The 144179-nt window shown below is 41.5% G+C and overlaps 1 protein-coding gene across 4 annotated transcripts; it reads left to right on the forward strand.

The window, feature by feature from the left end:
* The first annotated feature begins 53710 nt into the window (after positions 1-53710).
* LOC148035751 (SNF7 family protein) lies at positions 53711-113593 on the forward strand. 4 transcript variants are annotated; one of them, XM_087677764.1, is made up of 9 exons: positions 53712-54148; positions 87154-87279; positions 87385-87444; positions 90771-90935; positions 92006-92188; positions 111666-111796; positions 111877-112045; positions 112161-112290; positions 112412-113591. In XM_087677764.1, exons 2-9 carry the CDS (start codon positions 87268-87270, stop codon positions 112624-112626), a joined length of 1065 nt encoding a protein of 354 aa, XP_087533890.1. In that variant the 5' UTR covers positions 53712-54148; positions 87154-87267; the 3' UTR covers positions 112627-113591. The 4 variants fall into 4 exon arrangements, with proteins under 4 accessions (XP_087533889.1, XP_087533890.1, XP_087533891.1 ...); XM_087677765.1 differs by having other exon boundaries at positions 87175-87279; XM_087677762.1 differs by lacking the exon at positions 87154-87279 and having other exon boundaries at positions 112412-113588.
* The last annotated feature ends 30586 nt before the right edge of the window (positions 113594-144179 follow it).

The following is a 144179-nucleotide window of genomic DNA, read 5'->3' on the forward strand; positions in this document are numbered from 1 at the left end:
TTGATTCGGGTGCATCTAGTCATATGACCAGTCATGTTGAATGGTTTGAAGGGATGTAAGATTTACAAAATCCAGATTATGTGTAGATAGGTGATGATTCATGCCACCTAATTTCAAACATTGGAAAGATTTCTTTGTCCTTGCATAGGGGCCAGACAAAGAGTCTAATAGATGTATTACATGTGCCATCAATCACAAAGAATTTAGTGTTTGTTGGCTAAATGGTAGAGCAAGGATTGCAAGTTTAGTTTAATGCAAAAGGTTATTTTATAGAAAACTTTGGATTGGTTACAAGGTTGTCTTCTTTTAGAGTTACAAAATTTTGTAAAGTGTGTGAAACATGTCAGTTTGGTAAGCAAGCAAGACAACTCTTTTCGCATAGCAAAAAAGTGAGCAAAAATATAGTTGATGTTGTGCATATAAATGTTTGGGGACCTACACAGAATGTATCTCTTGGTGGTAGCAAATACTTTGTCACATTTATTGATGACTGTTCAAGGAAGCTATGGGTATATTTCATGAAGGAAAAGAGTGATGTATTTGAGCAGTTCAAATCTTTCAAGGCAGTTGTTGAAACAGAAACATGCTTGAAAGTTAAGTTCTTGAGATTAGATGGAGGGGGAGAGTACCTCTCTAATGAGTTTAGTGGCTTCTTAAGGACTCATGGGTTAAAGAAGCAATTTACTTGCAGGTATACCCAACAACAAAATAAGGTTGCAGAAAGAAAAAATATGCATATTGCATAAGTTGCACATGCATTGATGGGGCTGAAAAGAATATGCCAAAACATTTTTGGTCTAAAGTTGTTCATACTACTATATATATTATGAACAGAACTCCCACAACTATAGTTTATGGAATGACCCTCGAAGAATGCTTTATAGGCAAGAAGCCCGATGTATCACACTTGAAAGTATTTGGTTATATTGCATATGTTCATGTGCCAAATGAGTTGCAGAAGAAGTTTGATCCAAAGGCTAAAAAATGTATTTTTATTGGATACTCTTTAGAGAGCAGAAAGGGTATCGTTATTATAACCCTGTCACAAGTGAGCTCAGAGTGAGCTGAGATGTTACTTTTGATGAGATGAGCAGTTGGTATGCACCTACTGGTGATGTATTAGATTATGATAAAATGATCATGATAGCTATATGCGGAAAGAAAAGCAAGAATCATGGAGTCTTAGTGGACCAGAAACATCATTTGGTATTATATCTATAGTAAGCCCTTGGTCTGGGAGACTAAGGAGTAGCCCCATATCTTCAAGTGGATCTACAAGTGTTGCAGGCAAAGACAATAGAAAAAAGAAAGTGTTGGATGGTAATGGTGCATCTACTAGTCATTTGGAATTTGATGGAGATTCTAGTGGTTCAAAGAGTTTGGATGATTAGCTTGGTATTCCTTTAGTCAAGACACCCGGTGTATAGAGAGCACATAGTAATGTAAAGGCTCCATTGAGTGATCCACTGGTACGCATGTCTAGCAGGGTCAGATACCCTATAAAAGATTTGGTTTTGAAGTTTATGTAGCTCACCATTATGCTTATATGGTGAAGGTAGTTGAGGATGTTGAACCCATTTGTTTTGAGGATGCTATTGGTTATGCTCATTGGGATGCAGCAATGGATGAGGAGATGTCCGAATTAGAAGCCAATAAGACTTGGGATTTGGCATCCCTACCTAAGGGCAAGAAAGCTATTGGTTGTAAGTGGGTTTACAAAGTCAAGCATAATGCAGATTGTTCAATTACCAGTTATAAGGCTAGGCTGGTTGCAAAAGGCTATGCTCAAACATATGATGGCATAGATTATGAAGAGATATTCAGTCCAGTTGCTAGGGTGGCAACTGTGGGGAAGGGCAAGAAGCGAGTTTTTTGAGTGAGTTTTTTTTTTTGGCAACCCCTCTATTCTTATTCCACATAATTCACTTATTCCAGCCTTAGATGTATCCACCTCCACTTCCACCATCACCACCACCACCATTGCTATTGCCGCCACTGCCACTGCCGCTGTCACCACCACTGCCACTGTCACTAGCTCTAACACCACCACCACTGCCGTTGTCACTAGATCTAACACCACCACCACCATCACTACCTTCGCCACCACCACCTTCATTCACTCACTCACTCATACACACACTCTCCCTCTCCCTCTCTCTCTCTCTCTCTCTCTCTCTCTCTCTCTCTCTTTACATGTAAGTAGTTCATTCTCTTTGTCTCTCACTCTCTTTCTCTCCTCTCACACAACACACATTCTTAGTGTTTTAACAAATAGTTCTCTCTCTGTCTCTCTCTCTCTCTCTCTCTCTCTACATGTAAGTAGTTCATTCTCTTTGTCTCTCATTCTCTTTCTCTCCTCTCACACAACACACATTCTTAGTGTTTTAACAAATAGTTCTCTCTCTCTCTCTCTCTCTCTCTCTCTCTCTCTCTCTCTCTCTCTCTCTCTCTCTCTCTCTCTCTCTCCTCTCTCTCTCTCTCTCTCTCTCTCTCTCTCTTGTTTGTGATCTAAAAACATTTATGCAAGCACTCCAAATCGATAGAACTTGTATTACATTATTGGATTGTGACATGTGTTCCAACGAACAATTCTCTCTCTCTCTCTCTCTCTCTCTCTCTCTCTCTCTCTCTCTCTCTCTCTCTCTCTCTCTCTCTCTCTCTCTCTCTCTCGTTTGTGATCTAAAAACATTTATGCAAGCACTCCAAATCGATAGAACTTGTATTACATTATTGGATTGTGACATGTGTTCCAACGAACAATTCTCTCTCTCTCTCTCTCTCTCTCTCTCTCTCTCTCTCTCTCTCTCTCTCTCTCTCTCTCTCTCTCTCTCTCTCTCTCTCTCTCTCTCTCTCTCTCTCTCTCTCTCTCTCTCTCTCTCTCTCTTGCAATACAAAAGTATTTATGTGAGTACTGTAGGTTTGATAGAACTTGTTTTACATTGGATTATGACATCTATTGCAACAAATAGTTTGTTTTTTACTTGTAAATAGTTCTCTCTCTCTCTCTCTCTCTCTCTCTCTCTCTCTCTCTCTCTCTCTCTCTCTCTCTCTCTCTCTCATATTTACAATACAAAATAATTTTTGCAAGCAATCCAGATCTAGATTCATATTACGTTGATATCTGGTAAGTGTATTATTGTTTCACAAATTGACAAATAATGATAGTAAAAGATTATCATAAATTTAATTATAGCTAACCAAAGTGAGATATGTTTGTATTTTCTCAACAAAATAAAATGTATTTACTCTAATAATTAATAAAGTCTTTGCTTTGCTGGTCACACTATAGGCGACGTTGGAAAAGTTATTCTCTTTCCAAATATGAGATGTAAGTTCTCTTCGGTAAGCATGGGTTGATGTATAAACATATCTTCATTTGCATCCATTCCAAATACTCGTTAAACATTTTTCTTTATACATGGCTCTAGCAACCTTATTAAATGTTGGTTAAAAAATAAAAACTCATTATTAAAGATTACATATTTTTAGATTATTTATTATGGTGGCAAGAAGGGATATTGATTGATGAAAACAAGTATAAATTCGATGCTCATTCAATATGCTTAATGAGAGAGAGAGAGAGAGAGAGAGAGAGAGAGAGAGAGAGAGAGAGAGAGAGAGAGAGAGAGAGAGAGAGAGAGACCATCATATTGGTCTCTCACTGTGCATGTATTTGCTAAGTTGACATCATGTTGTTGAAATATTAATATTCATAGGTTATAAAATATAGTTATACTTCTTTGAACTAATCATGTGTGTATATATGTGTGTGTGCACATGTTAAAACTTCTAATATACACACATAAACACACACACACACACACACACACACACACACACACACACACACACACACACACACACACACATATATATATATATATTAATGATAGAGATAGAAACAAGTTCTTAATGAGACACACACACATACACATGTGCATGCATGCACACACACATACACATAAAGAGAACAATCAAGGTAGGTTTGTCTAGTATATATTAGAGAACTAAAGACATAGCTTTAAAGATTATTGCTCATATAAACTTTAATCCACCTAGTAATTCATCAATAGTTTGCCTAGTCTTTAAAATAAAATATATATTCTAGATACTTTGAATGTAAGGAATTTCAAAGGAAGGGTTTTAGGACTCAATGGAGAAGAGAGGGACTAGAAAGAGATAAAAATAACTTTTGGATGTGAGAGAGAGGATATAACATATTTATTGATGAGAGACAAGAAAGATGTGTCTTTTTAAAACTCATTGATAAGAGAGAAGAGAAAGAAATGTGAAAAGTAGTTTGGATAGAGAAGTACCTTTTTCAAATTAATGTAGGAGAGACCCAAAAGTAGTATTATAGTATTATAGGAGAGAGTGCTAGAAAAATTTGAAGCCAAAGAAGGGGGGAGCCCCCCTTCTTTGGCTTCAAATTTTTCTAGCACTCTCTCCTATAATACTACCTTAGGCCCTCTCCCACACGAACACACACACACACACACACACACACACTCTCTCTCTCTCTCTCTCTCTCTCTCTCTCTCTCTCTCTCTCTCTCTCTCTCTCTCTCTCTCTCTCTCTCAATACTACAATATTATCTTTTGACTTTTCTTACATATTAATAGCTTTGAATTTAAATCAAAACACACATACACACAATCTCTCTCTCTCTCTCTCTCTCTCTCTCTCTCTCTCTCTCTCTCTCTCTCTCTCTCTCTCTCTCTCCCCCATGTGGCTTTAAAAATTCTAGCAACTCTCTCCTATAACACCACAATACTACCTTTGAACATCTCATATAATAATAGCTTTGAATCGCTATCAAATTGAACAAACAGAAGGGTGTCAGTGCACGAAGCATCCCACCTATCTTGCTGTTGAGCATCCACCACAAATAGATTCCAACTCTTTTCCTTCTTATCGTTGTAAACTTCAAGTGACCAAGACTCCCGAAGCTTCTTCACAATTTCCCATTTAATCATGTCTACAAAATCTTCAATAAAAGCCAAATCTCCCATAGATGGTCATTCTCTCTATTTCTGATTTTCAGTCTGCTTCCAAACAAGTTGCCACCAAGATGCATGTCTCTATTGCTTCAACAGGGAGAGAAAATAGTCCACCACATAGAGCTGCATCAAAATGGTAATATGTTTCCGCCATTGTGGGATAAATTTATTGTAGAAAGTGGATTTGGCAATGAAAATTTCAAATTCTTCAATGGTAGAAGGAACTTTCTAAGCATCCATTGAACTCTTCTCCTCTTAGTAATGCCATTTCCTTCATTTTCAGCCCCCTCTAATGCTTGATGATGGCAAATTTCCTCGGCTGTGCCCCAAAAATATGGAGCCCTAAGAGGAACACCAAGAAAATGGAGAAGCTACTACAAGAAAATCTATCTTGTATCATCAACAAGAATTTTCTTCATATTTTATGTGACCACAACAAGAAAAAAAACATTAATCTTCTCAAATCTTCATACAGCTTATTCTCCCATGGATTTAACTTGAACAAAATCGATTATGCTCTTTATATTCTTCATAGAATTCATCAAGAAACCAAAAAAACATACTCACTCACTCTCTCTCAAACATACTCTCCCTTAATAGTACAATGGAATAATGAAGAATCATCAAGAATAATCATCCATAACCACTCTTTGGTCATGGGTACACCTCCCACGATGTATGTCTACTATGAAAGGTCACTATAGCCACTACAATGTCCTTTCGCAGATCAACAGTGTCACTGTCACTTCAGTCTTTACATGAGTCTTCAACACCTACTTCTTCCACTTCTTTGAGCTATTTTGAACTTGTATTCATATCTTCCCAAGGTTAGAAATTTTCCCCAAGCTACATATTCATTCCACAAAATACTTGGAGAGGTATACATAACAAAAACAGAACAGAAACATAGGCTCTATAGAGATGGTCAACAGAGGGTTAACAGAATGTCATTAGAAAGCACTTAGCTCAACTAAAACCATTCAAATCCATCAAGAATCATTCATTGAGCTTCCAAAAACTCTTAAACTCCATCAATAATCATTCCATCCTCTCATACAGAAGAAAAATGGAGCAAAATAGAAGCTCGACAGACTCAATCAAACATTAACAAGGCATCAATAGAACATCATATCTCTATTGAAAACTATCATGCGCTTCTCAAACTTATTCAAACTTATCCAAAACACTTTCAAGCACTTCCAAAACAACTAATAATCATACAAATTCATCAAAAATCAACCATTCAATCCTCAGAAACAACAAAATCAGCCAAAAAATCAAGCCATTTTAACCTTCAACACCAATGGGACATCAATTTGAGATGGCATCCCCAAATTCTAATAGAGGTCAATATAAGTAAGAAATTAAAAGAAATAGTAGTAATTAGAAGTACCAATGGAATTGTGCTATCCACTAAAGCAATGGTCTGTAAGAATTTGCCAAATGCCTTCTTTAAGTGCCTTAAGTAGGGTCATTTTATTAGAGACTGTCCAAAGTGGTGGTTTGTAGGAAAAAAAAAGACACTTCCAACACAAAAACAACTTGTGTGGATGAACAAGGATTCTTAAAGGTCCACAACAAGAAGAACAAGTCCAAGTTCAAAAAAAACTTCCTATCAAGATAAAGGTAAGCAATCCATGGAAGTAATTGAATCTGAATCATTTGAAGAGGAAGAGTTCATTAACGAACGTAGTTCTTTCAAGATGACAGCATGCAAGAGGAAGAGTTTGAAACGAAGTCAATGATTATGATTTAAACCACCCACTAGAAGAATCTAACAAGCTAGAGATCAATTGGAAAAGGTTCAAGTAGAGGCAGCTCTCCCAAGAGAGAATTTGGTAGGTACTCAAGGAAACATCATAGTTATGTGCCTCTCTACACACCCCTCCCCCTCCCCCTCCCTACCTCTATAGTAGGCATCGATAAAAGAAGGCTATCCAAAGTAGATCATGGATTTGATAGCCCATTAATGCTAGCAAGGGCTCTAGAGGAAAAGGTATGAATTCTAAACTTAGTAAAAAATTATGTTAACACATTTAAGGTAATGTCATACAATACAAAGGGGCTCACAGACCCCCTATGCGCCAAAGTCACTAGGGGATGGCTTCACCAAGTATCTCTTTGGCTTGACTTCTTATGCCTTCAAGAAGTCAAGGCCTAGGGAGAACTTCTAATGAAGAATACTTGCCATTTCACAAGACTACCCTTGGCATACCATACAACATGAATTCATAAACAAGCATTAAGATTTAAGGAGGCAAAGAGAGGAGGCAAGGAAAGCGATGCATGCGGTAATGATACAAAAAGATGAGGAGGCCATGAAGAAGCTGGTAGAGTTGCACAACCTACTTCAAGAAACTCTCCACAAGCAAGCAATACTAAGGGAGCAAGTAGAGTGCAAAAACCAAGAGCAACAACAAATGCGTGTGTTGTGGCGGGAATAGGAGCAGGTAATCATCACTCTAGCCCATTACCAAAATCAAGGTCTAGAGCAAACGAAAAAGAAACCAAAGGAATGGGTAGCCAAGAATGAGGATAGAATTAAAGAATTTGCTTATAGGCTAGCCCATTCAGAGAGAGTAAATGTATCCTGGAAAAGAGAAAAGCCACAGCTGTGGAGATAGGAATGTTGAAGCAACAACAAGATTTTTTAAGCACGGTGTTGAATGTCACGTTGTCAAAAGAAGAAGAAACACTTGAGGAAGTTAAAAGAAAATTAGAGCAGGCACAAGGAGAGCGCTACAACATGGGCTCCATGCCAAGGCACCCAAGCCTAGCACCAGCTTGGAAATGGAGGAGCAACAAGCCCATATGATCTCGGCTAGATTAGCCTTGCAAGAACTTGACTTGCAATGGTTTGGGGAGCTAGAGCAGTAAGCGCAACCGCTTCCACAAGAGCCGACGGAGCCGATCCAAGATGAAGGGCCAGATTTTGAGCATGACCAAGAAAAGGAAGAACAAGTGCATGAATTGAGCACCCCGCTTAGCCACAAGTGCAACTAGAAGAGCAAGGGGAGGAAGCCATACCACCTGAAAGGATGGTGAAGATGAGGCAGAAACAAAAACAGCAGATGGAACTAGTCCGCAGGAAGCTCCAAGTCAAGTTCCACAGGTGGCCATCCCTCAAAGCAAGGAGTGCACTCTTATAAAATAGGGCCAGAAACTTGCAGTAGTATGGGAGCAATGGGAGAAGCCCAACTGCTCTTTTGACTTCTCCTTCACCTTCCCTCGTATGTTAGATAGGGTACTATCTCCAAGGGTGGCGGAGGACATCACAAAGCTCTCCGAGAGGCTAGAAAGGATATGGCTAGAGGAAAGAATGAGACATCCCACAAGATGGCAATAGGAGCTTGCTAATTACAAGGAAGGCAAGGCGATGGAGGTACCCCAGAGAGTGAAAGGATATAAGGCCCACCCTAAGTGGCACATAAATATCTAGGACTTTAACTTAGAGGCCTAGATGGCTTTCTACAACACATTATCGCACCAAAGGGATGATCCTACCTACATGCCCTACCCAAGGAGGACCTAATGCAGAGAAAGAGCAGTTACCACCCCTCCTTTTTTATATCAAAACTAGAATAGATAGTTGTGCATGGTCTGCCTCATGATGAGAGCCACCCTCTTGCCAACATTTTGTATAAACTTATTGGAAGACATGAGTGACAGTAGATTCATTGGGTTTAACTACCCATTTTTGTTATCTACACTACTCAATGTAAGAGCTAACTTGAAGGGGTATATGTAGAGCAGGGCCTTCCTAAGCAAAGCCCTTTAAGCCTCCACGCAACTTGGCCACTGCTCATGAAAGGGATGCCACTTAATGTGCTCCCTTTGTAATTCAAAAAAAAGAGAGAAAATGAAAAAAAAAAGAGAAAAAAAAGAAAAGAATGAGAAAGAAAAAAATAAAATACAAAGAAAAGAAGAGAAAAAAGTGGAAAATAAAAGGAACACAAAAATAAAATGAGTCCATATGTACCCTATGAGTGTCACTACACCTAGGGACCACCCTAGCCCTCCCCCACATCACAACTTAGGGCACATCAAAGGCAGAACACGATTGATAGACTTGTCTCCCTAAGTCACTCATAAAATCTCCATTTACACAAACTGGGTCCTCAAGTGTGGGACAACACCTTAGGCTTGCCTATGATTTGACCCATCTCCCAATTAGACCATCACTTGCATAGTACACTGCATGGTAAGGTAGACATAACCCCCTAGGAAGTGCACTCTTTTTCTTTTCAGGAACATTGTACGATGGTGCAGCAAGCCAACACCTATGGAGGCCTTCTTCAACCAATTATCTATCTTTGCCATCAACAACCCCCCAAAAACACATCATAGAGCATTCCCAATGTGACCTACCTCTCCAACTATTCCACACCAACCCTCCACAATTTTAGCCCATACCATCAACTGCTATGGGACTAACACCCAGTTAGGAGTGTAATGTTACACCCTTGGAAGACCAAGATAAAAAATTCAAAAAATAGAAATGGAAGCCACTCCCAAGGTAAGAGGAAGATAGAGGCAAAGGTGCACTAGTGCACTTGGAAAAATTTAAAGACACGAAGTGCAAGAAAAAGTATCAAATATAAAAGGAAGCACACAATATTAAGTGCGCCCTAATATGTTAGCAAGAAAAGCGCCGGGCGCATTGCAATTCATTTTGTAAAAGAGTGTCGAGCTCTCTCCAGTGCAAGTTGTAAGGTATGAAAGGCATGGATTGAGGCCTACATAATAGGAAGGAGAAGTAAAGAGAGTAGAGAAGGGACAAAGGCCATACCAAAAAGGAGATGGCCACCCAAGAAGGGGATAGGACATGTATAAAAGTCAAAAAATGAATAAAGGAGCTCATTCTTGTGTATGGCCAAACTTGTTCTCTTCTTGCTTCTTGCTCTTGCTTCCTTCTTGTGCATGAGAGGGAGAGAGTGTGTGTGTATGAGAGGGAGAGAGTGTGTGTGAGAGAGTGAGGGACCGTGGAGAAGCTCTTCTTCTCCTCTTTTCATCTTCATCTTCTTCTCTTCTCCCTTTTTGCACACATGGCTATGGAGGTTGAAGCTCGAAGTTGAGGGCGCATCTTGAATCGTGGAGCTATCGACAAATTTGTGGGAGAAGGTACTTGATCTAATTCAAAGGCGAGCTCACTACATTTGTGTGTGGAAGAGTGTGCACGGCTATGTGAGAGGTAGTCATAGCTCTTGGCTTGAAACGCTTGAAGCAATAAGCAATCCATGGGCCTTGATGGTTTGCTCGCAAGAGCGACGACAATTCTATATAATATTTTCCTAAGTCCACTCTTTCCTATAGTACAAAAACTCCTTTGAAATTGGATTTTCCATTTGTCAAACTGGAGAGACACGTCCTCCAAGGGTAACAACTACAATCACATTTTCATTAAATTAATGTAAAAATATGGTAATGATGTATCATATGTATACAATTGTGTTGGAAATTTTTGCAATAGTTGACATATTTTTAGGGGTTGTCACTTCCGCTACTGCAAGATTAACTTCCTTCTTCTAACTACTAGGATTAACATCTAGGATTGTACTAGGTTTCTGTCCAAGCTAGCCCTTTGTATTCTTCTTTTTGGTTTTCCTAGAGTGGGTATCCAAAATGTGACTTTTTTTGCTTGTTAAGAGGAGCTTTTGGAAACTCCCTTTTTTTTTAACCTCTAAAACTATTGCCCGTGTTCTTGTCTCCACTAGATTACGAATCTTCATGTGCAACTTGCTTGTTCTTCTCTTGGGGTGGATTAGTTATTCTTTGTGTCACATCAAAATACGGTTTCAACTTCCTAGACTCTGGATTAATGCTCAAGTTGGGATTAGGGTTTTTTCATGCTGGGTGGGAATGATTCTTTGCATATTGTTGTAATCCCCGAATGGTTGGGATATGCTAAGTAGCCTATGGGGGTTTGGAGCTACCAAGTAGATTATCAGGTCTATTCTCTAGACTCAAACTCAGGGTAGAATGTTGCATGGCCATCGGCACACTTGCAGACCATCTTGCCATCTGGTGGCGAACTTTCTCCTGCTTGGCTCATGAGGTGCCTGTGGATTGCAAATGTGGCATCCTTGTAGGTCCTGTCGGATCGAGTAATCATATGCACCTTTGGCTCACACAATTCCTTGATCTCCACTATATTGGCTCTAGGCATATGTCTTGGGCCTTGTGCTTGTCTTTTTTTAGCATCGTATGCTTGGGTGTGAGAGAAACATTTAAAGACCTATAAATAAAAGGAGTAACTTAATGCAAATTTTAGGCAGGAATTTAAAGTGACGGAAGCGGAACATGAAGATTCAACAATTTTTAGAGACCGAGGAAGACAGAAATGAAAACTTCAAACGTTGTGGTGTTTGGCAATTTTGAGTAATTTTTTCGACAGCCGGATTGAAGAGAGAGAGCTTCCCAGCCATTCAAGATGTCAAGCCAGACATGTAGGATTTTCCAGATTTGGAATCGGGAGTCGAACGGAAGAGATATGAGTGACCTGGTAATTTAAATGTTGAAGTTGACCAACAAATTGGACAAAGTTGGGCATGGCCTTTAGAGAGGGCCAAAGGCCCCCTTTTTTTAAAAAAATTGTAGGAGGGAGGGATCTTTTGAAATGGCATGCAGAAAAAATCCCCCCCCAATGGCAACGATTTGCTTCGGGGTGGGTGGGTGGGTGGGGGGGAAGGGGGAGGGTTGAAGCCTAAAAGCAAGGCATACAATTGATCATGGCAAGGATCTTCTACAATTTTTCGCTCCTCATCACCGGTCTCAGATCAAAAAATGGATGCCCGATGAAGAAGCTACAAAATCAGTATTTCTCTCTCCTCCCTCCTCTCTCCTCTTGATGGTTGTTCACGCGCGTGATTCTATGGAAAAAGGGGAAGGAGTTGGATCCAAGATGTTGATGAAATAATGGCACCAGAGCAAAGGAGATCGTAAATCGGAGTTGGAGAGAATATTAGCGGCCAAAAATGAGCATCAGCGGCCTCCCAACCATTAAATACACACCTCCTAAATTGGGTTTCTATGCGTAAGCAATCATTTCATTTTTTTAACGAAAAATGTTTGATGCAAGTGTTTTGTAAATGGATACCTTTGATTGATAATGCTAAAATTTATCAAAAATATTAAAGAAAACAAAAAATTCATTTAATAATTTATATCAAAACACGCAAAACTCACAATTATGTAGTTTTCATACAAATGATAAATTTTAGGGATTTTGTTGTGATTTTGGGGTCCATATGGAGTAGAAATGAATATAAAATCAATTCTCCACAATTGTGATCAGTCCCAACCCATAAATCAAAAATATTTGAATTTTAATCTAAATAAATGAAGAAAAATAGTGAAAAAAATGAGAAATTTTAGTTTTTAATGTTAGAATATGCTTTATGTTTGTGAATGTATGGCATGGTTGGAGCATAGGGGATAAGCCTTAGTTCAACCTTGTTTTCATGTTAAAGTCTATTTTTACCACTTTTTACTAGAAAAACACATGAAAAACCTGCTCTTTACACCTATCAACGATTCATAACCTAAATGGTAGGGGAAAATAGGGGTTTTGATGCTGATTAGTTGCTAATAACGTTTGAAATTTTGATCTATGTGTTTGTGCATACAATATAGGATTTTTATAAATTAAATTTAAAGGGGTCAAGTAGCACAAGGATGCTCATTGTGCTGACCCTTAGCAACGTAGCATGACGTGTAGACTGAAATCATTGAAAGATATGTTTGTTACACTTCACTATGCTGATTTATAAATCATAAAATGTTTGAGCACTATGGCATTCACTATTGCATTTTGTGCATATCACATGGTGTAATTCCTGGGTGCATTGCAATTGGTTTCTTATACATATGATCCACATTGAGTTGTGAGACACCTAAGCTATAGGTTTAGGCGTTCGGGTTCCTTGGGAAACTGTTAAGAGAGAAAATATATTATCTCCTGGATCGTTTTAACATAAGAGTAGAGTTTGTGATGTCTTTGTTACTTGTGTTAGCGGCACATCAAGGGGCCAATCCCCAAGGTGTAGGAGAGCCGCAGTGGGACCACAGCATTCAGCTAAGGGGTGCCTCCTTCTGTTTGTGCTTACGAGGTGTTTTTACATCGATATATGTGTGGGGACTTCCTTTGAGGAGTGTAAGGAAGGCTTAACCATTGAACTAAAATTTAAAACAAACGCGAAATGTACGAAAGAAATTAGGGCAGTGTGTCCCTTAGATGCTCCTGGCTGCGAGGTCGAGAGGGTGTGTTCTTTTAGTATAGAGAGGCTCCGCTAGTGCTTAGAGCCAGTGTCGGGGCTCGTTCTAGGTCAAGATAGATGGTGCATTTGTGTTGGGAGCCGCTAATAAGTGGCAATTCTCAAATCTTAGTCAATAGGGACCAATTCATTAGTGTATGCCAAAAATCAGTGAGATAGACTCACAAGACTATCAAGCCGAGCTTCAAAAGCAAGAAAGAGCTGAACAAGCTAGACAAGGGGCCGAAATAAATAGAAGATATTCTCCGCAAAAGGAGTGGTCCAATATTCTTACAAGGGAGGGGTCTCAGTAACCCTAGCTCGATGCACAGTCCATTAGGCGGAGGAAGCTCTACTACTTCCCCCCTTTTAATCAGTATGTCCACTTCAATTGAAGTGATAGTTTCGGTTGTTCAAACTCCTTTAGCGAATCCGGTTGTTACCATGGCAGTGCAACCCATTGCAATTCCTGCTGGAATAGCGGATTTGCCAGTCTTAGGGTTTCCTCTATCCATTTTTAATGGGTTAGTAGAGGAAGATGCGAAACTTCACATCAATGAATTCCAAAAGTCAATTTAATTGTGTTGATTCCAAGATGAGGGACACTGATGATGTTCTTCAACATGACTCTAAAAGGACGAGTTGTAGCGTGATATCACAACCTAGAGGCTAGAACCATAACTACAATTGACTTATTCTTTACAGTATTTTGAAGAGAGTTTGCCCTTGAAAGGGGAGGTCAGTATTGGCTACGTGTCCTCAATGTTACATGCCAAGAACCTCACGAGAATGTGCATGGGTATGCCAAGAAATTGAAGGATGTATTTTGTAAGTTGCAAACCTATATTCCTGTTCTAACTATTGCTGCTCAATTGCAATATTTTTTAAATGGGCTAGACTTTAACATTCAAGTACAATTGAGCAGTGTTGCTCTTATCGACATTGATATGGCTATTACACACGAGCAGAAGAGGCAGAATTGCGATTACAAGTAACTTATGTCTCTAGGTCAAACTTGAATCCGAGTTTAGGGTTTGGAAATACTTTACAATTGACGAATGGAGGTCAAAGGATGCCCATGAGTTCTCCTAATGGGAGATGAAACATAATTCCAAATGTGCCAATGTTCCTAGCTCCTCCTAGTGTGACCATGCCTACGACTAGTCAGATTGCTCCACCAACTATTGGAAGCCCAACGATAAATTCTACCGTTGTTCCAAGGAATCGATAGGCAATCCCTAATCAAGTAGTTAGGCCAATGGAGCGATATGTTGAGGATCATGGCTCTATGAGTCAAGTGCCTCGAATGTCCTTGTCAAAGTTAAGGATATGATGAAGCACTATATTGATATGATTAGCGGACAATATAGACAAATAGTCGTTGATGTTAATTTCTCTTAAAAGCAATAGAATTTGATAAAGAGTCAATGTTCTGAAGAGGGTGGCCCCTCAAGATTCAGCTATAAGTGGTATGGTGGTCAACATTTCCCTTAATCATCGAGTGCAAGGGAATAATCTCTATAGCAAGATGAAGGATCAAAACAAATATTACAAAGAGGGAAAGCTGTGGTAGAGGAGCTACCTAGTGGTAGTGGAGTTAGCCTTATAGAAGCTGTTTGTGTCAACAGCATTGAAGCTTCTAATAGGTTATTACGAGAGGTCAAAAGGATGAAGAGGTTGACAAAGCCAAGGCAAAACCTATCGAGGGAAATCCCAAGCAATATGAAAAGGGGACTCAAGTCCTTAATCCCAATATGGAAGGCGGACCTCTCAAGATCATAGATGGTAAAGCCGACCCCAACAAGGATAGGGAGTCGCCAAAGAAGAAAGCACAAGCCAAGAAAGAAGTACCAAAGCTAGTTCAGAGACCAAAAGAAAGAATGGTCTGGAGAGAAAAGTGAGCTCTTGCTAGCTATCATGAATTTGATTTAGCCAGTTCTCTTTGCAAAGTTAAGCTAGACGTAAATCTTCTATAGTTGATTAAGTTGTCTCCAAGAGTGCATAAGGAATTTAAGAAGTTTCTATGCACTGGGTATATCGTTAAGCCTTTCGAAATAGCGCGAGTAGGAGATGATTGGTTTGAGCATGCTAAAAAGCATTGTCTGAGGGTAGTCACATATGTTGATGGAATATTAGTGGGCCATGCTATTGTGGACACTGGATCCTTTGTCATCATTATGAGTTTTGAATTGATGGAGAGATTGGGATTAGAAATTAAAAAGATGCTTCAATGATCCTCTGAATGGCTGATGATAGTTTAAGACAACCCAAAGGTTGCATTACTAAAGTCCATGTGACTGTTGCCAACATAGAATGCATTCTGGACTTTAGGGTCATTAGGTTTGCATGGCAACCTAACTATCAAGTATTGCTAGGTAGGCCATGGATCTTATAAGTAGACTGTCAGGTTGATATACCCACTAGTCGATTGATCTTTGATCGGGGTAGTAGAGGTGTAGTAGTAGACACCTATCATGAATCTCCTCAAAGTGAGAGAGTTCCTTTATCTTCATCAGAGTTTGATACGCTAGATGCTCCATTTGCTAGTGAGACATCATCAAGTGACGAATTCAATGGGGGGTCCACTACATAAGATATCTACCAAGTGACTTTGAATGAGCCAATAGAGGCTCAAGAAAGGATAAGGGATGCGGATGTAATTGAGCTTGACCTTGGTACGATGAATGATTCATGCCCAATTAAATTAGGGTACATGCTCAGTTCGGAAGAAAGGAAGGACTATATGTCCTTGATTCAAGAATTCCACAATATCTTTGCTTGGAGTTATGATGAGCTGAGAGGCATTCCTCCTAGCCTGGATGTTCTTACGATTCCTTTGAAGCAAGGTAGCTGCCTTGTGCGACAGAAAGTAAGGCGTATGCCTTTTGAATTAAGGGTTGGGCTATTCAAAGAATTGACAAAGCTACAAAAGGCTGGCCTATTATTTCTGGTTCAACACACATAATGGTGTTCACCAGTTGCTATCAGGAAGAAGAAGAACAATCAAATTCGGCTTTGCGTAAATTTTAGAGAGCTTAATACGTAGACGGTTAAGGATTACTATCCATTGCCATTCATTGATCAAACATTGTATCAATTAACGGGTAGAGAAATCTATTTGTTTATGGATTGCTTTGTTGGATATAACCAGAATTGGAAACAACATTTATTACGGTCTTTGGTTACTTTGTGTATGATGTGAAGGCCTTTGGTCTATGCAATGTGAATGGGTCTTGGCAACAAATAGCTAATAAGACCTTTGGTGATATCTTCTCAAAGGAGTTAAAAAGTCTTTATTGATGATCTGGGGGCAATCACCACAAGGGAGCGATAACTAATTATTATGAGAAAATGTTTTGAGCATTGTAGACAATTCTGCATGGCTCTCAACCCTAGAAAGTGTGTATTTGGAGTACCCTATGGGTTGTTACTCGGCCATGTGGTTAGTACAGTCGGTATTGCAAGATTGACCCTGAAAAGATAAAGGTTATAGTCTCTATGAGCCCACTGTGTACTCCAAAAGATGTGCACATCTTTCTGAATCAATGAGATATTATCAAAGATTTATCAATGCACTAACGAAAAGAGCATTGCCATTGACAATGAACCTTCTATCTTTTAACTGCTTATTTGAGTGGAATGAAGCTTGTCAAGTATCCTTTGAGGATGTGAAGCAAGAATTAGCAAAAGTGCCAATCCTAAAAGCACCCAGAAGAGGTGAAGTTTTCTATATATTTTTAGCGGCCACAATGCATAGTATCAGTTCAGTAGCTCAAATTTGGGAGGAGAAATGGTATCATCCAATTGCCTTAACTAGTAGGAAACTGGGAATATCTGAAGTTAATTATACATACATGGAGAAATTGTGCCTTGGAATGGTCTTTGCGACGAAGAAATTTAGACATTTTATTCTCTATGAGAAGGTAGTATTCTTTACAAAGGTAGGACTCAAATTATTGCTGAACAAGTTGCAGCCGCCTGATCGGTTAACAACGTGGTTAATTACTTTGCAGGAGTTCAATTATGAGATTAGGAGCAAGCCACTGAAGCTGCAAGGTATTGTGGAATGTCTTGTGGATTTCAAGGAGCCAAAGGAAATTCTGGCTTAGGGAAGTGATATTGAAGATCTATTTAAAATCGATACAGCTTCCATCCCTTCAGGTATGCGGATATAATGCATTATTTATCTATACGAGGATTCGGGGCTGCTTTATCAAAGTCTGAAAAGAGGAAGATCAAGCAACAAGAATTGCGCTTTTCGATTATAGTAGGTGGCTTGTATCGAACTTGTATCGAAGAGGAGTAGATGATATCTAACGTCGTTGTGTAGTATCCGATGAGGTACCATTTATTCTTGAGGAGTGCCATGATTCAATATGTGGGGGACATTTTGCTAGCCGACTCACCACCGAAAATCTCTCCGTGCTAGATATTGGTTGCCATCGATTTTCCAAGATGCTTTCATTTATGTTAAGCGTTGTGATGTTTATCAAAGACACGATGCAAGGAAAAATTGTAGGTGACCTCTAAATCCCATTTTGGTTACGTTACCCTTTGAAAAATGGGGTATTGATTTTGTGGGACCAATATACCCTTCATTAACTATGTAAAAGTGGTATATTATTGTAGCAATGGACTACTTTACAAAGTGGTCTGAAGCTCAAGTAACAGTGAAGAACAATGCTAAGGAGGCAGCTAGTTTCATTATGGAGCAAATTGTTTACCGTTTCGGTCCACCAAAGGAGATTGTGTCTGATTGAGGGATACACTTCTTGAACAAGATTATACTGGCCCTAAATGAAGCTTCGAAGATTAAGCACAACAAGACTACCCCGTATAATCCTCAAGCAAACAACCAAGTTGAGAGTACAAATAAACAACTAGTATGAATCTTATCCAAGATAGTATCGAAAAGCAAGTGCGCAACTGGGATAAGAAATTATATGTTGCAGTGTGGGCTTATAACACGACATTCAAGAGAGCCACAAGCCATACCCCACTCGAGCTAGTATATGGGGAGGAGTGCATTTTGCCCCACTAGAAATAGAGCTCCCCATTGTGTGTTTTGCCCTCAATCATTCATTGGGAGAGGAAGAAGTGTTACAAGAACAATATACTTCTCTAGCACATCTTGATGAGATTCAATTGCAAGCTTTATTACACCAAGAAGTAGGAAAGAGGAGAATGAAAGCCCTTCATGATCTTCGGGCTAAGAAGTACAAATTTGCGAAATGTCAGTTAGTGTTGTATTATGATGCTCGTCGAGAGCTCTTTCCAGGAAAATTAGAACCCAAATGGGATGGACCATACAAGATTGTACACTTACGAAAGAATGGCTCTACGGCCCTTCTAGCAAATTTGTAGGGGGTAGAGTTTAACACTAAAGTTAACTTTAATAAGCTGAAGCCTTGCTATGTGTAAGGGCTGATGTTGGGCTTGGTGCTTGTGTAGGTCCTTCAAGATATTCAGCTTTAACGTGCATTAGGTACCAAGATGAGTGGATGGGACACATCATTCCCTATCTGGAGCATTTGTATCTTGAGCAACATTACCACCAAGGTCGAGTGATCTAGTGGAGCAAAGGGTATCGGGTTATTGGTAGCAAGATGGATCCTTTACATGGAAATTAAGATCTACTGCCACCATTGTCTACAATGATTTTTGACTAGCATTCCTATCGAGTTTAGCGAGGGAGGGATTGTGCATGTTATACATCCCCTCTCTAGGTTTGATTTTGATTATCATAAGTACAAGTGAGTTGATTGTTATGCCATGGCCTATTAATGAAGCCTAGGTGAAAATATATAGAAGATCCTTGCCATGCTCAAATGTATGCCTTGCTTTCAAGCTTCAACCAACCCCCCCTCAATCAGATCGTTGCCATGGGGGGTGACGTACATGCCATTACGAAAAATACCCCCCCAACGATATATATATATTTTTAAGGGGGGCCTTTGATACCCCCAAAAGGCCATGCCCAACTTTTGTCCAATTTTTTGGTCAACTTCAACCTTTAAATTGCCCAATCACTTGCATCTCTTCTGTCCAACACCCAATTTCAAATCAAGAAAATCGTGCATGTCCGACTTGACATCTCGAATGGCTGGGAAGCTCTCTCTCTCTCTCTCTCTCTCTCTCTCTCTCTCTCTCTCTCTCTCTCTCTCTCTCTCTCTCTCTCCAATCTGATCTTTAAATGCTGCTCGCATTGGCAACCACGGGATACGATGACTCAGCCCATCGAATCCCACGAATAGATATGCACAAATAACAACTAAAGAGAGCATCAAGCTACCATAAAAATTTACTCAACAAAACACAAGAACGACTCTCACCCTACCCCCTGAAAAAATCAAGGCATCAAAATCCACAAGGGATAGGCCCGATATAATCTGACAAAAATTGAGAGCAAGTTGCTAATCAATCGCTCTAACACGAACTGGCTTAAAAGCCTATCAAAGAGACCATCCTAGTGATGGTATGAACTACATACCTAACTTAGGACAACTGGACCAAGACCCTCCTACTAGGCAAGGGCTGCTATAGCCTGATCATCATATTTTTCTTGTAACACATTTTCCTTCTAAGGTTTCCATACACAAGCATATAAAAAGGAGGGAGCTGAGTGTAGAGTGACCCAAGGAGAACAGGGCATTGGCCTCAGGTCCTAACTCAGTACCTAAGAACCTACCAAGCTCTCGCGAGGTGACACTTAATCATTTTCTTTCACTCACTTTGATTTTCTCTCCAACATTCCTTATTTATTTATTTTTTGGCCAGCTACTATCCCTAGGAAGATAAGGCATCTGCGTGACTCGTCCTGAGGAACCTACCAAGCCTCCGCAAGGTGATAATCAATTGCTTATAGGAAACCTTATGTATGTAAAAAATGTATAAAAATGGTATTTCAAAAATACATTATTTTGAACCCACATGATGTGTGGTCTGCCCTCTCTCCCTACATAACTTTCCCATTACCCTCACCTACTCCCCAAAGTTTCCCATTCACCCCCTTATCAGCACCATTAATTGTTTATGAGATCCCCTCTTGTTTTTCCCCTCTTCTTTAATCATTATGAACATGCAATACAAACACATTGACCTTTTAAATCAAGCTTACACCAATTGCCCTAGGAACATATCCTATAGAAAATCCAAGGGCATATTCCCATGCTCTCCTCTTTTTCAATACACAAGTGATAGCTTCATTTTGATGAGATGCCCTTTGAGTTACATAGTGAAGGAAGTCATTCTTCTTCCCTTTATTGGATGGAGAGGTTATACTTGTGATTCATTGTGAAAGACAGAACCCTATCCTTTGAAGACTAGTAAATATTTTCAGTGTGGGAGTATAGTGGAGGCAGGAGTTCCCTTACTCTGGTGGTCATGGATTTGGAGTCCCCATACCCTACCATGGCTAGGCCTTATAATCGAAGTTGTTTAACTAACAATTTTGGAAGTTGTTTGTGTTAGAAAGTGGTTCTTCTTTGACAAGGTTCACGAGGACGCTTCACATTTCAGTGTGGGAGGAATATGATGACACCCAAAGAAGCATAAAAACAAGGCACAAAAATGTCCATGCATATATCATAATTTCATCTTTTGTAAAAAGAATAACATTTACATTGTTACAAAATCACCAAAAAGAGTTAGGGATATGAGGGGGCCACATCCACATCCATAATAAATAAATGGTATACACAAAAGTGTTACGTGCATGCATTGGTGAAGGGTAGGAATACTCAAAATTAAAGGCCAAAGGTCTTATGATATCAAATGTATAAAAAAAAAATTCAAAGAAATAATAAAATATGAAGGGGTGTGCTTTTTGGGGAAGAGGTGGGGTGGAGTGCACGAATGGTTATGTGCCTCTTTCCCTTTCCTCTCTCTTGTCCAATCACACATTCTCTTTTTGGTGGTGCAAAAAGATGTTCTCTCTCCTCTCTCCTCTGTCTTTTGTACAGAAATTCTTCTTTTTCCCTTTTGTTCTTGTATAATGCTTGAAGATATGGATGAAGATGATGAAGATAACGAATCAGTTCATTATTAAGTGGAAGATTTATGGTTTCTTTTCAGTTTTGAGATTAATGGCTCAGCCATGTGCATAGATTTTGCATGCTTCTACCTTGGTTTCATGTTCATTTCCTGCCGTGGGAGGGTTGCTGTCAAATTGTTAAGGGAGGGGTAGAAGTTCCATTGGGAAAAGAAGCAAATACTAAAGCAATGAGGAAATTGAAGAGATTGTTAAAGTCTACTCCAACATCGAGAAAGGTGGATTACTCAAATGGAAGGTCTATTATTCTTATTGTGGATAGAGCCCAATTGGAATTGGATGGTAGCTAGGTATGCTATCAAATTTGGTGCAAAGGTGCTTAATGAGAGGCAAATACGATATCTGCAAGTTAACTTTTGACAACCCTTAAATGTGACAATGAATATTTGTGGGTGCTCATGTATTTATGGAGATAGATTGTTTGCCACGATTAAGGATGATTTCTAGTTGTGTCACTTTGGACATTGCAATGTTGTGGTGGATAATGTATATTAAGTCATTAAATCTTGAATTGCAACATATTGTAGGAAGGGATAACCCAATTGTTGACATACTATCAAGGGCAAGGTTTGATGATGAAGTGGATGATGAATTAGTTGTTGAAAATGCTTATTTTACTACAAAGCTTGATTGGATATCTATGGTAAATGCAAGCACATGTGTCATAAATGATAATGCAACTATCATAAATAAAAGGACAACATTAAATACAATAAGTACAATAGATAGATTGAGGAAGGGTGATGTTGTAATACTAAATTCAGCACAAAGAAAGTGTTTTCAACTAGAGAAGATGCATGGATAGTACGAGATAAGCATTACAAATATATGTTTCAATCATGAGGAGTTTTTGGAGGACTTTTATACAAATGATTAGCCAAAAAATAGGACAATATCTCAGTGCATTGTCCAAGAAAAAGGAGTGGTCAATTGTAGAGTATAAAAGAATAAAGAGAAAGGTATATGGACTTTTCTTGAAAGATAGTTATCTCTAGAATTTGTGAAGAAAAAGAATGGAGCTCCATTGTGAGTCATTGGAGATAAACTTACTCAACTATGCAAATTATGCATGAATTTCATGAAAGTCTACAGGCTAGCCATAGACGTATCTAGGACACTTTTGAGAAGATCAATGAAAAATATTGTTGGCAGAGTATATACAAGGATATAGCATACTTTGTGGAGTCATGCAATGCTTGCCAAGTGTACTCTGTTGTGAGACATAAATATGGATTGTAATCGACTTGTCCATTGCCCATGCACTATAAATGGGTAGTTGATTTAGTGGTAAGGCCTACAGATCTCTAGAAAATACAATATCTTGTACTCACGTGGGCCACGAGAATTGTAGATTGGAAGCAAGGGTATAACTTTGCATAAGAAAGCTCACAAATCTGAGTTGCGAATCAAAAGATATGTGTGGTTTTCTGTGAGATGGTCATGTAGGACAATTTTTTGGGTAGAGAGAGATTGAATCTGATGCATGTAAAGTATTGTACGTGAATATGCTTTAACAAAGGTGGATAGGGCTGACTTATGGATACCCAAGGCACAAAAGAGGACCATGATAGTCAAGGAAAGAGATCCAAAAGCATAAGCTATGAAGGATGAAAGTCAGGATGATAGGGTAGATGAAGAAGGTATTGTAGAAGTAGAAGAAGAACTTGAAGCAAAAGATGATGACTTTGAGGAGACGGTTGAGCTTGGGGATGATTATGGATAGCTATGGCCCATATGTGGGATGAGCAAGTTTTGAGGGGTTGGATATCATGACATAGCATGTCCATTCAGTAATACTTATCAATTATATAGAACTACTATGATTTCATCTATCTATCATAACCAATGTCTAGCAGGGAAAATAAAAGTTGGTTATGTCTTAAAAACTATATGGGAGTATAAGTGAGTTCGGGATACATCAAATACTTGCCAAGTGTAAGACATAGTTTACATACAATATACTTGTCTCATTGGTGACCACGTACTTTGATAGGGTTGTAAATGGCTAGAACCAAAAGTGTCAAGAATAAGTGAGTGCCCAAGATGAAGGGAATGAGTCCTGAAGTGAAAGCACGAAGCAAAAGCAAGAGTTATGGTGGAAGGAGAGAGAGAGAGAGAGGGGGGGGGGGGGGGGGGGGTGATGTGGAAACTCCAACTATCACCATGTGTAAATAGCCTTCTCTTTATTCAAATGTTGCTAAAAGAATAAAGGATGTGAAAGGTGAGAAGGATCGAAGCTTGCACACGAGCTATGGCGGGAGAGCAAGAGCAAGAAAGAGAGAGACAAGAAATGGGAACTCCAACGGTCACAATGTGTGATCGGGCCTTCCTTTATTTACTAGTCACTAAAATGAATGTAAAGAATAAAGTGACGTGATGGGCGCCCGCCACCTGCAGTGTGCAGTGGCGGGTACTGTCAGTGTAGTAATACACGAGGCGGCACGGCGGAGGCGCCTTTACCCCAACAACCTCCCACTTAAAGGCGAATCTGCCCCAATGAGAGAGAAAAGAAAAGAAAAAGACAGTACAACTGTACATAGGTACAAGGGATGAGGAAAGGCAACATCTCATCCAATGCCCATCAATCTCCTGAGGAAGGCAAAGCGCTCAGTAGTGAGGCTTTTCGTGAGCAGATCTGTAGGATTCTCGTCAGTGGAGATCTTGACAAGGTCAACAGACTTGTTCTCCAGGACACCACGTATGAAGTGATACATCACCTCAATGTGTTTTGTCTTCGCGTGGAAGATCGGATTCTTAGCCAATTGAATGGCACTCATAGAATCCGAATGCAGTGTAGATATAGCATCAATCGCAAGGTCAGCAACTAGACGGCCTAGCCATATGGCCTCCTTGCAAGCCTCAGTGGCTGCAACATACTCGGCCTCAGTGGTAGACAAAGCCGTACACTTCTGAACCCTGGACATCCAAGAGACAACACCTCCAGCATAGGTGAATACATAGCCAGAAGTGGACTTCCTACTATCTGCATGTCCTGCATAATCGGAGTCAGTGTACCCCACGACCCCTGTATCCTGGCTGCCATAGCAAATACACATATCTGTTGTGCCCTTCAGGTACCTCATGATACCCTTCACGGCATCCCAATGTTTCCTACTAGGTGTAGCCATATAGGGTGCCACAACACCAACTTCAAAGGCAATATCTGGACGAGTGGCTATCATGGCATACATCAAACTGCCCACGGCTGAAGCATAAGGGATCTGGGCCATCTCGGCCCTCTGCTCATCTGTCTGCGGACAATCGGCTTGTGATACCTTCACATAAGAAGGCAATGGATAGCCAATAGGCTTTACGTCCTGCATGCGGAAGCGCTCAAGGACTTTATGAATATACTCCCTCTGTGACAAGTAGAGGAGTCCCTGATGCCTGTCGCATCTAATGCGTATACCAAGTATGTGAGAGGCTTGTCCCAAATCCTTCATCTCAAAGCTCTTCTTCAGCTGAGGTTTAAGAGCATTTAGCTCATCATGAGCTTTCCCTGCTATCAGCATATCATCCACATAGAGTACCAAAATAAGCAATGAACCATCACAAGCTTTCTTCGTGTAAAGACACGGATCCATAGCACTCCTGCTGTAGCCCTGTGACTGCATAAAGGCATCAAACTTATGATACCATTCCCTAGGTGCCTGCTTCAAGCCATAAAGACTTTTCTTCAACTTGCACACTAGGTGCTCCCTGCAAGGTTCTGCAAAGCCCTTAGGCTGCTCCATATAGATCTCATCATACAAGTCCCCATGTAAGAAAGCCGTCTTGACATCCATCTGATATAGATCTAAGTCAAGCTGAGCAACCAAAGCCAAGACCAAGCGCAGGGTGGTCATCTTAACCACAAGAGAAAAGACCTCATCAAAGTCTACACCATGCTCTTGCTTAAAACCCTTTGCTACCAATCTAGCCTTGTATGCCGGCTTGGGGTGTCCAGGGGTACTTTTTAGCTTGTACACCCACTTGCATGGCAAAGCCTTCTTGCCCTTAGGCAAGGCAACCAAATCCCAAGTCTCATTCTTATGCAAGGAGTCGATCTCAGACTACATAGCCCTCTCTCAGGAGTGACTGTCACCCCTGCGCATAGCCTCATCATAAGTGAAAGACTCTCCTGCATCTGTAACCAAAATATAATGCATAGAGGGCTGAAATCTATCAGGTGGATGTCTATCTCTAGCAGACCGTCTCACTGCAGGCGCTGCTGCCTGCCCAGCTGCCTGCCCAGCTGCCTGTCCAACACCCTGACCATGAGCATCTGCTGCAGCTGTAGGCTGTCCAACTGGCTGTGCAGGAGCTCTAGGCTCCTCCTGAAAGATCACTCTGCGGATCTCAACCACCTTCTCAGGCTGCCTGTGCATCTTGTCTTCATGGAAGACTACATCATGGCTACGTACTATTTTCCGCGCCTACGGATCCCATAGGCGATAGCCCATCTCTCCTGAATCACCATAACCAAGAAAGATGCATTTAATGCTCTTTGGATCCAACTTACTCCTCTTGTCCTTGGGCACATGGCAGAATGCCTCACATCCAAAGACACGGAGATGCGCATAAGAGGGTGGCTTACCAGCCCAAACTTCCTCTGCAACCTGGAAATCCAATCCACTAGAAGGCGATCGGTTTATGACATGCACTGTTGTACTAACTGCCTCAGCCCAAAAGCTCTGTGGTAGGCCTGCATGGCTAAGCATAGAGCGGACACGCTCCTGAATAGTCCTGTTCATGCGCTTAGCCAAACCATTCTGGGCGGGGGTGTAAGGGGCGGTCAACTGACGCTTAATACCCCTGTCATCACAAAACTGCTCAAAAGCACGTGAGACATATTCTCCCCCATTGTCAGTCCTAAGGCATTTCAGCCTGTACCCAGTCTGGTTCTCAACAAGAGCAAGCCAACGCTGAAAGACTGCCAAGACATCGGACTTTTGCTTTATGGGATAAGCCCACACTTTCCTAGAAAAATCATCAATGAAGGTAACAAAGTACTTCGCGCCACCCATAGACATACACGGCATGGGCCCACAAACATTTGAATGCACCAAAGCCAAGGGCTCACTCATGCATGGCCTACCCGATTTCTTATGCGTAGACCTATTCTGCTTACCATAAAGACAATGATCACACGAGTCAAAACGTGCATAGTCCAAAGGCGGAAGATATTACAAACCAGATAACATTTTCATTCCCTTCAAAGACATATGCCCCAAACGGGCATGCAAAGTGATACATGTGGGATAGAGCCCACTGCCAAAACATGGTCTACAGAAGACCCAGATACAACAAGAGAATAGAGGCTGCCAGCCTTGGCGCCTCTAGCAAGCACAAGTCTGCCTTTGGTAATCTTCCAGGCAGAATCCCCAAAACAAACATGAAACCCTGCATCATCCAACTGTCCTGCAGACATAAGACTACGCGTAAGCGCAGGTACATGACGTACATCCCTGAGCAAAAAGGAACTGCCAGTGGAAAACTGCAACTGAATATCTCCACAACCCACAATATCAAGAGACCTGTCATCTCCAAGTCTGACTGATCCAGATACAGTACGGTAAGAGTGAAACCACTCACGGTAAGGCATCACATGGAAGGACGCACCTGAATCCAATAACCAGCGCTGTGCATACATACTAGGTGTCTCAGTCAAGTGTGAAGCATCAGAAGAACTAGCTGCAAGTATGAACTCATCACTACCATCGGAATCCTCGGTCTGCATGACATTAATTTCTTCAATCTTGACGCTGGACTTTGCAGGTACTATGCTGCGATCAGAGGACTTCTCCTACACTTTCTCTTTCCCCTTATCCTTGCGCTTCTCATTACGCAACTCATGACACTGTGGTCTGATATGGCCCTTTTTTCCACAATGATGACAAAGTGATATTAGCGTTGCGCCCACGCGACTTTCCACGAGATTTAGACTGGCCCTTCTGAGAGTCACGGCCACGGCCATTCCCACGTTCATTCCTGTCATTCCTGCCTCTAACTGTCAAAGCATGTGAAACACGAGAGGCATCCAAGTTTTTGCGATTAACCTCTTCCTGCAGAAGAGCACTCTCAACATCATTCAGTTTCAGAGTAGCACTAGAGGCACATAGGGCAGTGCGGAATACACCCCATGACTCATTCAGAGTCCCAAGCAAGAAAAGAGGAGTTACTTCCTCTCCAAAGGTGATATCCTGCGAAGTCAGGTTCTTCAGTATAGCATGGAACTGACTCAAGTGAGCAGACATAGTCGCATTATCCTTCATGCGCAGATCCATAAGCTGCTTCAACCAGTACATCTGACTCGCCGGACTTTTCTTATCATAAAGATTCTTGATCTTATTCCATAGATCCCATGCACTCTGTGCTTCCTCAAATACATTATAATGTACCTGTTCAGTGAGAGACAATACAATCGTGGACTTGCATAGCTCATCAAGTTCAAGCCAGTCATCATTGTCCATAGTTTCAGGCTGCTCCCCACTCAACCGAAGTGGCTTAATCTGAGATTTCTGCACCAAGACCTGCCAAATTTGACTCTTCCAATAAGAGTAGTTGGTACCATCCAACTTTGTGATGTTAAATATGGCATTATCAGTCGAAGAGGACGCCATAATGCAGGCTGGAAATGCACAGACAATGTAAAACTGCTGGCTGTTTTACTGCAGAAAATGCCCAAAATCCACTGAAATGAGCTCCAAATGGCGAGAAAAGTGTGCCAAAAGATGCTACCCACTTAGTACTAGGTGCGGTACACCAAATCAGGATATTTCAGCATAAAAAATACTGCTGAGTCCACCAATAAATGCTTGCTGTAATAAATTTCAGAATTGCAATAATGAGAGCAAACTGTCCCAAAACTGGATCTAATGTCAATTAAACAATGCTAGGTCCAAAGCCGGCATAAAGAGGACAAAGCAAAGCCAAATGACAGTGAAAATACATGAGCATAACACCGAGAGATGTCAAATAGCATCTGCCAATAAGAGGCACACCCCAGACAATCTAGGCAAAATGTAGAACCAACTGCCAAAACCTGACACAAATAAGTGTCTGCTCAAAAGAAAGCGGATCCAAAATTGAGACTCAGCTCATAAGCATCCTGTGAACCAAGACATATACTCAATGCAACATCCAATTGTCGGAGTATAATCCCAAAGTCTCAATACATCTATAACTACTCAATGACATAGATTGCTCCAATAGCATGTAATCCCTGCTCAAGGTCAAGTAAGCATGCAAGATGCTCCCACTGGCACAAAAGGCATACAATCGAGTTAAGGGCTCAAGCAACCCAAGACAAAGTACCAGTGACAAGTGACCAAGTCAATGCGTCATATGCTTCCCAAGAGCATGACATACATGAAGCAACTGATGTAGCAACCACTAAGCAAGACATAATCCCAATGGCAAGATCTCTGTCAAGTCAATACATCCAGTAGCAAGCCAAAGTCAATATCCCTGTGAGTCAGAAGTGCTCAAAACATCCAAATCGAAGCTCCAAAATATTTGTCAAGCATAGACGAACTAAGAGGCATCATCCACGGACCAAAGCATGTAATGCATAGAGCTTATCCGTCAAGTACACACAATAGGCATAAGCGGCCCAAATGCTAGTCAAGTCGACCAAACTGCCAATGACAAACCAATAACAACGGAGCAAATGCGATGCTCAAAAGCATTCCGGAATCACGATCAAGAGTTTGAAGTCGATCCCCAAAGTGTAATACATCATGACATAACCCATAGCATACATCCGGTATCGATAGAGAAGCAATACATGTGACAAATGAGCTTCAGCCCGCTCATGTACAGCAGCTCTAAACAGTCCAAAACTGTCAATTTCTAGCCCAAAAACAATGCCAAATCATGGGCAAATCGAATGCATACATTCCCAAGACATTAGGCATCATGTAGACCGCATACGGGCATCAAACAAGGTAACCGGAGTAGAGTATAAGCATCAAATGCCAATGCCAAGTGTGGCTGCCCTGTTTCTAGCACTGTATAATAGTAAATAACAGTCCCAAATCAGCCAATATTTCAGGCCAAAATCATGGCATAATCATGTGCATACATTCCCAAGGCACTAGGCATCATGTAGACCGCATACGGGCATCAAATAGCACAACCGGAATGGAGTATAAGCAACAAATACTAATGCCAATGGTGCTGCCCTATTTTTAGCCTGTTATGACAGTCTATGACAGTCCCAAATCTGAAGAAATCAGCCCCGAATGATCAAGATCAATGCCCAAAGCTTGAATGACATCAAACATGAAGTCTATAGCCCTCTTGATCAAGGTAGAGAGCAAGAAGCAATGGCCAAGTGTGGAGCTGAAGTAGACGGGTGTTAACAACCTAGAAAAAAAATGGTGCAATCTGCCATGTTGGTGCTGAACTTGCTGCTGCTCCACATGGGCTGAAAAGGGGGTAATGGGGGGCTCAAGAAGGGCCTATCAAAGGCCTATGACAAGCCTCTTTGAGCCTTGATAGGTGTAAGGCACAATATGAGGAGAATAAGCTTCAAGGGTTTGAAGCCATGGCTGCCCTTGCTGTTTGCAACCTGTAGACTGAAATAAAACCCTAAAAGAATGATCAAATACCTCAGTATCAATGCCTTGAAGGTGCCTCAATAGGCCAGGAAGGTGCTCGGGAAGCCAGGGAGTGACGGGAGCTCGGGAGATCGGATATGGCTGCCGGGATGGAGATCCAATGCGTGAAGGGAGTCGATGCGAAGGTAGAGAAGCACCGAGTCGAGCTCGAGCAAGAGGAAGCCAAGCTCTGATACCAGTTGAAAGGTGAGAAGGATCGAAGCTTGCACACGAGCTATGGCGGGAGAGCAAGAGGAAGAAAGAGAGAGACAAGAAATGGGAACTCCAACGGTCACAATGTGTGACCGGGCCTTCCTTTATTTACTAGTCACTAAAATGAATGTAAAGAATAAAGTGACGTGACGGGCGCCCGCCACTTGCAGTGTGCAATGGCAGGTACTGTCAGTGTAGTAATACACGGGGCGGCACGGCGGAGGCGCCTTTACCCCAACAGGATGGAGTGACAATGATGGGCACCCGCCACCTACAAGGTATAGGTGTGTGAGCAACTAATACATGGTGCACATATTGTTAGTGTAACTAATACACAAGTAGTTAGGCACATGCACATTTAAAGTGACAAAGTACAAGTATACATAGAGTACAATATGATGACGAAAGATGTCATCTCATCTAACACCCATCAACTTCCTAAGAAAGGCAAACACTTCATTGAGACTTATAATGAGCAGATTTGTAGGATTTTGGTTAGTTGAGATCTTGACAAGCTCAATGGACTTGTCCTCAATAATGAGCTATCTAATAAAATGGTAATGCACCTCAATGTGCTTTTGTCTTCACATGGAAGATCGAATTCTTGGCCAACTAAATAGCACTCGTAGAAATCGAATGTAGTGTAGGGACCACATCAGTAATGCCAAGTTCTGTCACTAGATGGCCTCTAACTAGAGAGCCTCCTTGCAAGCCTTAGTGGTGGCTACAACATACTTTGCCTCTGTAGTAGATAGGGCCATGCATTTTCGCACCCTAGACATCTAAGAAATAGCACCTTTAGCAAAGGTGAAGACATAGCTAGAGGTGGACTTTCTATTGTTTGCATATCTTACATAATCAGAGTTAGTGTACCCCACAACCCTTGTATCTTGGCCACCATAACAAATGCACATAGTTGTTGTGCCCTTCAGGTATCTCACGATACCCTTGACATCATCCCAATGCCATTTGCTAGGTATAGTCATATAGTATGCCACAACTCCCACTACAAATGCTATGTCAGCGCGAGTGGCTATCATGGCATACATCAAATTGCCCACTGTGGATGCATAAGGGATCTTGGCCATCCCGGCCTTCAGATTACAGACAATTAGCATGATGAACCTTCACATGAGAAGGTAAAGGATAGCTAATAGGCTTAACATTCTACGTATGAAATCGCTCAAGGACCTTTTGGATGTCTCTTGCTATGACAAGTAAAGAAGTCCCTTAGAACAATTGTGCATAATGCGTATTTCAAGAATATGTGAGGCATGTCCCATGTCCTTCATCTCAAAGCTCTTATTGATCCAACCTTTCAAGGCATCCGGTTCATCATTAGCACTTGTAGCAATTAGCATATCATCCATATAGATGATTAAAATCATAAGATTGCCATCGTGGCCTTCTTTGTGTATAAACGTGGATCCATATCACTACAGAAATATCCTTGTGAATGCATAAAAGCATAAAACTTGTGGTATCATTCCTCAGATACTTATGCAAGGCCACAAAGGCTCTTTCTCAATCAACACACTAGGTGGTCCCTGCCAGGTTCTACAAAGCCCTTAACTTGCTCCATGTAGATCTCATCATGCAAGTCCCCGTGAAGAAAAGCAAGCCAGTAATAAGCGTAGGATGGTCATTTTCACAACAAGAGAAAATACTTCATCAAAGTCCACACCATGCTCATGCTTGAAATCCTTAGCAACCAATCTGGCCTTGTATACTGGCTTGGGGCGTCTAGGGGTACTTTTCAACTTGTACATCCACTTGTATAGCAAAGTACGTTTTTCACTAGGCAAAGAAACCAAATCCCACATATGATTTTTTTGTAGTGAGTCATACTTTAACTGCATGGCCCTCTCCCAAGAGTGACTTGATTCCTCTGCACATGGTCTCATCATAAGTAAGAGGCTCACCGGCATCTATCACCATAACATAATCCATCGAGGGCGCAAAATGCTCACGATATCATATATCTCTAGCAGACCACCTCAAAACAGGCTATGGGGCTTATACATCCTATGGAGTATCAGGTATTTGGGCCATTGGAGCATTAGCTACTACTGCAGACTGTCTAGCTAGTTGTATAGTGGTAGGAGGCTTCTCTTGAAATATCACCTTGCTTACCTCAACAACATGCTTAGGCTAATTATGCATATTCTCCTCACGGGAAACAACATCATGCTTGTGGATAACCTTTTGAGCCTAGGGATCCCATAGGCGATAGCCCATCTCACTTGTATCCCCATAACTAAGAAAGATGCATTTCACAGACTTAGGATCCAACTTATTATGCTCGTCCTTAGGAACATGGTAGAAAACTTCACAACCAAAGACATGCAAATGAGCATATGATAGAGGTTTTCTAGACCATACCTCCTCTGCAACCTTATAGTTAAGAGTATTACATGGGGACCGATTAATCAAGTGTACAAGAGTAGTAACTACCATAGACCAAAAATGATGTGGTAGCCTGCTTGGCTAAGAATACTATGGACTTGCTCCTGAATTGTCCTAATCATGTGCTCGGCCATACCATTCTAGGGTGTGGTGTAAGGGGCAGTCAATTGATGTTTAATATCCCTTTCGTCACAAACTGCTCAAAGGCTTTAGACATACTCACCCCATTATCTAACCTTAGGCATTTAAGCTTATACTCAGACTGGTTCTCAACCAAAGCAAGCCAATGCTAAAATGTAGCCAAGACTTTTGATTTCTACTTAATAGGGCATGCCCATAACTTGTGTGTATAGTCATCAATGAAGGTAACAAAATACTTCGTGCCACCTAATGACATGCAGGGCATGGAACCACGTACATCCAAATGAACAAGAGCCAAAGTCTCATCTATGCATGTCATGCCAAACTTTTTATGCATATTATGTGTCTACTAGCCATATAAACAATGATCACAAGACTCAAAACACTTATAGTTAAGGAACGGAAGATACTATAAATGAGTAAGCATTTTCATTCCTTTCAAGGACATGTGTCCAAGGCGATGATGCCAAAGAGATACATGTGGAACTACATTCAATGCAAAAACATGGTCAATTGACTTAGATATAAGCAAGGGGTAGAGAGTATTGGACTTAACACCACGTGCAATGACAAGATTCCCACAAGTAATCTTCCATGAGGAATCACCAAATGAGACAATATGACCTGCATCATCCAAGGTGCTAGAGCAGAGATAAGGCTCTTTGTGAGAGCTAGTACATGATGTACATCATGAAGAGTGAACGTGATACCTGAATCAAACTATAGCTAAGCATCACCAATACCAACTTTCTCCCATGCTAGGCCATTATCCAAACGAACAGATCCAGTCATATTGCGATCGGAATCAAACTACTCTTTATGAGGGGTCACATGAAAGGAAGCCCTTCAATAGAACCACATTTGCCATACATATCCACAAGTGTGTTGGCCACAAAAAGCTCTCTTTCCAAACCCCGTTTGATTGTTTCAGCATGTAAAATATGGCATGTCTCTAAATATTTTGTAACACCAACAACTTTTAAGCACAAAAGAAAAGTGACAGAATCATGACACTCCGAAGTGGCTTCGTAGTGGTGGATGCGCAGTGTCACAACAATGTGTTCTATAGACAAATGACTCTTTCATTCTCCCCCATTCCTGGGGAGAAAGTTAGCCACTCCCCCATCTTAGCTCCCCACTCTCACTTCTTCTCTCTTTACCTTTCCATTCGCACTCGATGCATATCGCTAAAATCAAAATCAAAGATAAAAAATAAAAAACTTATAAAACAAGGCATTGAAAGACTTTCTCTCAAAATCAATTTACATGACATTAATCTCTTCAATCTTAACACTGGACTTACTAGGGACAATGTTGTGATCATCATTTTTGTCATGTACTTTACCCTTGCTCTTTTCCTTACGCTTGTCCTCGCGCATTTTATGGCACTGTGGCCGAATATGTCCTATTTTCCTATAGTAATGACAAGTCAATGAGGACTTACGGCCATGGGACTTACTGCAAGACTATCCACATGACTGAGAACGAGATTACTAAGAGTCTCTCCCATGGTAGTCATTACCACTCCTACCATTATTGCCTCTAACTTTCAAAGCATGAGAGGTGAAGGAAGTATCGAAATTATTTATATTAACCTCTTCATTCAAGAGTGCACTCTCTACATCCTACAACTTTAGCCCTTCAATACGTATGTTTACACACATAGCAATACAAAATGTATCCCATGATTTAGGCACTATAACCAACAGGAACAAGTGAGAGAGATTACCCCCTGCAAAGACAAATTATTAAGAATAGAATGAAACTCATTTAAGTGGATTGATATGGAAGTGCTCTCCTTTGTGCGAAGGTCCATGAGGAGTTGCTTCAACCAGTACATCTAAGAAGCAAGGCTTTGCTTATCATAGACATTGTGAATCTTATCCCATAAGTTCCATGCGGCCTGGCCATCAGGAATAGCATTATAGAAAGCCTGCTTAGAGAGGGACAAAATGATTGTGAACTTACATAGTTCATCTAATTCAACCCAATCATTTGCATCAATATGTTTGGGCTTAATATCCTCATGTTTCAAAGGCTTAATCTGTATTTTTTGCATTAAAACTTGCTTGATTTGAGCCTTTTAATAGCTATAGTTGGTGGCATCCAACTTGTCAAAATTAAAGATAGCATTATCATTAGAACCACTAGTCATAATGGGGCCAAAGAAAGTGCATCGAAGGGAAAATCAAGCTCCTATAATAACATGCAAATTGGGCCCAAAACCACTACCAAATCAAGCTATAAATAAGAGGTGCTACCAAAGTAATGAGCTATCCACAAATTATAGGCAAGAAACTATCAAATTCAAGTGACTGCCCTCAAATAGATAGAACTAAATAGATGTCATGCACAAAGTAGGTCTCAAGATAAATGAAGAGAACTTCCATATGCATAACCCACTGAGTAAGGCTCAATACATAACGCAAAGGCATATGAATACCACTAACACTCTGATACACATAAGTGCCATGTTCAAGACAAAATATCAAATCAGCCCATGATAGGGTAACTACATCTAATGAGTATTAAGAGAGCTTGTACATGTCACAACGAGTCATCCCACTATCTCATTGTAATAAGCTTAAGCTCAATTGTGTAACCAAATGCTTTGTAATACATCCAAGTTTCAAGTAGCAGCTCTCGTTGGAATAAAAGCTAGATGGCAACTGAGCAAGCAAAGCTCAAAACCTCATGTGAGTAGCATCCATACATCCAAGATCCAAGTAACAGACATCAAGAGTATCAAACCCAATGTAGTTGGCAAAGCGCTTATTGTAGCATCAAAAGAGGTAAATGACATCCAATGTCAAGTGTCCAAGCTCCAAGATAGCTCAAGTGCAAGTCAAATGCAAAGCTAAATGTCTGTCATAACACAACATAATACATTTAACAAATGTCGCAAGTATCATCCAATGATAAGAGGCATGAAGTGTCTCAAATGAATGCTTGTTGTGAGAGATGACAATGAAGGTCAATGAGAATCGGCTTCAATCTTAGCTCAATAGCATGTTATGAGCACAATCGAGCATGTGAAATCAATGGGATACCCCAGTGTAGCATCCAATGTGCTTGAGAAGCATCCAATGGCAATAGGCATACAAGATCCTTGATAAAACAATATGTTGCCCTGTTATTCTAGCAATGAAATAATCTTTGTAAATTGATCCAAAAGAGCTCAATGTGACCCACAAAGCATCTCCAAGAAATAGCCAAACATCTACCAATGTGCTAGCATTAGATGAGCATCAGTAGAGCAATATAGGAGCCATAATCTCTATGTAGATACTGTTTCAGATGTGTGACAACAAGCTTGCTCTTCATAAACAACAAGAATTGAGATTAGAAGCTTCAAAAGATGCCCAACATGCACAATGTTGATGCTAGGAGTTGGGGGAAGAAGGCCAAAGTGACCTGGAGCTCACAAAAGCTGGAGGATATGCCAGAGAGAGTCGAGAAGTGGGCAATAGTAGTAGCAAGTGCAATTCACATTGTTGTTGCTACTCCTATTGCTATGTTTGTTGATGGAAATGGGGTTGAGGAAGCACTTTAGGGGACTTAAACAAGTCTACCCGTGGCCTGGAAGAAGTTTTCACAAGCCGAAAGAAGCGAGAGATCAAAGCTCACCTTGAATGGAAGAAGCCATGGTTGCCATTAATTGTGAACTACTATAGGTATCTCGAATGAATGCTAAAGCAATTCCATGTCAGGGCTCAGGTCAATCAGGGCTCGCGACCTCTCAGAGAAGATGGCTTTGATACTAGTTGAAGAGAGTGAGCCTTGAAGTGGAAGCATAGAGTGGAAGCAAGAGCTATGGTAGGGGAGAGAGAGAGAGAGAGAGAGAGAGAGAGAGAGAGAGAGAGAGAGAGAGAGAGAGAGAGAGAGAGAGAGAGAGAGAGAGAGAGAGAGAGTTATATTAAAGTCTACAAAGGGCCAAGTTGGCCTATGAGACCAAAAGGTTACATAAAAATGTCTGGGAAGTTTTCCAAGTCCCAGTAAAGCTATTATCTAGTGTTATGGTGAACTAGGTGAGTAGGTACAAAATGGTATACAGACTCGATACAATCTAGATTCACTGCAAGTGCAGTGTGGAAATGCTCATGGAGTGTGGTCATCTTAAGATGTCTTACATGGGCCTATCTAGCATGGAGAGGTTGAAGCAGCGGGGTATGGCTCCCCGGTGGCGTTGTAATATTCAATGTATCTGTAGGTGATGTCTCCTATGGGGGCATGGGCGTGCTAGGTGTGGGTGGCGAGCTCTACCTCTCTTTGTAGCTTTATCCAAGGTGACTCCTCAGGGTGGGCGCCTACCACTTGCAAGGTACATGTGTGTGGGTAACTAATACATGGTGCATATACTGTCAATGTAACTAATACACGGGCAGCTGGCACAAGCACTTTTATCCCCAACACAAGATTATGTCAAGTGCTCATGGGACAAGGGCAAAGTGTCCAATTATAGTGAACATGAAAAGTATAAGAGAGAGAAAGGTGAGACTTTTTGTAAATCTAGTCACATGATGCAAAATTTTTAGCCTGCTTGTGGAAAAAACTTGGAGAGGTTGGAAAGGAGAGATATATGCTTCTTATGCATAAAAGGAAGCTCCCAAGTCACGGCAAAAGGGAAATCCATAAATCTCATGATAAAAGGACTTGAAGGAGGGTTGAGTGATCTCTAAAGTGTCATTACTATCCAAAATAGGGCAAAACAAGGTAGCATGCTATCCATGAAGCTCATGAGCTTTAAATAGACTTTTGAATGCATCTATTGATGAAATCACACTCTTTGACACTAGAGAAGGTTTGAATACCATGAAAACTCAAGTTTAGAGTGGATTTGTGGATAGCAAGGAGTGTTTTCTTCTTACTGTAATATAATCATCATGCAGGATTGAAGTAGTTTTTGAAGCCCCATAATGGTTAAACAGTGGTTTTGATGGATTCCAATGCTTGGTATCACTTCCTGGCATTAGTATGCACAATGTACTACAAAGATTTGGATGTATGTATAGATTTAGGAGGTGCATGTCTTTGATTTTGGTCAATATAGTAGAAATATTGATGTAGAGGATTTCTATGCTATAGTTTCAGATTTGTGTTGGGCAATCATCCCAAGTGTGTTTGCATGCTTAGGACCTAAGCATCTTATATGATTGTATCGAGATGTACTGCTCAACCATATATGAAATAGAATCGTGGGATTTCACCTCTATTATTGTCTTTCACTTCATCTAAACACATAATACTCTTTTGTTCTTCTTGTTCCCTGTTTCACTCTCTCCAAACCCTTTTGTTTCATACCTCTATGGTGGACCTTCCACCTTACATGATCCTATAGTAGTAGTTAGCTATCTCTCTTTCTCCTCGATGCATGGGGTCTCCACTCTCACCATGGACCCCATCATCAAGTATGGCATTTGAGAGGTAGAGGACCTATTGATCCTTAGGCAAGGGAGGAAGATGTAATAGGAGAGGTAGACATGCTGATGCTTAGGGATGGGTACATATCTACATGGTAGGTAGATGCGAGATAGGAGGGTAGGGCAAAAACAAATATATAAAGAGAGGGTAGTAGTGGTAGGTATAGTAGGTGGGTGATGGATACCCTAGGAGAAACAAGCAAGGCAGAAGATGGATGTGCATGTGCTACTATAGCAATAACGGGTGAGGGTATGCAAATGTGGCACATGAATGGAGAGAGAGAGAGAGAGAGAGAGAGAGAGAGAGAGAGAGAGAGAGAGAGAGAGAGAGAGAGAGAGAGAGAGAGAGAGCCATGTGTATTACCATGTGAGTTGTAAAAGATATACCTTACATTTGCTTTGAGGGGCTTCACAAATGGTTGAGTTTGATAGTTTTTTGTGAATCCCATAATGCAATAAATGATACCATGTATAGGAAAAGTTTGCAAAGTTAAGTAGTGGTTAATGTAGAAGACATAACTCTCATTCTTTGTTGTCCAAGCTCCTCTTATGCATTATAGAATACAAAAAAAAAAGTCATCTCTTGTGGAGTATAAAACTTGGATGTACAAGTATGACCTTTGTACCCTCATAAACTTAAAAAGTGTTTGTTAATATGCTCAAGCTTCATAGTAAGGGACATATCATGCTGGGGCATAGTGGAGTTAGTGGGAGTAAAGTAACTCCACTCGCACCTACTTGCATAGAGAGATAGTGGAGGCAATAGGATTTTGGCAAACCCTACAAGGACTAGTAATCCTGAACAAAAAGGGAAGGTTTACAAGTAGATTATTAGGGTTGTTGAATAAAGAATCACATCAATTATAAACACAAACATAGCAAGTGATGTTAAATATTTATCTAACCGAAGTATAATATTTTGTTTGCATTAAAAAAGAACTCAAATTTGACCATGTGAAGGGTCCACAGTAGCTTATTAACCACTGACGATGATGATGGTATGGGGTGGATGGTATCATTTCTTCCTTCACTAGATGTTGGAGGATGCATGATGGAGGAAGAGAAGAAAGAACAAAAACTTGGCTTGCGACCATGCTAGCTCAGATGAATTGGAGCCCTTCATTTAGGCTAGGGATCTCTTTTTGCCAATGATAACATCTCAAGACGTGCCACCTATTGATGCCTGTGCCTCTTACACCATGATTTCAAGCACATCCTCACCAAGTTTAATGACACCCTCGCCAAGCTCAAGCATGTCCCTATCCAGTTGTTAGACAACTAAAAAGCCCAAATGTAGTGAAAGAGAGAGAAGTGAGTCACATCTATTACATGTCTATATCCATCAATCTTGTTTTAGGGTGGCCTCCCAAGTATTCCAATAAAACTTGTTTCAAATTGCTTGATTTGGAATGCAAAGGGTCTAACAAAGAGTGTATCACAACCATTGATTGAAGTCCAACTTCCACCCTTGTATGTAGCTAACTTAATCCAATGCTTTAGTAGTGAGGCCCAAGTTTAGTTTGATTTAGGTTTTTGCAACACCTCTCACCAAAATTACTTCGCTCTATGAGAAAAGCTACATACCCCAAATCTTCCAATAGACCTGCTACCTACCCGTTGCTTGTGACTTGCTTCTAGCTCATTGCATGCCATGAACAAATCATTGCTTCAAAGGAAATCTTTGAGCACTTTTTATCCTCTTCCAACAAGACTACAAAAGGGAAAACTTATGTGAAACAACATAGTAAGGTATTGCAAAACATATTGGAGAATAACCAACTTTCTAGAATAAAACAACTTGACTTAATTCTATTTATCCTTTCAATCCATGTTGAACTTGATACCTAAACAAAGTCAATGCAAGAAAATGAATCAATAGAGGCCTATGCCACATATAAAGATAGTATATAATTTGCTCACCAAAAGCAGCCCATGTCACTTATGGGGGCAATATATAAATTACTCAATGCAAGAAAATGAATCACTGGAGGCCCATGTTACTTAAGGGATAGTATATAAATTGTCATTAGAGTGCTACCCAATAGGCATGTGAAGGTCATGCAAATTTTCGTTAATGAATATGGATATGGGTTCACAAACAATAGGTTGCTCATGGCCAATGTTCTAAGTGTGTCCTTTGAATGGGCAAAAAACACAACTAAGAAAATTGTGCTCTTATAGCTTGATGTGGAAAAAGCTTTTTGATAAGGTCAATTGGGGCTACTTGAAGCAAATAATGGAGAAAATGGGATTCAATAAATAGTTTGCAAACATTTCTTTCCTCCTAGATAATAAATTTGAAGCATATGTATCCATGGATGGAACCTTGCTAGAATCTTTTTAAAGTTTATGTGGGGACTAGGCAAGGATGTTCCCTTAGGCCCTTGTTATTTATTGTTAGCACTCATCCACTCTTCTTCTTGATGGAGAGAATGATGATGTATGGTAAATTCAAGGGATTCCAACATAAAGGGAAGCAACTTGTAGGTCAAGGATTTGCTTATGACCTGCTAACAATGTTGAAGGCAAGTAGAGGTAAATCTTGATAATGCTATGAAGCTATTACAATTGTATCATAAAGTTGTAAAATTTCCATTAATCTCAACATATAATCACTTATTAGTGTGGCTCAAGGTAAATTAGTAAGCTTGGGATGGGAAGGCAATATATACAGTAAATATGAGATCTTCAAGAACCTTGGCCACCCTTTTTAGTTGTAACGTGTCCACTTGTCCACTTGTGGGACACGTCTTAGCAGCCCATCGAGAACAAAGTCTAGAAAGCACTATCTGGCACTCACAAGGATTGTCATAGGGTTTTCGATCTAGGACTTCCTGAGTCTGCCCCAAAGCGGAAGTATCCGACCGTTCCCACTTAGGACCGACTTGAAGTCAGGTTTTTTTTGTCCTATCAGCCAAATCTCTAGGAAGTGGCTAGCATCGAGCTCCAGATGAACCACTTTGCGTAGGAACAATAGAGTCGAAGCGGATTTATGCTGCACTTGGTTCATGGAGAATGGAAAATAAGAGGGATGCAAAGGTCAACCCCTCTGCCCATAAGGCATAGTCCCATTCCGCTCCCCTAAAATAGCATAAATCAGGATTCTAACTCTACTGACTCTAGGTCTTCACAGTTTTGTTATCACGTCATTTGAGAAAAGTTTCCAGCTAACCAGGACCACCCTTTCATAGGACGGATCCAAGTCACATCCACCGCACTCTCCTTGGGTTGCTTAGTTATCTAATTACCTACCACATTATGTTTGACAAGCAAAAGCAGCTTCCTTAATTAATCAATTTAAACACAAGTTCCTTCGCGCAACTTAGGCACCGACATTAAAAAAAACAATGTAAAGCAAGTTTCTTTTTCAAATATCCGATCTTTATTTATCATAGTCTTGGAATATATCAAGTATCTTGCCCGAAGTCTACCCCAGCAATCATCAGGATTGCCACTCCAAGTTTCGCCCGTAGACTAATACAGGGGCCTCGAGATCCCATCTCGAGTCATGTTAGCCTCTTCTGCCGGACCCAGAGGCAAGGAATTTATGGCCAGAGCCTCCCCTGGCACCCAAGCGTCCTCCCGCTCCAAGTAGCACCCACGGAGAGACCTCTCGTGGTGGGTTCCGTCCATGTACCCGGCACGGCTAACACCCCCTTGGATAGGGCCAGGTAGGCAGTCGAAGGTAATTGAACCTGCCTCTCCCTCCAGGCTATTAACCTGAAGCATTAAGTGTTTGACCTTGAATTAGTTCCTTGAGCAAAGAAGTTCAAACAATGTACCTAAGTGTACAATCACGATCATTTTTGTGGTCGTTCGTACGACCAACTACTAAGGTGTGATTCCTTCTTCCTGAACACTCCCAGTATTTGCTCCTGGATCGTTCGCAACTTGGCGAGATTCCAAGGGCTTGGCAAGCTAGGTTTCTTGTTTACCCTTTTTCTTTGGGCTAGGGTTTATACCCTACCGACCCCAATTATCATTACCTTAGGTCTCCTTGTACTATAGTCAACTAGATCTTGGACAACCCCGTCCTCCTTGGTTGGTCAATTTGCTTCTTGGAAATTTGCAATTTCCCTAAGTTTAACAAATCAGTCCCCAAGAGGGAGAGTTGTAGTAGGGCGACTACTCAACTCTTAACGAATCTAACTTGTAATTAGAACTCGCCTTCCTTGGCCTAGGATGTAGTAGTGTCATCTTATGATTTAATTGCAATAGCATATGACCTTGCATACTTGTTGCATGAGATAGGTAGCAGTACCTATCTTGAGGAATTACATCTCCTGTCATATGGCATTCTTTGACCAAGAATACCTTTGATCAAGGTATAGGATTTGGGAGTCCATTGACCCCAATCCAAAACCCTAATCCCACTAGGTTGAGGATTGATTTGACTTTAGGATTTCTTGTGAGATTTTATCGTTTGGTCCTTCGATCTTTAAGACAAGAGCCGTAAAATCACGTCCTTTTCCCTTGTGAACCACTTGTCCTTAGTCAGATTGTCTAAAATTATCCTCTCCAAATGAACAAGGCGTAGGCCTTGATCGATAATCCAACCTAGAGTTTAACCTATCGATTTATCTTGGACTAGGGAAATGTCCTAGTTCCGTAGTCCAAGGTCGTAATGACAGTTTGCAAGCAACTCGCTTGGTTGCTTAACATCCTTTGTTTGTCAATATTACTAGTGTTCATGTCCTAAGACCTAGTACCCTCTCATAGAACGATCTAAGTATGAGAACGTCGGATTAACTTTGCAAGCGCAATGCTAAACAAAATTTTAACTTGACTTAACCTATCTTTTCATATTGAATGTAACCATCATTTCATGTGTATTGCATCCTATATCCTTTTCATCAAATAAAATTATAACCCTTTTTTTATTTTCATACATTTACTTATGCATGCAAGTTGCTTATGCATGTAAGTTATGTTATGTAAATTTACAATGCAAAAAAAAACATAATCTTTTCTTTTCCCATGCAAGTCACGTAAATAAGAATGCAATTGCTTATGCGAATAAAATATAACTCTTTTATTCCTCTCCATAGCAACTATATATTCTTTAATTAAACAACCTTCTACAAATTAACCCATTTACGGTCATCACAAGGGATTTTTATTGCGCAAATGCATTGTATACAACATAATTCATTCTTTCCAACGTGAATTACCCAATGCAAACCTTTCAATGCACAAGAACATCGCAATATATATTTAACCTATATGCGAGATGCAACTAGGACATTATTGCATAAGTGCATCTTTTAACACATGATCCATATATTAAAAAATGCAACAACCTTCCATCATGATGGTGCAAGAGTTATAAGTACCTTGACATGCAATTTTTTTCGAACATTCCTATGATCTAAAAAAAAAAAACAAACCGCTCAATTATAGTAAATTTCCAATGCGATTAAGTCTTCCCTATGCGAATTTACACTTAATGCACCCATATCATGCGGAAATGAAGAAGGTGAATTTGATGGAACCTAAACATCCGCATGAGGGGTATTATCAATTCTTGCGCTTCGGGTGGGACTCCTACACGTGCTCCTCTTGCTCCCGCGTGTGCTCCTCTTGTGTGGGGCTTTGGGGCCATCGCAATTGGGATTTGGGAATAAGTCAAGCATGTGGAGGGTGTGCTGAAATTCTCTGCAAGTTGGCAGTCCTTCCTTCTTACAAGGGAACTCCCTTCACAAACAAGTTGTGTCCTTCCGCAGCCTGTGGGTGAAACACCCCCCTAAGAAGCTATTTATATTTGGTCATGCATGTTGATGGATATCCTCTATCACAATAATAGAAGGTTTTGTGAGAAGTGGAACTTAGATGCTATTGAGCTTGTGAAATCTTAGGCACTACTCAACAAAAGGTCATAGGTCTTAATTATTGAACTTTCCAAATGGAATGATAGCCCTAAGATCTTGGATGGGGAAAAAAACATATCTTGGTTATGTGTATTTTCTCCCCCTAGCCTCACTTCTTGGTAGAAGAGGGAAATTCATTGTTAAGTGTGGGGTTAGTAGAGTGTGATCGAGGAGACATTAGGATGGTAGAGCAATCACCTTTGAAGAGGCAAGTAAGAGGTGAAATCTTCCTAGGAGCTATAAACTTCCATTGGAATAGTTGTGGCTAAGCTAACCTTCATGGAAATCATACATAATAGTCAAGACTTAAATAAGAGCTTAAGGCTTAAGGTCAAGGGCAAGGAGATCGTAGTAGCATTGGAATATGGATTGGAAGGACATTGAATATCAAGGAGTCAATAGTAAAGTAGTGCAATAAGCCCAAGGAAATGCAAATTTCAGGACGACAGTTCTCGCTAATTTAAAAAGAAACTTGGTTTTTGAAGCTATTTTTCTTAGAAATGGTTTTTTTCTAGAGAGTACTAGGCACTTCGCACCTAGATTCTCATGGCACTTTGCACCGATGTTTGAAGGCATGTTTAATGTAGCAAGAGGCTTCATGGGAGGTTGATATAAGGAATATTATCCAAACTTGGAAAGGTTTGGAAACTTAGATTATTACAATGTTGAATGCATGAAAATGTAATATGTGGGGATGTGGCACTCATTAATATATAGGCAATGGAAAATGAATGTCAAACGAGATCAAGCCTAAACTATATCTCTATTGCACTTGATGGGGATAGGTATGAAAATGCAATATATGGGGATGTAGCACTCACAATATAGGGAGTGGAAGACCAACATCAATAGGATCAAGCTTGTATCAAGTGTGATGGAGCCAATCCTCTTGGTGGTGTTAGTGATAGTTAAGGCTTCACTTCTTTGGGTTCTTCCTCCCCAAGTTTTGGATTTTCAGATGTTAGGATTGTCCCTCATCTTGTTCTTTCTCCACACACATGCACGCATGCACGCACGCACACAAGAGAGATGAAGTTTCAATGTGGTACAAAGTTATAATATATATCTTAGTTAGGGAAATGCAATGTCTATCTTAATTATGCTAACTTTTGTTATTTGCAAGCAATTGTTGACTATCTACTATTAAGAGATCATGTTTTCGCTTTAATCAATGGTATAACCAAATTTTTGGTGGATGGCTACCAAATTGTATTAAGAGATCATGTGCTTTGCTTTAATCAATGGTACGACCAAATTTATGATGGGTGGCTACCAAATTGCAATTATGGAACCATATGTTATTGTAGCTTTAATTAATTACACAATCTTTAAGGTGATTAAAATACAATAGTGTGTTTACTCAGCCACAATGTTGTTACATCATAGGCAAGACTCATGTGACTCAGTGGCTTCATTAGCTTGGCTGTAGGTTGGTAAGGCTTATCTCTCCTAGCAAGCTTTTTCAACAAGACATAGGATTCACCAAGACAATAGAGCATCAGGAAGCTAGCAAGGCCAAGACATAATAAATCTTTCCAAAGGCTCCATTGTTTTTAACCTTCCAAATAAGGTCAAGCCATGTATGATGTTCCATATCTTTTTAGACATCTCATTAACATTTCCTTTGTCTCCTAGTAGCGCTTGCTTGTAGTTGATAACACTATGCAACTTGATTTTATCCATACATTTCCTTATGCTTTTCCAAAAATTTTGAACCTCCATGCAATCCTAGAACAAGTGCTTAACATTCTCCTCTTTCCTTCTACAAAAGACACACATGGATGAAAAAGAACAAGTGCTTAATATTCTCCTCTTTCCTTCTACAAAACACACACATGGATGAAATAGAATAAGTGCTTAACATTCTCCTCTTTCCTTCTACAAAACACACACATGGATGAAACATTCTTGAACTTAGAAAGTCCATCTCTAGTAGCAAGTTTCTTGGTTGCAATTTGCCACAACAAAACATTGAGTCTAAATGAATATGTAGCCTTTCATGGCTTTTTTAGCCTTCTCCTCCATGTATCCAAGGATCCCCTTGACTCAGCTCTCCTCCAAAATTCCAAGGCCCTCTAGGGCCATCTAGCATTAGGTTCCTCAAAATATGTTCTTTTATTCGTTGTACTTAAAGGCTTCCCATTAGCATTGGTCCAATGTTAAAGGAGGTTTTTGTCATTAGTCTTACTAGAGGTGGGACATATTTTTAGCATGGCCCAAATCCTAGATGTTGTCAAAAAATAAATTCCTTTTAAGTATAGCTTGTGACTCATCTTGAAATTGTGGAGGACATGCACAAAGGTATCCTCAAATGCTTGATTGGAAAGCCAACTTCTATTAAGCATAGAAGAGTAACTTTTGCCATGTTTATCTCCACTCCACCTAAGAGATGGGATATATTGCTTCCAAGGCATCAACCAGCTCTTGGGCAACATGTGAATATTTTATCTTGGATTTGGGGACAAAGCTAAAAATTACAATCAACTTGTAAGGCCATGAGTAATAGGTAGTCGACTCCTAATCTTAGCCTTAATCTTCTCGAAGAACCATTCAAAATAAGATTTGATAGACACACCTACTCCAACATGTAAGATCCTTTCTAATTTCAATGAAGCCAATTTCCAACATCCATGGAGGATTTTCATCCCAATATAAATACAATAATTATGATTTAGGATTGCTAACCTTAGAGCCAAAGAGATAGGAAAATTCTCCATATATAACTACCTGATATGAAATAGAATCCTTGCCAGCGTACACTAGGTTGGAATTATCATCTACAAATAATTGGGAACAATGATAATGACCATCGGGGAGTACCATCGGCCTTATTGTGATGTTACACAATAGTTGATGAGTAACCATGGCAAACAAATGTTCATTCACAAATGTAGGCATCCACCAATGAGAGGGAAGCCTTCTTTTAGTCAATTTTGGCACTACTTTCACCATGCCCTCATTAGCCATGATTTTATATGGGGCATTTAGCATCGTAAATGGCCACCAATGAGAGGGGAGCCTTATTTCAATGGATTTTGGCACCATTTCACCATACCCTCATTGGCCTTAGGGAAAAAAGACCTAGTGGATCTAAAGTAATTTAGCATTTTGCACAAATCTGTAGTACAACTGTCCCAAATTGCTAAGAAAAAGTAAATATGAAACCCAGAGCTAGGTGCTTTACCCCTTTTCATACACTTGATAAGCTCGTTTGCAGAGAATGGGCAATCAAACAACATGGCAATGTTAGCATCCACAACGCCTTGCATCTTATAAAGGAAAGATGGTAGCACTCTTGTTCATTAGAAATGCGTTTGCCAAACTTAACTTCAATCATTACCATGGCTTCCTTGATTTTCTTTTTATTTAGGGCTTTAAGAAAAATGGGTAGGAGCTTCATGTAGCAACATTGCATCGATTTTTAGTTACGTCCTAAGACTTGCAACTTTATATAGTTTTTTATCTCTAATAAAGTTTTCAATACTTTGCAAGAGATAAAGCAAAATATTGTCATCAAGTAAGTAGATCAGAGTAACAAGGATATGCATACAACGTTGTTGAGCCAAGTTGCCTTGTTGCCTCCCTAGTTTAGCTTTAGCTCTACCAAAAATCTTATTTAGTGAATTTTTGGATGCACTTCTCCCAAGCTTTGACAAAATTATCATATGTGCAACCTTGGACTTGGACCAAGCTCTCTTTGTGCCCTGAAGAAAAGCATCATACTCTAGAAAGCTCACATTGAGCTTAAAAGGTGGTGGGCCTCTATTTGTCCTATCGACATAAATGAGTTTAAGGGTAATCATCAATGGAAAATGATTAGAATTCAGGAGGTCAGCAAAGGTTTGGAATCCCATTTAAAGGGAGACCCATACAACATCATTTGAGACATAGTGTTGCTTGACTTTATCATAGGTTATAACAAATTTGAGAATAAAATAAGAAGTGAACAAATAGCATGAGAGAAGAAAGCACCAAGAACTTATAAAACACAAGATTGGGTACAATCTCCCTCCATGCATGGGTGAGCATCGCCCCCATGCATGTATTTATAATATTAGAATAAGTTTTTATGCTCAAAATACATTGAAAGCATCCTTTTTATGTCTTTTATTTTTCTCACTTTGCATGACTTGCTTTTGTGCAAATAAATCAAAACACACTCTATTCCAATAGCTTTACAAAAATAGTTTTTTTTCATCTCTAATAAATACATCAAAGATAAATCTATTGTGCATGTGCACATGCAAAGTCCTTGCATTAATAGGTGCATAAAAAATATAATGCATTTAATAATATTTTTTAACGCTATAAAGCACATAAAATCCATGCACAAAATTATGAACTCCAAAAATAATAATTTCGCTTATTCCATCTAATTATCTACTCACCACAGCGCACAACACACATTAGTATCCTTCCATCTATCTACTAAGCATAATGCCACTAATACCATACGTGTATGTTGGCACGATAAGTCATGGATTATGCAATAAATAAATAATATCTATAATAAATTTTGATAAAATATTGTGATACACATAATTTTATATTTTTGGTAAATTATCATGATAAACATAATTCCATAATGTTTCCTAGGGGTTAAAAAGCAACTATCTCTAGTTGTTAACTCAAAGAAAAGTATGCAAGGGTGGCCAACCAAATGCAGGGTGGTGCCTCAGGTAAGTTACTCATAAATATATGTGTGTGGAATAACTACTTTCATTGTATATTTTTAATGTATTGCTTTTAGCTTTTCCTAATTATTAAATTTGAGAAATGTTCTTTTAAATATTTTAGAAAAATACTTATCTATCCTTTGTAATCTCCATTGTGACTTGCCACCCTAAGATGAGATAAGGTTGAATTGAAATTGGAGGACTAAAAATAATATGCAATGGGTAAATGGGGTGTATTAGAAGGGCTAATGAGGGAGAGGCATATGAATAACCTATTGAAAAAGGGTTTATGGAATTAAATGTGGAAAATGCTGAAGTGGACAAGGGATAGGGGAGGGATGGCAAAGGAGAAGAGACCCGTGGGACAAAGGCAAGGGCTAAGAGAAGGATGGGTCTACGGAAATTAGGGAGACTACCTCTCTCACTTTCTATGGCCTCATGTTGGGCTCCATCTTTTCTCTTCTTCTTCTTCTTCTTTTGATTGGATGTGACTCTTCTACCGTGTCTAACTATCTACTCGGTAGGAGGCCGCCTCTGATCAATCGAATAAGAACGTGATCATGGTGGTAGCCAATTTGCGTGTTAAAGGTGGAGAGAGCCTCGGCTGTGTGTTCTAATATGAGAGGATGCCTTCTTCTGCCCATAGGGATAATGCTCTCTATAAGCAGAGGTGGCAAGTGATGCGATGGGCTTCAAGTGGAATCAACAAGAAAGGTTGTCGCCTGGATAAACCACGAGAAATCTACAGATTTCTCTTTCTTTGTGTTAGAAGAATACTGCCATGAGTTCCTCTCTAGACGAATTCCCTTCCCCTCTGGGCAAAAAGTGGCCTTACAACGGCGGCCTTTCCCCCTCTCAAAAAGGCCCTTCTATCCTCCTACTCACCCCCCTCTTCCCCTCCTCGCATCTCCTTCCTCGAGGAGCTCTGCGAAATTGAGCCATCCCTTGAACCTTCTGTCTTTATTCCTGTAGCCGGCCAAGAGGACCTTGTGACAGAAATGATGAGAAGCCTTGAGAAGGTTATCGGCGATGGCAATGGCGATACTACTGTCATGCAGCTCTACACCTGCGATGATCCCCCTTCATCGTCGTCGCCCTCTCCCCCCAGGATTGAAGCCGTATAGGAAGAGCCCGCATTATCACCCGACTTATCTGGATCTGGCCACTCATCCGAGCCGTCAGGATCTGGCCGCCTCATGCCGCTCCCTGGCAGGCATCTGGTGCAGATTCGAAGCGATTGGTGAAGTTGAGCAATAGGACAATTCCATATTCCATCCCTGGTTGAATTACTGTTTGATCTACTGCTATTTATTGTTGGTCTGCCTATTCTAAGAGCCCATTCCGGATGGGGGCAGGACCTTGCAAATTGGCACCTGGACTAGCCAAATCATAGGCTGCATAAGGATGAGAGGCTCCCTAGGCAGAATGAGGCAGATGTCTGTTTGAAAATGCAACCTTCGACAGCATAAGGTTTCGTATGTTTCAAGTTGCTATTCCTGCCCTTCTTATTCTCCTACTTCTCTTCGTCTTAGCATTGCGATGCCTGTTCGACAGCGATAGAGCACCATTGTTTTTATTGAGGGGGATGGAGAAGATCTATGGCAGCTTTCCTGGTCCTTCTTCTTCTTCTTCTCTATTCTTGATACATAAAGGCTAAAGGTTTTGCTGAGAAGTCTGATAAGAGGCATCTTCTTCTCCACCTCCTCTCATATCTTGAAGAACATTTCCTTCGATTATCATTAAATAGTCAATACTGCTATTCTTGTTCTTCTTCCTACTAGCTAGGCTTTTACTGTATTAGATTTCTTCGTTTTTCTCTTCTCCGTGTTCTCTATCATCTTCAAGAAGACTATTTCTTGCATTCTTGCTGAGATACCGTGTTTATTTCCAAGCAGAAAAAAACTTCATAACCTTCTATGATGCACACCTTTACTTCCCAAGATTTCCATATTTGCATTTCGAAAGATTCTCCACAAGTCTTGAGATTAGCCTTTTCCCCGGCTGCGCACCAAAATGACAGCAACCCTCCCATGGCAGGAAATGAACATGAAACCAAGGTAGAAGCATGCAAAATCTATGCACATGGCTGAGCCATTAATCTCAAAACTGAAAAGAAACCATAAATCTTCCACTTAATAATGAACTGATTCGTTATCTTCATCATCTTCATCCATATCTTCAAGCATTATACAAGAACAAAAGGGAAAAAGAAGAATTTCTGTACAAAAGACAGAGGAGAGAGGAGAGAGAACATCTTTTTGCACCACCAAAAAGAGAATGTGTGATTGGACAAGAGAGAGGAAAGGGAAAGAGGCACATAACCATTCGTGCACTCCACCCCACCTCTTCCCCAAAAAGCACACCCCTTCATATTTTATTATTTCTTTGAATTTTTTTTTTATACATTTGATATCATAAGACCTTTGGCCTTTAATTTTGAGTATTCCTACCCTTCACCAATGCATGCACGTAATACTTTTGTGTATACCATTTATTTATTATGGATGTGGATGTGGCCCCCTCATATCCCTAACTCTTTTTGGTGATTTTGTAACAATGTAAATGTTATTCTTTTTACAAAAGATGAAATTATGATATATGCATGGACATTTTTGTGCCTTGTTTTTATGCTTCTTTGGGTGTCATCACAATTAATAGAGGTTATTAGCTACATGCGCAAAGTGAGGAATCCATATGAGATAGAAAACATATGCACCCAAACATCTGTTGACTTCTAACACATACGAAAAAGTCTCTTGCAATTTATCAATTCCATCAATCTTTGCTGGAGAGGGCCTTTTGCCATAGGGACCACACATGTGACCTAGAATCAATACCTCCACAACACCAAACACAAACTTTTGACCTTATAAAATTGAATGCACTTCTTCCAAGTGGGTCAAATCTTCTCATGCAATCTGCAATATGATTGGCAATAAATATCCTACAACCATTCTTATCTAACTCCTCATTCTTATCATACACTTCACATCCCTTAATCAATACATCATCAAGAAATGACATAGTAAGCTGAGGAACAAAGTCTCATAAAACCTTATTCATCGCATTCATTATGTGGGCAACATAATTTGTTGCTCCTTGTGGAAGGATATGCATGTGCACCAAACCCAATGGCATCTTCATAGTATTAATATCTCAACTTTCTAGTGCTAGGCTGAAGTTGATTAGATCCTAAATATAAATCCTCCATCGAATAGATAGCCTTGCCATCAAATGCTTCCACAAAATCATCTACAATAGACCCTACACCAACATTCCTTATCTTGTGATTTTGTTGAACAATAATACCCCATTTTTATTCGGTACAATAAACCAATAGTTAGAGCATGGCTCCAAATTTTTCATTTGGATCTTCTCATTTAACAACTCCATTAGCTTAGGCAAGTAGGCCCAAGACACAAGAGTTGGCCTTAAATTCCATGGCATATGCGATGCTATAGAAATGACCATGGGGGCCACAACAATTGGGTCAATGCAACCAATTTTAGGAGGGTGAACCAAAGGCCTTTCCATGCTTTGCCAACATTTTCATGAAATATTATTTCTTTGTAGATAGAAGAAGCCCATCACTCCCAACTTTCAATTCTTTCAGTTTAACAAGGTAAATTTATGCCCAACTCCTTTCGAATCCCTTAAACTTGGCTGGTTGGAGACTATCTCACACATGCTATCAATAAGTTCGAAGCTCATGAACTTCATGGACAAGATGCTACCCTATTTTGCCTTATTTTGGATAGCAAAGATACTTCAAAGATCACTCATAAAATCCTCATTCTTTCAAGTCCTTTTGTTATAAGCTTTGATGGCTTTCCCTTCTGCCATGACTTGGGAGCTTTCTTCTGAGAATAAGAAGTATATATCTCTTCTTCCCAACCTCTCCACACTTTTTCCATAAGCAAGTTGAAAAATTGCATTAAATTTTTTTCCCTTTCTGACTGTCCACAATTGGCTTCACACAAAAGTTTCACTTTTCTCTTTCTACCCTTTGCATGTTCACTATAATTGGACACACTGCCCTTATCCCATGACCAATGGACATAATATTGGGTACTCACTTATTCTTGATACTTTTGGTCCTAGCCATTTACAACCTTTGCAAAGTACATGGTCATTGACTTGACATGTATATCATATGTAAACTCCGTCTTACACAAACATTGGTCATGACACACATATGAAATCATAGTATTTCTATATAATCTGTAAGTATTACTGAATGGATATGTTGTGTCACGACATCGGTTGGTGCTTGCTTGCTGCTTGCTCACCTCTTGCTTGCCTTAACTGTGTGCATGAGAGAGAGAGAGAGAGAGAGAGAGAGAGAGAGAGAGAGAGAGAGAGAGAGAGAGAGAGAGAGAGAGAGAGAGAGAGAGAGAGTGCGTGTGTGCGCACGCGCGTGTGCGTGTGTGAGCTGTGTCGATGTTTGTGTGAGAAAGGGGGAAGGCAGATTGAGAGAGGTCTCTTTATCTCTAGAGTCGCTTACCCTTGCCTATTGAGAAGAGAGAGAAGCTTTTACATTGAGTGAAAAAAGAAGAGAATTAAAATCAACAAACCAAAAGAAAAAAAAAAGAGAAGGTTTTGGAGGGGAGAATGATTGCCATGTGGCACTTTAGGAGATTGCAGTGTGTGCCATGTGGCACCCCCCAAAAACCTTCTTTTAATAATAGTAAGAGATTCATGGAAGCAATATTTTCAGGTGCGAATTCAAAACAATGAGGGAGGTCTCTCCAATGGGAATTGTGTATGTGGAGAAAGAAAACCCTTATGCATATAGTTTGGGATGGATGTCGTGCCAAAGGGTAACTTAGCCAAAGGTTGGAATGCAGAATAGAAGTGAAAGCTTACAGATGTTGAGTGCTTGGGTATTAGTAGAGCCTCAATGGTTTGAGAGAACATGCTTTTCAATCCATAAGAGTCTTTACCTTTGTACCATTTGGGAAGCCAAGGTTAAATTGATGCTAGAGGGTACAAGGGAAATGATAACTTGGGAGAAAGCAATGCATAAAATAAGTTGGTTTTGGATTGTGCCGGGGACATGCATAAGATCACCAATCTTTTGGGTTTTGGGTTAGTATGCTCCCTATTTTGTATGCCGAGATAGTCTTAACCTCATACAATCGTATCCGTTCAAGTCTAAAACAAACCGAGACACTCCTGCCTGGTAGCTTTGAAGATCGCCTGCTTAGCGCGTTACTTTAATTGAAATTCTTCTCTCTTTACTCTGTCACACAGAATCGTCTCTACTTGTAGAGAAATGGAAGTATACTGCTCGAAACCGTGCAAGCGCGCCATAGAAAGTTAAAATAAACGTGGTTTCTGCTTCCAATGGTCATGAATTCTTTCCTGCACTCCTTCTTGCTCTCGGAAGTGCCTGGATGGGATGATGATGTGGTATCCGCTGCCCGATTCAAGGCCTTGACGGGACAAAGAACAGACTGGGAAGGCCGGTATCTCTTCTGGAGGGATCTCATCATAAAAACGGCTCGCCATCTCAACCTCATTGTCATCGATGTGGACAAGGTGAGATATGGATGTCTAACTTTGGAACGTGTTGCCATTCTGAGCTTTCGGAAAGAAGTGAGGGTCAATATCTTTTTTCTATCTGATATTATCTATCGAACTCCCCGTAATGATGCTTTCTTCTCATTTCGGGGCTTATTCATTTGTCCAATCAATTGGAAATGGAGATACTTTAGTTGCAGCACAGTCATTTACTAGGGTTAGCCACACTCTTCAAAGAAACAGGGGTGCACGAATGTGCGTGGGGGGAGCATTGCCCTTTTGTTATTATCATTCTTCATAAAAGGAGGCCAATTAAGTCAAGTTAACCAGGAGTAAATTTTCAAAGCTGAATCACCTTGTCACCGTACCATTATAATAGCATATGGCAATGCTAACAATCAATACCATGCACCCCAAGAGGGGGTTAAAACTGCATGCTAACTCCATTCATGCCTAAGAGGGTTGAAAACTGTATCTCAATGTCCCGCGGTCCACCAACATATGTCAAACTCCTTGTGAACGCTCCATCACTCAAGAAAAAAACTTGGTGAGAGGCAATCTTTGACATAAGGAAACCATCTAGCTAGTCCAATAGAGCAAATGCATTTTGCAGTCCCCTTGCTTCTCATGGTTGTTGTTGTGATGGGAGAAAAGCATGTGGATCAAAATATGGATACTTTCAAGCCATGTTGCCATCTCTAGCGTAGCTTGCTGCTACACCTTTATGCCACTTGTCGTGATCAATTGCAAGCTGTCTACAAACTTAGAGACAATTGTTTTCTTTGATAGATGAAAGGGCACATCACTAAAAAAATTGTAAATCATGTGAAGGATGTATAGGTATCATGATCCTATTTTTGCTAATTGTATGTTTGTGACTTGTGTTAGTATTAGAGATTGGCTGATCTCATTTTAAAGCAATTGCTTGTAGTTGGTCATCAAGCATGACTCTCAAAATAGAGCTGAAGCATCCTTTGCACTCTTCTACACATGACACGTTTAAACACCTCAATGGATCGAACTTAGGATAAAGCACTCTTCCACTACTGGAGATGGATCTTGGATGCTGTAACTACCAATCAAAGTTGTAGGAATGTGGAGGAAGGTTGAAAACTGGTCACCATAGGCTATAAACAGCAAGGCGACAGTAGAGGACAGATGCAATGATGCAAGCGAGCAGCAAAACAGCAAATCGCAACTGTCCCAGTTGTTGCCAAATGGTAGGCAGCCTATCGCCTAGCAGCAAATGATGCAAAGGCAAGAAAGGCAAGTGCCGAAGATAAGGAAACAGCTGACGATGGTAGCAAAGCTGAAAACACAGCTATGTGGGACCTCCTGGCAACAAGCGGCAGCAAAAGCATGGGTGCCAAGGGTTGGAAGATGTCAAGCTGCGGGCAGGGGCAGGACAACAAGAAGAAAGTGGCTAATGGCTGAAATTTGCATGTACAAGTGAGAAACCTCCACACACGAATGAGGATGAATGGGGCAGCCTATCTATTTATAGATGCAGATGGATCCTTCCAAATTAGGGTTTTGCATGTGGGACACAGAAACTCTCCAAAGCCACTCCCCATTTAATGATGGTTTTGATAATTTACATGTTTTGGGGCTGTTTTAAAGAGCTAATCAGTTTATCCACATGGACATATGCCTCACATCCAAAGATGCAGAAGTGGGAAACTAAAGGCTTTTTCCCAAAGAAGGCATGGTAGGGAGTCATATCCTGCAATGCTGAAATAGGTGACCTATTGGGATATGGATTGTAGTAGCCACTGCCTCACCCCATAAGGAATGGGCAAGACCCTTGTGCTCGACGGGCCATCTCAAGCATGGCCGATTGGCACTCACCACCACACCATTTTTAGATGGTGTATTTGGATGGGAATATTCCACCCAAATACCTTGATTCCTTCAAAACTTAGAAAAGAGGCTAGAATAAAACTCACTACTATGATCGGCTTGTACATTGCGAACTTTGAAGGAGGTTTGTTCTCTGCAAACACCTTCCACTCGCAGAAGCGAGAGTATGCCTCACTCTTGTACTCCAAGAAATAGGGCCACACGTAACGACTAAAGTCAACAATCAGCATAAGGTACTTGGCCTTACCAAGGGGAACTTGTGGACGAAGTGGCCTATGCTGCTTGCTCCTCAAGCATCTAGGACATAGTGTGTGAATGAGAGGGAAATCTGGAAGTTCCTCAACCATCTTCCTTCTCAAAGCTTGCCGAACAGCATCAAGATTTAAATGCCCATAATGAGCATGCCAAAGCAGTCCAAGCTCGTGTGAAGAGCGCGTAGCAAGGGTTGTGAGTGTGTAGAGTCCACCCTCGTGTGTACTTGTCCAAAGAGCAGCTCTTGAAGATGCATCCTCCATTGTAACTGCATCTTGGGTAAAGATGAGTTGGGTACGTAGCTGTCTAAGATCCTAAACAAGTAGAAGGTTAAAGCCCAAATGGGGTACATAGAGGACTTTGGCCGAAGAAGAATGCTGATGGGGCAACAAGGGAATGGTTCCCACTCCATGTATGGGGACTGAAGAGTTGTCACCAATGGTGACAAATTCCCATTTGGATCACATACCTTGAAGCCAATCCTGGCAGTAAGTCATGTGGAAAGATACCCCACTATTCATGAGCCAAGACTTCTCCTCCTCAAAAGAAGCAATAGTTGTATCCTCCATCTCAAACAAGTGTACGAAGAAAAAATCAATGGTAGTGGGTGTAGCCTTTGAATCCTTGGATCCCTCCTTAGGCTTAAAATGGGGGTACTTCTGCTAGTACTTCTTGGGATTAGTGCCCTTTTCACAATGTGGACACTTGGGCTTTCTTTTTTTTCTCATCCTTGGAATCATCCTTCTTGTCCTCCTCTTTCTTAGTGTGTGGCTTCCCCTTCTTCTTCCCGCCCCTAGAACCTACATCAAAAGTCTTTGTGGAGCTAGATCCATTAGTCCCCACCTCTTTGAGACACTCATCATGCTCCAAGTCAAGCGGTGAAAGCTCCTTTTAAAGAACCATATCTTGGGTCCTCGAAGTCAAAAGGCTGATGTAGAAGACATCGTACTTAGGAGATGGTAGCTGAGTTAGTAGAATCATGGCCATATCCTTTGAAGATATCATCCTCTTGAGGGGCGCAAGCTTGTTCCGCATATCCTCTCGTTTGTTGATGCGATCCCTCATAGAAGGAGAGTCATCAACTCCGAGCATTTGAAGCTTCTTCTCGAGAGAGATCCTATGGACAAACGTCTTCTGATGGTAAAGAGATGCAACTTCTTCCACACCACCATTGTAGCCTTCAATCAGCGAACATGAATCAAGACATAACCTTGTAAACTCATAAAGAGAAAGGATCAAGCTCGAGAGTTGAGCCAATCCCAAAGGGTTGCACGACCCAACGATGACCCATGTGTGGGGTCTTCCACGGGCCGGGGAACAGGGAGAGAAATAAACTCCCAAAGGTTGAAGGTGTCGAGAATGCACTCCACCTTAGATGACCATAGAGAATAGTTGGAACCATCCAATTTGTCTTCTTTGGGCAAAGAAGGAAGCATGGGCACCTACATAGCGGGTGCCATGTAAGGTATCTTTAAGTTGGTAGACCGATCCTTATGGGAAACATGAAGAGAGGGAGGAATGGGGTGCTCTAAATGAGGAGTCTGAACATGGGAGTTTGACCTCTGATAATCTCGCCGTCTTTTAGAGGAATGATGAGAGACCCCATCCTCTAAGTCAGTAAAGCCGAAAAACTGGTGTTGTGCGACATCTTCAAGACCTACAAACACCCAAAAGTTATGTTTGGCAGTGAGCAGCACCAAGACAAGTGGAAATCAGCTACAGTTGATGTGTAGATGTGCTGCTTGAGCAAGGAGTGCTGTTGCCTATTACCAAAAGCTGTCGCCTACTATCTGAAACTTTTAGGGGAGCTGAAACCTTGTGTTTGACAGCTAAAAGACTATTGCCTGGTCAGGAGAGCTGTTGCGTGGAAGGAATGTGATGTCGCCACCCTCCAGATGGAGTTGCTGACATGCCATACTCTAGAGATGGTCGCTTGGATTGAGATGAGGTTGCCTTGGGCAACAGATGTTGCCTTTGCAACAAACACAAGGTTAGGAACTTGCGTTTTGAAGAATGGGTGGCCTCTCTTTGCAAAGTAGGCTATGCCGTGTCCTCTCTTAGGCAATGCATGTGAGTGCAACAGAAAAAGGAACTCGAACGCATAGAGGAGAAGATAGTACGAAGATGAAGGAAGAAAGAAATCTGCACTGACCGAAATAAATGCTGAATACAAGTAGCACTAAGCAGTCCCTGCATGCAGCCCGAGGCATCAGTGAGGGCACCAGATCTGGCTAGAAATGATGACAGCAGCAGCACATTGGAGATAGAGGAGTATGCCGAATGTTCGAGGAGCAGTCTGCAGAAGATGATCTGTCCCAGCCAGCCAGCCAGCTATAAATAGCAGAAAATGGGCCAAACTGGCTGGTAGGCTGATTGCATTTGATGCAGTGGGCAGAATATAAAATGCTGGGAAAAATTAGCTGATGTGGTAGATAAATCGGGGGAGATAGGAGAATGTTTGATAGGGTGGCACAGGTTAGGAAATGCAGAAAATGCTCACGAAACTCGAGAAATGTGCACTAAAATGCTAGATCTCCCATGTCTTTGGTAGACTTTGACAGGAGCTCACAACCGAGAGATGACAGACCGACAACACTAAAAGTGACAGGCTAATGGTTACTACTGGATCTATGTTGTAGATTATCAATCCGAATAAACCTTTTTAGGGTCATACAGATTTGAGCGATTATGCTTTAGGTGTTGTCTTTTATCAGGATGACCGACCTATTGCATTCGAGAGTCGTAATCTTGTTGAAGCCCAAACAGGTTATATTGCCCGAGAGAAGGAATTGTTGGCAGTCATCCATGCGCTTAAAGTAGGCATTATCATTTGTATGGTGCCTAGTTTATTATTTGGACGGATCCCATTCATATAAATACGTATGTGATCAGCCCGATCTTCGTGACCTCAAGGTGAGATGGATGGAGCTTCTGCAAGAGTGACTTTGAAATTCGCCATAGGAAGGGTGCAACCAATATGGTTGCCGATGCTCTTAGTCAAATTCTTGAAGTCAATGCCTTGTCCTTCTTCAAAATTTCGACTAATTTCTCTCTCTCAAAGACTATGTTGCAAGGAAAGACGTTTAGTTCAAAAAGCATACTCCAAATGAAAGATACCCAAGATAGAGAAAACATGAGCAAGAATAAAGCGACCCAAAATAGACAAAACGTGTGAGAGAAGAAATTTGTCCAACATAGACGAGAAATATGAACAACACTCAACAATGGTGTAGCACAAGAGCTAAGAAGATCCATTGCTTGTAAAAAGGCTTTTAGTTTAATACTCCAACTCAAAGAAAACCCAACAACAAACACTGAGAACAATAGGGAGACTAGAAAAGCAAATAGAACATACATAGTAATGTGCCAAGCATTTACATTGACCCTAACTTGCAGCAACTTAAGAAGATCATGGAAAATACTTAGCCAAGATACCTTTGTCCTTTGTAAATTTGCTATTTTGAAGCATGTCACAAATATATGTAAGGATATAAACCATGACAGGTGTTTTGAATATTTTAACATATTTTGAATTTAAAATTGTGCATCGTTGCCTTATGAGGAATCTCCCAATTTAGAGATAAAAGACTTGGTAATGGCAAATCATCGATATATCCATATGTACCTTCTTTAGAGGGAACCACGTATTGTGCATAATATATAAAAATCCTTCTCTCACTAAAAGAACCCGCGGTCTAATCAACTTAGATAATGTTTGCAAACACCTTATAAATCAGATGGAAGGTTCCACTTAAGCTCTCCACAGAGGTTGCCATTCAATACTTGTTGACGGAAATATATCTACAACCAATAATTCGTTATTAGTACTTGCTTAAATGAAAAAAATATTACATATGTTATCAACTCAAGACTTACAACATGTGTTAGCTGGGAAACACATTCGTTTGGAGACAAGTGCATATCCTTGGCCATGTAAACGTGTTGCACTTTGACAAACCACCCTTCATGCATAATTTTGAAAGCAATGATACGCCTTTTCCAGTGATGTTTTATATCCTCTTGTTTTCTTCTTTTCACCTTGTGAGAGTCCTTGCAAGAGGGCAGCATGGTAACCTAATTATTTATGCAAAAGGTTTTTGACTCCCAATTTCCGTCAACTCTTTGGCTATAGATAGTGCAAGAGTTTACTAAACAAGAAGGCCGCCTTCTAGATGCCATACTTAGATTGAATTCGCAGAGAAAGAAGCTTATCAAGAAAGGTGAATATTTGCAAAATGATCTTTACTTTGGTAAGATGTGGCAACTAGTTCAAGAGGGACCAAGTAGCCGAGGAAGCTTAGGCGGTCTGGATGCGTGAAGATTGGCTACTGAGAGAAAGATGGTGGAAAAGTATTCCATTTAGAATGGATTACTTTTTAAACAAGGCAAAGTGTGTGTGTCTGATGATCAGGATATTGGCAAGAAAATTTTATATGAGTGTCACGATGCACCAAGCACCGGACACCCTAGCATACACTAAACTTTGGCCTTGGTTACTTGTTATTTTTATTGGCCGCATATTAAGACTATGGTTGAGTCTTATGTGCGTGAGTGCTCGTAGTGTCAACTTAATAACTCTGAATGGCACAGATAGGCCGGAATGTTGCATCCTTTATAAATCCTTGATAGGAAATGGAGTAGCATTTCTATGGATTTTGTAGTAGGATTGCCCCGTACGAATTGAGATCATGACGCAATCTGGGTTTTGGTCGACCGATTGATGAAAATGGCACGATTCATTCTTACAAAGACGATTGTGAAAAGCCATGAGTTGACTGGTCTCTTTGTCGAATGCCTTTATAGACTTTATGGTTTGCCCAATGAAAGAGTCTGTGACTGGAATCGTAAATTCATTGACCATTTCTGGTAAACGGTCTTCCAAAAACTCGAAACTATTGTTCATCTTGTCCTTGAAGCGTCCTAAAATCGATGGGCAGATCGAATGGACGAATCAAACGATGGAGAATATGCTTTGTGCATATATCTCGCGTAGGCAATCTGATTGGGAGCGTTATCTTCTTTAGATTGAGTTTGCTTATAATAGTGCTAAGCATTTGGCTATTGATTATAGCTCGTTTATGCTTATTTACGGTTATTTGCCAAAACCATCGATTGCCACAAAGCTGAGGAGTGTGAAAATACAGATGTAGTCGACTTTTTGCATGATATGCAGGAGATGTTGATGATTGATAGGGAAAGCATTAAAAGGGCCTAGGATCGTGCCACGTTTTATGCTAACCAACATCATATTCCTAGAGAGCTTCAAAAAGGCATGTGGGTTTACCTTAAAGTCCCAAAGGATTTTGATTCAATGACTACCGGCAAGTGCTATAAATCGTCTTCAAGATATTGCGGTCCTTTCTAAATTACCAAGAAGATTAGTGTATCCTAGGAGTTAGGCTTACCTTCGGAAATTCGAGCTCACGACTAAACGATTCTATCGGACCATTTATCTTGAGTGTTTGGTCAAGTGGAAATGTCGCTCGGAGGCAAAGGCTACTTGGGAGCTGATACGTTCATTGAAGAGTCGTTTTCCTCACTTTGTTCTTGAGGATATTGTTGACTTCTATGGACCATGTAGCCTTGTGGGATCGTCTCAACTCTTGAGCTAGATCCTTTCTCTTTATGAGTTTGCAAGATTCTATTCTTATGCATGTTAGCAGGTTGAAGATCGTAGCAAAAGTGTGGAAGAAGCTTGCGTCTTTGTATCAACACAAGACGTTTGCCCACAAGGTTTCTCTAGAGAAGTCGCGGATGCTCAGTATTAATGGCTCTCTCTATGAAGGAGCACATCACTAAGATGGAGGGCATGAGGGGTGAGCTTGCCTCTCTTGGTTGAATGATATTCTTCGAAGATATGGTTATGATCCTTTTGATTCAGTTGCCATCTCCTCGGTTTAATGTCTTCTATACTATTCTCCTAAGCAAAGACATGCACAGAGGCGGACTCTGTCATAGTTGAGGCGGCCTTCGAATCCTTCTCCTTTGGCTTCAAATGGGGGTATTTTGGCTAATGCTTCTTCTCGAGATGAGTGCCCTTCTCATAGTGTGGGCACCTGGGCTTCTTCTTTTTCTCATTCTTCTTGTTCTCCTTTTCCTTGGCATGCGTCTTATTCTTTCCACCACCTATACTTGCAATAAATGCCTTAGTGGAGTTAGAACCACTAGTCCCAACCTCTGTAAGTTACTCATCATGCTCCAAGACAAGCGGTGAAAGCTCCTCCCATAAGAGTCTCACAGGTCCTCCATGTGATAAGGCCAACTCTTTTTTCTTTTGCACAAGAGAAGCGGCTTGTGGATAGTGGGGTTTCTTCTTATTTGACCTATAGATAGGATTGGCTTTAGGACACGAGTGCCAGAGGGGGCGCAGTCACCATTGGTGACAACTCTATTGCTCTTGTTTAAGGAGTGTGGACTAGTCCTTTATTGCTAAACAGATAGTCTTTTTCGGCTAGAGTTCTCTATGTACCGGATTTGGGTTTTAACCTATTGTCTACTCATGGTCTTGCACGGCTTGGTACCCTCTTGGTCTTTAATAGGATAGGTGCAATTCTTTGGAGAGATTTCTAGGAGGGTGGGCTTTATATGCTCATAGCCTTAGCCACGAGGTCTTTCCACGAGCTTAGGTTGCTTGGGCATGCTCGTTATGGTCATTTGATCACTGATGCTATCTGATGGGCATCTCGGAAGAAGATGGTGGAGGCACTTCTTGTTTTTCCTCCTATTCACACCTTATGCCCTAGTTGTTTGAGAGGCAAGTAACATAGGTAGCCTCATCCACACGTTGCTACTAGTAGGGTTTCTACATCAATTGCATTGGTCCATACTGACCTTTGTGGACCTATGGGTACGACCTCCCTAGGGAAGGCCAAGTATTTGATGCTGATTGTTGACAACTTTAGTCATTATATGAGGCCTTATTTTTTGGAGTACAAGAGCGAGGCGTACTGTCATGAGGACATGTATTTTTGAAACCTCACTGAACATGTGGATTAATTTTTAATCACATGATTAAGTAAATGATGTACATGTGAGATGCAATTGGGGTTAAAGTAAATTCACGAGCTCGGGACCCGAAGAAATCATGGGATGCCAAAGGCAAAAGTTGCTATAAGTTATGCCGCATATGTACTTCGTGGTATCTAGTGCCAGTTGTTGGCCTAGGTTGGCCATAAGTGTCAGTTGGTGACACTAGAGAAGTGGCGTTTAATGGTACCTAACGCCAATCTGATGGTCAAAGATGGCGTAGAGACACTGAGGAATGGAAGTTGCCTAGCCAATTTAATTATTGGCCAGTTAGATTATTTTTCAAGGCATCGAAATAATTATTAGATTAATTTTCAGTATTTAAGGGCTGAAAATTAATATTTAACTATGGAAAATGCTGGAAAAACCATTTGGGAAGGTTGCCACTTGTCAAAAATATCCATGAAAGATTGAAAAACGTCTTTAGAGGCTAGGGAGAGACATTTTTATAAATTCAGCCTACAAGAGAGAGGGAGAGGAGGCTGCTGGTCTGATTTGCAGCCATTGGAGGACCTTCTGAGGCAGCCAAGGGCAAAAGAAGACCAATCAACAGCAGGAGATAGCATCTATAGGCTGTTGAGGCAGGGCAGCAACGATAAATGACTGATTTTCTTCAGTTCTTTGCATCTACATGCTGTTGTGGTAGGGCAACAGCTGCATTTGATTGATTTTCAGTCATTTTTTACGACAAAACTCTGAATTTTCTCTCTCTACAGCTTTTTCTCTCATCTCCTAGCCATTTCACAGCCTTGCTTCGAAGATCTCAACATTTGGACCCTTGAAGGTTGAGAAATTGCAAAATTTTCTGCTGTAAACCCTAATTTACAGTAGAAATTAGGGTTTAGCAGCAGCCTTGGGAAGCATGCCAGAAATTGAAAGCTCCAAGACTGCAAGATGCACGACCTTCAGGGCATAAGGAGGCCGATGACTAGCAAAGTGAAGAGAAATTTAATGACCAGTTCAAGAATCGGATGAGGACAACAACAAATCTCTTTGCTGAATTGGCAAAGGATCCTCAATTTACCCGATTTTTGAATGCTCCAAAGAAGGACAACAAAGGCAAGAAGAAGAAAATGTCTTCTACACCTTCGGGACAGTAAGATGCACTGAAGATAATGCCAAACCCTTCATTTGAAGCTCCCAAAGATGCTAATAAAATAAAACAGTCAGTACCTACGGCGCAAGGGATGCAAATGCAAGGCCATCGCGGAAGTGCCAATCCAATGGATTTTGGACAGCCAGGCGTGGATGCTATGACGGGGCAACCAAGATATTTTGGTGGAAGTACGATTTTTCATGCTATGGTTGGACAAGGACCACATACAGGAATGTTAGCACAAATCCCTATGGTATGCAGCAACCAATGCATGGAGTGCGAGGCCCAATGTATTTGGGTATGGCTGGAAATATGCAAAACCCTATGTATGGCATCATTGGCTTGATGTCTGGGGCACAAAGTAGCATGTTTGGTACTGCATTTGCATCCCCGAATGCTTATGGGGCTCAAGGAATGAATGTTGGTCATGCAAGTGCTCCGTTTGGCGTTGGTTTTGATGTAAATTCAGCAAATGCACCCTTTTTGCAGCAGCCAATGTATGACAACTTGACACCCAAAGGGGCAGTAAAAGACTATGATGAGGGTGGAAAAGGAGTGAAGTTTGAGTCCTTCAGCGGTGTACAAGACAGACTGAAAGCTTTGACTTTCATTCAACAGTACGATGTCGCCTATTCAGGGGGGAACTTCACGGAGTCCTCAAAGATTTGAAAGGCAGCCATTTTCTTGAAAGGGAATGCATTATAGTGGTGGTCCACTCTTTTGATGCAAGGTAGAGTACCGTCAACGTGGGTACAATTCAAGCAAATGTTTGCATCGAATTGGTTGACAAGTACCTTTGAGGTGGACATCATGATAGCTTGGAATAAGTTGGATGCTAAGGAATGTAAGAATTTGGAGCAATATAATAAGAAGTTTTGGAATGCATTGCTGCCTATTACTTCTCATCGCCTTGTACCCCTTCATGAGCAAGTGGAAAAATATGTTTGTGGGTTGCCCAAAAGAATCAAGGATGTTTGCATTAAATCCACCGTGTCTAGCATGTCTCAACTTATAGAGACTGCTGCTACAATCAATGCTTTGTTGCGTGGAAAGGATTCGGGATTCCTAGAGAGTGGAGAGAAGTCGAATAAAAATGTGTTTAAGGTTGAGAAATGGGGTAGATCTGAAAATTAGCTTGAAAAGAGGTCAAAACAACAAAGAAAGGGCTCGAAAACATTGGCACAAGGTAGGGAATTGATGGTTGCAAATAAATATTTTATTTGTGAATAGGAGGGTCACATTGCAAGGGACTGTCCCAATGTCACAACTCTATAGAAACAGAATTTGTATCCTTTTTCATTAATTTGTATATATAATGATTTATTTTTGCGCTAATTATATATAAAGAAAAGTGCATTGGAGCTGGCAACTGATGAGTGGTCACAGGTTATGGTGGACCCACGCGGTGGGTTAGAGAAAAGATAGTTCACACTTCCACCTATATGGCCCGATTGGGCGCCTGTGACCAGAACTCACGCATATCAGGGTTAGACTCGCACACAGAAAGGATTGATGTCTTGAAGTGTGGGCTAGATCCGCCAGAACAGACAGTTAAAATTAACAAGTTGGCATGATCATGAAATGCTTGTACAATGTGCATGTGTGGACTGAAAGCTTGAAATGCACATCAAGCATTTTGCACATATGGCTTCTCCACTTCATGACCTTACAAAGAAGAAGACCTCTTTCCAATGGAAGGAAAAAGAGAAGGCAGCCTTCACAAGGCTGAAAACAGCTCTTACTTCTGGACCTGTTCTTATCATTCCAGATTTGGTAAAACCATTTGTGGTGGAAGCAGATGCTTGCGGTGATTGTATTGGTGCAATGCTAAATCAAGAAGGCCATGCCGTAGCCTTTGAAAGTCGCCGTCTAAATGATGTGGAGAAAAGGTATGACATTTATGAAAAGGAGCTCTTAGTAGTGGTTCATGCTTTGAAGATATGGAAACATTATCTTTTAGGCAATGAATTCCTTATTAAAACTGATCGTTAGAGCTTAAAGTATTTCAAGACTCAAAAGCATTTGTAGGAGAAACATGCAAGATGGGAAAATATCTTGTCTATGTTTCATTTTCCAATTATGTACACTCCAGGGAAACAAAATGTAGTTGCTGATGCACTTTCTAGAGTGCCTCGCATTGCAACTATTACAGTGGCTCATCATGAAGATTTTCAAACGATGAAGAATACTTATGATGAAGATACTGATTTTGCAGCAATTTGGTCAAATTTACAGAAAGGAGGTTCTCATCCAGATTATTCCATCAAAGACGGTTACCTTCTCATGAACAATCGCCTTAGTGTTACTCTTCCTGTTCGACAAAAGGTGCTTAAAGAAAGTCATGAACCCCCTTATGCAGGGCATAGAGGGAGGGCAGCCACTCTTAAGTGCAATTGAGCGCTACTTTTATTGGCCAACATTACGAAGAGATACACATAACTTCATTGAGGCTTGCCTAGTATGCCAAAAATCCAAGTATGATAGGCAGAAGACTCCAGGATTGTTGCAACCTCTTCCAGTGCCCAAAGATCCATGGGAATCTATCACAATGGATTTCATCTCAGGTATTCCAAGAACACCTCAAGGTCATGATATGATTTGGGTCATAATTGATCGATTCGGCAAGCAATCACATTTTATTCCATGTCATAAAACATTGAAATCAGCACAAGCTGCAAGACTTTTCATTCAACATATCTTCAGATTATATGGTATGCCTTTTGAGATCATTTCAGATAGAGACTCCAAATTCACAAGTAACTTTTGGCGTGCTTTATTTGAGAATTTGGGAACCACTTTAAAGTTCTCCTCAGCTTTTCATCCTCAAATTGACGGCCAAATAGAGGTGATGAATCTCACTCTTTTGGATATGTTGAATAGGAAAGTCACATGAAGATTCTGATACCGTTTTTGCGATGTACACGGAAAAAGCTTTCATATGACACCCATATTGGGGGGTCCCTAAATTTTAGCAGGTCCCTAAATTTTAGGAGCCTCGAATTAGCCTAAAAATGCTACTCCTAAAAAATAGGGATGTCATTCTAAAAATAGTAAATTCTGTACCTTGACTGTGCTTACTAAATTTGGTTGTTTCTATTCTTGACAGTATTCAGCCCAAAAAGAAAGGCCATAGAGAAGAGACAAGTGTCTTGCTTGTCACACAAGTTTCCAAGTGTCCCACCACTTGTCACATCTCATGACATGTGGCTGGACACTTGTCTTGTGCTACTCCACTTTCCCCTTTTGTACTAGCTCTTCCCTCTCCTATAAATAAGAGCTCGTTTTTCTTCATTCAGCATCATTTTTCTTTGTTGTAAACTCATGTATAGCACCCACAGATAGCTAGAAATTGGCCCATCCATCCCCATCATCATCCCCCACTTCTCCATTATCAAATTCCTCCATATTCCCTCTTCTATCACTACTGTTTTACAGGACAGCAAGCTTGTAAATTCATTACAGCACCTCCTTCTCGAGCTCTTTCTTCCATTTTAGCAACAAGAAGCAAGCCCTATCCATGTACTGCTGATCCACGATGGAGAAAGGCTGATTTCCCCTCTTTCTTCTCTCATACTGTAAAGAAATCAGTTCTTATCATTGCATAATAGATAATGCATGTGTGTTTGTACATCTTTGCATGATCTTGTGAGAGTGAGAATTACTTCTCCTCACTCTTAGGTTGATTGTAACTGAGCTCTTCCCTAAGGGACTTGGGTTGAGCAGAAATACATTCCTTCGGGGGGGGGGGGGGGGGGGGGAAAGGGGGGAGGTTGCCCATCTTCAACCCTCAATCTTGTCTCCATTACTTTTATATTTTCATGGCTGTAATTTTGTGAGTAATTTTTATTTTCAGCTTTAAGTGTTCATTTTTTTTAAAAATATTAAATCTCGAAAACAAGCGAATATCATAATTGTTAAGCATACTACGTTGTTCGGGGCGTTTACACCCAATAGGCAGTAAGCCGGAAAATTAGAAAATCAGGGAGATTCTAAAGGAAAGAAGCTCAAAACATCAGTGGGATTGGTGTCCAATGTTGTTAGTGATTAGCCCAATGATGATGCTATTGAGTTGTGCAGAGCATGGGGCAAAATTTATGATCAGTATGCATTGATTTTCTTTGATAATGGTGCACGAGCCAACTTCATTTCTGTTGACATGGCCGCCCGTCTAGGCATTAGAGAGGATGAGATGGGACTCATGGGAGAAGTTGGAATGGCATGTAGAGGCCATGCAGAGCTTGTCACACTGCTCATTGGAAAGCTTCGGTTGCACATACAAGGATATGTGGACAACAAAGAGTTCTTCATTGCTCCACTTGAGGGTTGTGATGTATTGCTTGGTATGCCATAGTATCACCGTATGCATGCAATGATTAATTCTCGTGCAAAAAAGATTACTATTCAGCATAAGGGAAAGATACTCACACTTGATGTAAAGTTGAAAGGTGAATCTGTTTCAGTCGTATTTGCAGCTGCCATTTCTAAAGTAATGAAAAATCATCTTTCAGCGTATGTGGTTTTTACTAAGGATAAAGATGATAGTGAGAATGTTGGGAACATGTCTTAAGTTAGAGAAGGATTGCATGTCATTTGTGAAAATGTATGTTGATTGCTTCTCTCAGTCACTTCCAGGCCAGAAGATTATGACATAGATCTTATCCTTGGAAGTAGTCCACATAATAAGCCATCCTATAGAGTTAGTGCAGTCCAACAGGAGGAGATTATGACTCAGGTAAATGAGTTGCTAGAAAAAGGGTTGATTCAACCCAACTCATCTCCTTTTTGTTCTCTAGTACTTTTGGTGTAGAAAAAGGATGGTTCATGGTGTATGTGCATTGATTATCGTGCTCTGAACAAGATCACAATAAAGAATCGCTTTCCGATTCCTCGGATCGATGATGCTATGGATAGATTGCAAGGGGCATCCATATTTAGCCGTATAGATTTGAAAAGTGGGTATTATCAGATATACATTAGTCCAGAAGATTTGCTTAGGATAGCTTTTAGGACATCTTTTGGATTGTATGAGTTTCTTGTTATGCCTTTTGGACTTACGAATGCTCCTACCACTTTTAATCGGATGATGGATCGTATCTTCAGGCCACATAGAGGATTTGTGGTCACTTTCTTTGATGACATGATTGTCTATTCAAAGAACGAGACGGAGAGTAGAAAACACTTGGATATTGTGTTCAATGAACTACGTGACCATAGGCTGGTTATCAATGACAAGAAAAGTGAATTCTTCTTGCATGAAATTCACTTTTTGGGGCATATTGTATCGGTTGATGGTATTCATATGGACCTTGCAAAGGTTGAAGCAATACAATCATGGCCACCTTTGAGAAATGTGCATGAGATCCGTAGCTTCTTGGGTTTATGTTCTTACTACAAGAAGTATGTACGCGGGTTTACTGAAATTGCATCTCCATTGTATGCCTTGCAGAAAAAGGATGTGCTATTTAGATGGACAACAATGGAAATTTCAGCATTTGGAAAGTTGAAGGAAAAGATGACTTTAGAACCTGTGCTTGTGTTGCCCGATCTAAGGAAGTCATTCATAGTTTAATGTGATGGATGTGGTAACAGCATTGGGGTTATTCTTATGTAGGCTGGCCGAGTTGTGGCTTATGAGAGCCGAATTCTCCACGGTGTAGAAAAGAATTTGCAGGTCTATGAGAAAGAGCTCTTGGCTATAATTCATGCATTGTCTACGTGGAAACATTATTTGTTTGGGGCTGATTTTACAGTACAGATAGACGATCAAACTTTGAGGTACTTTCTGACGCAGACAAAGTTGTTAGAGAAGCATATGAGATGGGCAAATTTTCTCTCTATGTTTCATTTTCAGATTGTACATATCGATGGTAAAAAGAATGTTGTGGCTGATGCACTGTCACGTAAGTGTCAGAGATCATAGCCTGTTTACAGGCAGCAGGTGCAGGCAGCAGCTGCACAGTCCAGCTGGACAGTCGGACTGTGCAGTCGGACTGCCACGTGGCAGTCCGACTGCCTGCAGCCATTTTATTCCAGGCTGCGCCCCAGTTTTGAGCCCCGTTCTAGGTGATTTTTCGCCTATTTATTGCTGACGTTTTCAGCAGTCTGGCCACTATTCTCTGTCGCAGATTACAGACCGGTGCCGTGCAGATCTCTGTCTCTGTTCGCAGATTTCAGACAGCAGACAGTGCAGACTGCAGCAGACTTCGAGGTGGACAGCAGGTCGCATCGTCGAGGTGGAGACACGCAGTCCAGCGCACTGCGCCCGTGTATATCTTTGTATTCAGCATTCTTTATACAGCAGATCTTCAGTGTACACTGTCTCTTTCTCTCCCTTCTCTCTCTGCGTTCTCTCTCTTTCAGTCCTACGCTTCCGCACCGCTGCACTCTGACATGGTATCAGAGCAGTGTTTGAGGGCTGACTGAGCGCAGAATCAACCTGAAGAAGAGTTTCCATCGCGACACAAATTTGCGTTTTTTGCGTTTAAGGGCAGACAGGAGGGCTGCGCCTTGGAACAAGGCTGAAACGAGTGTGGGCGCACAGGAAAGGAGTACAGGTGGTGGATTTGCTGCTGTTTACTGCTGTTTGTCGCGGAGAAAGTTTGAGTTTTCAACCTAAAAGTGCAGGTTTTGCTTTTTCATCGCCTCCGGCGGGTGAAGGAGCTTCGGGACGCTGAAGAGCCTTAGCAGGCTGAGTCTACTCAGTCAGAGGGGGCTGCTTTTGCGTTTGAGAAGGCATTGCAGGTGAAGATGTCTACAGAGATGGACTTGGAGTTCCAGGCGATTATGGACCGGAAGGTGCCTGTCCTACCGGCTCTTCCTACAGATCAGAAGCTCGACGGCGACAACTACCGCATTTGGCACGTTATGATGTTGGCCATTCTGGAGTCCTATGATTTGGCGGAGTTGGTACAGGAAGATATTGACCGGCCTTCGGTAAGAGATGAGTCCAAACTCTCTTCCGATGCTCGTGCGGAGCTGGCCAGGGCCCAGTCTCATTGGGACAAACTGAATGCCAGGATTCGATCCTTTCTCTTCCTATCATGCACTACAGCCGTGATCGCTCACATCGAGCACTTGACGGTGGCTCGTGAGATATGGCTGGAGCTTGATCAAATGTACAATCGGATGACCCTGATGAAGAGGGTTTCTTTGGAGGTACAGATGCGGACCTTGTCCGTCAATAAGTCTTCTTCGCTAAGGGAACACATTAACAAGCTAAGGCAGCTACAGATGCAGGTTCAGAATGCGGGGAAGCCGATCTCCTCCGAAGACATGGCGATTACACTTTTGTCCCAGTTGCCGCCACGATTCGGTACATTTTACTCTGCCCTTATTGCTTCGGGGCGAGAGTCTACTCTTCGGTGGGAGGAGTTGGTTCCTATGGTCTTGGACCAAGAGGAACAGTTAAAGGGACAGAATGCTTCCAAGACGGAGGCGTTGACAGGTCAAGCCTCTCAGAAGAAGGGGAAGGACCAAAAGAAGAAGAAGGGGGATAACAAGTCCAAGAAGGACAAGGAGAAGGACAAGGACAAAGACTCCACATGCCATATTTGTGGAAAGACTGGCCATTGGAAGAAGGATTGCCCTGACAAAGACTCGAAGGACACCAAGAAGAAGGACACCAAGGATTCTGGAGCGGTGGCTGCACCCTCATCAGCTGCATTTCTACATCTAGTTGTCATTGAGGACGCTTCACCGAATGCTTCTGATGCTGCGATGGCGGCTTCCCAATCTCGAGAGTGGATTATTGATAGTGGTGCCTCACGGCACATGACTCCTTCATCAGATGGTGTTGCCCAGCTGCGACCTTCGCGTGGGCAGGTTCTCATTGGAGACAGCTCTTCAGTTTCTATTGCAGGTCGGGGTAAGATGCAGCTTATTCCGGATGGACGAGGTGGCACCCATACTTCAGAGGTTTTGCATGTACCAGGATTGGGGTACCATCTCCTTTCAGTCCATAAGATTTGTTCCCTTGGTCTTCTGGTGGAGTTTGACAGTTCTACAGTGCGAGTCCTTGATCGTGAGTCGAGGAAGGTTCTATCATGTGGATATGAGGAGAACGGCATTTACAAACTGAAGTCTTCCACTGCCCTCTCTACTCTTCTTCTTACCTCACAGTCACAGTCTGAATTATGGCATGCTAGGTTTGGTCACCTGAACTATGACTATCTTCGGAAGGCGTCACGGGGACAGCTTGTTCGAGGGTTGCCGGATATAGTGGTGAGCCAGCAGCCATGTGTCTCCTGCATAAAGGGGAAGCAGCATAGGGATGCCATTTCCCACACCGCTTCGCGGCGGTCTACTTCACCGATGGAGTTAGTGTCTACGGATCTATGTGGCCCTATGAGGAATGAGTCCCTGCGTGGGAGCTCGTACTTCATGCTGATCGTGGATGACTATAGCAGGATGACATGGGCCTATTTTTTGGCACTAAAATCAGAAGCTTTCTCGCACTTCAAGGATTGGCTTCTCTTTGAGGAGAACCGATCAGGCCGGAAGTTGAAGACCTTGCGATCCGACAAGGGAGGTGAATTTGTCTCTAATGAATTTGCTCGGTTTTGTGCAGATAGAGGAGTTCACCAGGAGTTTGCTAATACGAATACTCCACAAGAAAATGGTATTCTCGAACGGAAGAACCGCAGTGTGATCGAGATGGCGCGCACCATGATGGAGCACCGACAGACCCCCCAGGTTCTGTGGGCCGAGGCTGTGGCTACTGCAGTCCACATCCTTAACCGATCTCCTACTTCGGCCGTGGAAGGGATGACTCCATTTGAGGCGTATTTTGGGTCGAAGCCAGATGTTTCTTACTTTCGGGTCTTTGGGTGTGATGCCTATGTTCACATTCCCAAAGGTCACCGTGACAAATTCGAAGCGGCTTCCCGCAAACAGGTATTTGTTGGCTACAGCTCCCAGTCCCAAGGCTACCGACTCTATGATCCCGTCAAGCGGGATGTATATACTAGCCGTGATGTGCGGTTTGTGGAGGTTCCGGCTTCTTCAACGGGTGAGGAGCATCCCGTTCTTGGAGATCCAGGGGAGAGTTTGGCTCCTTCTACAGTTCCACTGGAGCCTGTGCCGTTTGATTATGATTCTGTTTCTGACACAGAGTCTACTGTTCCACCGGATCCTTCTGAGGAGTTACCACCGGTGGACATTCCAGAGTCTTCTACTGATGGAGAACGACGAGGGGAGGTTCGGCCTCCTCCTCGCTGGGCCCGTGACACACTCCGTGATTCAGGGATCGAGGGGGTTCCTGAGGAGTGGGGACCGCAGGATGGTCCGCGGCGGTCACGGAGGCACCAGGCGCATTCTTCGGAGCTTGTGTGCTCCAATTATTGTTTGATGTCCCGAGTTATGCAGGATCGAGAGCCCACCTCCGTGAAGGAGGCTTTACAGTCCGCCCCATGGAAGAAAGCTATGGAAGCTGAGTTGGAGGCTATTGAGAGGAATGGCACTTGGTCACTTGTGCCACGCCCCCCAAAGAAGAAGGTGATTGGAGTCAAGTGGGTCTTCAAGACCAAATATCTCAGTGATGGTACTTTGGATAAGCACAAGGCTCGCCTTGTTGCTAAGGGTTTTGCCCAGCGCCCAGGGATTGACTGTCATGACACCTTTGCCCCTACAGCTCGTATGGCAACCATTAGAGCTGTTCTTGCTTTGGCTGGCCATAGGAGATGGCCTGTTTATCAGCTGGATGTGAAGTCGGCCTTCCTGAATGGTGATTTGAAGGAGGAGATCTACGTTGAGCAGCCTCCTGGCTTTGGTTCTTCAGATGGGAAAGTCTACAGGTTGAAGAAGGCCCTGTATGGTCTCAAGCAGGCCCCGCGAGCTTGGAACGAGAAGATTGATTCGTTCCTCCAGACTCAGTTGGGATATCGGCGGTCCAAGGCCGATCCGCAGCTGTATGTTCACACTTCCGAGGATGGTTGTGTGCTGTTTGTATTATATGTTGATGATTTGATTGTCACAGGTGATGATGCACAGCAGGTCCAGGAGACAAAGTCAGCTTTACATCGGACGTTCGAGATGACGGATTTGGGGCTACTCCATTTCTTTTTAGGACATGAGATTTTTCAGTCTCAGAGGGGGATCTTTCTCTCCCAACAGAGATATGTACAGGAGCTCTTGGTGTCTTTTGAGATGGATGATTGTCGGGCCCTCTCTACTCCTATGGATCCGAACTGGAAGGCCACTTCCCACTCAGCTTCTCCTTTGACGGATGCTTCCCGCTATCGACAGTTGATAGGGTCTTTGATTTGGCTTCTCAACACGAGGGTTGATCTATGTTTTGCTGTTGGGCTCTTGGCAGGGTTCATGAGTGAACCTAAGACGGTGCATTGGCAGGCTGCTCAGAGGATACTTCGGTATCTGAGGGGGACGTCTGATTTGGGGATTCATTACCCCGCAGGGATAGATGGGTCAGATCTTGTACTTGCAGGTTGGAGCGACTCGGATTGGGCCAGTGACGTGGACCACAGGCGGTCTACAACAGGTTACTGCTTTACTTTGGGTGCAGGTGTTATTTCTTGGAGTAGCAAGAAGCAGCCCACGGTAGCCCTTTCGTCTACTGAGGCGGAATATCGGGCCGCATCTTCCACCACATGCGAGGTTGTGTGGCTTCGGAGATTGTTGGAGGAGCTTGGGTGCCCCCAGACTCGTCCTACATTGCTGCGATGTGACAATGAGAGTTGCATTGCCTTGGCAAGGAACCCTGTTTTTCATGCCCGGACGAAGCACATTGAGATCCAGTACCACTTCATCCGAGAAAAGCTTTTGGATGAGACCATCACTGTGGAGTATTGCAAGACGGAGGACAATCTTGCGGATTTGTTTACGAAGGCGCTTCCTCAGGCTCTACTTCGGCAACATTCCAGATCCCTCAGGCTTCTGCCCTGTCCAGGCTCTGAGAGGGGGTGTCAGAGATCATAGCCTGTTTACAGGCAGTAGGTGCAGGCAGCAGCTGCACAGTCCAGCTGGACAGTCGGACTGTGCAGTCGGACTGCCACGTGGCAGTCCGACTGCCTGCAGCCATTTTATTCCAGGCTGCACCCCAGTTTTGAGCCCCGTTCTAGGTGATTTTTCGCCTATTTATTGCTGACGTTTTCAGCAGTCTGGCCACTATTCTCTGTCGCAGATTACAGACCGGTGCCGTGCAGATCTCTGTCTCTGTTCGCAGATTTCAGACAGCAGACAGTGCAGACTGCAGCAGACTTCGAGGTGGACAGCAGGTCGCATCGTCGAGGTGGAGACACGCAGTCCAGCGCACTGCGCCCGTGTATATCTTTGTATTCAGCATTCTTTATACAGCAGATCTTCAGTGTACACTGTCTCTTTCTCTCCCTTCTCTCTCTGCGTTCTCTCTCTCTCAGTCCTACGCTTCCGCACCGCTGCACTCTGACAGTAAGCCACAAATTTCAGCTGTCAGCATGGTTTATTACACTGAGTTGGATGCCATGAAAGAGCAATATGTTGTTGATTCAGACTTTGCTAATATTTATGATCGGCTTTGCAATGGCCAAAGACATGAAGACTTTGTGCTAAGAGATGGATTTCTAATGATGCATGGACGACTATGTGTCACAAAGCAGTTAAGGCCTAGAGTTATCATTGAAAGTCATGTTTCTCCATATGCAGGACACGGAGGTATTGATGCCACGGTCAAGGCAGTGGAGTATTTCTTTTATTGGCGAGCTTTGAGGCATGATGTAGAACAGTTTGTTAAGACATGCATTGTATGCCAGAAGGTAAAGCACGATAGGCAAAAGATGCTGGGTTTATTGCAGCCCTTGCCTATTCCAGATAGGCCTTGGCAGAGCATTGCAATGGACTTTATTTTTGAGCTTCCTAAGACACCTACAGGGAATGATGGGATATGGACTATCATTTGCAGGTTTAGCAAACAAGCCTATTTCATTCCGGTCAGGAAGAAAATAAAGGTTGATCGCAGCACATCTTTAAGTATCATGGTATGCAAGAGCCGATCATTAGTGATCAAGACCCCCGGATGACCGGTTTATTTTGGAAGGGCTTGTTTGAGAATATGGATACCACGTTGAAATTCTCATGATCCTTCCATCCGTAGACAGATGGTCGGTCTGAGGAAGCAAATTCCACAGTATTAGATCTTTTGAGGTGCTATGTTTTAGACCACAAGACACGGTGGGAGTAGTATTTACCCTCGGTTGAGTTGGCTTACAACAACACAGTGCATAGTTCTACAAACAAAGCTCCATTTGAAGTGGTTGAGGGTGGCAAGAAGGTACCACCTATTCTGCAAACTAAGGATAAGATCTTTGAGACTGATTGTTATGTGGAAAACTTGGATGTAGCCTATGCAAAGATAAAATATGCACTTCAGAGATCACAAGAAAAGCAAAAGAGAACAGCTGATCGCCACAGACGTGCTTTGCAGTTTGTAGAGGGTGATCATGTATTGCTGCGTTTTGAAAAGGCAAGGCTGAAAAAGATGAAAGAAAGAAAAAGATTGTATCCGAAGTTGAGTATAAGATACTATGGGCCATTCCAGGTGTTGGAGAAGATCAACGATATGGCATATCAGCTGGAATTATCTCCACATTGGCGGATACATAATGCCTTTCATGTCAGTTTGTTAAGGTTTTTTCATGGTGATGTGCTAGAGGATATGTCTGTTGAAATTCAGCCTGAGGTTGAGGAGCTAGATAAGATTTTGGTACCTAAGCAGATTTTGGCACATAAGGAAGGAAATGTCAAAGGTAAAGTTTCCAGGAGATACTTGGTGAAATTTCAGAATTATTTATCAATGGATGTCAAATGGATGGAAGAGGATGACTTGGTAGACCATCCTCAGTTGTTGCAGCTTTACCTAGATGCCTTTCAGCTAGAGCCGACTTTAGTTCGGGCTCCGTCAAGTTTAGCAGAGCAAGGGTCTGGAGTATTGCATGATACCCAAGGGGGAGGTAGCACTTCCCCTCCTCTAGTTATGGACAGCTCTCGTATGTAGTGGATTTGGGATGTATTTAGCTTGCATCTAAGGTATTGCGTTGACAGTATGTTTGCTATGAGATCACTACTTAGTGTACTAGTCATTGTGATATGTATGCAGATGAGTATGAGTTTCACCCGGGCATTGGAACTATACTTTTGCATCAGCTTATGATCAATTTAGCATGAATTTTGCTTGTTTGGATTCCTCTTTGGCACAGATGGCTCATGTAGGATCTAGGTGTTTCTCACTTTCTTACTTCTTCTACAGGTCCACACAAATAAACTCGCTTTAGCGGAATAATTCACTTTGTGTGAACTATGCTCTTACGTCATAGATTCTTCATGACAAAGAGCTTACTATAGTTGAGGAGGCTCTTGCATAAGATATTTGGCACCAGGCTATGCAAGAGGAGCTCGATTCTATCGAGCGAAATCAGACTTGGGAGTTGGTTCGGTATACACAAAAGCGGAAGGTGATAGGTGTCAAGTGGGTCTATAAGACCAAGTATCTTGCAGATGGTTCCTTGGACAAGCACAAAGCGAGGCTTATTGCAAAGGGTTTTGCTCAAAGCATAGGTTTGGACTATTTTGAGAATTTTGTACCTATGGCTCGGATGTTTACTATTCAAGCTATCTTGGCTCTTGCAGTGCACCACCGCGTTGGCCTATTTATCAGATGGACATAAAGTTTGTCTTCTTGAATGGTGTCCTTGGGAAGGAGATTTATGTTTCACAGCCTCTAGGTTTTCTTGTGCAAGGAAAGGAGGATCATGTCTATAGATTGCAGAAGGTTCTCTCTGGCTTGAAGCAGGCTCCTAGAGCTTGGTACGAGAGGATTGATCGATTATTTCTACAGAGTGGTTTCCATCGATTAGCTCATGATCCCAACCTATGCTACAAGATTGAGAGTGACAAGTGTGTTTTGATCATATTGTATGTGGATGATCTTATTATCATAGGGAGCTATGCTTAGGAGGTTGATCGGACTTGAGAGATTTTGAGATAGGAGTTTGACATGACGGATCTTAGGATCCTACACTTCTTCCTTAGATTGGAGATCTATTAGATTGCACATGGCATATTTATTCCCAGCACAGGTACATCTCTGAGTTATTCTCAGAGTTTTGCACGCTGATTGTTGGCCTATTTTATACCCCATGGACCTAGAGTCAAAGCTTTTGGTAGCCAAAGATCCCTTTACAGATGCCACCCGTTACAACTGTCTTATTGGCTCCCTCGTTTGGCTTATTCATACATGACTGGATATTTCTTTTGTCATGGCACTTTTGTCTTTTATCATGAAGGATCCCACTCAAGAGCATTGGAGAGCAGCCTTGCATGTTTTTTGTTATTTACAGGGGACTCGATCCTATGGGATCATGTATGGAGAGGGGGTTACAGTTGGAGTGACCCTGATTATAAGCTGAAACGAAAAGCGAATGGATCCATTGGCAAGTACAAAGCCAGGCTTGTGGCAAAAGGCCATGCACAAAAGAAAGGCATTGATTATGAGGAGACATTTGCTCCTACATCCTGTATGACCACTATCATATGTATGGTCGCATTGGCTGCCCATTATGGTTGGATTGTGATCTAGTTGGACATTAAAACTGCATTTTTACATGTGGAACTTCGAGAAGAAGTGTATGTACAGCAGCCCATTGGTTTTGCAATTAAAGGATTTGAACACTTGGTATGCAAGCCAAAAAAGGCATTGTATGTTCTGAAACAAGCTCCATGAGCTTGATACGCCAAAATTGGTGCCTTCTTACTCAGCAAAGGGTTCATACTGTCAGAGTGCAGCGGTGCGGAAGCGTAGGACTGAGAGAGAGAGAACGCAGAGAGAGAAGGGAGAGAAAGAGACAGTGGACAATGAAGATCTGCTGTATAAAGAATGCTGAATACAAAGATATACACGGGCGCAGTGCACTGGACTGCGTGTCTCCACCTCGACGATGCGACCTGCTGTCCACCTCGAAGTCTGCTGCAGTCTGCACTGTCTGCTGTCTGAAATCTGTGAACAGAGACAGAAATCTGCACGGCACCGGTCTGTAATCTGCGACAGAGAAGAGTGGCCAGACTGCTGGAAACGTCGACTATAAATAGTCGAAAAACTGCCTGAACTGGGGCGCCAGAAAATACCCTGTCGGCTGCATTAAATGCAGCCGACTGACTGTACAGGTCGGACTGCCACGTGGCAGTCCGACTGTGCAGTCCGACTGCTGCACAGCGATCTGATCTCTAACACCCCCTCTCAGAGCTCGGGCAGGGCAGAAGCCTGAGGGATCTGGAATGTTGCCGAAGTAGAGCCTGAGGAAGCGCCTTCGTAAACAAATCCGCAAGATTGTCCTCCGTCTTGCAATACTCCACAGTGATGGTCTCATCCGAAGCTTTTCTCGGATGAAGTGGTACTGAATCTCAATGTGCTTCGTCCGGGCATGAAAAACAGGGTTCCTCGCCAAGGCAATGCAACTCTCATTGTCACATCGCAGCAATGTAGGACGAGTCTGGGGGCACCCAAGCTCCTCCAACAATCTCCGAAGCCACACAACCTCGCATGTGGTGGAAGACGCGGCCCGATACTCCGCCTCAGTAGACGAAAGGGCTACCGTGGGCTGCTTCTTGCTACTCCATGAAATAACACCTGCACCCAAAGTAAAGCAGTAACCTGTTGTAGACCGCCTGTGGTCCACGTCACCGGCCCAACCCGAGTCGCTCCAACCTGCAAGTACAAGATCTGACCCATCTGTCCCTGCGGGGTAATGAATCCCCAAATCAGACGTCCCCCTCAGATACCGAAGTATCCTCTGAGCAGCTTGCCAATGCACCGTCTTAGGTTCACTCATGAACCCTGCCAAGAGCCCAACAGCAAAACATAGATCAACCCTCGTGTTGAGAAGCCAAATTAAGGAACCTATCAACTGTCGATAGCGGGACGCATCCGCCAAAGGAGAAGCTGAATGGGAAGTGGCCTTCCAGTTCGGATCCATAGGAGTAGAGAGCGCCCGACAATCTTCCATCTCAAAAGACACCAATAGCTCCTGTACATCTCTGTTGGGAGAGAAAGATCCCCCTCTGAGATTGATAAATCTCATGGCCTAAAAAGAAATGGAGTAGCCCCAAATCCGTCATCTCGAAAGTCCGATGTAAAGCTGACTTTGTCTCCTGGACCTGCTGTGCATCATCACCTGTGACAATCAAATCATCAACATATAATACAAACAGCACACAACCATCCTCGGAAGTGTGAACATACAGCTGCGGATCGGCCTTGGACCGTCGATATCCCAACTGAGACTGGAGGAACGAATCAATCTTCTCGTTCCAAGCTCGCGGGGCCTGCTTGAGACCATACAGGGCCTTCTTCAACCTGTAGACTTTCCCATCTGAAGAACCAAAGCCAGGAGGCTGCTCAACGTAGATCTCCTCCTTCAAATCACCATTCAGGAAGGCCGACTTCACATCCAACTGATAAATAGGCCATCTCCTATGGCCAGCCAAAGCAAGAACAGCTCTAATGGTTGCCATACGAGCTGTGGGGGCAAAGGTGTCATGACAGTCAATCCCTGGGCGCTGGGCAAAACCCTTAGCAACAAGGCGAGCCTTGTGCTTATCCAAAGTACCATCATTGAGATATTTGGTCTTGAAGACCCACTTGACTTCAATCACCTTCTTCTTCGGGGGGCGTGGCACAAGTGACCAAGTGCCATTCCTCTCAATAGCCTCCAACTCAGCTTCCATAGCTTTCTTCCATGGGGCGGACTGTAAAGCCTCCTTCACGGAGGTGGGCTCTCGATCCTGCATAACACGGGACATCAAACAATAATTGGAGCAAACAAGCTCCGAAGAATGCGCCTGGTGCCTCCGTGACCGCCGCGGACCATCCTGTGGTCCCCACTCCTTAGGAACCCCCTCGATCCCTGAATCACGGAGTGTGTCACGGGCCCAGTGAGGAGGAGGCCGAACCTCCCCTCGTCGTTCTCCATCAGTAGAAGACTCTGGAATGTCCACCGGTGGTAACTCCTCAGAAGGGTCCGGTGGAACAGTAGACTCTGTGTCAGAAACAGAATCATAATCAAAAGGCACAGGCTCCAGTGGAACTGTAGAAGGAGCCAAACTCTCCCCTGGATCTCCAAGAATGGGATGCTCCTCACCCGTTGAAGTAACCGGAACCTCCACAAACCGCACATCACGGCTAGTATATACATCCCGCTTGACGGGATCATACAGTCGGTAGTCTTGGGACTGGGAGCTGTAGCCAACAAATACCTGTTTTCGGGAAGCCGCTTCAAATTTGTCACGGTGAGTCTTGGGAATGTGAACATAGGCATCACACCCAAAGACCCGAAAGTAAGAAACATCTGGCTTCGTCCCAAAATAAGCCTCAAATGGAGTCATCCCTTCCACGGCCGAAGTAGGGGATCGATTAAGGATGTGGACTGCAGTAGCCACAGCCTCGGCCCACAGAACCTGTGGGGTCTGTCGGTGCTCCATCATGGTGCGCGCCATCTCGATCACACTACGGTTCTTCTGTTCTAGAATACCATTTTCTTGAGGAGTATTGGTATTGGCAAACTCTTGGTAAATTCCTCTATCTGCAGAAAACCGAGCAAATTCATTAGACACAAATTCACCTCCCTTGTCGGATCGCAAGGTCTTCAACTTCCGGCCTGATCGGTTCTCCTCAAAGAGAAGCCAATCCTTGAAGTGCGAGAAAGCTTCTGACTTTAGTGCCAAAAAGTAGGCCCATGTCATCCTGCTGTAGTCATCCACAATCAGCATGAAGTACGAGCTCCCACGAAGGGACTCATTCCTCATAGGGCCACATAGATCGGTAGATACTAGCTCCATCGGTGAAGTAGACCGCCGCGAAGCTGTGTGGGGAATGGCATCCCTATGCTGCTTCCCCCGTATGCAGGAGACACATGGCTGCTGGCTCACCACTATATCCGGCAACCCTCGAACAAGCTGTCCACGTGACGCCCTCCGAAGATAGTCATAGTTCAGGTGACCAAATCGAGCATGCCATAATTCAGACTGTGACTGTGAGGTAAGAAGAAGAGTAGAGAGGGCAGTGGAAGACTTCAGTTTGTAAATGCCGTTCTCCTCATATCCAGATGATAGAACCTTCCTCGATTCACGATCAAGGACTCGCACAGTAGAACTGTCAAACTCCACCAAAAGACCAAGGGAACAAATCTTATGAACTGAAAGGAGATGGTACCCTAATCCTGGTACATGCAAAACCTCTGAGGTATGGGTGCCACCTTGTCCATCCGGAATAAGCTGCATCTTACCCCGACCTGCAATAGAAACTGAAGAGCTGTCTCCAATGAGAACCTGCCCACGCGAAGGTCGCAGCTGGGCAACACCATCTGATGAAGGAGTCATGTGCCGTGAGGCACCACTATCAACAATCCACTCTCGAGCTTGGGGAGCCGCCATCGCAGCATCAGAAGCATTCGGTGAAGCGTCCTCAATGACAACTAGATGTAGAAATGCAGCTGATGAGGGTGCAGCCACCGCTCCAGAATCCTTGGTATCCTTCTTCTTGGTGTCCTTCGTGTCTTTGTCAGGGCAATCCTTCTTCCAATGGCCAGTCTTTCCACAAATATGACATGTGGAGTCTTTGTCCTTGTCCTTCTCCTTGTCCTTCTTGGACTTGTTATCCCCCTTCTTCTTCTTTTGGTCCTTCCCCTTCTTCTGAGAGGCTTGACCTATCAACGCCTCCGACTTGGAAGCATTCTGTCCCTTTAACTGTTCCTCTTGGTCCAAGACCATAGGAACCAACTCTTCCCAACGAAGAGTAGACTCTCGCCCCGAAGCAATAAGGGCAGAGTAAAATGTACCGAATCGTGGCGGCAACTGGGACAATAGTGTGATCGCCATGTCTTCGGAGGAAATCGGCTTCTCCGCATTCTGAATCTGCATCTGTAGCTGCCTTAGCTTGTTAATGTGTTCCCTTAGCGAAGAAGACTTATTGACGGACAAGGTCTGCATCTGTACCTCCAAAGAAACCCTCTTCATCAGGGTCATCCGATTGTACATTTGATCAAGCTCCAGCCATATCTCACGAGCCACTGTCAAGTGCTCGATATGAGCGATCACGGCTGTAGTGCATGATAGAAAGAGAAAGGATCGAATCCTGGCATTCAGTTTGTCCCAATGAGACTGGGCCCTGGCCAACTCCGTACGAGCATCGGAAGAGAGTTTGGACTCATCTCTTACCGAAGGCCGGTCAATATCCTCCTGTACCAACTCCGCCAAATCATAGGACTCAAGGATGGCCAACATCATAACGCGCCAAATGCGGTAGTTGTCGCCGTCGAGCTTCTGATCTGTAGGAAGAGCCGGTAGGACAGGCACCTTCCGGTCCATAATCGCCTGGAACTCCAAGTCCATCTCTGTAGACATCTTCACCTGCAATGCCTTCTCAAACGCAAAAGCAGCCCCCTCTGACTGGGTAAACTCAGCTTGCTAAGGCTCTTCCGCGTCCCGAAGCTTCTTCACCCGCCGGAGGCGATGAAAAAGCAAAACCTGCACTTTTAGGTTGAAAACTCAAACTTCCTCCGCGTCAAACAGCAGTAAACAGCAGCAAATCCACCACCTGTACTCCTTTCCTGTGCGCCCACACTCGTTTCAGCCTTGTTCCAAGGCGCAGCCCTCCTGTCTGCCCTTAAACGCAAAAAACGCAAATTTGTGTCGCGATGGAAACTCCTCTTCAGGTTGATTCTGCGCTCAATCAGCCCTCAAACACTGCTCTGATACCATGTCAGAGTGCAGCGGTGCGGAAGCGTAGGACTGAGAGAGAGAGAACGCAGAGAGAGAAGGGAGAGAAAGAGACAGTGGACAATGAAGATCTGCTGTATAAAGAATGCTGAATACAAAGATATACACGGGCGCAGTGCGCTGGACTGCGTGTCTCCACCTCGACGATGCGACCTGCTGTCCACCTCGAAGTCTGCTGCAGTCTGCACTGTCTGCTGTCTGAAATCTGTGAACAGAGACAGAAATCTGCACGGCACCGGTCTGTAATCTGCGACAGAGAAGAGTGGCCAGACTGCTGGAAACGTCGACTATAAATAGTCGAAAAACTGCCTGAACTGGGGCGCCAGAAAATACCCTGTCGGCTGCATTTAATGCAGCCGACTGACTGTACAGGTCGGATTGCCAGGTGGCATCCGACTGCTGCACAGCGATCTGATCTCTAACACATACACAGTCCATTAGAGTCTACTCTTTACTTATGCAAAGGAGGGGGATCCTTGCTGGTCATTTGTCTTTATGTGGATGATCTTCTGCTCACTTGGACACGTGCTGATCAAATTTCAGCATTTAAGAAAAAATTGCAATAAATTTTTGATATGTCAGATGGGCCTTTGCATTACTATTCGGGCATTCAGTTTATTCATGATACTAGAGGCATTGGATTGTCACAGTTCAAATATATTGGTAAACTCCTTGAGAGATTTGGCTTCTAAGATTGCAAGCTAGTAAGCATACCGATGGAGAGTGGACTTAAGCTATCTTTGCATGATGATAGTGATATGTTTGACATCCATATACATTGCCTCATTTATTTATGCAACACAAGGCCAGATATTCAGTTTGCAATTTCAGCCTTCAGTAGATATATGCATAGCCCATGCATGTCACATTGGTAAGCTGTGAAGCGTGTTTTTTTGTGATTTGTAGGGCACCAGGACTCTTGGATTGCTTTATTCCAAGGGGGGGCTGTTGCAATTATATGCTTATAGTGATTCCAATTAGGTTGGTGATTTTGATTCTCGTCACTCTACTAGTGGCAATCGTTTCTTTCTTGGCTCTTCTTGCATTTCTTGGCTTAGCAAGAAACAATCCATTGTTACCACATCGTCTTGTGAAGTTGAGTACAAGGTAGCTCTCACTACTACAATTGAATGTGCATGGTTGAGATGTTTGTTGGTTGATCTTGATGTATCTGTTATGGAGCCTACTCCTTTGTTTACTGACAATCAGAGTGCCATTGCAGTGGCACAGAAACCCAATGTTTCATGCACACATGAAACACATTGAGATACAATATCACTTTGTCAGAGAGGGGCTACATGTAGGGGATATCAGCTTGTCTAGTGTCCTACCAACAAGAATGTGGCAAACATCTTCACCAAAGCTCTTGCTCGCGACAAATTTGAAGCATTTTGCAATGCTTTAAATTTGATCTCCTTTGGTGGACGACCCTTGTATGCTAATCACCTATCACTCCAAGGGGGTTTGTTGGGTTTTACTCATGCCTACGCTCACACAGGAGTGTTAGTGATCCGCATGTAGGACACTGGGACGCTTTTTACTCCTCGTAAGAGAGGTTTTTTCCCCTAGTCACTTTTATTTTCATCTGTGTATTTACGTCACACATTTTGGTCACTTACCGCACTATACACACATCTGTGTGTGAACGCACTTTAAGTCACTTTCACAACCCTAAAGTCTAAGGGTTGTACTTTGTACTTTTCATTTCACATTCTATTAAGCAAACTGTCATGCCATGACCACTCCCTCTCTCTATCAGTTGTGTTCTCTTCTTTCTACTCCATTGCTGTACTTTGATCTTACAACACTCTCTTCAATCTTCAATCCTTCATGTGCAGGTGCACACTCGAACACTCTGACACTCCGTGCTTGATGTTGCCATCGTCATCAGCCTGATTTGGCTATGCACAGGGATTGATTAGTCCATCCCCACTGTATCAACATTCTGTTTTTGTCAGTGCAGTATTCTTCCTTCATCTTTTGCTTCCTCTGTGTGTGTGTGTGTGTGTGTGTTTCTCTTCCATTGCGCACTCTCAAGGCTCACAATATTGAATTTTAAGTTTTTCTTATCAAAGATCCTTCTTGAAAAGAGTTTGGAATATCCCACTGGGATGATGTGGAAGCCAACTCCTCTTGCTCCAAGACACAATGAAAGTGGCGAATGTCAGCAGCATAGGAACACCATCAAATTCAGTGTCTAGCGAGTCTTTTATTTCCTAGTTCCTCTATTGATTGGGTATGTTGATGATGACCATGGAGCATTTGAAATGAAGTCTGCATCTGTCAATGTGCTGGAATATGAATTTAAAAAGAGTTTGGAAAAGGGACTATGGAGGAAGGTGGAGGAACTATTATCTGAAGGAAGACTGCTAGAAATACAAGTCTGGCTGAATTGTGCTCTGCTACAATGCTGTCTGAAGAGTTCCCTTGTAGTGAGGGATAACTGAGGTCCAATTGATCACTGATCCACCTGGGCCTTGAGGGTGATAAATTGCTGAGAAGGTAAAGTCAGAAGGACCCAACTAACAGAGGATTACCGCCAGTCTTTCAACTGCCAGCAGCTTATTATGCTGAGGGTCCAAAGTATGGCCAAGACTGGAGGAGGGATGAGCTGGGGGAATTCCAGAGCCTGTGGGTGCCTCCTTGTGTGCTGCAAGCCTGCAGCTACTCAACAACTCACCAGGTACATCAAGACACGGTGAAAGGAAAAAAATGAGAGGAGAGAGAGAGTTGGTATGATGTTGCTTGGAGGCAGAATAGAATATAAAGGGTCTTTCTTCTTTACGAGATAATTGCAGCTCATATTTCAGCACAAGCTTTATTGCTTGTTATGTATTTGTGAATTTTAGAGTTTGCGTTCAAACTGTGGCCAGACATAAGGGTGTCTAAATTCCGAGATGACAAGGTATGTTCTATCCATTGTGTGTCTAAAATGTTTGGATTAACATGTCTAGGTTAACTGGTCATGGAAACAAGCATTGTCATGTGATAACAAAGGCAGACTCTTGATGATATTTGAGATTGGCTTCAGCCTTTCTCCATTTCTGTGCAGAGCAAGATGTGTGGGTTGCAACTTGCAATTTTCTCCACTTGCAAGAATAGTAGACCACTCTGACATTAAATGTGGACATAATCTGCATGCTGGATGTTCCGAAAGGTGATTTTTAATCATATTGGCAAGTGCTTGTCATAACACTCATGTGGGATGATTCTTCTTAGGGTAAATTGGATAATTAAATGATTTGATGCCTTTATCTTGCAGGTGTTGCACACATGGTTCTTACGAGGAGGATTGACACCTCTGTGTCTTAATGGCGTACTGGTTTGTTTTTCTCTTATATACTCTATAGCAATTAACAAGCATGATTAAAAAGAGAAGTTTTGTCATTTTGGGTAACTATATCGACCCAACTGTTTTGATAAGTTTCATATTTTTGGTTGAAGTCAAGGCGTGCTTGTAGTCAAAATGTGGCTTGCCTGGGCCTTAGATTATGCATATGTGCAGCAGAAGCAAAACAAACATATGGGCACTTGCGGGTAATGTAGTTGTACTGTTAGTTTAAGTTAACGGAAGGAACTTCTGTTTTGTTAATGGACAATAATGTTTCCCCCTACCTGCCTTTTGCCAAATTGCGTGTGCATGCACCTGTGCGTGCATGCATGTGTGCACGGTGTGTGATAGTTGTTTTGAGACATGTACAGTATGTTGGGTAGACTTTTGAAAACATTTGCAAACTTGGAGCATGCTATATGGGTTTCAGGCTTGAGTTTTTAAGGTTAAAATTTTGATTAACAGCTGGAATAAAGTGCCCTTTTTGGCCCATATTTTGAATCTGCTGGTCCAAGGGCAGGAAGGTGGCATTGTGGCCTCACTGTCACACATGGAGGCAAGCACTAGTGTAATTCCGGCTCAAGTTCCCTTGGTGAGCATGACATAGATGGTGATGATGATGAGGAGGAGGAGGAGGAAGAGGGGGAGGAAGGCTCTCCTTTCGAGAAGGATGACAATAATGAGTAGACCGGTCACTAATGTCTATAGGTTACAGCCATGTTACTTCTGTTTATTTTCAGCTTTCAGTCTATAGTAAGCTTGGTTCTGGAGTCTTGACCCTTGGCCCTCTACTGTCTCTTCTTGGCTTGATATTACTTACTTTTATATTGACTCAGAATTTAGTATTGTACATTATATGCTTTTTCTCTCTGTGGATGTCCTTTTGTTTGGCACGTGGAGTTTGATAGTTGTTTTGGAGATGCTTATTAATTCAGTGCTCAACTTTCAATGTTTGTACTTTCACAAAAAATTGATTAAATATGTCAAAATAATTGGGGTCGCATGTGATTCAGCTCAAGGGTCTGAACCATACTCGAATCATGCTTTCATACTGTGTGATTCAGCCCAATGATTCAAACCATACATGAATCATAATTTCTACTGGTTTGCGTTTGTCATTTGATTGATGTATGAAAAAACTATGGCCTGGTTTTTGTGTGTGTGTAAATAGTTGAGTCCATGTTGTTGTTTAGAGAATTGTGTGATAAACTATATCAGGATCAATGAGCATGTATATGAGGGAGGTCTAGGCTGTAGGGACACCAGAAGATGTGTTGTTAAAGATAGATATAAACGGCTCTAGGAGGTCTACAAAATTATGTGGTGTCCTATGAGTATCAATGTCATGAGTTGTTGGTGCAAAAGTTATGATCAACATTGACTCTTATCAACTCCAGCATTATCCACATGCTTGTCTACATTATGGACAACTGAATGTGTTGAGAGAGTGGCTGTGAAAGTCATCACAGCTATTAACATCAGTGGAAGCAGGGTTGGGGAGCTCAAATGAAACCTGAACTGCTCTCCAAAATCCATCTGCTATTAGATATTTCCTCTGCATCAACATAATCAGGGGATGAGATTTGAGCCATTCAGTAAAAATATATGACACTTGTATTGGCTGTATATGTTAAGAGCCTGTCCGACAGATGCACTGGAAATGGTACCCTGGGATAGATGCAAAGCAACTCAGGTAGCTAGGGGATGAGATGTAAGCAGCTTGATGTTGTCTCACTTGTGGCTATGGATCTTGTAGGTAATCTGGAATGTTGCCTGAGATGGATATTTGGCTTTGGCATGTAGAAGCACTTCACTTGATGCAACCTTCAAACTGAAAACAAAGGGAGCTGCCAGAGGAAAGAACACTGCATGGATTACAGATTTCCCTTTAGAATGACCTCTTGGGATAGCTGTATGCATTGTTTTGGGAGAGAGAACATTGCATTGGGTCCCAATAACCCACTGTTCCTGTATTTTGGACTGGAATAACATTTCCTGAATATCTTTCTTCTTTCTTGACAACCAAAGGCTGATGAGCTGCATATTCTTTTTTCTGGGGAAATTTATCAAAATGCCCCATTGTTTGTGGAAATTAAAATACCCCTCGAATTTCAGAATTCACGAAAATACCCTTGTATTTTTCTTTTTACAAATGAATCTAAAACTTGTCTGGTCTCCTCTTTTCTAGATTGAGGATGTAACTTTGATTGTCTTAAACAATACTCAAAATTGAATGATCTCAGATGACATTTGTCTCCATAAAGCATAAGCTTTTGTATCCAGTTTGTATATAATGCCATGGAAATTCGTCAGTCTATCATCCCATATTTATGGAATAAATTATCCTTGTAAAAACTTGTAAATCATGATGTATTAAACCAGGAGTTTTGGTTATACCAGGATGCATTTTGGTTATACCAGGAGTTTTCACCAAATATGAGGGGTATAATTGGAAGTTTTGAAATTTGAGGGGTACTTTGGGAATTTGGTCAAATAGTAGGGGTATTTTGGACTTCTCCCTTCTTTTGTACACTTAAAAATTAAAAGCATGCAACTTTTGGTCAGTGACATAGATCATATTGTGTACATTTTGCCCTCCGTCAAACTCCCTAGAAGTGGAAAGGAAAGACATAACTCAATAAAAACTTTCACTTTGCTTCAAACCCATGCAAGAGTGTTCCATAAGGTCATTGTTCATTCTTCGGAACACATAGATAGCTGGGAGCCCACTAAGGGAACAATAGTAGGTACTTTTGAATATTTAAACCTTTTAGGGGTACTAAACAGTCAGATGCTGAACACTTTGGGGTTTTCAGGAACATGTTTATTGATGTAGCTGTGTGACTCCAAGTGCTTCTCTGTATAGTATGATGATTCATGCTTCTTACATAATAAGTTCTTTTTGGCCTCAATGCAAGGGTGTCTGTAGATCCTTTAGACACCTGAATGTGATACAGCTCTTAGCTTTGTGTTATCCTGCCTATGATGCTGCATTAAAGAGCTATCAGTCTTGACTCTTTAGACAAGGCTTTGGCATGTTTTCAGGCTCTTAGATTTATGAGCTATGTCTTTGCAAGGTTTTAAGATCACATATGACCGTGTTTAAACCAATGGTTTGTTTTGCTGAAGGTAGAAGGTCAGATATGGATTCTGGATATTACATTTCCTTTTTAGTTTGCATGGTGGTACATCAGATTTTACCATGCTGCTCTTGCTTGTTGCATTTATTTTAAATTTTATTATGTAAGTGTTCAAGATTTTATTTTAAAAAAGTGTCACAGCTGATCAAGAGGCTTGTGAACTTTCATTAATTGCAGATGGAAATGTATCGATGTGGGGACCTTCAGAAATTGGGCAAACAAGAAGAAAGAACTACAAGATTCAGCTGGCTTTGGTCTCATGTTAGAAATGGAGTGTTTGGTAGCGCTTCTGACAATTCTGAGAGCATAAGCGGAAGGCTCATAGTGACAGGCTTATTGCATGTACAATTCAAAGGTTTACCTCTCTAGTTTATTTTTTCTTCTTTTTGTTCGTGCTAACACAAATGGATTTCATGCATCAATGCATACCAAATTGTAAGCTTGTGAAAGTGCAACTTTTGAAGTCAGTAGAGCAGGGAAGCCAGGTGCATAGAACTCACGTTACCTTCAGCTGTCTTTCTCAATCTGAAACAGGTAACTGCATTGCACATGCACAGAAATTGTCAAGCCTGTAAGAAAGTTAAAGGAGCTTTGTGTGATATTAAACTAAAGGATTTATCTTTGCAGAGTACTAGAAAAGGTTGATCTTCTTACAGTCATCCCAGTTATTCCTAGTTAAGGGGCTCTGTGCGCTTGCCAACCAGGACTAACACATGGTTAGGGCTACTAGCTTCATAAGAGAAATAAAGAATAGAGTTGCATGTAGGCCTGCTGATTATTAGATTGCTTCATTATATATTCCAGACAATTCCTCTGTATATTGCAGAATAGAAATGTGCTATAAAATCTCCATGGTTCACCCATACTTGAAATCTTGCTGTATTCTCTTACTTGATCCCTGAGAATTATATTGTAGGATCTTGCTATGGATGGAAATTCCTTCCAGCTTTGCATAGGAGAAATTTTGATGATGGGTTTTCCTGGGTTAATCTTGTGCTTGTTTATGGCACATGCATGTTAACATTAGATTCAGGTATTGATCTCTTTGATGTATGACAACTATCATGGTTGGTTAGAGATTCTGCATCTTTTACTCAACCAAGGCAAGGAAAGGGTTGGCAAGAATTATTCAACCATTGACAGGATGCATCACCAAATATCAAGCAGGGTCAAGCATGAGGATGCTATAAAACAATTCAGTGTCAGATTGCTTTAGATCTTTACTAGGTCTGTTTCTGATATTTGTAGAAGATCATCATGCTGCTTTCCAGTCTTCTTTGTGAAAGCTAGTGAATACAGTATATTTTACTGGAGTTACAGCTCATTGTGTATTCTGTGGAAAGTCCCATTTTGAATTCTGTTATATAATTGATCTTATACACACTGTTCAAGCCTGTTTCATGTTTATGCAGGAGCGACTTGCAGAGGTAACCAAAAGCATCTGTGAAAATGCATGGACATCATGTTCCGTGACCACTGTGGCACATTTTATCAAAATTTGTGGAAGTGAAGAGGAGGCAAAAATATTACAAAATGAACTTGTCAAGTCTAAAAGGGGACTTGTGTTTACCACAGATGGAAATATTGCTGTTGAGGTCTCTCTCGCTCTCTCTCTCTCTCTCTCTCTCTCTCTCTCTCTCTCTCCACAAGAAAAACATTCCCCTAAAATCCCACGAGTGTATAAGTAGCCTTGGTTTCACCACAGAGACTGTTTCTGCCCCATTTAGCACTGCATTTTATTCTAATTTTGATTGTATACACTCAACTCAGATTTAAATGCAGACCAAAATTGTAGAATACCATATTATGATGGGTGCAAGACCACATTGAAGAACTTGAACTTCCAGAATTTCTTTTTCAGGTAACATTTTGTATGCAAGTGATGATGGGGGACACACTTTGCAATGGGGATTAGCTCTGAGGAAGATGAAAATGAGTTTTGGGCATGAACCCCTCAAGACCAAGGATTGGATATTTGGTAGGGTCCCATGAGGCATTTTGGAAGAGAAGCATTCTGCCCTTTTTATGTATTCCCTTGGTTGGGCTTTTGGAACATCTGATTTAACTTGTTTGAAGGGTCAATGCCCAGGTTTAACATCATTTTAGCACGGTAAAGGTTTATTTGAAGTCTGGTGGGGAATTCAGATCATACATTGCAAGGACGTGAGTGTTACTCCTTTGAGTAATTTTCATTATAAGAATAATATGGTTGTTTTACATGGATAGGTAGTGATTTATATAAGAATCGCTAGAGACATTAGAATGGTGAGGCGACCTAGGATAAACGTGGGTTTTATATGCTGGCTCTGGCCTATTCTACAACGGATTCTATCATAACATGCAATAGTTGAGAGAGAGAGAGAGATTAAGGTATGTTGAGGCCGAAAATGGCCTATAAGACAAAACCATGTGTAATGATAGTCATCATTAGACATCAAAGTATGACGTGTTAAATGGTAATCAGTGGTCCACTGTGAAAAGAAGCTAAAATGATGTGACGTACAATACAGTGCCCATATAGAGATACGATAAGACAATGATGGGGGGATATATGGAGCAATACCTAGCTAGTGGTGTGGCAGGGTGATGATACATTGGCAACTAGCTCCACCCTGTTAGGATCAGTGGGTAAAGTATGCCATACATCCTTGATGAGATAGTGTGGGGATAGCATTTGGACTGATCCCTCAGCTCTGTCAAGTATTGCTCCTATCGCTGGGTGGATCTCTTTCATCTCTCTGGCGTAGTCTTTGTGTCCGGTACCCCTATACCTGTGGTCAGGTTACTACTTTGAACTCCTTGGCTCTTTGGATTGCCACTCCTTGTGTACATGTGATATGCGTAGTCACTGTTTGAAAGAAAGTTGGTAAGTTGCGACTACTGTCCCCTTTGTGGAGAGTGCCTGCTTGTAGTAATGATGTGTGGAGCCTTTGAATCTCAACTAGGAACTGGCCCAAGCAGCGCTGGTTTGGTGACTTTATTGACTGGTTTGAGGGAGGTCTCTCCTTTGAATAGTGTGGGGTATCTAGCCCAGACCCTACATTTGTAGATGTAGTGCTCCTCATTCTCCACCTCTTGGCATAGTCTACATATTCTCTTGGCTGTTGAGCTAATCAATGGCTACTTGCATCTCATGTAGCATGTACTTATCTAAGTATCCATGTCTCTCAGGTGAAACGATTTGCTATAGTCTTCATAAAGTGATCCCTGTAGTACAGCATCTGCAGGGGAAGGATACAACTAGTAGAGGTCTTGTCGCATGATCAAGTTCCTCTTAGTGTGAGAGAGGTGTATTGAGGGGAAATTGGGATCATATTAAAGGAGGGGGAGGTAATCCATGTCGATCCCATATCCTATGAGCCATTGCTCGACTTTTTCATACCATGAGGTCTTGTGTCCTGCTTGAGCTAGCTGTCTAGAGGCCTCTTGGGTAGTTCATTTGGGTGCAAGTCATGTACTTTATGTATGAAGCTGATGGTGTGAAAAATGGCTTCCACTATAATGGGGGTTGAAGTAAATGGGCTTTGATGATGTCATGTAGCATTGATGGTTTGTTGTGAATCATTTGCGAGAGCATGATGATTTGTGATCTCTAAATCTATGCCCATAAATATGTAACCATGCCATGGGTCCAAATAGGTGCATCCTACATATGGTTTGTTTGACTAATGTGTCAAATAGCCACCTTCGTATATGGGGCTCATGGAAGTGCACTTGATGGCGTGGGCTCTTTAGCATGGTCAATGTTGCATATCCTCATGTAAATCAATCTTTAGGTGGCTATGGCATGGTGAATCTTCCAACGGATGTAGTGAATGTGACTCTTGTGTAGACATATGACCACCTCCACTTGTCCTACTCATAGAGTGAAGACTAATCTCCTTATTAGGGCTGATGTGTGAAAGATTAAGATCTTGGTTTTCCCAAGATTTAACTATCAATATATGTTGTTTAGAAGTCATGAAGGGCATGGAGATGTCGTTGTAGACCCTCTTTTGACTCAGAGATAAAAACAACATTGTCAACATAAAGCATAATAGAGACTAGTGTACTTGCTATGTCCACCCCATCTCTCACATATTGTGTCATTCTATCTTATCGATGTAGAATTCAAAGAGTGTAGGGGAGAGAGGACATCCCTACTTCACTATGATGGTGCTAGAGACTATGTTCAAAAGTCCTCTTGGACATCTCACTCAACCTATCACCCCACTTATTGTGAAGAAAACTACTAGTGTTTGCACTGAGAACACACAGAGTGTACGACAATGACAGAAACACAAAGAGACAGACGTAGACACCGAGAGCAAAACTCAAACCCTAAACGCAAAACTCAAAAACTTAAACACAAATAGAAGAAGGGAGAGAGAGAACACAACTCTGAAGTGAATGAATGCTGTAAATGAATGTAAGAGTGTACAGTGTGCTCAAGGGCAGAGCAATGTCAGAGTGTGACATCCACCGGAGACGGATCCCAAGTCTGTAATCACCAGTCGTAGTGTGAAGAGAGAGGAAACTACAAACGTTGACACCAGGGGCTGCTAGAGATAGAGGCGATAGCTGCAGAAGGGAGAGATGATACTAGGCGGCTCCAAAAATGTGCAAACGCAAGTTGTAGGATGTCGTTTGAGGGTGGAGATGTTGGTGATGGAAGTTGGAGGCCAAACACAGCCTGGGAGATGGCGCCAGACAGTGGATGACAGCTGGAAGAAGGCGCCGGGGCATTGCGAGGCTGGAGGGAGAGGTGGCAGCAGTTGCAAAGGCTGGACAGCCACGTGGAGGTAGACTGATGTCTGCAATCTGCACTGGAGAGTGTGAAACCTGCACAGACAAGATGAGGCTGAATAGGGGCACTCTGTCTATTTAAAGATGTAGAAGGGTGCCCCAAAAATTAGGGTTTTTGGGAGACCACTGAAACTCTCTCAAACCGCTCCCCTTTTTAGGGTTTTTCATTAATTAAATGTTTTGGGGGGCTGTTTAAGAATGCTAATCAGTTGAAAAGCGTGTTTTAGCTCAACAGCCCCTCTCAGGCCTAAAACTGAGCCGAAAGGTTAGGCCAGTCATTGTGATGTTTACTTACCCCAAGGCATCCCACCCCAAAGCAGCCAGGGCATTGGACAAAGGGTGTACGTCGACTGCCCAGTGGCCTACCAAGACTACAGAGACGATGGTTGTCTTACTAAGGGAATCCAAGTAGTCACCCCAAAGAGGATAGGGCATCGGACAAAGGGTGCACGTCGACTGTCCAGTGGCCTACCGAGCTCTACAAAGGTGGATGAAACCACAATGATTATTATTATTATTATTATTATTTGAATAAGTGAGGTAAATTTTATGGAAGGCGGCCGATTGACTAATAGTGACCTAGAAGACAGGAGTAGGGAGGGTACACCCAACACATCACAAAACAGTACAAGCTTACCCATCACCTCAAAGGTATCGAGAACGAGGAAAAACAGGTGATGAGGTATCCATGTGATGAAGGAGGATGGTGGTATGGTAACAATAACTGTCGGTGGAAACAGCTTAGGATCTGCTCAAGTGGTGCTCCGCACAATGAGATGCAAAGTATGCTACATGCTGAAGAATGCTCATGTAGCAGGTGCCACTTGGAGTGTCCCTCATGGGAAAATTGTTCACTTGCCCAAGTGCCCTAGTACAAGGATGATGAAATCATGCAATGCAAAGGGTAAGGTACAATAGGGGGAATAAACTGATGTCGAAGACAAAGTGCTGAAGCTTGTAGAATATCAAGAAGGGTAGGAATCCCCTCTCAACCTGGATGTAGATGCCGAAGAAGGAAGAGGAGCCTGATGTCGGTCTTCGTATGGTGCTGAAAACCATAAGGAATGAAAGAAGATGAAGTAGATGAAGCACCTCGTTGGAAGAGCAAGGTAGAAGTCACCACCATGATAGCATCGAGAGAGATATTGCATGATCCGCCTCGGGAGGGGAAACCGCCATGCTGGAAGAAGAGCAAGTACTCCTAGGATGATGTAACTGTGAAAGGAATGGTGCGCATCCCCACGTCTCTAGCCCAGGTAGGACCAAAGAAATTTGCAAGTTAGCCCTACACTAAAAGACAAAACCTTGCAAAAGAGATGAGAATCTGTAAACACAAAGGTCAGTGGTGAAATGCTCCAAAGAAAAACATAATAGAAAGAAAATCTAACTCAAAATAAATGCAATGAATGTGTATGTGTGCGAGTAAATGTAGTGGAAGACAAAAGAATGGAAAAGCTAAGGACAATGAGTCCTATGGGCCTGACTCTAAGAGTGCGAAAAATGAATGCTAGACTGACCTAGAGTATTGGAAAGGACCTAGAGACATGCTAGTCTAAGAAGGTGGCTACCATAGCGTACGTCCAGTAGCAGGGCTTTGCCAAGGGAATGCTTGACGAGGTGGAGAGGAAGGTGAGATGGATACATGAAGTGCAACGAGATTGGAACCTGCAGACCAATCAGCCAGTCCCTCAGGGGTAGTGAAAGAGATGGGTTGCTAAGGCTGTACTCGAGCCACATGTCTAGCAGCAACAATGGGTGTTGAAGGAGCAAATGAAGCAAGAGCGGAAGGCATAGCCCCACTAGACTGTGTAGTCGGAGCAGTTTACTGAGGCTTTTTAGGTGGAAGACCTTGGGCCTTGGAGTGACACTCCTTGTCCACATGGCCTGCTCTTTGGCAGTGTGCGAAACCGGTTTTTCTTAGGGGGGTTGTTTCCAAATAGGTCTAGATTCTTTGGTTCCATCTGAGAAAGAGGAGTCACCCTTTGATTGGCTTGCCTTCGCATCTTGTGAGTTTATGCCACTGGTGGTTTTTCCTCCCGAAGAAGAGGCAATCAATCCCCTCTGCTCTGAATAAGGTTGTGATGAGGATTTCTTGTGGATTTGATCATGCAGCCTCGCGTAACGCAAGAACTAGCACTCAAACTTGTAGAAGGTTGGCAATTGAGGTTGGGAGATGATGTGTTGAATGAAATTGAAGTACTTTTCGGGCAACTTATTGATCGTCATCTGACTTTGGAGAGCCAGTAGTGGTGAACTCGGCAAGTAAAAGCCTATATTCAGCCTTCACATCATCCCCTTTCTTAATAGAAAACTCTTGAAGCTCAAAATCGAGATTGATGCCCTGAGTACGATCTCGAGCTGCATCGGAGAGGTGGCCAGCCTCACCAACCGATCCGAATGTGGTAGCAAAGCTTGTAGGAGAGGTGTAAACATCACCATACTTGTTGCGATAGTACTCCTCAAAGTCCTCCTTTGTCATGTTAGTGAAATCTGGAATAGGAGTAGAAAAAAAAGATGAAGGTAAAAATGAAGTGCCGTCCTCCTCACGGAGTCCATAATGCTGTCTCAAGGCCTCCAGTGATGGAGAAGCCTGATATGACAGCATAGGAACTCCAGAAGAAGGTGTTTGGGACATTGTGATTCGGTTACGAGTCGTATTGTGTGCCTTGCACAAAGACTAGCTCTGCACAATATCCACAGGATAATCTTTACAAGAGCATCGGCTCTGATACCATGTGAAGAAAACTGCTAGGGTTTGCATTGAGAACACACAAAGTGTACGACCACGACAGAAACACAAAGAGACAAACGTAGTCATTGAGATCAAAACTCAAAACCCTAAACGCAAAGCTCAAAAACTCAAACATAGAAACTCAAACACAAACAGAAAAAGGGAGAGAGAGAACGCAACTCTGAAGTGAATGAATGCTGTAAATGAATGTAAGAGTGTACAGTGTGCTCAAGGGCAAAGCAATGTCGGAGTGTGACGTCCATCGGAGACGGATCCCAAGTGTGTAATCACAAGTCGGAGTGTGAAGAGAGAAAACTGCAAAACACTGACACTAGGGACTGCCAGAGACAGAGGTGACAGCTGTAGAAGGGAGAGATGATGCCAGGCGGCTCTAGGAAGGTGCAGACGCAAGCTTTAGGATGTCGCCTAATGGTGGAGATGCTAGCGATGGCAGTTGGAGGCCAAACGCAGCCTAGGAGATGGCACCAAATAGTGGGAAACAGCTGGAAGAAGGCGCCAGGGCATTGCGAGGCTGGAGGGAGAGGTGGCAGCAATCGCGAAGGCTGGACAGCCACGTGGAGGTAGATTGATGGCTGCAATCTGCATTGGAGAGTGTGAAACCTGCACAGACAGGATGAGGCTGAATGGGGGCAGCTTGTCTATTTATAGATGTAGAAGAGTGTCCCAAGAATTAGGGTTTTTGGGAGACCATTGAAACTCTCTCGTACCGCTCCCCTTTTTAGGGTTTTTCATTAATTAAGTGTGTTTTGGGGCTGTTTAAGAATGCTAATCAGCTGAAAAGCATGTTTTAGTCTATCTTGTGGGACTGTATCAAAAGCTTTTCAGAAATCCATAAAGCAACAATAGAGTCTCTTCTTTCTCGCTTTAACTTGTTTGATCATGAGCCTCTTAGAGTGAAGATGTGGTCAAGTGTATAAAACCCCTATCTAAATCTAGCTTGTCGTGTTACTCTCAATCTCCCTCTCTTTGCATAGGCACTCAACTCTGGCTTCATCAGTGCTCCATGTATTTTGACTAGTGTGTGGCTTGCCATGATGGTCCTGTAGTTATTGGGATCTAGGGGGTCTCCAAACTTGTGGATAGGCACAATTTCTCCCTCGTGGCTACCGTGATCTTTGGGGCAAGGTCTCTTGACTTTGTAGGATTGGTCCTTTCTTGTCCTAGATTTTGATTGTCCTTGGCAGGATCGGGACCCTCTTGACTAATCAGATTTATTATCTCATGATTAGAGATCGCTCATGGTTGACCACCAAGCTAATGCGCTTTGGGGATTGCACAAATCTAAAGCTTGGTGGAAATTGATTGTGTTGGAGGGATGGATCAACAAGATGCCATTCAAATGTAAAATATTCATTGGAGAATGCTTATGGGTGATCTTCCCCTTGCATTGGCTCTTCACCACAAGGGTGTTTCCAATGGGAACTGTTTCTTTTGTACCACTATAGTTGATTCTTCCCGTTAGAGATTCATCTCGTATCCTTTTGCTCAGAAGATTTGGGCCCTCCTTTTTGGCATTTGGCATACCGGGGACCATATTCTTCTTTATGTTGAGCTAAAAATGTATTATAAATTGATTAAATCTTTATTACTGCCCCACAACTCAATTATTACCAAAAGTTTCATTGAATGGTGCATGTTCCTAGAGAGTGTTTGTGTTCCATAAACCAATTCCTAATTGGGAGGATCCACAATTCTATAAGTAGACATGCTGCCCAACACTCAGCCGTAACTCAGTTTTGCAGATTGCAGACGCCTATCTTAGCTCTCTACACCTCATCGATGGAGGATATGTCAGTTGAAGCTGCTGTTCACTTCTGGCACTGGCTTCGAGACACTCCCCTCCTATTGACAACTGCTGATCAGTCTTCTCCTTCACCTGATAGGCTGTGTTTGCTGCTGTTCCACCTGTTACTATTGCGGCTCACTTCAAATCTGGCTGCCTTTACTGCTGACTCATCATCTGATCTGTGTTTTCAGTTCAGCTTGCAACATCATCACTGCAAGCTGTGTTTCCATACCAGCTGCTGGCACGTGCATCTTCCAACACTTTTTTCAGCTAGCTGCCTTGTGTTTGAGCTGTCCAACTTTGTCCGACACTGATCTAGATTTCCCTAATCTGCATTTGGTGCTGCCAGACACTTTCAGAGGTTGTCTGTTGTGATTCGGGATCTGTCAAAGTACGACACTCTTTAGCTAATGCTCTTTGTCCAAATCCTAGAGGCATGGAGTGCAAGGTTCAATATTCACCTTGCAAGTGTATTTGTTGCATTGAGCATTCTACTTATTCATTATTCATCTTCGATGTTCATTATCTCTATATTAACCTAATTCTACCAAATTCTTTTATTAGTCTGTGCTTAGTGGTACGATTGTGTTTGCTATTTGTAGACAAGTATTTCTTCATATGGTATTAGAGCTAGATACTCATTGAAGAAACCTAGGTCTTTGATTGGAGAGTTTCTTATCGGAAACAGGTTTTTAGATGGACAATGACTTCGAAGACATATTGAAGTTGGTACATCGTCTTTTTCTTCATTTCCATCATCTTCCATATTTCAATTTCAACCTTTAAAATCAGAAAATTAATTTAATGCATTTACATCCACTCACCTCAATTTCAAAATCCACCCTTTTCATCCATTTCATAGTTGCCAAGTATGAAAGATATGATACTGTATGATATGACAAAATATGGTACTAAATAATACCCTAAGATTTTATAAGCTACGATACGAAAAAAAACTTTATTATTTTTTAAAACAACAAATGATAGAACGCATGTTTAAAATCAAAATAGCAATGCCACTACCAAATAAGATGAATACTTGAGGTTACAAGTCAAAATTAGTATATGCTAGGCCTTGGCAATCGCATGTAACATGTGGTACAACAATATATATAGATCAATCACAGGTAGGAGTAGATAGAATCATACAAAAAGAGAGAGGCCGAGAGTGAGGTATCATTATCATCATTATCATCATCATTGGGACCATTTGAGTGCTCATTGAGAGGGTTTGAAGACGAGTCCTCAAAATCCGATGGTGAGACTGTCTTGTACTCATCCTCACTGATGAGGTTACTATCATTGTCAAATGATGGTTCCTAGGCCATGGTTGTGTAGGCAAGGAAGGTATGTCATCATGAGGCATGAGATGCCCCATTTCACATATGTTTCCAAGCTATCAAACCACCCCTTGTTGATGTCGGAGTGTCGAGTGACCACGCCCCTGTTGCTACCTACTGGAACTGAATAGAGATCTCTATTATCCATGATTGTTGGCGACTTGTAGGCTTGATATATCAAAGCTGCAAAACCATAGATAAGCTTATGCATCCATGTCTGTCTCCTTTCTACTATCTCTAGAAAGTGTGCATGATGTCTATGTGGAATCATTGTGTAAGCCTATACGTGAACCAATACCACTCTGAAAAAGTGAACGAGGTCCATGGTGGACACTCTTATGTACTATTCTATAAAAGGGAGTCATGGCAATCACAATGGCACCGACCTTTTGCCAAAATTGTTCATTGAGACACAAGCATTGCATGGTTTTGGCCTCCTTTGTCTCGTGCTCATCCCACTCATTTCATAGATTGAAACCACTATTTGGCAAAGGGCGGCGGAACGTACCTCATAAAAGCACTTTAACAACAACCACATGAAAGTAAATCGAGTTGAAGAAGACTTTTTCAACTCAAGTATGCTATGCTCATGATACATTGCAAGCACCTTTACCTTCACTGTGAAGAAGGTGGCAACTGATGTAGCTTTATGGACCATTCTCTTCACTCACTTGAGTATCTCGATGTCCTCCATGAGAAAGTCTAAACAATGACTTACACATGGAGTCCATAGAATTGTAGGAAACTCGGTCTTAAGCAAGCAGTCCATGGGCTAACAATTGGATGTATTGTTAGTAATGACTTGCATGACATTTGAGAGGCCCATCCACAACTACAATACTTTGCTCTGTGTGTGTGTGTATGAGAGAGAGAGTTGAGTCTTGAAAGATTCAAGAATCAAGAGAGAGAGAGAAGCTTGGAGGGAAGAGAGATAGAGAGAGAGGCTTCATGAATCATGATCATTTAATAAATTATAATGTGAAACTTAAAAAGGTTATTAAAGTAACAACTTTTAAAAAACAATGTATACCTCAATCGAATCCAGTAGTAGATGAACGTGCTTGTTGTTTTCCTCCCCTCTTGCTAGTATCTATGGCCCATAAAAAGTATACGCCAAGTAGACATGAAATGAATATGTTGATAATGCCTCGTTTCTAACGATCACTCTATCTATTGGGGAGAATGGAGCAACCATACTTTGTCCATGCAACCTGAATAGGATCGAGGGCTCTATCAATCCTCTCCTCCTCTATCAATCTTCTTGGTCCTCATGTCATTATAGGTGACACCGGTTCATCCTTCTCATGGACCCACGTTTGCAATGGCTTTTATGGTCTTCTTCCATTGCTCTTGCTTTAAGACATTGAACGCAAGATTGCACTTAATCACAGTGCGTGCAATCTCAATTATGCCTTTCTTTAAGAAAGGCAACCGACCCATGCACATGACTAGGGGCTTGGGAGAGAGAGGATTGTCTCTCCAGTGTTGCATGAGCCTCTACTCTTTGCCTTTTGCTAGAGCAACACATAGTGATGTGAAGTCAGCATTGCCAATGATGGAGGTATCAGTCGAAGATAAACCTATATTCAAGGTTTCCTTATCAATATCTAGTAGTGGATCTCCCTCTCATCTTGGTGAGAATCTCCTTCTTGATGCTTTTAGAGATTTTCTCGCATGGAACCATGAATCTAGCCTTCCTCCTCGAATAGGGTGGTAATATCCCTATTTAATAGTAATTACATCAAGTAATTAATTTACATAAATTGAAATGCACACTTTACCTCTTAATTCTTGGACAATGGACCTGTTGGCCCCAAAATTAGCGTCCCTTTCGGTATTTCTTTATCTTCTATTGCAAATAGAGTACAATTGAGATTTACTGATCTCCTTAGCTAATTCAAGTGCTACTTGCTATCATTAATGACCAACAAGTTTTCAAACCAATTTGCCCCTTGGTTTGCTTCGGAAATTGGCCCTCATCTTACTTCTTGCGAGACAAATGTAGCCCCAAATTGAAATTGGTTGATTGGCTTGTTGAATCTCCATGAAATTCTTCGATTTCAATTATTGGAATTCAAGTCTTAGACCTTCAATTTTGAGCACATATCTTGAGGCAACTATTAGAACCCTAGTTTCTGTTGTAAATTAGGGCTTACAATAGAGATTGATTGAAATCTCTTTCTCCAATGACTCAAGTTGTTGGAAAATGTTGAGGGAAGCTGAGGAATAATTGGAGAATGAAAGAGAATGTTATAGAGAGAGAAATCTTTTATTTTCTTTGCGAAAATCACTTCCAATTTGATGTTGCCTTAATCAGGAGAGTGCAACTTGCAGTCGCCTTCAGTCTTGGAGCCCAAAATGGTTGTCACTAACCTCCAACTACTATCGCCTGATTGTTTTGGCCATTCTATGGCTATTATCTATTGTTAAATTTTATTGCTTTGCTTAGCATTTGATTAAAAGCCAATCAAATCTGCTAATGTGACTTGCACATGTGAGGTGCAAGTTAATTATTTCATAGTGTGAAACCTAGGAGCCCGAGATATTAGTTGGTGCCAAAGGCAAAAGTTGTCATAAGTTATGTCTGGCAAATACTAGGTGATACCTTGTGTTAGATTTGGGCCTAGATCAATATATTGACCACTAATGTTGGTGGTGATATTAGAGACTATACATTAATTAATTAATGCTGGTCTAAGAGTTAATAATTGCTCAGGGATACTTACAAGACAAATTGGCCTAGACAATTTAATTATTGGTTGGTGAAATTAGTTTTTTGAGTACTAGAATAATTATTAAATTAATTTTTAGAATTAATATTTTGAAAATTAATTTAGTTAGTTGGATAATGTTGGAAATGGGATTAAAAGGTTGCCACTTAGCAAAACTTGCCCATGTAAGTGGGAAAAACCATAAATGTTTTTAGGGCATGGTGTAGTCTATTTCAGTCATTGTGAGAGAAGAAGGCTATTAGAGAACAAGGAGATACAACTAATGTGATTTGCAACCACCATGGATCAGTCCTATAGCAAGTGACATCAATTTGGAGCCCTCCAAGAACAAGTGATAGTAGCCCAAGATCCTTTTGATGTAGGTGATAGCATAAGGAGGGGGCAACACTTTTTTTGGTGGTTCTATGCTATAGGTGACGGCTTCATTGGCTATTTGAGCAGGGAAACAATAGTTTTTCAGCATTTCTCTTGATGAAACTTTGAAATTTCTCTCTCTATAGCAGCCTCTCTCATCCCCTAGTCATCTCTCAAGTTATCTTACCAAATTTTTTCTAGTAGTTTGAGCCATTAGAGGAAGAGATTTCAGTCAATCTTTGTTGTAAACCCTAATTTACAATAGAAATTGGGGTTTTGGCAGCTTCGCCTTGGGATGCGTGCTTAGAATTGAGGGCATAGAACTTGAATTTTAGTTGTTGAAATTCAGGAATTTCAAGGAGATTCAAGAGGCCAACTAGCCAATATCAGATTTGGGGCTGAATTTGTTTTTCAAGGAGCAAGGTAAAGACTTGTCCCCAACCAAACCAAAGGGCAAATTGGTTTGAAGGCTTGCTAGTTAGTTTTGACAACAAGAGACATTTGGATTAGAGCAATAGATTAGAGAATCTCAGCTGTATTTCTTTCATTTGCAATATGAGATAAAGAAATATTGCAAGGGGCGTCGATTTTGAGGCCAATAGGGTATCCAATGTCCAAGATTAAAGTGGCAAAGTGTGCATTTTTAATTTATATTTATTTGTTGATTGTTGTAATTAAATGCTTAATCCAGGAATTACTACCCTCTTCAAGGAGGAAGGTTGGTTTCAACTTATTACAACTTGTGCCTTTGGCACCAACCCATATCTTGGGATCATGCATTTGACGTGATGAAATAATTAACTTGCACCGTACATGTGTTAGTCACCTTTGCACATTTGATTAACTTTTAATCAAGTGCTAAGCAAAGCATTAAAAGTTCACGTCCTCATGATAAATCTTTCCCTTCAAATCCTTGGAATTGTTCTTGATTGCAGTGCAATGTGCCAAAGCAAAACATATTATACTAGAATTTTCCAAAAGGCACCATAGTGTAAACAACATTGGCAACTGGTGTTGAACCATGCTAATACCAAACAGTCGACTCATAAAGAATCCAATGTTGTTGGTAGAAATTCATAGAATGCATTTACCATTAGCATATCTTAACTGTTCTCACCAAACAACCATAGCAAAGCATAAATTGAGCATAAACATCCTCGTGACAAAGTAAAGTTGCCCCTCCATCTTGAAAAGATGTTGGAGAAGTCAAGTCGCACCACTTGTATAGTGCTTCCCACAATACTTACACATCCAATGGTGGGAGTTGGATTTCTGCATGTCTCTCTCCATATGGATGGCATGCAAATTGAAGGCCTCATACTTCTCATGAGTCATGGTGTCTATAGAGGCTTAAAGCTTGGAAGTTCGAGTAGGGAAGAGAAGAGTGAGGAAGAGGCTTGAGAGAATAAGAGGAAGAATGAGAGGCTTGAGAGAGAGAGAGAGAGAGAGAGAGAGAGAGAGAGAGAGAGGGTGGGATGGGCATTGGGCTTTATAGATTGATGCTTGAAGATGAAGGGGATGGGGAGGAGAGGAGAGAGTGATAGCTTGATTGCAAGATTCAAGTGATGCTTGGGAGAGGGAGATGAGAATCCTTGCTGATTTGGTGTGGAAGGATCGAGGGGAGGAGCATCTGTTATAGACTAGAGAAGAATGTGGGAGAAGAGAGAAATCCAAGACCCAAGAGCATAGATGGATCATGAAACCGGCCTTTCTCCTTGGATAGGGTGGTAAGAACTTGATTTAACAATAATTACATCAAGTAATAAATTCACATAAATTAAAATGCGCACTTAACCTTTTAAATCTTGGACAATGGACAACATGTTGGTCCCAAAGCTAGTGCCCCTTTCAATATTTCTTTATCTTTTATTGCAAATGGATGGAGTATAATTGATATTGAGTGATCTCCTCTACTAATCCAAGGTGGCTTGCTATCATTAATGACCAATGAGCCTTCAAACCAATTGCCCCTTGGTTTGCTTATGACTTGGTCTTCACCTTGCTTCTTGCAAGACAAATTTAGCCTCAAATTTGATATTGGTCAACTGGCCTCTTGAATTTCCTCGAAATTCTTTGATTTCAGCTACTTGAATTGAAACCCTAGGCCCTTAATTTTGAGCATGCATCCCAAGGAAACTATCTCTCCTCCACTAATCCAAGTGCTACTTGCTGTCATTCATGATTAGCAAGCCTTCAAACCAATTTGCCCCTTGGTTTGCCTGGGGATTGGTCTTCACTCTGTTCCTTTTGAGACAAATTTAGCCCCAAATTTGATATTGACTATCTGGCCTCTCGAATTTCCTTGAAATTCTTCAATGTCAGTTGCTAAAATTCAAGTCCTAGGCCCTTAATTTTGAGCATGCATCCCAAGGCAGCTATCAAAACCCTAATTTCTATTGTAAATTAGGGTTTACATCAAAGGTGGACTGAAATTTCTTCATCTCAAACTGTCGGAAAATGCTTGAGAGTAGTTAAGAAATGGCTAGAGAATGAGAGAAAATGCTGTAGAGGGAGAAAATTTTTATTTTCCTCACAAAAAACTAATTTGTTGCTGTTGTGTTGAGGAGAGCCCAACCTGCAGTTGCTTTTTGTCTGAGATTTTTGTTTTTTTTGCCTCGAACAGCTTCTGACGGGATGGGTTGTGTTATTCCTGCACCCGGGCGGCTTCAATCTGCACTGAGACGGCATCATTTTGCAGGATCAGATCTGTGTTTACTGCAGGGGGGCCCCCTCCAATCTGTGTTTTGTGCAGCTAGGTCATTAGTTCTCCTAACTGGCACCTTTGCAAGTTGCAGGCTCTTTTCAGGTAGACAGACTCATCTCTTTGCTGTGTTTCATCTTGGGTGGTTTTTTGTGACCTGGGCGACTTGTTCTAAGTGCTGGGTGGCCTAAAGCAAGGCAGATTTGCGTTTATTGTAAGCATAGCACTTCCAGGCGCTCCTAGTCTCTTACCAGCCCTTGGTTTTTGGCTGCGTTTACGGGTTGCAAACCTGTTCTCATCAGTGTCTCTCTCCCCTTGAATACTCCCTGTCTACACTGCTGTCTATCTATCCTTTTTTTATCAGCGCATCAATGGACCTTGTACAGGTAGAGAACATCCTTGTAACATCTTCTTTGTTTTCTTTGCATGTACTTTATTGAAGGACATCTATGGCTGACATGTATGCTTTGGGGGATTGTGTGGTTCAGGACGATTTAGATTGACCACCATCCCATCTCTCTTTCCTGCTTTATCCTTCTAGGGTTTCTAGTCCTCCATTGGCATTGATAGCATCTCTTGAGCAAGTGCCCATCCTACCCTCTTTACCTGCATTCGACAAGTTGGATGGGAAGAACCACCCTCCACGGTCGTGCTATATGGAGTGTCTCCTCAACGACTGTGACCTTTGGGATTTTGTTATGGTCCCTATATCTTAACCTACTGTGGATCCTTATGATGATGTGACCGTGGATTTGGTAGCTTTATGGGATCTGTTGAATGCCAAAGCCTTCTCTTTTCTCTTATTGAGTTACACACATTTTGTGCTCGTATATGTTAGACGTATCCTCACCATTGTAGAGATTTGGAGGAGGGCACCTCTATTTTGGATCCAAACATTTGGGCCTCGATGATCTCTTGAGTTGAAGCTACGAGAGCTTTCTGTCACAGATTCCCCTACGATGAGGGATTACATCCATAGAATGGAGAAGATTCAGGATGAGCTTTCATTCCTTGGTATGCCAAACACGCTTGCTATGATTCGAGATCTGATAGAGTACGACACACTCTCTGCCCCGGTTCTAGAGGAGTTTAGGTTTAGTATTCACCTTTCATAGTGTGTTTGCTACATTGAGCATTGCATTTGTTCATCATTCATTCATTCATCTTCAATGTTCATTATCTCTATGTTACTCTAACCCTGCTGAGTTTTTATATCAGTCTATGCTTTGTCGTATGATTGCGTTTGTTACTTGTCGACGAGTATTTCTTTACACCTTGGTGGCCCCCGGCAGATTTTCAGCAATTGCTTTAGGTGGAGGTTGAAGGTTGTCTCATAGTATACTAGTTGCTTTTGATCGATGCTATGTTTGCAATTGGGAAAAGTCTTGGTTCCTTCTAAGTGTTTGTGCAATAAACCAGAATTGAATGTGTATGCTCTGGGACACTACTAGGAAGCATCCTAACTAGCTGCACATGAATTGTTTTGTGGAATCTAGTGGTACAAGTGGTCCTTCTGGTTAGGTTTTGTGGGTGGGAATGCATAAGCTGTTGGTATCGTGTAAAACCTTTGCTAAGCCCCATGTGAACTTCTCTAGAAATAAATTTGGATTGAGGGTGGAAAGCCCATCATAAACTGTACCACTATAGATTCTAGATGTTTCTCCAGTGAAGTGGCATTTTGGGTATTTAGATGGTGCAGGTGCCAAATCCCTTATGTAATTGCAAGCCATAGTGAAGGGTTTGTCCACTGCTAACCAATAGAGGTCTACTTGAAATAGTAGTGTCCTATATGTCCTGCATCAATGTAGGTGACCTTGTAAGGTAGCCCATGGTCTATAAGGGAAGTTAGTGTGTGACCACCCTTTCCATCCCTAGCCTCTAACCCATCCCTAACCCTAACCCTCACTTTCAATCAAGCTCCTTTGCTGCCCACTTCTAGGAGTTGTTCTCCAAACCTTCTCCACGCTCTGCTACTGCTGGTGACTCCATAACCTGCTCCTGGTCACTCTATCACCTTGCTACTCTTGTGGTCTGCAACTTTTACAACAGTTTCCTTTTGCAATCTTCCACCATCCTGTCACCAGTTGCCGCTGCCTGCTGCCGACACCTCAGCCAGCTTGTCATCATCATCTATGGCAGGTAGTTTTAGCAAACAGCAAGTTGTTATTCTCCATCAGCACTTATCTTCTTCATTCTGCATAGTCACAAGCAGCATTGTCACTGAATGACAGGCGATTATTAGCAGCAGCTGCCCTCTCCCATAGCCTGCCAACATCTGCTTTGGCAGTCTAGTATCTCCTCCTGCTTGTGGGTTGCTCATGTCAAGTTACTGCAGTTACTGATTTTAGTTGTATATCTCTGAAGATCTGCTGCATTCCCTCATCCTTGGAGACATCACCCTTCTCCTTCAGCATCACAAGATGGTGGTCTGATATGTTTGGGATTTGTTTGGAGTGTGCCATAATCTTTTGCATCCCTCAGCCTCCTCCCGAGGTAGTGGCTGTTGCACAGCCTTCCACTATATTGAGCTCACTGGTTGTACTTGATTCACTATACTACCAATTTGTTCTTTGAGTTCTTATGTACTTTTCTTATTTCAACCCTATTGTTTGAATTCACTTGTCATTTATGAGTTGTCCTACACATCGTGTTTTGTAAAACCTAGCATTTCCTCTTATGATATTAGAGCTAGGTGTCCAAAGACACTTGACTCGCGTGAGTGCTGGGTGTACCAGAGCAACATCAGACTAACTCATGATGTCTTAGCCTGAATCACCAAGCTCTCACCTTTTGAGCCATTGCCATCATTTCCCTCTCCCTCCATCATCAGATTTTATGCTACATCCTCCACATTGACAACCTTTCCTTACCATATTCCTCCTCCTACTCCAATCTTTGAAAATGACTATCCATTGCCTTCTGAAGGGACATCATAGTTGAGCCTTGAGTGACTGGCTGTTGAGAATGTGGAGCTCACAGTCCGTGTCATCTTGCTTTCAACCTAATTTCCCCATAATTTCAGTTTTTATTTCTTCTCTCATGAGGCGCATCTCTACTTGTACAAGTCTGTGCATCTCCTCATTCATCACCACATTTAATGCACTTATTGTCTTCCCTCACCTCTTCATATCTGTGGAGTAGCCAACTCCCTGCATTTTCATGTATATGCAAATTTGTAATCTTGGGTATTTAGTGGGTGTACTAAAGTTTGGGTTTTGTTTACTTTCTGGTTCACCTGTTACTATTGCTGTGGAGTGAATTGATGCCTGTTCCTCTGGCATTTACTTTGTTTTCTATTCACTGTTTCTCTTTTTTAGCACACAGCGTTCACTGCATAAGGTGTTAGATATGATCAATGCCCCACCCTCATTAGGTGCTACCAATGATCCATGGTGCTCAAAGTTGTAAGGCCCCCATTATGAGGAGAAGCCAAATGTGAGCCCGGATATTGGTTGAGTCCTGACTTGTATATCAGATGAGGTCTATGTGACCGGATGGCAAAAAGGTGACTGTTGTGGGTCTAATCTTTGGGTTAGATGGAGTGGTTAAGTTGGTAGCAACTCGAGGCACATTGCATTGAGTTGCGTGGTAAGGGAGTTAAAAGGGGCCCCTATTGTGGGGTCCGGGGGCCGCGGAAGCGGCCCCTGGCTTGGGGGTCCCAGGGGGGCCAGCGGCCTCCCTGGCGGGGGTCCGGGGGCAGCGCCCCCGGCCTGATGGTAAAGGGAATATTCCCTGGCCGACTAGTGGAGGCTCATATGGTAGGTCGGTCAGCAGGCCGACCTAACGACCTTCGTGGGCTATAAAAGCTAAACCCCTTCGCAGCCATCATTCACTCATCTTTCACCCAGTCAGAGTTGTTCCAGCTAGCCTTAAACTCTTCACCTATCTTCTGTCTAGATCGCCATCTAAGCTTCACAACGTGGAAGCGCACGGGTGGACAGAGCCATCTTTGTATCAGTTGTTTGGAGTTAAAGAAGTTACTGATTCTCCTCTTATCTGTTGTGTACTCTCTATCTCTTTCTCAGATTCTGTTCGCTGCGCCGTGTAATATTTTACATAAGGATCAAATCTACACTCTTGGATGCCCCATCATCTCTGGAAAATGCATTCACTGTTCTCAGCAGGATTCACGTTTAGTACTGCATTCACTGTGTATAGATCAAATCAAGTCTGCAATTTTGTGAGCCCGGTAATGTCGGACAACTGCATTCACCGTCATGCACACAAGCATGCATTCACACACGCACCCACCATGTGCACGCCCCACCCCCCCCCCCCCCCCCCCCCCCTCCCCCCTCCCGCCAAAAAAAAAAACCCTCCAAAAAGAGAGAGAGAGAGAGATGTGTCTACTATAGGCCACATGGCCTGTTAGACATCCATATACAAGTCTGTGTCTTGAGTATCATGTAAAAACTAAAAGCAAAAAAAAAAACCCTCCAAAAAGAGAGAGAGAGAGAGATGTGTCTACTATAGGCCACATGGCCTGTTAGACATCCATATACAAGTCTGTGTCTTGAGTATCATGTAAAAACTAAAAGGCAACTAATTTCTAATTCCTATAGGGAGGGAGGGAGGGAGTCACTGCCAACATAGTCCATTCATATTAACTGCATTATCTGTAGGGCTTGAAAGTCTCAGCAACTAAAGCTCCTGTATCCAATGTTACAAAACTTGATTGCTACATGTTGACGATTTATAGCACTGTGGGAAAGCTGGAGGCACAAATGAATACTCTCGAGAGAGCTTATGTCAGGTGGGCCATTGGGAAGTAAACACATTTGCTGACCATGCAGCTTCATTCTCCAAGTGACTTGCTACCTTTTGATTGTGCAGGTCCAAACAATGTGCTATTGAAGCTCTTCAATGCAAGGACAAGAATACTGCTAAAAGATATGCTCAATCTATGCGAGTTTTAGCAGCAAACAAGGCAAAGTGTACCATTTTTCAGGAAAGGGTGCAAGAACTTCTGTCTTCCATATCTCAAGCAGAAATTGTTAATGAGGTGAATATTATTTCTATAGATAGTTCCCTCGGGAATCATGTTTCCAGTTTATATTTTCTAGATCTAACAAATTTCGATGTTGTTTCGGTGGGTTTTAATTTGTCATTGAACCAAGGTTTCTCAAGCCATGAAAGCTGGAAGAGATGCACTTAAAGATTACATGATACCCTTGGAGGACATTCAAGTCAGCCTGAATGAAATTGAAGAGGCCACAATATTGCATAAAGAGATTGCCGACAGCCTAGGTACTAAGGCACATGAATTTCAGACTTGATATTATGAATCTGTGGTTGGAAGACTTTTGTGTACACTAGGGTAACAGCTTTTTCCTGGAGTAAAGATTTGTTTTCTGCTTTTCTGGTGCAGGTTCTCCTGTTGATGGACTTGATAATGGTGACCTTGAATTAGAATTGGCAGAGCTAGAACAAGATGTCACTGTGGTTCCTATGGTAGGTGTGAAAGATGCTGTTTTGAATCAAGGTGTTGTGCAACAGACCAAGAATGCAGAAGTCTCTAGTCCATCATTAGAAGAAGTTGCTGATGCCCTTAAAGGATTGTCACTTAAACCAGAGGCTGCTTGAAACTAAGTACACTAAAGCTTTTGGCCATGCCCCCTCTCAACTGTGCAAGTTCACAATCAGTAAAATATCTCACTCAAAGTGTTCACAAATTGATGTGAATATGAGATGATTTTGTAAAGTATATTCTGCAGACTCCAACAGCAAATTTTAATCTAGTTGAGACTTAGCAGTTGGTGTATCCCTCCCATTGAATCAGCATTTTGTTGACAGGCATTAGCTGATGACACTTCCATGATATTGAAAGCTAATCAGGATAACCTCCAGAAGGCATTAGATGTTTGGTACTTGTTTAGTTGAGTGCCAGGCCTCCATATGAATGCTTCTAAATTCTCTTATCAGTTGTAATAAATTAGGTTTACACGCCTCAGGGTGGCAGAGTGAACTGGTTCTGTGGGGCAATATTCTTGGTATTGGGGTTACCTTTGGGTGTCAACGTTCATCCTAAACAAGTGCTGCAATGGATTTCTCAAAAGCTAGAAGGTAAGTTTCTTTATTGAACATCTCAAGCATGGCCTTTCCATGTGCATCACAAAGTGGCACAAACTATCGTGCATCTTATACTTTCTATTATTTGCCTCTTTGGCCTTGGGCCAAGAGTAGCTTAGGTGACATTACCTAGCATATTTGCTTCATGCTATTGAAAAAGGATTTTGTACATGATGGCATTTTCTAGATTTCATGAAGCCATGCATGTACTCCAAAAAGCATAGGTGGTGGAGTTCTTTTGGATATTGGGACTCACATGTTTGCTCTTTGTTCATCATTATTTCAAGCCATGTGTGTTGATCATCAATCCCAAGTCTCTGTTCATTTTTCCCTTGGAAGATCAAGGAGTTTGCCCATGGAAGGTTATTTTTTTAGAAGATGAATTGACATATTACAAACTATAGATTATATGCTAATTTCTTGCAGATAGTGGTTGGCGATCTTGGTTACTTTCTTGGGGAGGGAAATAAAATGATTGCTTCAAGATCAATTAGATGGCATGTCTGGGCTTGGTTTCTATTGGAGACGTGGCTTTGTCAGCTTGTAGTATGTTGATGTCTTTCTGCATAGCTAGAGGGATTATCAAACGCCTTCTAGGTACAATGATGTGTGGGACATGATCTTAGTGTAATTGCAGGATTAGCAGTCCTTTCCCACCCTTGATTGGGATCATCCTTGGCAAGGTTGGAGACTTACAAATTGGCTGTGTCTAGAACTAGATTTTATCATATTTTGGGTAGAGACCATCATTGGTTGGTAATCAAGATCAATCCTTTTTGGAGACTCCATAAAAGCAAGGCTTGGTGGAAATTGGCTACTGTGGAAGGGTAGATCAATAAGATTATTCAAATGCAAAGTCTTCTTTCAAGAATGTTGAACAATGGTTTGCCCCTCGCTTGGCCCTTTCCATGTGCCGTATTTGTAATGGAAACTGTTTCTTTTATACTACCATTGTGGAATGTTCTTGCCTCAGAAAACAATGGATTGGGAGTTTGTAACCATTCGACTATCAACATTTTGCAATCTTACTATGTTCACTTGAGCAAAGGATGCATGTAAACTACCAAGTTATTTGCGGAATTGACGGAATGTATCTTGCAGTTCCTTTGTCAAGGCATTACCTAGAAACTATACAAAGAGATTAATTTGTTGTTTAAGCATGTCAAACTTTTAAGGAAAATGATTAGATAGAGCATATTGTTGCAACACCCTCATCTCTAAAATCTCCGGTAAGAAAGCATTATCTTGGGTAACATAAATACGATCCAAGTGACTTCATGTTGTAGTATACTAAGCTTAATGAAAGGTAAATCTTGAACTTAGCCAAGGCTAAAGATATTGTTTAAGAGTTGCCAATGCAAAAACATCCCAAGCACAACATTTTGGTGCGTTCATAACTAAGTTCTTAGAGCTAGACTATGAAGGACCAACATATATATTGAAGTCACCCATTAGTAGGCTTGGTCTTCTAAGGAACAAGCATTCTTTTAAATGATCCCATAACTCACATAGATCAAAGGCATCATTAGATGCATAGACTCCAACCAACAATAAAACTTTGCCTTAGAACATAATTTCAATCATGAAAAAATTGGTTAAATACATTATTTTTTATGAGAATTGCTTGAAATTCTTTGTGAACAACCGTGATATCATAGTAATACATTGTAGTGATCCTAGCATAAAAAATTTGAATCCATGGCATTTAACAACTCTACTTGCTTCATAGTGATTCTCATGTGTTAGAATTTTTTAATTTTAGATAGTGCCCAATGTAAGTTGTGTGATGTAGATGCTAAAGTGTTAAAGTTTGTGTATCTAGGACTTTTAAATGTAGTGGCACTAGAGTTGAGAGCTAAATTAATCACACTAGAGTGGGGGTGTGGATATGTGGCTAGGTCAGCCTTAGACCTTAGTTATACTTTGTACTTTCATAGTATCATGCAATCTTGAGCTAATACTCTAGTCTATTGTTCATTGTCTCTTTTCTCCATAGTTAGTTGAATCGCACATTTGGTAATATGCCACTTATTATGCTACTCTATTTGCTCCTCCACATCATCACCCCGTTGCACTCCACCCCAACATTGCCACTAGTTTTGCCAATTGTGTCATCCCACAACTCTTGTATCCACTAGCATGCTACTTGAGACAAAACTACTTAAAAAATTGGGGCTTTTATAGCATTAAATTGATGGCATTGACTTTTTTGTTTCACATTTTGAGATACAATAGTGTATTGCTAATCTGAATGGTTTGGGCATGTTTTCAAGGCATTTGCTTTGAGATAGTTTTGTGATAACATACTCTATCCCATGTTGGAATCTTGGTACTCACATGAGTACATTTTGCACTTTATTTTGGAAGTGTTTGGTTGCAGTTTGTGCACTTTACTATAGCAATGATTCACCAAGGTCATGGTGACTATATCGACATTTTAGGTGTCCTCACTTAGGAGGTCAAATTGGATGGTACCAACTACTACTTGTGGAGTTTCATGGTGCGCAATTTGCTTGTTACCAAGGGTTTGGGATTTTGTGATTGGTGATTCAACCAAACTAGACCATAAGGGTTTGCACCTCAAGCGTCTCCAAGAAGAGCTAGAGGGGGACTGCCCTAGCTACTGCCTACATTCTCCTACAGAAGAACAAAGGAAATGGGACTCTAAATATGCACGTGCCTCATCTTTGATTGCTCTTTCAATCAAGAGGGCAATTATGGAGAAGAGGATTTGCAAATGCACACATGGATGAGGGTGATGCTATGACAAATTACCTTACTTACATTCAGGATTTGAGAGAGTAGCTATTGATTATTAATGAAGTGATGACCGATGAGGAGATGTTCAACATCACCCTAAACTCTTTTCAAGAGTCTTATCTTGGTTTTTACACTTCCTTGAATTTGTTTTTGAGGGGGGCACAATAGTCTCTCATATTCGTGGAGTCAGTTGGTTTCTTATTACAAGAGAAAGAAACTTGGAAGAATGTAGCTCTGAGATCATGTGATGTAGTGATGCTCTCTAGGTATAAAAGCAAGGGCAAAGGCAAGCAACATGTGAGAAATGAGCCTAAGGCTAATGTGGGACAACCATTTGGCAAAGCTGCCCAAGATTTGGACAAAGGAAAAATGAAACTGCTGCAAAAAGCCATCCATAGACAAACGCCAAAAGAGGTTAGCAAATGAGAACTTGACAGTCCATGGAACATCAACCACTCGGTCTTCAAATGGTGGTGCTACAGCCAACTTGGTTGAGAAAGATTATGCATTTTTTACTTGTAGCTATGACATGTTTATTGCTAATTTAGCATTCAATGCTATTGAAATGCAGCATACATGGTATCTTGATAGTGGGGCATCCAGGCACATCAAGTCACGAAAGTGCCTGTTTACATACATGCAATCAACCCACGTGGGGAAGACAGTTTCTTGTGCGAGCAGCTCTAACTATGATGTATGGGGCATTGGTATAGTTATAATCGTTGTTCGTTTTTCAGGGACTTTGAACAAAGGTCCCTTTTTTCTTGATGCTTATGAGAAGAAATTTCATCATGCTCTAATAGTGAGCATACTTACTCTTGCTATGCAGAAAAGGAAAATTTGGCATGCTCGCTATGGTCACATGAGTTTTAGTAATCTGATGACACTTCAATGTTGTCAAATGATGGATGCTTTGCCTCCTGTTGTTTGCTACTTCACCTTCCCATGCATATGAGGGATGTATACTTGGGAAAAATCCATCCAAAAACTACAAATCATACACTGTTGTGTGCGGCCCTATGCAAATGAGAGTACTCATGATGGTCATTTGTGTTTTGTTATATTTATAGATGAGTACTTTCATTACACATGGGTAGATGGTCTCAAAGCAAAGTTGGATGTATTTATGCACTTAAAACACTTCATTGTAAAATTGGAAGCTAAAACAAGTTGAAAGGGCAAACCCTACATATGGATTGAAAGGGGGGGGGGGGGGGGATATATATGTCTCGTGCATTTGAGATATTCTTGTTTGAGCACGGCATTACACATTAGGGCACTACGAGGGTGACACCTTGATAGAATGGAGTGGTTGAAAGAAATAATAAAACACTAATGGAGATGATTAGATGTATGCTAAAAAAGGAAAGGGTTATCATATAAGTTTTGGCTTGAGGCCCTACAATATGCAAATTATATACTTAATAGGGCTCCAACAAAGGCATTTAAGATGATCACTCCTTTTGAGGCATGACATGATTGGAAATAGAAGGTTGACTACTTTCGAGTGTTTGGAAGTAACATGCCTAAAGAATTGCATGAGAAGCTAGATGATAAGGTAAAGTGTATTTTTGTTGGACACAGTTTGGATAGCAAAGGCTATCCTTTATATGATCCTCACTCCAAAGGTGATGTCTTTGCGGCTCTTTTGCCACTTACATTGGGAGTTGTACCTATTGTAAATGCAATAACATATATATTACAACAAATTGGTGGTGCTCCATGTGCTCTAGATTAGCCCTTGGTTGATCTTGTTTGTCTCTAGCAGTGGAATAAGCGGTTGAACATGAAAGAGCTATTGTAAATGTAGCAAAAATAGTCCCTAGATGGCAGTTATAGACTTTTTAGGAGAGTACAATGGATGCCTCTCTACCTCAAAGCACTAGAAATTTTACTAGACAAGTTGCCCATGATGGAGGGATGCACATTTTGTGGAAAATTTGGAAGTAGATGCTCTTCTTGATGAGCATGCATTTATGAGCTCATTGCCAAAGAAAGCTGGTCCACTTGATAAATTTGTAGAAACATGGACTCGGTGTTAATACTGGGTGATGAAGTGGAGGTGAAAAAAAAAAGGCTTTGATATAGATCCACCTTTCACTCTTGGACGAAGGTGAGGGTTATATCCTCTAGCACTTCTCCTTAAGGTATGAGCTCTTTCCGGAATGAGAACATTTGGGATATCCTCTATGCTTTCCTACAAAATATGTATTGGAGTCAAAATATGACTTCAACTTCTTCCTCTTTCCTTTTTTCTATTTGGTGTATCTTGTACATGTAGATAAAGCCACATAAGCATGGCCATGTGCATGGGCTTTGCAAGAATCTAGCTCAATATGACGTGCATCCTGGTCAAGCACCAAAGGGACTACCCCATCCTCCCAAGTGAGAGTCTCCCAACTACAAGAAGTGAGAAGACTTGTAAAGAACACATCATATGTCAGTGACGAAAGATGTGAGAAAAGTGTCATACATAGGTTCTCTAATGAAATATCCATACCAAGGGATGCAAGCTCATCTTGAAGCTCCTATATCCTATGGATGTGATCCCTCATCGTAGGGGAATTTGCAAGACAGAAAGCTATCATAGGTTCAACTCAAGAGGTAATCAATGCCAAAATGTTTGGATTCGAAAGAGAGATGCCGATCTCCTCCAAATCTTTGCACCAGTGCAGATACAACTAACATGCACGAGCATAGAATCTGTACAAGTCAAAAGAAGAAAAGAGCGAGCTCTATCGATCTCATAAAGCTTCCGAATTCATAGTAACTCCATCATGGTGATCCATGGTAGGCTAGGGAATAGAGACAATAACAAAATCCCAAATCTCAAAATCATCGAGGAGACACTCCATACGACACGACCATAGAGAGTAGTTTGCCCCATTGAGCTTGTTGGATGTGGAGAGAAAGGGTAGGACTAGCACCTGCTTAGGAGATGCCATCAATGTCAATTAGGGACTAGAAGCCCTTGAAGAATATAGTAAGAAAGAGAGAGAGGATGGTGGTCGATCAAAATCATCCCAAACCACATGATTCCCTATAGTATACATGTCAGCCATATATGTCCTTTAAGAAAAAACAGCAAGAAAACAAAGAAGACGTTGCAACTAGGATATCCTCCACTTGTGTGGGATCCATCGATCTGATAATCAGAAAGTAATGTAGATGGAAAGTATCAAAGATGAGAAAGATGACTCGCTATCACGCAAACAAGGGTAGATCTACAAAACATAGATATGACCACAATAAATGCAGTCAAAACAAGTCAAAAAGCCTGTCACCCATCCAAGAAAGGGGCCACTGGCAAAGAAAGTGATTGTCCCAGTAAAAAATGTAACAAATAAATAAATCTCTCTACCTAAAAATAGGCCTCCCAATAGAGAAAGTTGCCACCTAGTATGGATAAGGCTGCCTAGGCGTAGTAAATGTTGTGGTCCAAAATTGTGAGAGGCCAACCAGCACCAAAAACTTCCCTGCCTTGGTCTGAAAACAACCACCTTGACTTGAATAATGGTCACCTTGATAGAGAATGCAAGGTTGATGGTAGTGCTACAAGCAATGCAATGGCAGGTGTACTGCCTACATAAAAACGCAGGTGATATAGGGGCCTATTCTAATATCCCCAAAACATACTAGACAGGGGATTTGCCTTTAAAAATGCAAGTCTAAATGGGCAGAAAACAAGCTGCCCAATCTACAAAAGTCACCCGGGGGTAATAATAATGTTGCCCAACTTGTCAAAAGCTGCCCAAGGTATAAAATGAAAATCTACCCTAATAAACACAATAGTAAAGGATTGGAAACAAGTCGCCCTATCCTATTTGACTCCAAACGCAAGGTCTATAGCATGTAGGGATGGTGCTTGTGGCAAGTTCCATGACAAACAGCATGCTTCTCTTCGAAAAATCTAACTCCCATGTGTAGCTCTGATACCATGTGAGAGTACGCAATGAAAAGAGGAAAGTGAACACGGAGAGGAGACAAATAGAGAACACAAGAGAGAGAGGGAATAATGTGATTGCTATGGTTGAAGGTATAAGGCTATAGTAGTCAACCCCAACATGCAACTACGCATTGGTATTGGTGCAAACAATAGCAAGGAAATGAGAGAATGAGGAGTGCTGGTCGATCCACAAAGGATGAATGATGGATAATAAGAGTAGGACAAAAGGCTCCCTAAATACATGCAAAAATGAGTCAAAACCCTAAATACAGTCAAATACCTAAAAAATAGTCAAAATGCCAAAAAAGAAATGTACTAAAGTGTCTAAAACACATAAAATGATAGATAAATACAATGTTAAAGCTCCCAATTGAAAGGGATGCACGAGATGCAGGAGAGAAGAGCACACACAATGTAGGTGCTATCAAAAATGTTATGACAGCCTTATTGCACTTTCATATATATATGAATAAAGAATATGGGTGGTCACTGTACATGGGCAGGCCTACGGGCCTTTTACCCCAACAACCTCCCACTAAAAGGCCAATGGGTTAGGGAGTGAAAAAACAAAACAAAAGAAAAGAGACAGGGTGAGGAATCATTACATCTCACCCAACGCCCAATCGAAAAGCGAGCTGTGCAATAAGTGGCGGGAACCTCCTCACAAGAAGAGTCAAGCATCCCTGAGTCCATGACATCCAGGAGATAAGCAATCCCATAGCTCTAGACAATAGAGCAATCCATGACTGCTTTCCATGAAGCAAGCAACACAACTCATAAGTGCACAGCTGTAAAGTATCAGAGTGGCGCATAGCATCAGCACAACGCATAAAAGACAGCGGAGAATATACAGACACTCCAAGGTCAATCATTGAAAGAGGGCCAGCATCCCAGACATAAGTCAAACAAGATCTCAAGACAGTATGCGACCTCAGCAAAGCGGAAGACTGACATACGGTTGTAGAATCAGCCATAAAGCGCACTGAATGCGCATCAAGAGGCCTAAGAGGTGTTTGCGACTCATAAAAGATAGCATGACGGGTGGCGTAGAACCTGCTAGGCATCTAAATTCCAAAACTTGTAAGTTGTAAAGTCACCATCTCCATAACCAAGGAGTATGCATCTGCGTGACATAGGCTCATGTGGCATATTGACAAATGCCCTAGCAGCCAAACATCCTCAAGTGATCATAGGAGGGTCTCATGCCACTCCATGCCCTATGCGGAGTAATAACATCCAAAGAGAAACAAGACGTCTGATTAACCAAGTAGACTGCCGTCATAAGGGCCTTAGCCCAAAAGCCATAAGACAACCTAGCTGTGGTAAGCATAGAAGCAACCTTTGCATGTAAAGTCAGGCACATGCCATGAGCAAGCCCATAATACCGTGGGCATAAGAAATCAATGCCATATTGCTGACAAGAGATCCGTAAGCTGGGAGAGATAGCATGACTCTCATAATCCATTTGCAAGCATCTAGGCCTGCTACCAACAGAATCCATAAATCCACAATCCGTAGCAAAGGGTAAGCCCAAACACGGTGGGTAGCATGATCCATGAAGGTCACAAAATACGACGCTCCACCAAGTGACTGGGAAGGCATAGGTCCATATACTGCAGCATGGACTAGATCTAGAGAAGCATGCCTCACACGATTGCCATAAGCCAAAGAGGCTCTGTACGGACCATGAGTACAATGAGGGCAAGTAGCATGGGGAAGAGCATGCAATAAGCCCATATCACATAAAGCATCCATCTTAGTGTGTCGTACATGGCCTAGGCGACAATGCCATAATAATGCATGTGGTATTTGCGTAACTCCAACCATAGAATCTCCCACATGAGAGACATACACTACATAATCACTACCATATCTAGCACCTCTGGCCAATACCAAGCAATTGCGACGACAGATTTTCCATGAAATATCCCCAAGAGAGACATATTATCTTGCACCATGCAACTAATTGACAGAGATCAAGCTCTTACTGAGCGTAGGTATATGCAAGACATCACGGAGCATAAGAGAAAACCCATTTGGCAAACCCAAGTGTATATCCCATGTACCAATAACATGACAATCCTGCTCAAGGCCCAAAGAAATACATCCATCAACCTCCCTGTAAGAAGAGAACCAAGTTCTATGCGGAGTAACATGACAAGATGCCATATTGTCTAAAAGCCAATCAAAGGTATAGGCTGTATCACTGAGCAAGTAATCTGTAGGGTAACAGGATGCCAGGAGTCTAGGCTCAGCTGCATCATCATGGGTAACTACATGCACCATACCACTATCAACAGTGGTCTCACCTACTGTATCACTGACTCTGCTCTCATGTCTAGTGCGGTGCAATCTTTTCTGCTCTCTAATTTACTTGAAGCATTTACGCTTCACATGCCCTGTCTTTCCACGATGAAAGCAAACAAAATCTGTAAAACCTGTAGAAGAGGACAACTGCTCTATAATAGCATGAGTAGGGCTATCCAATACATCCAAGGAGCTCAAAGAATCAAGGGAACTCTCATCAGAGAGAACAGGCTCATCAAGAGGACTGTCTGCATGACTAGAAGAGCTAGAAGTCACCATAGCATATTGTAAAGGGGACTTATCCAAACCAGAAGGGGAGAACACAAAGGCATCAACCACGGATGCAAAAGCTCCCACACGGATAAGCCTAGTAGACAAAAGCATGACATATTCAACCACTGTAGATTGCAGCCATAAAAGCATAAGCATGCCTTAGAGCCATAAATGCATAAGCATCCCCGAAACATAGGAGTATACATAACTTTGCAGTGTCTCATACCATGTACTGACATACATGTCCAGCCAAGAACGACAGGTGGCAAATAAACCTGCAAAAATCAAGCTCCAATAAAAGCCCAAATATCTGTGTAAAAGCATCCAGGTAAGAGGCTCTGTAAAATACATAGCAGCAGATCATGTGCATATACGGGTGGCCATAAAGATCAACTGCTCTCTGACATACACAGACAATAGCATCCCAAATAGCATAGATGCCATACAATAGAGAAGTAGGATGGTCATAACTATAAATTCCAAGCACTATCCAAGTCCATTGATCAGTAAGTATCCCACATATCAAATGCAAATGAGCAATCATAGCTCAATAGGCAACTGCCAAAACAAGGGAGCAGTTCATTGCTCAATACCTATAAGTGCATCCAAGTAATAGCCAAGATCCATAATCAGAGCATCAAATCCCATATAGCATCCAAGGTCGTAACAGAAAAAGCGAAGTTGTAACGAAAAAATCCAAGTCAATGTCCAACTGCTCAAGGGAATACTCAAATGAATGTCGAGACGAGCTCAAACAACTGCCATTCACAGACAAAGCATAAAGCATTCACCAAGACATCATAACCCATACTGGGTAGCCTAGGCATAAACCATGTCATAGATGAAATGAGAGCTACAAAGAAGTGATAGTCAAACCCAAATCAAGCTCTAATCTCAGCTCAAAAGCATTCCGAAGCATAAACAAGACATGTGGCATAGTCCAAATACATCATGACATCATAACGAGTAGCCAGGAGCACCCCGTGACCAATAGGCATAACCCAACTGTAGCATAAATAGCTTCAGCCCTGAAGTTTCCAGCAGTAAATAACAGTCCAAAACTGAGCAAAATAATACTCAAATCAAGTGCCAACTCATAGGCATACATTCCCTGACATGTAGGCACCAACCGGGCATAATCAGGCATCAAATGACCATGTAGCATGAGCATAAAATGTAATGACAGGGGGCTGCCCTATTTTGGGCTACTTATGGACTATGTAAAACAATCAATGGCTGAGCAAGATCAGCTCCAAAACCATCTCACATGATAGGCATACATTCCCACATCATTCGGGGGAGCATTCGGGACCAACCGTGCGACCAATGTCAATGCCAATGTGGCCCAAACATAAAATAATAATGTAGCACTGATGTAAATTGTATGTGAACAGTCCTGGACTTAAGCAAATCAGCCCACAAATCAATGCCAAGTTAAATGCCAAGTGCCAGGGGGTCCAATGGACCAAGATCAAGTGCCAATGAGTAGCCAAGTGGGTGGGGGAGCTGGAGAATGATCATGTGTTGTCTAGGGCCTGCCAAAAAATGGCGCAAACTATTCTGAAGGGGACTAATCACGTTTTTGATGAAGGGGGGGCTCAAGGGAGCCACAAGGGGGCTCAATAGGTGCCAATGAAGGCCCAAACAAAGCCTCAACAAGCCAAGCAAGGCGGGAAGCTTCAAGCTTCAAGGGGGAAGCTTATCAATGGCTGCCCCAACCTGTAAACCCTGTTGTACCTGTGTGGACTGAAAAATGAGAGAGAACAAGATCTCATACCTCGTGTAGATGTCGAGAAGAGCTTGCAAAGAAGTGGATCTGATACTAGTTGAAAGGGATGCAGGAGACGTGGGAGATAAGAGCACACACAATGTAGGTGCCGTCAAAAATGTTATGACAGCCTTATTGCACTTTCATATATATATGAATAAAGAATATGGACGGTCATTGTACACGGGCAGGCCCAAAGGCCTTTTACCCCAACACCAATGTCCTCATCGAGGCTCATAGGCAGGAGATGAGCACATGAGACACATGACTACTAACAGATACTAGACTCTCCAGTTAAATTAATCAAGCTCTAGTTAGGGTGTGGATGTGTGGCTAGGTTAACCTTAGACCTTAGTTGTACTTTGTACTTTCATAGTGTCATGAAATCTTGAGCCAATACACTCTTCATTTCACACAATCTAATGTTCTCACTATCTCTCGTTTCTCTCTTCTCCATAGCCAATTGAATCTCACATTATGCTCAACAATACATGATACATCCCATTTGTTATCAAGCAAGTCACATCATGTGTTGTGTTGTTTGTTACAAGAGAAAATGCCATGAACATTCTAAGTGGTAATCTTCATATACTAGAAAAAGTAATATTCAAGACATCCTATCTCGATTTAATTTTTTCAACCAACACCTCAAAGCATCCCATCGTCTAGAAAATCAACAATCATTGCAAAGGCATTCCACCTATGATACTCAAACTTGGATAAAGAGGGCTTATCATGATGTTTAGAAGACGAGTGCAAGTATCAGTGTTTCCAAGGGGTAATAATCTTACTTTGCTTATCAAATGCAAGACGTGTAAGCAAATCCAAGGATCTCTCAACATGTGATCATAAATATGTAAGGAGCTTAGAATCTGAACTAGCCATAGTAGATGCATTTGACACATGTGGATACTCATCCTTTCAACACACATACATACAAACGTAGTTTTGGCAACCTACTGATATACCAATTTTCAATCTAGCTTGATTTTCCTCAGGAACCAAAGATAGCATAGATTGCTTGTCCTTAGCTAAATCTCTTTGGATAGGTTGCTTGTCCTTAGCTAAATCTCTTTGGATAGGTTGTTTATCAATTATTTGTGCATCAATCATCATGCCAATGTTCATATTACGATATTCTAACATCCTTTTTTTCAAGCACTTAGCCATGAAGTGGCCAAGCTTGCCATATGAGAAACATTAACTAACAAAGGTGCCCACTTAATTCTAAACCACAATAGATATATGCAAGTATAATGTAAATGCAACCGATTGGGCCTTTTCTCTACAATATATGACAACATGCTTAATAGGCAATTTCTGTTTGTTATCCTCATACTTGAAGACATCAAAACAAGTCAAATAACTGCCATTGAATCCTTTAACATAGGCTAATAGCTAGGTAGTTTTCAATAGCAACCATATCGAACATTTCTATTTAGGTGAACATTGAAAATCAACCATGGGTCTCCATGGCACCACATGCACCAACTCTCTATCACAGAAAAGAGGTAACTCGCCCAAAAGATCATCGCATTTTTTCACCAATTACTACACAACTTCATAGAAGTCCTTGAGGACCACAAAAATCTCTTCCACACAATCCCCCTACAAAATGGAGGCCAACTATTGGCAAATCGAAAAATGCACCAAAGTCCTAGTAGTGAAAAAGAGAATCACTCCACACTCACAAAAGGTAGAGGAGCAAAGCACTTTCTTCATGTCCATATAAGTATCCAAAATATCCTTCTTGTCATGCTCTGAGAGATTATGATGATTATGCTTGACATATTTACCAAGCAAGGTGTTGGTAAATTCTAACACGTCTTTCAAATCTAGATCTTGGAATCATTATATTGGATAGCGCAATGCAAATAGGAGCACATAGAATGTTTTGAAGGGATAGGACCCTCAAAACTCACCATGAGTTCATATGCAATGTGCTTACTACATTTAACAACTCGATGTACTTTGATGCACAATACCATTTTCTCTTCTTTAAAATTTATTCCTAGGGTCTCCATTTTTTAATCTATCAAGGACACATCAAGCTTTGGCATCATGTCTAAAAGGTAAAAAGTTGACCCAATGCTCCACGGGCCAATAAGCTTACCCACAACTAAGTATCAAGGACTTTCTATCCACAGGAACCACTAGAGAGTGTAACCTACAACTATTAATGTATATGAAGTTCCTCTTACTGCTTGCATCACCTATTGCACTTGCAACACCTTCTTATATGTATGATTGCATGCTTATGTACTTAGTTGCTTGCATTTATTATTATTTGACTACATATTTGCTTAATTGAATATATACCCGCCTCCACAACTATTTGCAGGTCATGATAACATCTACTCCAAGACATGCTTAAGGTCATTGTCTATCAATCCTTTGCTTGAGGTCGCTTCTTACAAGAACATCAATATTGTTCACTATTGCAATCCTACTCATCGCACCTACAACCTTAGGCACATATGCAAACCAATCACTACTTGCAACACCATTGTGTTTGCTATCCCTACCATAGCTATGACCACCATATAGATATACGAGCATTCCGTGCGCGCACACAATGCCAGGCCACTGGACGGCAGCTTCACTACCCTGAAACGGCAAGCGAAATTGTCGTGCACAATAACCTCGCTCAACAATCCATTTCTCCTATTTCTCTCTCCTCTTTTTCCTCTCTGTTTTTAATTTTTTTCTTCACCCTCTCTCTCTCTCTCTCCAATTTCCTATGTCTACTTTTCACACACACACACTCTCTGTCTCTCTGTCTCTCTCTCTCTCTCTCTCTGCCTTCTATTTTAGTTTTTTTTCTCCTCTCTTGTTTCTCTCTCTCTCTCTCTCTCTCCCCTTTTTTTCTCTCCCTTCTTTTCTTCCCTCTCTCTCTCTCTCTCTCTCTCTCTCTCTCTCTCTCTCTCTCTCTCTCTTATTCTCCTCTCTTTTCCTTTTCTCTCCCTCTCCTTTTTTTCCCATTTCATTTTCTTCATCTCTCTCTTCTTTCTCTTTTTAAAATTTTTCTTCTCTCTCTCTCTCTCTTAAATTTTATCTTTCCTCTCTCTATTATTCTCTCTCTCTTTATATTCTCTCTTCTTCTTCTCTCTCTCCTTTTCTTCTCTTTACACTTTTCTTCTCTCTCTCCTTTCACTTCCTTCCCTTCCCTCAGTCTCTCTTAAAGTATGTAAATTTTATCTTTTCCCTATATATAATTCTCTATTTATGTTTATGTTCGCTCTCTTCTTCTCTTCTCTTCTTTTATTCTCTCGTTGTCCCTTTTCTCCTAATTTTCCTTTTTCTATTCTCTCTCTCTCTCTCACTCTAAAAATATTTAAATTTAAAAAAGATTTCTCTTTCCTCTTTACCCCCATCTCTCTTCCTCTTTTCCTCTTTCTTCTTTTCTTCCTCTCTCTCTCTCTCTCTCTCCCCTCTCTCCTCTCTTTTCCTTCTCTCTCTCCTCTTTTTTCCTTCTTTTCTTCTTTTCTCTCTCTTCATTCTCTCTTTAATTTTTTTTATTTTCTTTCTTTTAAATTTTATCTTTTCTCTCTGTAATTATTATTTTCTCTCTCCTTTCTTTGCTCTCTCAAGTTTTTTCCTCACTCTTTTTTTTCTATATATTTTTTCGTCTCTATTTTTCTCTTTCCTCTCTGTCTATCTTTCTCTAAATAAAAAACTATATAAAAAAAATTAAATTGAAAAAAGACTATTCTCTCTCATCTTTCTCTTTCTTATTCTTCCTTTTTAAATCCTTCTTCTTCTATCTCCCTCTCAAAGTGTGTCCAAAGAGTATTAAATTTAAAAAAAATAAAATATTTAATTAGAAAGTTTAATCTAATTGAGAGAGAAAGAAGATAGAGAAACTTTTGATTTAAAAAGAAGTTTAATTTAATTAAAGGAGAGAGAGAGAGAGAGAGAGAGAGAGAGAGAGAGAGAGCTACACCTTACACATAAGAGAGAGGGGGGGAGGGGGAAGTTAAATTAAAAAGTGGAGAGGGAAGAGAAAGGGAGAGATTATAAGGGAGAGAGAGGAGGGAGTTTTAATTTTAAAAAGGGAAGAGAGAGAGAGAGAGAGAGAGAGAGAGAGAGAGCCTCTGCCCTACAATGATAGAGAGAAGGGGAAGATTAAAAAGTGGAGGGGGAAGAAAAAAGGAGAGCTTACACGTGAAAGGGGAGGGGAGGGGGTTTTAATTGAAAAAAAGAGGCTTAGAAAATGAAAAAGTTTAAGAAGCCCTCTAGAGGTTCGTCGGAGCTTTCCAAACCTACAACCAAAATAATATAGTAGTAAGAAATAAAATACATTTACAAGGATGGTGTTCCCCTCTATCAATTGCTTCCATGTTATGCTATTTTTTGCAATATATAAAAATCACACCCATAGGACGCTTAAATGGTAAGGATATATAGCTCACTTCTTCTCTTCTTCTTCTCTCTCTCTCTCTCTCAATACACATTCTCGTGTTTTGTGACTTGCTTCTTGTAATATGTATAGCACACAACACTAGACCCATGTGAGCACCTTTCAAGGCATTTGCACGCACACATGCATAAACATGGACCCAAATCATTAAGATTGCCCAAGAGACACCTTTCTAAGTTGCTAGGAGTAGGTCAGAAATATTATTAGTGTTATATTTTAAAAGAGATAAAAGTTAATATTGAAAAGAATGGACTTTTTGGCAAATAGAAGCATAATTTTTATCAAAAACTATACCACGGATCGCCAAGTGCTTTGTTACTACACAATCTCCCTGCATTGTGATCCAAGGATTTAGATGAAGCACGATACTTTCACATTTCTTTTTCCAACAATCTCGCAAAAGGAAGAGAGAGACCTTGAAATGATTGCATGTAGGATGCCGTGGAGACGTGTGACCAGCCCTCCATTTTGTTGCAGACATGGTGACCTTAGACCCATGGCCCTCCCCGCATAAACAGTAGATTAATTTGGAAACATGGCACTCCCTTAGACCTACGCGAGAGAGAGAGAGAGAGAGAGAGAGAGAGAGATGAATTGAGATATGATGGCGTGGAGAGCGTCGAGCTGGGGACTCTGCACGACTGTAATTCTGCCCTTCTAGTTGCATGACTGCGCGACTGTTCGTCCCTCTTGCCTGCGTCACCGCCTTACCATCCTCGCGCGCCTGCTTTTGCCAAGATCTGCAGCCCCTCTGCCCTGCAGTTCACCCCTGCCAGCGCTCCCCAGAACCACTGTGCAAGTAAGAATGCGTGCAGGCTGTGCGACCCTGTACAGGTCGCCTGCCCCCGGTCGAATCGACTCTTGATAAGCGCTGCATAGAGACGAGAGAGAGAGAGAGGGGGGCGAGGGAGGCGCCATTAATGAATGCGAGAGAGAGAGAGAGAGAGAGAACCTCGAGGCTCGAGGGCGGACGGGAAGGAGGCGCCCTCAAATGAGAGAGAGAGAGAGAGAGGTTGAGAGCCGAGTCACACACAAGCTCAAAGGACTTAAACAAGTTGGCTAGCCGCTAAGCAAAGTTAACTGGACGTGGCCATAGCACTTAACTTGGAGCCCCCAAAAAAAGAAAACAAAGGAATTCGGTGTGGTTCCTAAAGTACTTTTACGTCTAGTGATACTTCATGTACTCAAGGAAGCTAATATGACATCGCTGTTGCTGAAATTATATGATTTTCTCTCTCATAGACTCAAGAAAGTTAATATGACATGGTTGTTTTGCTGATATGATACAATCTTGTCTCTCATAGAGAGAGATCAGCTTCTCTCTCCTCCTTTTTAAATGTATGACTCGTTCTCTCATATTTGTGTGGTAAGAGGGTCCACTAGTTCTTTCACTTACACAGGGATGCTGTAGTTAGAAAGTAGTTGAATATATTGTTGAAATTTGTTTACCTATGTGAGAAGGGGCTCTGCAAACCCACCTAAAATTTTTCTTTTTTTTGTTTTGAAGCTCCCAAAAATTTACAGTTTAAAGATCCCAAGAAAATTGTACTAATGCCACATCTGCCATGTCAGGTTTGGGGTTAGGCTTGGGAAATCAAACAATTAGAGATAGTATATTGTTTTTTAGATCCCAAGAAAAATAATACCAATGCCATGTCAGCCATGTTTGTTTTGGGGCTAGGCTTGGGAAATCGTACAATAAGAGATAGTATATAGGAAAGCAGGGTAGGGAGAATGCCTAGGATAAGTAGTGAAAAGTGGAAAATACTCCCCATATGGACCAACCTTGACTTGGTATTAGATAGCAAACAAAAGAAGGCAATTGAAGCTTTGTAGGACATTTACAAATTGCATGTAAATTATCTTGAGGGTATCCAAAAGACCATTCATAAAGCTATTGTAACCATGTGCATCGAATTTGTTGAGAGCTTTCATGGCAAGTGGACATTGAAGGTCTCCAAGAGAGAAGCAGGGTCATCGTGGAATTGTGAGAGGAGGTGATGCATGCAAAGAGGAGGTAACCGCGCAAAGGGAGGTTGAGCTTCTCAAGGATGAAGAAGGGGACTTAAAGATGCTATATGTGCATGTTTTACCAAGGAGATTGAGAACATCAAAATACACAGCCAAGAAAAGTCAAAATGTGGGTAGTTGTGGCCAACAAAGCCCAAGAGGAGGTACAAGCCAACTTTGAATGGACCAACGTGCAGAAAAAATGCAAGCTACCAACAAATTAGGATAAGTTTGTCGATACAAACCTAAAGGAGTAAAGAAAGAGGAAGATCTATGCACTTTATGCACAGATGATGGGCTAGAAAGAGAAATATGTCCCATTGGAAGATGCCAAGGATATTTGCGAGTGTATGTGAGTGAAAAATACCTCTATTATTATTGGCGCATGGCGACTAGGGAAAGGCGCCACCAAAGAAAGGCCACTCATTCCCAATTTTGCATATTTGGGGACATGCAAAGGTTCTCTCTCCAAAAGGCTAGTGCTTAAGGATAGGAAAATGTACCTTGAAGATGATCTCACACCGGCCCAAGTAGTAATAGGAGGAAATGCATCCTATGGATCCTAGAGGTGCGAAACGCGAGCAAATGGGCAACTTATTGAGATGGCCATATGATCATCATAAGGGTGCCCATGATAAAACATGGTTTATGAGATGCACATGAAACTTATAATGTGAATTATAGTGGAGCATGAGGAAAAATGTATGGATGCTTAAGAAAACTCTTCAAAGGGAGGGACATCATCTTTATATAGAGACACACCATGTCTTAAGGACTCTCTTACTAGAGGTACAAGGTTACTGATGGGATTCCACTTGCTACTCTTAAGCAGCATAGTTACAAGGAGGCACCATGGGACTAGGGGGAGTCAATAACTTATATAGGGAAGACCTACATCATGTCGTGTAGGTTACAATAAGCAATGAGGTGGCCCATTTTACATGGATTTGAATACACATTGATTGTCCACAAGACAATTATGTCACTCTATGTTATGTTATGCAAAAGGGCTCCATGTATGCTACTCATGTAGAGGCTGAGTCACCATACTACCATGCTATGAGGATATCATGCATTTTTCTAGCATTGGGGATGTGCTGCTACCATGGGATTTTATTACACAAACAACATTATGTATCTTTCTTTGAGACCGAGGGACCCATGTGTAGGGATCTAACACAAAAGGAGATGGGGCTTGACAAGATCTCCCGAGACATAGTTGAGTCATAATATGAAAACTATCTTATAGATTTATGAGTGATACATGGACTAGCCATTTTTAATGGCCTTGCTAGATGGCTAGGATATGGATCTTTCACTTGCTTTTCACATAACACTCAGAGAGTGAGAGCATAGTCTATTACAAATGGACTTTTTGTAAGAGCAAGAAACTATCTAATGGTACCATCGTCTCTCATATCAAACATGCAATACTTTACAATTTCAACACATCTTATTGCTGTAAGTGCCAACCATTTATGCCTCTCCTTTCTCATTAGATGCCAGTTTGATCCAACATTGCCATTTACTATCCTCCTCCAAAGGCACCCCAATACCACTTTATGAAGGAGATCTCTCCCAACTATGCATGTCATTTATACTTTGTTTTATAGGATATGGATGCCCATGTGCCGAGGGATTCATGACATAGTTCACCACAACACTCCATTCATCAACTACCATGCATTTCTCTCACACTAAACATCAGTCACACTTTTGAGCAAGAACATTCCACCAAAAAGTTGGTACATGATGAATGCCAAGAGACTTGTATCTACCTCACTTGAGAGGAAAGTATAGGGGATTTTTATGCATCAAGGGTCGCATATAGCCTTTCATATCATCTTGTGCAAAGAAATAAGTGAGTTGCATGGTGAAGTTAGAGCATGATTTTTACCAAGGTATATGCATATTTAGGTGGTACACTAGCAACTTGTTTTTAGGGATCGATAGCCATTATGATTCTCACATGGCCATTGACTTATCACTTATTATATTTGCTTTATTACACCTACCTATAGTTGGCATAGTTATAGCACGAGTTGATTAGTATAGTCAATTATAAACTGCTTGACTTAAGAGGCCAATTTCCTTAATATTGTATCTTAACCATACTTTATATACATTGTATTTTGTGAGGAATAAGAAAAAAAACCAGTAAGAAAATGTTTAGGCCTCCGTCTCTCCACAACACGATTTTAACATGGTATCAAAGCGGTGCCACTAAGAGAGACTAGTTTTGAAGGTTGAAGTGAAGGAAAATGAGCAAAGATTCAACCAAGCAAGCAATCGATAAGAAGCTCTCCTACTCTTTCTCTTTTTTTCTTGGATAGTACTTGTGGAGACACCAAGAGAGGGTGGAGCAAAAATCACATATTACTATGAGATTTGATGTGGAAACAAAATGGTGTATATTCTGTAAATTATCCCTTTAAGAGTTTGTCATTAGGCCCTATTTTAGCTATGGAAGATTACGGACAATAATTTTAGCGCATACAGTAATTTCAATCGTGTCAACCATTTCTAGGTATATATATTATAACTTTTGAATCTGTGAGTTTTGAGATGTTTGTCAAGAAGCCAACACAAGATTTATCTGCAAGAAAGTTATAGATTGTATTTATTATTTAGCACTTAGTGAAAAAGGCTACTTGGTGTATTGGTGTGTATATTTTGCGAAAGATTGTAGAAGACTTACTATTTAGTACTCAGTTTTGTCATAATGGCTAAGAATAATGAAAATTCTATTATTGAGAAGCTAGATAATAACAACTGCCCATTATGGAAGTTTTGTGTGATAAACTTCATCATGGTCATGGGACATTGGAGCATCAATTACTATAGGATGTCTAGCTAGCTATACAAGAGCAGGAGACATCAAGAATCACATGGTGGGGGGTCTCGCTTGAGTTGTTGTGTCAAACATACACCATATACACAAGAGGAAGCTCACTCAAGAACACAAGAAGAGAGATACATGTCAAAATATTTTTTTGCTGGTTTTTTCTTCTTCTTTCTCACACAATACAATGTACACAAAGTATAGATAAGATAAAATATAAAGAAAAGTGGCATATTAAGTCAAATAGTGCATAATTGACTATACTAATCGATTGGCACTATAATTATGCCAGTTGTAAGTATATGAAATAAAATAAATCTAAAAAGTGCTAAGTTAGTGACCATGTGAGATTCATAATGACCACCTATATGCTAAGTGTAAATGTGCATACCCATCTAGCCAGGTGATCCATCATCAATATCTATACAAGTTGAGCTTGCCATCTCAACACTCCTCTCAAGCTTAAATGTATCTCTACAACTCTAAGTAAGCTTCAAAACTTTCAAACCTTCTCTGCACCTAATGCCTTTGTAAAAATGCCAGCTATCTGACTCTATTTGCTGACATATACCAAGTCAATCTCTCCTACAAGTACCTTCTCTCTCACAAAGTGGTAGTGCACTTCAATGTGTTTTGCCCTAGCCTTGGAACACTAGGTTCCTAGCTAGTTGTATACTACTCACATTGTCACAATGAATGACAACTGGACTATCTCCTTGCATATCTAAATCACCCAATAACTTTTGCAGCTATACTACCTCACATGCTACCATAGTAGCATCCTTGTACTTAGTCTTTGTACCCAATAAAGCAACTATAGGTTTCTTTTTGCTGCTCCACGTAAATGCTACACTACTAAGGGAAAACATGAATCCACTAGTAGATCTTCTATCTACTACCAACCCGATCTACATCTATGTATCCAAATATCTATATATCATTACTTGTCTCGTAAAAAAGTCCATAATGTAAAGTGGACTTCACATATCTCAATATGTGTCTAATTGCATCCAAATGAGGTTTTCTAGGAATCTGCATAAACTGACTGACAAGGCCAACAACATAACTTAAGTCTAGCCTTGTGATAACCATGTAAATCAGACTCCCTACTATCCTCCTGAACATAGTAGGGTCTTCTATCTCATCCCCAACATCAGCACTCAACTTCACATTTTACTCCAATGACACTAAAAGAGGCTTACATATTGTCATACCATAGTTAGACAACATATCCAAGCCATATTGCTTTTGGGATATCCATATACCATCATCATATCTGATCATCTCAATACCGAGAAAGTACCTTAGCTCACCCAAATCCTTCATCTCAAAATTCTTTTTCAAATCGTCTTTAACTTTTGGCAATCCCACTATCACTATTACTTGTAACAATTAGGTCATTTACATAGATGATTATGATGGCCAAGCCTACGTCTCCCTTTCTCACATAAAGTGAGTGGTCAGCATCAAAAATATCAAAGCCATTGTTGATAAGATACTCTCTGATCTTGTCAAACCATGCTCTAGATGCTTGCTTCAGCCCCATAGAGTATCTTCTTTAACCCGTCTACATATGTGGAATGCTCTAAATCCTTATAACTTGATTGTTACTCCATCTCAACACTCCTCTCAAGCTTAAATGTATCTCTACAACTCATGTTCTTGCAATTCACCATGCAAGAAGGTATTCTTAATATCCATTTGCTGCAAACTCTAACCTTTGGCTACTTTTCCAAAGTAATCACTCATTTAACAATTACAATTCTAGCAAACTGGAATGAATGTCTCTTCATAATGTAGGCCATATGTTTGAGCATAGCCTTTTGCAACCAACCTAGCCTTATACATGCTAACAAAACCATCTGCATCATGCTTGATTTTCTAAATCTACTTACAACCAATAACTTTATTGCCCTTAGGCAATGGTACTAGCTCCCAAGTCTTATTGGCCTCTAACACAGCCATCTCCTCATCCATTGTTGCATCCTTAAAGCAAGTGGGCTCAATATCCTCAACTACCTTTATCATATAAGCATAATGGTGAGTTGCATAACCTTGAAAACTAAATCTTTTAACAGGGTTTCTGACCCTGCTAGACCTACGTACCACTGGATCACTCCATGGAGCCTATACATTACCATGTGCTCTTTGTACACTTGGTGTCTTGACCAAAGAAATATCAAGCTTATCATCTAAACTCTTTGAATCACTGGGATCTCCATCAAATCCCAAATGACCAGTAGATGTATTATTATTATCCAACACTTTCTTATTCTTTTTGTCTTTACCTACAACACCCGTAAATGCACATGAAGTTGTGGGGCTACTCCTTAGTCTCCTAGACCAAGGGCTAACTATAGATGTAGTATCATATGATATTTCTAATCCACAAAGGATTCATGATTCTTGCTTTTTTTTCTGTACTTAACTATCATAATCATCATCATGATCCAATGCATCACCACTAGATGCATATCAAATTGCTCATGTTATAAAAAATAACATCCCTACTCACTCTAAACTCACTTGTGACAAGGTTATAACAATAATACCCTTTCTGTTCTAAAGAGTATCTAATAAAAATACATTTTTCAACCTTTAGATCACATTTCTTTCACAACTCATTTGGCACATGAACATATGCAATACAACCAAACACTTTCAAGTGTGACACATCAAGCTTCTTGCTTGTAAAGCATTCTTCGAGGTCATCCCATGAATTGCATCTATGGGAGTTCTATTCATAATATAGAAGGTAGTATGAATAGCTTCATGCCAAAAGCATTTTGGTTTATTCTTTTTAGCCATCAATATCTTTGCAACTTCTGTAATACGTCTATTTTTCCTTTCTACAAACCCATTTTATTGTGGGTTATATATGTAAAAAATTGTCTCTTTATCCCATGAGACCTCAAAAAGTCACTAGAATCATTAGAGAAGTGCTCTCTCTCTCCATCTGATCTCAAGCACTTAACTTTCAAGCATGTTTCTATTTCAACAATAGCCTTGAAAGTTTTAAAGTGCTCAAATACATCACTCTTTTTCTTCATGAAATATACCCATAGCTTCCTAGAACAATCATCAATAAACATGGCAAAATATTTACTACCACCAAGAGATATGTTTTGTGTAGGTCTCCCAAACATCTGTATGTACAACATTAAGTATATACATGCTTGCATCTCTATCATTGCGAAGAAGGTTGTCTTGCTTACTTACCAAACTAACATGATTCACAAACTTTATGAAATTCTGCAACTCTAAAAGCAAGCAACCCTAAAACCAATCCTTTGAATTGCATTAATTTTAGTCTTTGCGCATTTGCATGTTCAATACATTTATGCCATATTTTAATATTTGTAACCACTCCTTTTTCTTTAATATACATAGCAGCATTGATAATAGGAGTTCCAATATCTAAAGTGAACATACGGCTAACTCTACTTCCTTTTATGACCAACTTGTACTTATCATTAAAGTCTTCTACAAAATAACCTTTGTTAACCCTCAGATGAACAAGGTGGAAAATCCGAAAAATCTAAAACAGAAGACAAGGCCAAGGCAAAATTGAAACGGAAGACGAAGGTGTATCAAGAAAAATATGGAAATACAAGAAGTGCAGAAAAATCCTAAATCAAGGAGAAAGACGCACAAGAAAAAGCGCAAGTCAATAATTTTGTAAAAGAGCGCAAGGTGCATCATGATTTATTGTAAGAACGTCCGACTCTCACTTGTGCAAATTGTAAAGGTAAATGGGCGGTAGGAAGAAAGCTAGGAGAATAGGAGGATAGTGGGAGAAAGAGCCGGCCATGTAAAAAAGGGAATAAGGGGATAACCACCCAAAAGGGATTTAGGGTTTTGTATATGAAGTTGAAAAGTGAATGAGAAGCTCATTCTTTTGTGGGGCCAAAAGCATCTGTCTTCTTCTTCTTCTTCTTCTTCTTGCTTGAGCTTGTGCTTGAGAGAGGGAGTGTGAGAGTGTGAGGGAGTGAGTATGTGAGGATGAGGGACTGTGGTGGAGAAGCTCTCCATCTTCTCTTCTCTTGCTTGCGGCAATGGAACTTGGAGCATGGAGCTTGAGGATCGAGCTCACTTGAAGCTTGCACTTGGATCGTGGAGCTACCAGAGTACTCGGGAGAGGAGACAACTCGATCGGGCATGGAGGTAATATCACTACATTCGTAGAGATGGATAGTGTGTCGGCTATGTGAGAGGTAGCCATTAATGCTCCGGCTTGGAACGCTTGAACAATAAGTGGTCCGTGGGTCTTGGCGATTGAACTTGAGCTCATCTCTACATTTTGGTTCTGTTATGGGACCAACGGATTCAAGCCTTGAGCGCTTGCGTGCTCCGAATCGAGCATTGAAGTATGGTTTTCTCCGAATCAATGCTTGAGCTAGATAGGTAGGAAGCGATGGAGTTTGAAGAGGTATTTGATCTCCTTAGCAAGTAAGTTTTTGGTTTTTTGGATTTGAAAAAGCATGCTGGAGTGGTATAGGTATTTGCTTTGTGATTTGGATTCATTAGGATAGGAAAAAACAAAGAAAAAAGAAGGAAAATAAGCATTAGGGTTTATGCTATCATAATTGGGCAAGAGGGTTTGATTTGTTTGCCGATTTACATTTTGGGGTTTATTTACTATTCGAGGTATATACAACTCTTCCTCTCTACCCATAGCTTTTGGGGGCTAAACGGAGGGGAATTAGCTGAAGAGCTAGACTCTCCAAAAAGAGAGGTAGTTGTACCCTCACAACCTATCAAGGCTGTTCAACAGGCCGCAGCTATGTCCCATGAGAACACACTAGAGAAAGAGAATATTGAGGCCCAACCAAGCACATCAACGGCTGACCTAGTTCAGGTTCCTGAGTCTTTAAAGGATACGCCTTGATTGCCCAAGAAAAAGAGGAGAAAACAACCAAAACAACAGCAGTTGCAAGTGAAAGTAGACACCAAGAAGATTGAGACCAAGAGTGCTGAAGAGCTAAGGAATAAGGCATCGAGTCCATCGACGAATGAACCCATTGACATCTCTCCTAACAACGGTAAAATCTCAGACACATTCGTGTGTTCTAATAAGTCAAAGAAACCATTACCATCAATGGTTGCTTGCAACACTCAATCCACCGACAACATAACTTACATTGACCAATCAAGAGTGGATACAACACTATTACAATAGGTTGACAAAACTATATCAGTCACATCCGAAGAGAACCATGACACAATTGGAGCAAAGCCTTAGGAGAAACATGAAAACCTGGAGGACAAAAGCAATCCTAGCATTAACCAATCTTGCTCATCTAGGCCTAAGCCCCCAGCTATGCTAAAGTTTAGGAAAACTCCCAAAACCTTGCATGAGATAGCAACCAAGCAAGCCTTCATAGAACATAGAAGTGTCACAGAGTGCTTGACTAAGTGGGAGGCTAAACTCAAAATTATTCGCATGTATCTATGTCCTTGCGGACATCGACACATTCTTAGGGAGCAACTTGAGGAATATTTGTCATATTTGCTATCCTGGGAAGAGCAAGAATATCTTAATGAGCACTATGACAAGCTCCTACATGAACACATGCAATTCATCTCTGACGAGGAAGCCGACGAGCTACCTTAATTGTGACATTCAACAAAGTGCTTTGCCAACCAAATCTCTTTAGAGATAGAGCAACTAAAGTGACAATCAGAGGGTCAAAGTCAATTTGAAAAACATTGGTTTGAAAACTGCACTACAATGGCCGAACTTGGAGCCCAGATTATGACAAAGTCTTAGAGGAGCGACTGGCCGAATGGCGCTCTCAAAGGAGCGACTACAATGGCTAAGCTTGGAGTCCAGATTATGACAGAGTCTCAGAGGAGCGAATGGCCAAATGGCGGTCTCAAAGAGACCCAACCTATGTGACTCCAACTTCCTTTCGATTACTAATTGCCATTCGGGGTATGGACTTACCCAGAGTTAGCCAAGAGAACTCTTTGATTGATAAAATTCTCACTGAGGAGGAGCTACATGTTGCTAGTAGACTCGGACAAGGTACCATACTACTCGATGTTGCAAAATATCTGTTGTTATTGAGTAGGCTGCCACGAGTACTAGATATGTGTTCCAAACTCCAGTACAATCCTGAGTTCTATAATTGGTTTTTATCCTCACGAGGTGACATGGATTCATAAATGTGTATATAAATAAACAATGAGTTTTGTGACTATGTATAAATAATACCAAAAAAGCAAAGCCAACACACATACAAGCAATGATAATCAAGCGCAGGTGATGTGCATCAAAGTCAACACCATGGGATTCAGATAAGTGATGTATCTTTGAGCTGCACATGTTCTTTATGGCGGTTGAAGCATATGACTTGCATGTACCTTCACAAGTTGCCAAGTGAATGCATGTCGACATAGGTCTCTGTACGAAAACATTCAATGTCCAAGTCACCACAAGACCACCAACCCCACAAAGAACCATCATGGAGAAAGCGGCATAAATACTAAGAACAAAGAGCCACGACGAAAGCCCCGTTGATGGAAGAGAAGGTCACCCCTACAGAAAGCACACATTGCATTTGAGCATGGCCCAAAGCATAGGCATTGGCTACTCTCTCTCTTTCTTAGCCAAACTCTACATCCGAGGCAAGATTAAGGTGACAAGCTCCCATTCACGGTAGAAGAGCAAGAAAAGTATGGCTCAATGGTGGAAGCAAGGGGTTTCAACTAGTTTACATTCAAGCTTACCCTAAACCTAAAAGACGCCATCATGGAGGAGCCAACTATATAACAACTCCTGGACCAGTGCAGTCTACAAAAGTATGTAGAGAAGGTTGGGTAGGCTATCGATTACAGCAAGTGCGCATAATTTTTTAGGAGCTTCAATGCTAAAAGAAACTATGGCATGGTGACAGTAAGAGGAGAAGAAGCTCATCAAGTAGAGGTGGAGTTGAGCCTTGCGATGGTGGAGAAGGCCCTGGATTTATTAGCCAGAAGAAGGACTGAGAAACACCCAAGGAGGGATGTGTATAATATACTGGGGGTGAGCCGTCACCAATGCAAGAACAAAAGGGAGACAAAGTCCACCAGAAATAGCAGGACAACATGGAGATAGTTACTAATAAGAAGGAGAATGACCAACATCTCAATAGCAAGAGAGCAAGAGGACAAGCCGTCAGCAAGGCTAAAAAATTGTCAAGTCATGTGGAAAGGAAAGATCACACTCTCGAACCCCCATAAGAAGAACTCGATCCACCTCCAAAGAAAATAGAGAGTTCCAAAGGGTGGAGGAGGAATCAATAAGATTAGAAGAATGTGCAAGCAAACGCCAGAAGAGGAGGAAGAAATACTAAGGCAAAAGGGAGGAGGAGATTACTCTAATGAAGAGGGAATCAAAGATTTTAGCCTACAAGCTGGCACATCACTAGAACATGGACTCCATACCATGACACCTAAGCCTAACTCTTGCTTAGGAGTAGAGGAGCAATGTGCTCCCCTAATCTCAACTAGATGAACCTCATAGGAACTCTTCTTGCTAGCGGTTTGGGGAGCCAAAATAGCAAATACAGCCGCCTCAACAGAAGCCACCAGAGTTAGTCCATGAAAAAGGGTGTGACTCTAAATCAAATCAAAAAAAGAAAGAACGAGTGTAGGAACCAAGACCCTCCTTGGCCACAACAAGTATAGTCAGAAGAGAAAAGGACTCCATGCCAAGACATGCATTCCTTGATAAATCTCTTAGGCCCCCTCATAATGTAACTAATGTAGAGCATTAGGATGATGTCTAGCGTGCCCCCTCCCAATGCATCTCCAAAACAAAACAAAGAAAAAAAAGAAAGAACAAACAAATAAAGACTCGCACAAAGAAAAAGGAAAGAAACAATGAGCAAGACCATGTATATCAAAGTGCCACAAACATTGCACCTAGGGGTCCTTAAGTTAGGTGTGACCGGTGGCCTTGGTCAGTCGGCTCCATGCCTAAACGCCTAACCCTTCTTGTCCCCCCACTTCACACTTAGGGCACATCAAGGGCAGGACACACCTAGGGAGTTTATGCTCACCTATGGTTAGATTTTTCTCCCTAAGTGACATCCACAGCACCTCCCTTGTATACAAACTGGGTCCTCAAGTGTGGGACAACACCACAAGCTTCCTTGAGGTTCAACCCAACTCCTAGTTTTACTAGCACAGGCACCATGCAACACTACACAATGAGGAAGATGCACCCCCAAGTAGCGCACTTCCTTTTTCTTTTTTCAGGTATACTCAACAATGGTGATCAACCACCATCGACATTGAAGACCCCCACAACCCGATCAAATCCAATCTCAGCTCCGCAATCTAATCTCAACATCAATGAGCTCAGTTATTCTACATCATGTTGTCAAAATCACAAATGATGTCTCAAGAAGCCTTCAAGTGTACTTCTCCTCAACAACAACAATTTTTTCCACCCCATTGAATCCTTGCTTCATCCACGCATTGCTACGAGGAACTAGACTAGCAGTCTTCTACCTACATAATATCTAAGTATGCACGTGCACTCACATAATATCTGTACCACAATCTATACATAGTTTGGGTCCTCAAGTGCAGGACAATACTCTCAGCTTGCTTAGAGTTCGACCTATCTCCCAAACTAATTAGACTATGTCTTGTGCACAATAAGAAGACTAGCACTACCCCCAAGGAGAGACCACATATAAGAGGTTTTTCAATTGCAGGTATTGAAGACTCCAATAAAAGTATCATCAGATCTTCATCAACACTCAACTCCGAATTCTTATCCTTTATCATACTGCAAGCCCACCAAAGAATCACTACTCATAGAATCCCCAGAACATCAACACCTATGCCAACCCATGACTACAACTCCCAACAAAGACCAGCCCTATCACCAACTTCAACAACCCTATCACCAACCAATCAAACCAACAAAGTGCCACCAACCACCTTCATCTGCACCACCGCCAAAACTCCTCCAAGGCAAACCACATCAGTCCCTTCCACCCACGTCTTCGGTGCATGCCCAAGCCTGCTACCTATGACGATGAGTGCCATGGAACTGGCACTTGTTTAGGAGGGGGATAATGTTAACCCTCAGATGAACAATGTGGAAAATCCGGAAAATCTAAAGCAGAAGACAAGGCCAAAGGCAAAAGTGAAACGGAAGACAAAGGCACGACAAGAAAAATATGAAAATACAAGAACTGCAGAAAAGTCCTAAATCAAGGAAAAAGGCGCACAAGAAAAAGAGCAAGTCAATACTTTTGTAAAAGAGCACAAGGCACACCATGATTTATTGTAAGAGTGCTGGGCTCTCACCCCTGCAAATTGTAAAGGTAGATGGGCAGTAGGAAGGAAGGTAGCAAGATAGGAGGACATTGGGAGAAAGAGCCGGCCATGTAAAAAAGGGAATAAGGGGATGACCGCCCAAAAGGGATTTTGGGTTTTGTATATGAAGTTGAAAAGTGAATGAGAAGCTCATTCTTGTGTGGGGCCAAAAGTAGCTCTCTTCTTCTTCTTCTTTTTCTTCTTCTTCTTCTTCTTCTTGCTTGCTTGAGCTTGTGCTTGAGAGAGGGAGTGTGAGGGTGTGAGGGTGAGGGACCGTGATGGAGAAGCTCTCCATCTTCTCCTCTCTTCTTCTCTTCTCTTCTCCTCTTGCTCACGGCAATGGAGCTTAGAGCATGGAGCTTGAGAATGTTGGGGGTAAAGGCGCCTCTGCCTAGCCGCCCGTGTATTACTACACTGACAATCACCGCCACTACACACTGCTAGTGGCGGGCGCCCATCACTGTCACTTTATTCTTTATTCTTTTAGTGACAGTTTGAATAAAGGAAGGCCCGATCACACACTGTGACTATTGGAGTTCCCATTTCTAGTCTCTCCCTTTCTTACTCTTGCTCTCCCGCCATAGCTCCCTTTCAGAGAATTGAGCTCACTTGAAGCTTGCACTTGGATCGTGGAGCTACCGAAGTGCTCAAGAGAGGAGACAACTCGATCGGGCATGGAGGTAAGCTCACTACATTCGTAGAGATGGATAGCACATCGGCTATGTGAGAGGTAGCCTTTAGTGCTCAGCTTGGAATGCTGGTCTCTACATCCTTTTACATTAAATCGAACCTACAATCCTTGCTCTACCATTTGGCCAATAGACACTAAATTCTTTGTTATTGATGGCATATGTAATACATTCGATAGACTCTTTTTCTATCCATCATGCAAAGACAAGGAAACCTTTCTAATATGTGAAATTGGGTGGCATGAATCATCATCCATCTTCTGCACATAACCTAGATTTTGTAAATCAAACACCTCATTCTGTCGTGAAGATGATGCATAATTTTCTTGTTGCAATTTACACTATGGATATCATCCTTCTTAGCATAACAATGAGTTGCAATATGATCTATTTTACCACAATAATGACAAAAAATACTAGAATTGTTAGAATCTATGTTTTTCCATCCACCTCTTCCTCTAGAGCTCCCCTTGCCTCTAAAGTTTACACAGCCTCCTGAAACTTATATTTCACTAAATTGTTGATTTAACCTATTTTGTTGATTATCACTAGCACATCTCATACCACGGCCTCTTAAAGAGGATCAGCCATGTCCTCATCATGAACTTGCATAAAATGCTTGGATGTATTCACCACTTCTTTCAGATGATTCACCCTCCTGCATATTGATCTCTTCGGTGATCATGAGAGATCAACTCATCAAAATCTAGAAATGGCTTCCTTACATATACAGA

The sequence above is a fragment of the Lygodium microphyllum genome, chromosome 5 (assembly GCF_053477565.2).
Source record: "Lygodium microphyllum isolate KBCC chromosome 5, Lygodium_microphyllum_v1.1.10, whole genome shotgun sequence".
Taxonomy (NCBI): Eukaryota; Viridiplantae; Streptophyta; class Polypodiopsida; order Schizaeales; family Lygodiaceae; genus Lygodium; species Lygodium microphyllum.

What these genes read in the sequence shown, in the direction of transcription:
- LOC148035751 (XM_087677762.1), top strand. Translation starts at nt 53,954, where the DNA reads ATGGTCATGAATTCTTTCCTGCACTCCTTCTTGCTCTCGGAAGTGCCT. An exon ending in ATGGAAATATTGCTGTTGAG is followed by an intron (nt 92,189 to 111,665) that starts GTCTCTCTCGCT and finishes CATTATCTGTAG; the next exon opens with GGCTTGAAAGTCTCAGCAAC. An exon ending in AAGCAGAAATTGTTAATGAG is followed by an intron (nt 112,046 to 112,160) that starts GTGAATATTATT and finishes CATTGAACCAAG; the next exon opens with GTTTCTCAAGCCATGAAAGC.